Raw genomic sequence first — 144,179 nt, 5'->3', positions numbered from 1 at the left:
TAGTCACATTCTGGGATAATATCTGAAACCATCCGCAACATCTTTTTTGTATTAAATTTATTAACAATATGAATTACATCAAAGCTTTCAATATGTTATTTGGCTAACTCCCATTTAAAATGTCAAAAGTAATAAGAAAGGCAACACTATTACTTTTTGGTTAGAGTAAATATGAAGCTGCTCATCAGCAAGTAAACATTTATATAATCTAAAACTACATATACAATAGGATAACACTAAATGCACCCTGCTTGTTCCAGAAATGCAGGGGCAGACAAGTTTAATATTGTGCTCTGTGCCTGTCTGTAGGCAGTGGCAGAGGAGGCTATCAGTGTTCTTGTTCACTGTTCTGATGGCTGGGACAGGACAGCCCAGGTGTGCTCAGTAGCAAGTCTCCTGCTCGACCCCTACTACAGAACTCTAAAGGGATTCATGGTAAGTGTGTTCAAATACAAGTAAAGGTGGGGTAGTTTTTTTTCCCCCCAAATGTTCACAAAGATGTGTTATTATTTTTGTGAAATAATGTATATTAAAACATATGTTAACATTTATATTCTCTTGTATAGGTCCTTATTGAGAAAGACTGGGTATCATTTGGTCACAAATTCAACCACAGGTAATTTTTTGGGGGTTTATTTCATAATTGGGATGACCTTGAATGCCAATTTCAATGTAATACAATAAGCCATCTACTCTGCTAGCAGACTCCAGAGGAAAATTGATTCAAAATCAAATTCAATTGCTGCCATATCCTGTCTGCTTTTGTTGTTGGCTAATGTGATTGGCTGTCCTGGGCACATGTGACTGCCTAATGTATGCACCTGGAAGCTGCTTGTAATAGTGGATCACAACCAATAAGGGGGCTGAAGGAACTATTGACTTGTAATAGCTAGCATGTCAGCTAGTCTTAATTCCTCTAGTTTAACTGTTGGAGACCCCCACCCCACCCCACCTCACCTTTTACGTTGTGCCACATTATTATTATTATTATTATTATTTAACTTACAGTTGTTACAAGATGTTACTGTTAATAAGATGCTTTGTATTTGTTCAGTTTCTAATTGTTGGCGAAACATGTTAGACCACTTTTTGTCAGTTAATTTGAAGGTACATTTTTATTTATTGCTGTGTTTGAATTCCTTTAAAATCTATCAATACTAACAGAATTCATTCTTTTTAGGTATCATCATTTGGATGGAGACCCAAAAGAGGTCTCTCCAGTAATCGACCAGTTTATAGAGTGTGTTTGGCATCTAATGGAGCAATTCCCTTGTGCCTTTGAGTACAATGAGAGGTTCTTGGTTCATGTGCACAACCACATTTACTCCTGCCAGTATGGAAACTTCATATGCAACAGCCAGAAGGAGAGGCGAGAACAGAGGTGAGAGGGTGTTGCTTAAAATAATCCCAGCCGTGTACCAAAACCTGAACACCTAAACAGAATATTTATAGAGAAAAACATGAACACAGTATCCAAGTGCTTTTATTACTGAAAGAGTTTGTATTTATTTTTGTTCTTCACAGAACCCGTGAGAGGACGCATTCACTGTGGCCCCACATGTGGAAGAACAGTACAGATTACATGAATCCATTGTATAGACCAGACCACAGTCAGACCCAAGGAGTCCTGCGGCCTGATACTGCCCCCTACTGTTTCAAGTGTGTATTGGTTCATCTGGTGGTCCTATTTAGTGTTATCTTTATACTGTACAGATACTTGATGATCTGTCTTTTGACTAGTTAGACTTAAATGCTTCGCTTTGGTTACCATGAATATTGACTTGTTGTTGCAGAGCCTTTATATTTGCTTTTAATTTTGCTCCTTGAAGGTACAGTCGGATGTATAATTTAAGCAAACAGTTCTGAATGCTAATTCCCTAATCCTGGCACTTGGAATCCAGGGTGTTAAATGTGCTGTCAGTGTTTCTATAAAAGGGCTTCATTTCCAGCATTTTCAGGCCTAAATGATTTGTTGTTGATGTGTTATAGAAAATAAGATAAAATATAAGGTGTTATATTAAAAAAAGACTAAAAAAACAACAGCATGATGCTTACATAACTGGATGCTGTGAAAAAAGGGGTCTGTTTAATTAATTTAAATACTGCCATTATATCATGGTTTAGAAAAACATTCTAAAATAACATTCTTTATTCTGTATTTCTGTCTGTCACTGTTTAGATAAATTGAATAGATATGTGTTGTATATTAAAAAAAAACAATAATAAAATGGTGCTTTATCAACTTTTGTATTACTATTTAAAAAAAAAAACATGGTGTGTGTATCATGCAGGTTTTGGAGGGGGATGTATAACCGCTTTGAGAAAGGACTGCACCCCAGACAGTCTGTGATTGATTTCCTAATGGCTGTGAAGGAGGAGACGCAGCAGTTGGAGGAGGATCTGGAGATCCATGAGGAGGTTGGAGATCCAAATACCTAAATTTAAGGAATTCAATCTAAACGATAATGAAGTCTCTATCTGATTGCCACAAACAAATACAGACTTCTGAGGTCGGAACTTACCAGTTGCCAAGTTCCTGGTTTTACTTTTTCACTTTGGTGTGCTCTGGGAGATGAAGTCCACTCACACTTTTTTATGCAACTGGAAGATTGGACGTAATAAAAATATATATAAATTGTGGAAATTTGATTTTTAAATGGTCTTCAAACACCAGTGGTTGAATGTGATCATGTTTTAACTCTATTTTAAGCACTGTAATGTAGAATCCAAACTTTCTCTGCACTCCTAAGTTAAATTTTGGGAGCACACGCTGGAATTTTTTTTTTTTTTTTTTTTTTGGGGGGGGGAAGTAAAATATAAAAATTGTTGCAGTAGATGAAAGAAACTACAAGTTTAATTGTTTGGTAATTGTATCTTTTTTTTTTTTTTTTTTTTTTTTTAGAAAATAGCCAAGCTGGAAAAATTACAAGTAAAACACAATGAAATTAAGGCCAATCCAAGAGACATAAACAAGCACCTGGGGGTGTCCACTTCTGATAACAGCATAGCCAACACGCCTCAAGACTACACCGGCACTGCAGGCATCTTCCCCTCCTGCAGCCCCTCGCAGCTGGATGAGGAGAGCTCTGTGCTCATCCTCACCAGGGACACCCTGAAGAGCTCCGACCCTGACCTTTCCACCAACAGCGACCAGGAGTCAGGTGTGGCGGACCTGAACTGCCGCTCCCCCAGTGGGGGGGACTCCCTCCCCAGCGAGGACAGTGCCAAGGACCCAGACTCTGACGAGGCTGCCAACTCGGCTGCCTGAGCACAGACCGCTTCCCTGGGGCCTTGGTCTGAAAGAAATTGGGACAAGCTTTCCGAATGAGGGAACTGCAATGCATGTAAAAAGGAATTATTTATTATTAATTTATACTTGTTAGGTCTTGTTTTGGGAAGGTGTTACTTGAACATAGAACAAAAGCTGCTGGTTGCTGATACAGAGTTGATCTTTTTTGTCAATGTTTTAAAGAGTACAGTATCCCCTTTTAGGTCTCATTTATCATGGCTATTGCTGAACACTTTTTTTATTATATTGTTAAAATCCAAATTTAACATTAAGATGTTGGTTGGTAGTTTTTAATATGCAATTAAACCCGCATTGTGTACAGTAGATATTTATAAACATTTTAAAAGAAACAAAGTCAAACAGTAGTTTTGGCTGGTGTAGGGTTGTAGCGATACAAGATTTTTCACATCAAGATGCAAGCTGGACAGAATATGACAATATCCCGATTATTATCATGAGCAGTTGTCATCTGGATCTAGAACTGATATTTTTTTTTCTTCTAGATAATTTTAAAGAAAGGAACAGTTGTATTTGTCAACAATAACAGTATAGAATATAATTTCAAATTCAAAATATGTATTTCACTGAATTCTTGTAAACTTCCAAAGTAGTACAATAGTACATGTCCAGACAGTAAACAGACTACAACACTAAATACACTTTAATTTCAGTAAATTATGTTGAATTAAGAAAGAAAAAGAAGAGAACATTGCCTACAATCAGGAGTCAAACTCAGTTATACTGACTGCAGATAAAAAATATAGATACTGAATGCTTTACTGGGTAAAAAGGATCACTATTCTGATTATATTATTGAATTAAAGCAAAGCATGACATATAAACCCTAAAATATAAATGTTCATGTTTCATTAAAATATAAACTCGCTAAAGCCGGGGTAGACAATAGCACTAGCCCTGCACCAATTTTACGATTACATAAAAATGTCTGAGCCTCTACTTTGAGGTCTAGACTAAACTGGGGTCTGTATATATGTGTGTGTATAATATAAACAGGGCTGCTTTCTATTAGTTATCTAATACACTCCTTGGTGTGTAGCAAATAGATTAAGGAAAAAATAAAATCTAAAACACAAATAAATGTGCAAAAACTCACATCCCTAGCTGGCATCACTAGAGTAACACTTCTCTTTATACACATACCTATTATATTACTATGAAACTTTTTCATTTTCAGAATGGAAGTGTTTGACTGGGTTTATAAAACAAAATTCTTTAGTCAGAAACACAGCGTCTGATAAAATGGCAGTAATCGTATTACTGAGCGTTGCACTGTATTTTCATTGTGTGTTTCTTTCGGGTGAGACGTAATTGTAAGTGACTCTGCAGCTGATGCATAGTTCACACACCCTAGTATCTGTAAGTCGCCTTGGATAAAGGCGTTTGCTAAATAAATAAAAAAATAATACAAAAAATAATCATGCATAAATCCAATTGTTCAGTAGTTGGATTTGCTTTACGAAATGCTGTGCTTATTTGCAATACAAGGCATACCAAACACGTTCCATTTTTTATATATTTTTCCACAGAAATATGTAATTTAATTATACAAAAATACAAACTTAATGCATGAAGTTTTATTTTATTTGTATGTAACTCGGGCCTGCCTTGTAACAAGGATTAAATGTGTGCAGCTTATGCATGAATAACAGTAATATAGAATAGCCAGAAACCAGATATAGTCAGTGTTCTCTCGGAGTTGGTTATATTAAGTTTGACAAATTATACAAACGACGATTTCTGTATCGCTGCAACCCTATGCTATTGCCTTCTTCACCTTTTCCAGTACCATTAAGAAAGCACTAGCCACAACGCGATTGTTTGCTTAGGTAGAGAAATATGCAAATACAGTAGAGGAAAGGTCTTTTAAAGGTATGAATTATCTTGCACAACAAAGGAGAGAATCACACTTGCATAGATAACCCTGTGTATTTTTGTTTTTGTACACCTATGGCACTTCTGGTGATTTTTTTGGTAGCTTTAAACTTTTTTTTCACAAACATATATTCAAGTATCCTTATAACTGTTCTAGAAGTTATTTTTACAGCAGTGTTTTACTTCCCATCTGCACAGTAATGATTTATACTGGCCACATATTTAAATGAGAAATAAAATCCTTACATTGAACATTTATTTTTAGGTAAAGGGTACGAACCTGCTTTTAGTCAGATCCTTTTTTTTTGTACTGAGAAATATTTTTTTTTAACTATTACAGTAAGTAGTACAGTTAGGCCAACATTTGTGGGGATCAGCTTTTTACCCAACAAAAAGGAAGACTGTATCCTTTGTAAAGTATTGTTTCTCTTATTTTCACTCCATCACATCCTTTGCATACAATTATGATTTTATTATTTCTTAGCAGACGCCCTTATCCAGGGCGACTTACAATTGTTACAAGATATCACATTATTTTTACATACAATTACCCATTTATACAGTTGGGTTTTTACTGGAGCAATTTAGGTGAAGTACCTTGCTCAAGGGTACAGCAGGAGTGTCCCCTACCAGGGATTGAACCCACAACCCTCCGATCAAGAGTCCAGAGCCCTAACCACTATGCCACACTGCTGCCCTTATTTTACTCTTTAATCACTGACATTCCTTATAGGTTTTGTTAAACATGTATTTTTTTTTTTCTTAAAAAAAAAAAATAAAGTTTTAAACATTCTTAATTGTGAAGAATGTTAATTAAATTATTTAACATTTATGTTTGCATGAAAGAAACCTGTTTCTCTTAACGTATATCTGTAGAGTATTGGACATATTCAGTGAGAAATGTCTACTATTCTTCAGGGGTAAAATAAGATATTTTCTGTTTAACTAAAAGAAACAATGCTCTAAACAATTCTTGCATACATGTGTGGTACTTGGTATGCAATTTAAAGCAACCTTTTTATGGATTAACTTGCCCCTCAGGTTAAAATATACAAAATGTAGCTGCAAAAGTAAATGCTCTACCTACTTGTAAATATTTTCCAAGATAAAAGCCAATTTGGTGCAATGGAAGACCTTTTTATTTGTGTCTTGTAATCTACATAATATATATTTGTTGTCTAATTTGTACACTTAATTTAGATTGTTGTGTTTCCATTAAAATGTCTTTACATTTCCCCACTGGAGCTATTAAAGACAAAGGGTACCAAAAAGGGCAAAGGGGAATTAAAGGGTTGGGATTAAGACAATCCTGTATATTTGGGATATTTCACTGTAAGTAGAGCGTTAGCAGTAGGTATTGTGTTTTTGCCCATGTGCAACTCCTGTTCGATCTAAACCCCGATTTATATGTGTAGTTCTTTGTATACGTTATTACAAGTAATCCTGGTGTGAAACTTCTTTAGATGTATAAAGTATTTAACGGATGAAGAAACTTCATTTTTAACTTACTGCTGAGAGAAATGTTATTTCAAACTGTTTGGTTCTGATATTTGCATTCTCACTGAAATAAATGTAACAAAAAATTAAACTGCCAATGATCTAAGTTATTGAGTTGTTTTAAATCATAAGAAAATCTATGCTTTTCTACAAAATACAAACAAGTTCTATAATCCAACATGTCCATCTTACACACAGGTATAACTTCTATACATTAATATATACTATACATACCCCCACCCCCCCGCAAAGTCTGTTTTATGATACCAAATGCTAGATATTCAGAAATGTGAAAAATAATTCTTAACAGTATTTGGCTGCATCACATGTGCCATCATGGATAATTTTGTGGAGAAAATGTAGAGTGTATGTATAGATTTATAAACAATGTTCTACGTTCTCAGCTAATGGTCAATCATTACGAGACTACAGTATGATGTGCAAAATGTTGCCGTCCATGGCTTGTAGGAAACTTCTCCATCTATTTATATCTAGTCCTTTTAGCAATCATGTGACTAACTGCACTGGTAATGGTGTTGGATTGGCTGCTTTGAGCTGCTGTTTTACATTGCAATGCAGGAAGGGTGAAACATTTGAACCAATTTACTAACAGGAGGAAGAACCATTATGCTCATGAAACTTGCAGAAGGCAGAAACATGGTAATGTCTGCTTTTCTCCTGGCGACTACACACATGGTTTTATAAAACAATTGTATTCTTATTTTAGTTTACATTTCCCTGCTGAATATTCATGTGGTCAAAATACCGTTCCCAGGACAGTTAGCAAATTTCATTGTTGTGTGTTTCAAGTACTGTTATTGCTGGAACTGTATTCAGATTCCCGTGTCTCACCAGATCAGTAAAGCAAAAAGGAGCTCATCCCCGCCCCGAAGCAGCAACTCGGCATTACTTTGGACGTACATGCCTGTAGAGGCTCATGGCAGGATATAAAGTAGGCTATAGGACATGCTACAGTGCTGCTGACATTTTTATTGTCATTGCAAACATTTAATATTATGCTATATCAATACATGTGCTAGGTTTATGCATAACAAGTGAGCATTGGTATTTGCTTTATGACAATCACAATACATCATTGTAAAGAGATGCAGGTACATTTAGGGCTTTGTAATTTTATCAGCTGTGTTTACCTTGTGTTTCTCTTCATCATTCCAAAATGTTTAATGGGTAGTCAGAATAATAAACACATACATACAGTTAATACAGCCTACAGTTTAGCTTTCAGATTTTATGTGTAGACATTAGTATCATCATAAATGGGAAACACTGGGGACTTACAATCCCATAAAGGTGCATGCTTAATGAGCTGCTGTTCTGATGTGTGGTGCTACCCCCACCTCCCCAAAAACAAAACCAGAACAGTACAATCAATAGTAAGCAGTTCTTAATAGTCTACAAACATACTAAACCAAGAAGTATCAATATAAAATGCAAAAACTAGTCATTTAACACTAGAACAGCATAGAATAACGTTCTTGCATGTCCACTTTATCTGCTATCTCTTTGAATACTCCCCCTCCCCACTTTTTGACAAAAGAAACATGCACAGCAGGGAAAAATGTGCTTGTATAACACATGTTCAGTTGCGGTTACACTGCATCATATATAAAAGTGAGGCGCTAATTATATCAAATAAGAACCTAACTTACTATACCGATGTCTAATGCTATTGCTGAGAGCAGCTTTTCGTGCCTTCGGCAGCTGAAAACAGACATACGATCCATAAGGAAGGCTGCATTTTTTTTTCCACAGATTTCAGGATTTCCGTGAAATGTACCCATTGCCGTGCAATATGTATTTTACCGTGAAAATTCCCAAAATAATACAGCAAACCCCACCCCACCCCACCCCACCCCACCCCACCCTTTCAGAAAACCTCCAACGCCATTGCACAGAGCACATAATTTGTACTTGCATGACCTGATAAATAGAAGAAAAAAAAAAACCAATCTATTGTGTAATAGTTCTAAATATTTATTACCTAACAAATTAGATAACAATACATTATATCTTTGATTATAATAAAGACTATTATTAACATCTTTTAAATACAGTATTTATTTCAGGTATGTGGGCAGCATTTAAATAGGTCCAATTCAAGTAATTTTGAGTCTGTCACCAAAATGTTCAGTGCTGGAATCAGTAGAATTAATAGAAAGGTTTTTCTAGATCTGCTCAAAAATAAAAACAAACATAAGAAACGGTGCATCTTCAGTTCTGGTTGTCATTGAAGACAAGATGTGCTTTTCATCCAGCTGAGAGCTGCACTGACAGGCCAACATCAAAACCTATGAAAAAGGCAACAAGGTCATTATTAACTTTAGTGTCACAATTACCTCTGTGGGCCATATTCCCTGAATATGATAATACATGAACGTGTATTAGAAATGTAACTGGATTCATTAATGAAACTGTGTCTTGAGAAACAGGGCAAACTGCTGTTTTTTGAGAAGGGGGCTCCTTGGTTTCTGGCAGACATACTGAACTATGTGACCTACTGATTAGAGGACAGGCGCCTGAACTGGATTACTGAGCGGACAGTTGAATTATGTACAGATAATTCATGCGTGCAACAACAACTGTTTTGACACAAGGAAGACAAACTAACGATGTCCCAGTGGAAAAGGACATTAAAACATCAAAGGACTGTGAGTTTAAAAAAGGCAAGATACACAAATGATCTCATGAAAGTGGCTATCTAGCAGTGTGAGAAAGACTATAAATATCCAATCAAAATTTAATATTTTGTGCTCCACATCGAATGCTAAACAAGGTGCTGTCACTCTGCTATGCAAAGCTGCAACTCCGGGACTCTGGCTAAAAACGGAATCAAGATGGGTCTCTGCCTGAAAACAGACCCAAGACGAGGAAGCAAGCTGCAAGCGTGTAAACGACCACAAGCAACAAAACTGAGGCCTGGCTGAAGGACTGCCGTAAAACTTACAGAGACTGTTATCAGACAAACCAGTCTAGGTCTGCTGTACACCTAAAACCACATTATCCAAAAGAAACTGTGCCCTGCTACCTGCGTAGCTAAAAGATTCAGCGAAGAGCTCAGAGAGGACGGGCGCTGTTGTGGATCCTATAACGAGGACTGAAGACTTTGTTGCAGCTGTTTGTTGATTCTATTGAGAATTCAAAGCTTTGTTGCCGAGTTTGATCCAATGTAGGATTGAAGACTTTGTTGCGGAGAGGAGAGTTTTTGTACTCGACACCAACAGATTGAGTTTCCAAAACAGCGGACCAAAAGTCTAAGCTTCAAGGAACTGTTGAGTATAATTCCAGTTGCATTTTCCTTTCATGGAACTAAATTAATTAATTGTAACACATTTCTCATAGAATTGTACTGTTCATTACTTAGTTTGCACACTTTGCATGTGAAATAACTTTTAGTGAAACTTGATGAAGTAACTATAAGTAATCTACCTCATATTGTTGTATGAAGAATTTCTTTAAAAGTACCATTTCTTTAAAAGTACCATAACTTACCATATACTTAATCTATATACCATTAATAAGCTTAATGTGATATATTCTAAGATTGTCTGCATCATCTCAGTTGAGGCTGTGTGTTTGGATGTGGGTGTGTGTGTGTGAGCAAGCTACTACGTCACAGTCTGCTTGGAGTGCTGGTGTGTGAGGAGACAGGCGGTGTCATATTTCAATTGCCTGCTAGTCAAGTTAAGGCAGTTTTTGAATTTGAATTATTTTGTGTACTTAATAAAATACTACTATTGATTAAATATTCCTTGTGTCTGCGCGTGAATGTGTGTTCATAGTAAATCCTCGATCTTTGTAACACGTTAATTAAATATTATTAATAAGAGAACTAATCAACCCAGATAAACATTAAATGATCAATTACTGAATTGTTCCTACACCTACCGCCACCCCCCATTAAAAAAAAGTTAAATAATCTATTATTCTGCTAATTTTTTAATATGCATTTCTTATTGTCCTGCAATAATATATGGTCTAATGTATTATGTGATAACTTACTGATGAAACAATTCTCTCCTGCAAATATTGGATTTTTTAATTATTTTAGGAGCCATGACTTAGCGACAATTAAGTCACAGGCGTTATGACCTATGGAATGACAAAACCCAATACTTTACTACGCAAGTGTTTTTTTTTTTTTTTTTTTTTTTTAAATACACAGAATCAAAATATTAAAAAGGTAGGATGTAAAGAGTAGATTATATCTCAAAAAAGTTTTAAAAAAATGACGAAGTGATAAAACTGTAATTCCATCTCAGGGATGTGATGATGGTTCATCTCAAACCTCTTGGCTGAATTATAGAGTGTTAAATTAATTTATTTCCTTCAAAATTCCATTTACTGCAGACTACACTGTGAGAAATCTCTCTATTCTCTTTGCAGAACAACCAAAACTGATGAAAGATCACCCTCAATCTTAATCGTAATCTTATTTGAACACAGACACATGCTAATGTTTCCAGGAGTGTAAAAGCAATAGATCACAGAAGGTAATTGTCACTATAAAGCAGATTACCTGGACAAACTGGTAAGTTATAATGGTGCATTAAACTGGCCATGGGTATTTATTGACTGCTGAAGTCTTTCTTCTTTGGCTCTTCTGCAGTGGCAAAGCTTTAAAGCAAACACACATAGGTGAAGTATAAATATATATATATTATATATTATATATATATATATATATTATATATATATATATATATATATATATATATATATATATATATATATATAGAATCAAATTTGCCCCAAAGCAACCAAAAAAATATAAATATAATTTTATATATATATATATATATATATATATATAGTGTTAATAAAAACAAAGCATCCCTGGTAGCGTAATCTAAGGGTATGTCATATCAGATCAAATCAAATGGCTTGTAAAAATGACATAAAATGGAAATGTGAAAATTATTTTCATTGCAACAGCACTGGCACTAAAATGATTAATGTTCACTGGACACCACCTGTAATAGCACTGTATTGAAATAATCACAGAATACAAGTGTGTACCAACTATGAAGACACTGAGCCAAAGCATGTGGTCTGTGTCATTGATCAAGAAAGGGTTATTTATTCTTGTAGAACACCCACAATTGAACTAGGCCTGGGGAATCTCAGACCGTACCTGTCTACTGAGTATGAAGCCATTATCTTAAAGCACATTTATCTTTATCATTACAACATTGATAGAGGTGTGGCAGCTACAGCAACAACTGACAATCTCATCCAAGCTCTCCTTACAAGGATGTTTAAAAAAAACAAAACAAAAAAATATATATATAAAATGTCACATACTGTTCTTTTTTCCATGAAGTTGGTGAGAAAGTCTTCTATCTCTACTTTGCCCTCCAGGAAGTCATCTGCAATGTCCTCCGACTCCTCCTCTGCTTGTTGAGCTGCTACTTTGAGCCTGGCTTGCAGGGCACTCAAACTGCAACTCTGTTCAGAGAACAGTTCAGAAGTTGCAGCAAAACATTATACACTTCTGCTCTTTGGACTGTGTTGCTTGACAGAAAGGGGGGTGGGGGGGTGGGGGTGGGGGGGGTCCAAAAAAAGTTATATTCCTTTGATATATATATATTTTTTTGGTAGAGAGGTATATATCTACCCCACATTTGAGGTTAAAAATAATACATTTAAAAATAGGATAGCTATATGAATGCCATTCAATATATTAGGACTGATATTAAAAGCTCCATCCATACAATTGAGACCAGATACATTGCTGTGTTTCAGATTAGTTTGAACTGATTATTGGGAGCAAGACAAAATGTGTAAAATATCAAGTATATTGTAAATGTGTATGACTCCAAGGTAGGCTGAACATTTCTTTGTAAATGGAAATCATACCTTACCTCACTTAGTTCATGTTGTCTTTGCATCTTTGTCTCAAAGGCAGATTTCATCTGGGTTACCTGCTCATACTACAAGATAAATTAAGTAGTAAGACTATGTATTCCTCCTCTCCCACTGCCACTTAACATTTCTTCCAACAATTTTATTCAATACTCCTTGACTTTCTCAAATTTTACATAGTAAATGAACTAATCTACAGACTACCTTATGTTACCTTGTTGATTTGTCAAGGGAAATGAACAGAACACTTGGTAACAGGACATAGCTATTGTGAAATTCTGTGCCTTATCAAATTAAGGGAAACTCCTAGAAAATGAAATTTGGAGTACCTTGATAAAGTGAGCAGTGAATGACTAAACCAGTTACAACACTATTTTGTCATGATCTTATTTTTTAAATGTATGTATGTGTAGCATTTATTATAAATAAGGTTGGTTTAACTTGCACACTTACTTTGTATAATACATCTTGTCTTTTTCCTTCTAACTGTGGCTCAAGTTGCAAATTATTTTCTGTGTAAACAAAACACAAATGGGTTTTTCTAAAAATAAAATCAAACCAGACAACCAAAGAAAAAAAAAATACATTCTATAAGTCCCATAACTTTTACTCACTTGCCATCTCTATGATGTTCTTGACCATTTCATCCTTGTCAGAGGTGACCTGTTTCAATTGTGGCAAACATACAAAATGTTCAAGCAGCACATCTTCTTGTTCATTCATCTCTTTTAGCTGCAAAATACTAAATGGAAATTATGGAAAAAACACGTTAGCCTGTACAAGTTGACATACTTTCAGGAACAACATGTTGCAGGTTTTATTTTGTACCCAATTCCTTCAATCTTATTCTGTTAAGTTTACTTTATAGTGAAATAAATATTTTTTGTTGTGATTTTTTCATAGCAAAGGTCTTTGGACAGTTTCCTAATAGCATTCTGCTTTGCTATTCAAATTTGAGATTGAAAGACATTAGTACAGAATACTCTGTCTACAGAGTAGACAATGTACAGTACCTTAGTTCTGACAGTTCTTGAAAAGTTTCTGGAATTTCAGGCATCTTGTAAGTGTGTCCATTAAGACCTGCCTAAAAACAAAATGAGTATAACACAATTAAATGAAATATGCATACAATACCAGTGCAAAGATATGTGAAAACGGACTGCACATACTGTAGAGGTTGTACTATTTCTCTAAACCCGATTGTAATAGGAAAACAATTTCTGAATTTCTACAAAAATAAACACATAACTAAACAAATTACTAAACTGCTCCTCATTCCACTGCAGCAAGACATTTAAGGCATCTGGTTATCAACACACCTAGTATATGAACAAATAAAATACAGCCACCAACACTTTGGTAAGTGGGATCTTAACTTATCGGGGACTATCTACAAATGCGTACTACAGATTTTCCAAATGTTTATTATTATTTGTTTATTTAGTAGAAGCCTGTATCCAAGGTGACTTACAGAGACTATGGTGTGTGAACTATGCATCAACTGCAGAGTCACTTACAATTACGTCTCACCCGAAAGACGGAGCACAAGGAGGTTAAGTGACTTGCTCAGGGTCACACAATGAGTCAGTGGCTGAGGTGGGATTTGAACCGGGGACCTCCTGGTTACAAGCCCTTTTTCTTTAACCACTAGACCACACAGCCTCCTGCTTTAGGTAACACAGTAGTTAAAACAAATGACAGGACTGTTAGTGGTCCCTGATGACCAGGGCTGTGAATAGATTACACCTCTTGGATCTGTTCTAGATTTACCTGCGAGTCAGCAGTGGGAACTGGCAAAGGCAAGTCTGTAATGAGACCATAGTCAGGAGCAGCAGGCCTGGTGATGTTGAAGCCAAGAGGAGATGCAGGCATAGACTCTGTTCCTGGGACCTGCATGGGTGCTGGGGCCACAGACCGGGGAGCTTCTTGTTGGGGGAAAGCAGGGATGAAGTGAAAACCCTGAGGAGGGTACGGAGGAATTCCTGATGGCTTATTGTACATACTGAAATAAATACATAAAGGATTAATCACCAAAAAATGGGTGACAAAAATATTACGTATACTGTACTGTAAACATGGCTACTGTTGGATCACATGACCTCATACTGTATACCCCATGTTACACCAAGTTATTTAATTTTACAACTCTTCTTTACATCATCTAGTTAATATATTTGCACACTGACTGGAGGCAGCAATCATACATTCACATGTTTCAACATAACAAATCACATTCTTAACTACAGTATTGTCTCACACACATTTTTACCATTATAATATGCAGACACAGTATACAGTAGTGTGCATATTTATTAGAACGCCCCATTGTTTCTGTTTTGATTTGTTGTGCATATGAAATCAAACCACAAACTGAACTTGGACAATTGTAAAAATATGCAAATTATTGATTGTCTAATTTAATTGATGACTTTAATAGGTCACACGTGCAATTATTATTATTTGTTTATTTAGCATACGCCTTTATCCAAGGCGACTTACAGAGACTAGGGTGTGTGAACTATGCATCAGCTGCAGAGTCACTTACAATTACGTCTCACCCGAAAGACGGAGCACAAGGAGGTTAAGTGACTTGCTCAGGGTCACACAATGAGTCAGCAGCTGAGGTGGGATTTGAACCGGGTACTTCCTGGTTACAAGCCCTTTTCTTTAACCACTGGACTAAACAGTTAACTTAAAATAGTAAGAGAAAAGGAACACATAGCCACAAATAGTAGAATTAATGACTTTAGAAGTTGTTCAAGATGCCTAATTAAAGCACAAAAGTGGTCCAACTTTTTCAGACATATCAATGATTACTACCCGATTCTCACACTCAGAGGTGTTCTAATACATCTGCACACTACTGTATGTACTTATGTTTATATTACATAAAATTAAAAATAGGTCTCATCTTTTTTCCCCCCCTCATTCTCAACTAACCTCTGGAAACATAATAATTATGTATCCAGAGGCTAGTTGAGAATGAGGGGGAAAAAAAATAATTATTGTTAATACATAAGCTTGAGTGTAGTATCTTGCCAACTCACAAGGGAAACCCTGAAGAACCAGATGCCAAAACAGGAGGATTCTTCCAGAACTCATCCATGATGCTCTGTATGATTTTACCCAGATCTGAATGCATTGTGAACTGAGAAGAAATAACAAATAAGATATATTTCACAATTTAACTGAAAACTATGGCTTCTGCAAAAAGAAGCCACACTATGAATACACAGTAGCCAATTCAACCTTGCAGATGTTTAATCATAATGAGTTTAAAGTTTTGCAAGCTTACGTCACTCCTCCAGGAGGACAAAAATAAATTATGTCTGCACAGTGTTGGCACACGTTTGCGTTAAAGCTTCTGCCAACTTTATTATCTGTCCCTATGTAGATAAAGTAAGGCAATAAGTCATGTACCAGTTGCACACACATATTTCAGGTTACCTACATTGGTTATGAGCGGGCTGGTGACCATTGTGCCATTGTGGCTGTCCACTAAGCGATGTCTTACACGTGGGTACACGCTGACTGCTGGCTTCTCCTGTGGAAACTGTGGAGGAAGAAGGCTGAGAAAAAAAAAGATAAAGAACAGTTAAAATAATAAATCCTGAAAACCTATTTTTAATGGTGTTTACTGTATGCCCTTAAGCTTAGTAAACAGAAGCAAAACAGTAGGCATACACGCCTTTCTATATCCTTTGGTACTTACATGTTAATGCTGATTGTTGTGTTGTTGACTGTAAAAGGTATTCTGTATTCCACATCCTTTTGGATTTCAGCTAGGCTGTGGGGGAGAAAAAATGAAGCAACTTCTTTATACTAAGAAGTAGTCAATCTCATCCTTTGGGTAAAGGCAACCTTGCTGCTTTGGAGTCTTAATGTTTGAACTTTCAGTTTTCATAAGAGGAAAGAAGCCCCTTCCCCTTTCTCTAGTGTTAAATTCAATGGCGTTTAAACATTTCTCATTCTTCAGCCCTGACGTTAATCAGTGAAACTATCTTTACAGTAGAACGCGTTAAAAGTGGGATTATTGTGGAAACTGTTCTAAGGAAATTCTGGCTTTGTCCTCTAACTCAAAGTGAAACAGAACACGGCACAGCCTTCACAGATCTGAATGTCCAACAAATTTATTTGTGGTTTATTTATTTATTTATTATTTATTAGCAGACGCCCTTATCCAGGGCGACTTACAGTCGTAAGCTAAAATACATTTCAAGAATCACAGCATGGCCTCGTAATCCAAATAAACATTATAATACTTTAATCCGAAACCGCTACATGCAATTCCACAACGCAATACCTGACTCGTGACAATACCTTACCTGGAGTGAGCTGTCTTCAGGGATTCAATCTGCCTCTGTCTTTGTTGCTGTAAACTTGTGAGAGGTGGAAGAGGTCCAGAACCCTTGGACAGGGGAAAAATCCAGTTCATCCTCTATTAATCTGGACAGGAGCTGAACTAGTGATAGTTAGTTAATCACAAAACAGCCTCGACTGGGAGACAAAACAAAATTAAAAAAAAAAAAACAATCAAACAAACACGATTCAAATGTATACTTTAACCGCAGTCATGCCCGTATTCTAAGACGCCCCATTAATATAACTCAAAACATATTTCCTTATTGTGATGTATTATTATATCCGATACAAATTATAAACAAGCGGTTACTGTCTCTTAAATTGAGCAGCCTAAGTAAGCAGTCGCTCAGTTGTGGTGCTTGTGCAAGACGTCATCGCGTGTTTTGACAGAAAGACGCTACATATTTTGCAAACAAAAATACACTTAAAAAATAGTTTTATCCAAGTTGTGTAAATTCTATTGACAAAACAATTAACAAAATAAAAAATAATAATATAAAGAAATCTAAGATCGCCTTGAATTTTTTTAGCGGGGTTGAAAGGTCATTACTCATGATTTGATGATGTCACCAGTTTGCATAGTAGTGCTGTAATGGAAGTTCAGAGGTGGAAGCGGTGTGTTGTTTTCGTTATTTATAAAATACAGTTGTTTAAAAGGTTCGATTCCAAGCACCGCTCCTTTCTAAGTAAGGTAATTATTCGTTATTGAAACATTACAGCTTTTATTGAATTGGGTAAAAATGGTACATTACAGTTGTGAATAACTCAGTTACTGTGTTACCAGGAACTGAACCTGAGCAAGTGAGAGTGACTGTGTACGCTGTGGGGAGGCTGGTATATGCTTGGGTAATAACCAAAAAGCCAAAAATTGTGTGTGTGTGTGTGTGTGTATGTGTGTGTGTATATATATATATATATAATATATATATATATATATATATATATATATATATATATATAACCAGACTTTGTTTGGTGACTATCTTGAGCCACCGTTAAGACGAATGCCATCAGATACATTTGCTGAATAACAGGCCTAAGGATTTCATTTACAATGCTGTGTTTTAAATGTTTTCAGCTATGAGTGCCTGTTTTAATTCTAACGATCACTAATTATTAATCTGTTGCTACTTAATACTATACTACAGCAAGCACTTGTGCGTACCGCATATTGACAAGGTGTGTCAAAACACTGGTGCGCAGGTTCCGTTTTGTGCAGAGTAATGAGCTGAATATGAGGTTTCCAGTTGTTTACATGTTGTGTTTTAATTTGAGTCATGAGGGAAGCAAAGACACGAATCTTTATTTTTTACTTATTTTTGACATTTGTGTTGTGTGTAAATAGGTATATATATATATATATATAATATTACATGCAGCGATCAAGATAAACGACCAATTAGTGCTTTATGTATTACATTTTCTAAAAGCATTGTCTAAAATAATTAGTTTCAATGTAATTAACTTTTTCCGAATAGATTATCAGAATTCAGTTATTTCTAAACGTTTTGCGTTCAGTCAAACATTAACTACAATTATTATGGAAACACCCTTAATATAATTAATGGTGGTTTAATTCACAATTCTAAGTAAGTATTAAAAATTATTAACAAAAGCACGCTTGTTGCAGTGTTGGATGCAAACTTTATATTTAATGGAGGATTTATCGGTCTCAACTGCTGATGTAGCTTACATCGTGGTGCTGTTGATGAAGAAAGTTAAAACACTCTGCAAGTGGATGGAAACTAATTTAGTACAATACCGATGACAATAGAAATGCCTGCACGGCTAATCATGGAGCTATTTCTGAGTAGCCAGACAACCTTGAAAAGACTGATAGGCGAGCACCACAGTTGGAAGTGATGCATACTGTACTTGGGACAACATACAGTAATGTACTTGATGATTTTGATTATATATATATATATATATATATATATATATATATATATATATATATATATATATATATACACTACCGTTCAAAAGTTTGGGGTCACTTAGAAATGTCCTTGTTTTCGAAAGAAAAGCACATTTTTTGTCCATTAAAATAACATCAAATTGATCAGAAATACAGTGTAGACATTGTTAATGTTGTAAATGACTATTGTAGCTGGAAACGGCTGATTTGTAATGGAATATCTACATAGGCGTACAGAGGTCCATTATCAGCAACCATCAGTCCTGTGTTGCAATGACATGTGTTTGCTAATCCAAGTTTATCATTTTAAAAGGCTAATTGATCATTAGAAAACCCTTTTTGCAATTATGTTAGCACAGCTGAAAACTGTTGTGCTGATTAAAGAAGCAATAAAACTGTCCTTCTTTACACTAGTTGAGTATCTGGAGCATCAGCAATTGTGGGTTCGATTACAGGCTCAAAATGGCCAGAAACAAAGAACTTTCTTCTGAAACTCGTCAGTCTATTCTTGTTCTGAGAAATGAAGGCTATTCCATGCGAGAAATTGCCAAGAAACTGAAGATGTCGTACAACGCTATGTACTACTCCCTTCACAGAACAGTGCAAACTGGCTGTAACCAGAATAGAAAGAGGAGTGGGAGGCCCCGGTGCACAACTGAGCAAAAGGACAAATACATTAGAGTGTCTAGTTTGAGAAACAGACGCCTCACAGGTCCTCAACTGGCAGCTTCATTAAATAGTACCCGCAAAACACCAGTCTCAACGTCAACAGTGAAGAGGCAACTCCGGGATGCTGGCCTTCTAGGCAGAGTTGCAAAGAAAAAGCCATCTCTCAGACTGGCCAATAAAAAGAAGAGATTAAGATGGTCAAAAGAACACAGACACTGGACAGAGGAAGATTGGAAAAAAGTGTTATGGACAGATGAATCCAAGTTTGAGGTGTTCGGATCACAAAGAAGAACATTCGTGAGATGCAGACCAAATGAAAAGATGCTGGAGGAGTGCTTGACGCCATCTGTCAAGCATGGTGGAGGCAATGTGATGGTCTGGGGGTGCTTTGGTGGTGGTAAAGTGGGAGATTTGTACAGCGTAAAAGGGATCTTGAAGAAGGAAGGCTATCACTCCATTTTGCAACGCCATGCCATACCCTGTGGACGGCGCTTGATTGGAGCCAATTTCCTCCTACAACAGGACAATGACCCAAAGCACAGCTCCAAACTATGCAAGAACTATTTAGGGAAGAAGCAGTCAGCTGGTATTCTGTCTATAATGGAGTGGCCAGCACAGTCACTGGATCTCAACCCTATTGAGCTGTTGTGGGAGCAGCTTGACCGTAAGGTACGTAAGAAGTGCCCATCAAGCCAATCCAACTTGTGGGAGGTGCTTCAGGAAGCATGGGGTGAAATCTTTTCAGGTTACCTCAACAAATTGACAACTAGAATGCCAAAGGTCTGCAAGGCTGTAATTGCTGCAAATGGAGGATTCTTTGACGAAAGCAAAGTTTGACGGACACAATTCTTATTTCAATTAAAAATCATTATTTCCAACCTTGTCAATGACTATATTTCCTATTCATTTTGCTATATTTCCTATTCAAACTCATTTCATGTATGTTTTCATGGAAAACAAGGAAATTTCTAAGTGACCCCAAACTTTTGAACGGTAGTGTGTGTGTATATATATATATATATATATATATATATATATATATATATATATATATATAATATATTAGGGCTGTCAAGCGATTAAAAAAATTATTCTTAGTTAATCTCGGTTTTAATCGCATATTAAATTGTTACAATTACTACATCTGTTGAATTTAAATTTGTTTTATTACTGATGCTATTGTTTTTATTATCCTTAACTGTAAATAAAATTGTTTAAAATGTATTTATTTATGTATTTAAGTATTTATTTAACCAGGAAATTTACCCATTGAGACCACCACCAAAATGTACTAGGGGCAATAATTTAGAAATTACAAATACAACCAATACAATAAAATGTGCGGTTCAAGCTTGATCAGCAGCATAGAGATCAAAAAACATAAACATAGGATATCTATTTTTAAATGTGATTGTGAACTGAAATAAATTTAGTTTTTTTAAATTAAAATTATAAATACGTAGCTATAGTAAGCACTTCTAGGAAATGAACTGTTAATTGTGAAGAGCACATACAAAAAAGAAAACTGTCATCATATCCAAAAACTGCAAACTAACAATTGTTAGGCTTTACATACTACGCGCAAAAAACAAAAAGAGCAACGCAGCCCAACTCATTTATTATCGTGATCATACTTGGCTTGATATGGGCTTGCAGCGATCCCGCATTTCTGTCGAAACTGGTGGGTTTAATTTGTTGTTGTTATTGTCTGTAGCAAAAGAGCTGCTAGTGTATTTTGAGAGATGAAGGCGTGTTCAGCACGCAGCAGACTAGATGTACTCGTGTTTGATACTTTTGCAAAAGTATTCAGACCCCTGACCAATTCTCTCATATTACTGAATTACAAATGGTACATTGAGATTTCGTTCTGTTTGATATTTTATTTTAAAACACTGAAACTCAAAATCAATTATTGTAAGGTGACATTGGTTTTATGTTGGGAAGTATTTTTAAGAAAAATAAAAAACTGAATATCTTGCTAGCATAAGTATTCAACCCCTGTGCTGTGGAAGCTCCCAGTTTACACCGATGAAAGAAATTGCCCTAACGAGGACACAATTACCTTACCATTGGCCTCCACCTATGAACCATTAAAGTTGCTGTCACATTTTCTGGATAAAAACCCCACTGTTGAAGGATCATTGGTCAGGCTGTGAATCTGAAGGAAAATGAAGACCAAAGAGCATTCTACAGAAGTTAGATATAAAGTAATACAAATGCATAGATTAGGGAAAGGGTACAAAATAATTTCCAAGTGTTTGGATATCCCAGTGAGCACAGTTGGATCAATAATCAGGAAGTGGAAGCTGCATCACACCACCCAGGCACTGCCAAGAAAAGGCTGTCCCTCAAAACTCAGCGCTCAAACAAGAAGGAGACTTGTGAGAGAAGCCACAGAGAGGCCAACAATCACTTTGAAGGAGCTACAGAGTTCAGTGGCTGGGAGTGGAATAATGATGCACCAGTCAGCCATATCAAGAGCTCTGCATAACACTGGCCTGTATGGGAGGGTGGCAAGAAAGAAGCCGTTACTCAAAAAGTACCATCTGAAAGCACCTCTGGAGTTTGCCAGAAAGCATGAGAGTGACTCAGCTGCGATGTGGGAAAAGGTTTTGTGGTCAGATGAGACCAAGATAGAGCTTTTTGGCCAAAACTCAAAGCGCTATGTGTGGCGCAAACCTAACACTGCCCATGCCTCAAGACACACCATCCCTACAGTGAAGTATGGTGGTGGCAGCATCATGCTGTGGGGATGCTTCTCATCAGCAGGGACTGGGCATCTTGTTAAAATTGAAGGAAGAATGGATGGAGCAAAATACAGGGAAATACTGCAAGAGGACCTGCTTCAGTCCGCTAAAAAACTGAAGCTTGGGAGGAAATTCACCTTTCAGCAGGACAATGATCCCAAGCACAAGGCCAAAGCAACATTGCAGTGGCTCAAGAACAAAAAGGTGAATGTCCTACAGTGGCCCAGTCAAAGTCCTGATCTCAATCCCATTGAGAATCTGTGGCACTATTTGAAAATTGCGGTCCACAAGCGTCGTCCAACCAACCTGAACAACCTGGAGCATATCTGCCAAGAAGAATGGGCCAAAATCACTCCGACACTGTGTGCAAAGCTGGTACATACTTACCCCAAAAGACTTAAAGCTGTTATTGCAGCGAAAGGTGGCTCTACCAAATATTAATGTGTGGGGGTTGAATACTTATACAAGCAAGATATTTCAGTTTTTTATTTTTCTTAAATATTTCCCAACATAAAACCAATGTCACCTTACAATAATTGATTTTGAGTTTCAGTGTTTTAAAATATCAAACAGAACGAAATTTCAATGTACCATTTGTAATTCAGTAATATGAGAGAATTGGTCAGGGGTCTGAATACTTTTGCAAGGCACTGTGTGTGTGTGTCTGTGTGTATATAGATATAGATATAGATAGATATAGATAGATATATATTGTAACAGCAGCAGGAATGTGAGACAGCAGGGAGGGGGTTAAAACCTCCCTGCGAGAGAGTGCACCTTTTTGTTTGATTGTTTTGCTTTTGTTTAATTTAATTGTTTAATTGTTTTATTATTTAATTATCCCCTGCACCTGGGTAGTAATTAAGAATGGGAACCAGGTGCAGGGTATTTAAGAGGAATAGTCAGTTTACTCGGGGCTGCTGAGGAGAAGGAGGCAGAAAGGAGTGCTCTGTTTCCAAGCAGTCGAGTAAGTGTATTGAGAGAGAGGTTGTGTTTATTGCAGGTAAACGGCTTAGTTGTCCTGCGTGTCAGTTTAGGTTCCTGCGTGGTTAGTCAGTGCTCATTTAGAGCTAGGTGTTTATTTTGTGTTTTTGTTTTGTTTGTGTGTTTATATTAAATTCAGCGCAACCGCGCTTGAAAAATCAATTTCTGTGTGTTGGGTCTAATTTTAAAGGGGCAACGAACCCGTGAATAGCGCAATCTTTTACAATATATATATATATATATATATATATATATATATATTAGAAAGTCTACACCCCTTTTAAAAACTTTCACCTTTTGTTGCCTTACAGCCTGGAATTAAAATAGTGGTTTTTTTTTTTTTCATTTATCTACACATCCTACCCCACAACTTCCAAGTGAAAAAAAATATTCTAGAAATTTGTAGAATATTTAAAAAAAAAAAAACAAAAAAAAAAAAAAAACTGAAATAGTTTGGTTGGATAAGTGTCCACCTCCCTTGTAATAGCAATCCTAAATTAGCTCAGGTGTAACCAATCACCTTCAAAATCACACATCAAGTTAAGTGGCCTCCACCTGTGTTAAATTTTAGTTAATTAACATGATTTCAGGATAAATTCAGCAGTTCCTGTAGGTCCCCTATGCTGGGTAGTGCATTTCAAAGCAAAGACTCAACCATGAGCACCAAGGCGCTTTCAAAAGAACTCCAGGACATAGTTGTTGAAAGGTACAGATCAGGGAATGGGTATAAAAAAATATCAAAGGCCTTGAATATCCCTTGGAGCATGGTCAAGACGATTATTAAGAAGTGGAAGGTGTATGGCACCACCAAGACCCTGTCTAGATCAGGCCGTCCCTCCATACTGGATGACCGAGCAAGAAGGAGACTGATCAGAGAGGCTACCAAGAGGCCAATGGCAACTTTGCAAGAGCTACAGGCTTTTATGGCCAAGACTGGGCAAAATGTGCATGTGACAACAATATCCCAAGCACTCCACAAATCTGGCCTGTATGGTAGGGTGGCAAGAAGGAAGCCATTACTCAAGAAAGCCCACCTTGAATCCCATTTTAAGTATGCAAAAAAACACTCGGGAGATTCTGTAGCCATGTGGCAAAAAGTTTTGTGGTCTGACGAAACTAAAATGAAACTTTTTGGCCTAAATGCAGTGTTATGTTTGGCACAAACCCAACACCGCGCATCACCCAAAGAACACCATCCCTACTGTGAAGCATGGTGGTGGCAGCATCATGTTATGGGGATGTTTTTCATCGGCAGGGACTGGGGCATTTGTCAGGATAGAAGGGAAAATGAATGGAGCGAAGTACAGAGAAGTCCTTGAGGAAAACCTGCTGCCCTCTGCAAGAAAGCTGAAACTGGGACGGAAGTTCGCCATTCAGCATGACAACAACCCAAAGCACACAGCCAAAGCTACACTGGAGTGGCTAAGGAACAAAAAGGTAAATGTCCCTGAGTGGCCCAGTCAGAGCCCCGACCTAAATCCAGTTGGAAATTTGTGGCATGACTTGAAGATTGTTGTCCATCAAGCTCTGTCAAGTTCCTTGGGGAGCGTTGAACAGTTTTGTAAAGAAGAATGGTCAAATATTGCCAAAACTAGGTGTGCAAAGTTGGTAGAGACCTATCCCAACAGACTCACAGCTGTAATTGCTGCCAAAGGTGCTTTCACCAAGTATTAACTCAGGGGGGTGGAGATTTATCCAATTATGATCTTTCAGTTTTATATTTTTAATATATAATTTTTCTCAATAAAAACTTTTCCTCTTAACACTGTGGAGTATGGTGTGTAGGTACAGTAGGTGGGGGGGGGAAAATCCTAATTTAAATGCATGAAACTGAGGCACTGACAACAAAATGTGAAAAAAGTTCAAGGGGGTGTAGACTTTCTATAGGCACTGTATATAATATAAGAAAGAAAAGGTTTTTTAAAACATGTACACAAAGTTTAAAAGATTAAAAAAATCTTATTTTCAAGACGTTTTAGCTGTTTTAAAAGTAAACACAGTGCAGTATACTTCTTGTTATTCAAGAATTGAACAACAACAAGTATACTGCACTGTCTTTACTTTTGTGAAAAGACCTTAAGTTTAATGTACCTGGCATGTATGATGAGGCAGAATCTGCAAGTTGAAGCCACATTTTCCCAAGTTATCTGGTAATTTTGCGAAAGTTTGGGCAATCGCTGTGCTGACAGAAATAGTATCTGCAGAAGGTATGAACATGACATCAGCAGAAAACAAGCCAGGTTTATTCACCTTGAAATCATAAAAAGAAAATAATTGACAGAACTGGACGGTGCAGGCCATCAGGAGACGCATCGGAAATCACACTTTTTTTTTCCATCAATGCGTTCCATAAGTTTGCCAACTAAAGCATCACCATTTTCTGTCAAATATTTACGATTTAAGATTGTCGGCATTAGGCAGTGTTTTAGCTGATGGACATTACTGTCGCATGAAGTCGCCAATATACATCTCTCTGCAATAAACAGTGGCTGTCCAGCAAAGGACAGAGCTCTGTCTAACTCATTAACACAGTTGTTATGCGCTCTCTTTTATTGAAGCACATGTAAAAGCAGGATAAATGGATTGCTTGTCTCTCAGTTCACTTTCTTGTTTTAGTTTAATGTGTCGCTTATTTTTCAGTATGTTCTTTTATTGTCGGCACAAACATGTACCTCAATGCAGCAGTATTTGCAGTGCTATGCGTCCTCTGCCTCATCTGACCCACTTTCTACTATTTTTGCTTTTTGTATACTTTGAAACATACATTTTCTTTTGAATATTCCTAAACTGATATGTTTTCTCCCCATTCCTCATCCAGTAAAAATATATTTTCATGGAAGTAGTTCAGTTTAGTTTTTGATCAAGCTAGTAGTTACTGCACCCAGCAACTGCCACAATAATCAGACAGATTGACCAACAGAATCAGGTGATAATGTGTTTGTGAACAGAGAACCAATATGCGATGTTTGTAAGTTATTTGATCCTCTGACGTCTAAACGTACCTGCTGTATCATGCTGCTTATTACAATGTCGGAGTCAAAATAAAACAGCATTTTAATCAAAATATTGTGTATTTCTTAGAAAATAGTACAGTGAAAATATTGAATAGACAAAAAATCGAGCATAAATCGGTAAAAACCGACGTTTAGTTAAAAAAAAAAAAAAAACAGTAATTTTTTCCGTAAATAAATGCATAACGCTATGAATACTTTAAATTAGGGCTATCACTTGGTTAATTTATGGGCATTAGTTGATTAATAGGTAGATTAATCTGCACATTTTTAATAAATGTAATGCTATTATAGCGGCTGTACTGCATAGTAAATTCTCAATGGGAATTTGGTTATTATTATTATCACAAAACAACCGTTCTTTTAGGCCACTGTTAGTCATATTCTTGAAAACACAAGACAGATGAGCTGCGTTTCCATTGTCTTAATTTACCATTACAGCTACATACTTGTACTTCTGCTTTTTTCATTCTGAATCTAGAGGTACCCAAAAACACTGGCTATTGACAAGTGATTGCTTAACATGCTTTCGTAGTCAGAAATCTGAATGGCAGTTCTTGCTTGCCAAGGTAAACAGAATCAATCAAGCGTTTTAAGAATCCCAACTTTCTCAGAAAAATTGTTATTGAAAATTGGTTCGTAACCAAATCGACTACGATGTCTGTGTCTGACTTTTTTTTTTTTTAATTTGTAAAAATCAATTTTAAATATCACTTCAAAGTTCTCAATATAATTCTCAATAACAGTCTCTATATAATATAACCATAATGTGTGAAATTCAGCTATTCTTATACCGTGCAGCCTAGCATATTTGTCCCGCCTCTGCTCACTAATGATTGGACAGCTGCAAAACCAGGGCAGATCTTTGACTCTCCCATTGGTTAAACCTACTCAAGACCTTCAAGTGTTTGTCCCGCCTCTGCTCATTTATGATTGACCTGCCACGGACAAAATGTAGATCTTCTAATATTTTTAATTCTGCACGATTTAAATTATATATTAAAAAAATAAAAAATAAAAAATAAAAAAAAATCTTTGATCAATTGTTTAGTTGATTAATCGGTCCGGTTTAATTTGTTAATCCGACCAGCCCTACTTTAAACCCACCCTAACTATTGAGTGGCAGAACATTCTACATTTCTATTGGAGACTCTGCTTGCGAGATTTAAAACGAGATTACAATTAGGAAAGGAGACCTGTTTGCAGGATTTAAAGCTATGTCACAGCTCGATAGTGAGAATTTAAAACAGAATTGCTCATTGTGGCAAAATGATTTACATAAATGACTCGAATATCGTTAAATAAGCACTGAAAAATGAAATTAATACAAAATGAAAAGTGAAGCCCTGAATATATCTTAAACACCCCTAGTTTGATAGGTGTTAACTCAACACAGGGCAATGACCCTAACAAAAAGGTCAATATCATTTGAATTGGAGGTCACAAGCTTAAATGTTGTTTGTTTGGGTGATTCCTTAGTTACTTTTACAAAATACATTATTTCTGTATGCTGTACAATTGTATTGTGGATTCAAGCTGTGGTGATAACGCACCTGTTTTTTTAATGTGTAAGCAAATTAGCTGATTTTTCAACAATGGAAAAAAAAGAAATCTGGTAATGCACACAATAATAATATAAAGACTAAAATTATAAAGACTAAAAATTAGAAATAGTCAACTCTCGTTAATGCGAATTTCAAGGCACCAGCAAAAAGTCTTAAATAATTATTATTAGGAGTCTAAAGCCAAATGCATACTGTCAGGTTTTATTTAAATTACATTAAAAGCCCCCATAAAGCACTAAAATATAGTACAGAGGCACTAATCTGGATGCAAGTTAATACATTTCCCAACATCCTTTGCACTTGTTTACTGTTATTCACATTTCTCTTCCCTGGGAGGGCTCCAAAACTATTTGTACTAACAGGAAATTTGTGTTAAGTGAGTTTGGTTTATAAGTAATTTACAATTGTGAGGGTCTGGAACCAACTCCCTAGTAATGTTGTTGAAGCTAACACCCTGGGATCCTTCAAGAAGCTGCTTGATGAGATTCTGGGATCAATAAGCTACTAACAACCAAACGAGCAAGATGGGCCGAATGGCCTCCTCGTTTGTAAACCTTTCTTGTGTTCTTAATAAGTGACTGCTAAATTTGTCAGAGATCTTGTAGAAAATTAGTGTAATCTGAATGTGTTAATGAGAATTGACTGTACTTTATTTTGTTTAAGTGTTAAGTGTGTTGCACTGCACCTGGACATTGTTTAGACATTTATTTTACTTTTCACAGTTTGATCCTCATTGTTTCTATTTTAATTTTAGGTAAAGAGGAACAAGACCCACAATTCTATGAAACTGTCCCTACCAGCAAGTGTGTTGTGTTTGATGCCTTGCATTTAAATGTGGCACTATGCCAGCAGCTACTGTAGATCATAACCAAAGAATTTGCGAGGTCTGGGCTTGCAACCTAGAGGAAGAGCTGAAGAGAATCCGCCAAGTTATTCATAAATATAACTATGTTGCAATGGTAAGTTCAGAAGTTGTTTTTGATTACTGTATGTTATGCAGGATAACCCTTGGAGCATCAGCTTCATTGAATGTGAAGCGCTTTGGGATGCCTTGGCATGAAAGGCGCTATACAAAATAAATTTGATTGATTGATCACTATACATATGTAGTATTAATCAAGGGTGATTGATTAATACTAGATTTTTTTAAAAGCTTGGTACTGTACAATGCAGATAACCGATACATTGTTTGCCAATATACATGCTTAGTAAGCCAGCATCTTTTGTTTGTCAAGTATTTATATATACATAATGGACCTGTATAAGTTCCTGAATTTAGTAATGTAGCATTTGCAATTTTTTTTTTTACTCTCCAATAGTGAAACCTCCAAAAATGGTAACAATACAAACCGTGTACCTTTTAAATATATAATGTACAGTTCAGGATGGAGAGGAGCATTGCACACAATGTAAGGTTATGAAGCATCAAATGCCTACTATATAGTATGACATGTAAGAATACAGCAGCTTATCTCAGAAGAGATTGGTTTTGGAGTCAATACAGAATTAAAGTACTGGAGTTGTTGATGAATGAAAACTGTTTATAAAAATGACAACTTGCATATTTTTTTTTTTAATGCTACTTTTCCTAAAGTTGAAAAAAACTAATTAGTAAAAATATTTTCACTTCCTTTATTAATAGTTTGCTAGACTTTATTTTCCCTTTGACTGAGCTGAAGCCAACGTATACAGCCAACACACTATAAATTCACTTCCTTTAAAGGACTTCATTTCTATACCTTCCTGAGGCTTTTCAAAAGGTAATTTATCAGCTTTTCAAGGGTGATTTGATTAACACTAGATATTAAAAGCTTGGTACTGTACAATGCAGATAACTGATACATTGTTTGCCAATATACATCCCGAGTAAGCCAGCACCATTTCAGTTTGTCAGGTATTTATATATACATAATGGACCTGTGTAAGTTCCTGAATTTAGTAAAGCAGCATTTGATATTTTTTTTACTCCCAATAGTGAAACCTCCAAAAATGGTAACAATACAAACCCTGTACCTTTTAAGTATATAATGTACAGTTCAAGATAAAAAGGAGCTTTGCAGACAATGTGGATTTAAAAAAAAAATGTTTGGATAGTCTTGGCTTAAGTGTACCGGTACAGTACATGTATTATTGCACTTCAGAAAAGCCCTCCTTTCCCAGAAGCATTTGACTAAATGTCACCCAGGCCAAATACACATTTCAGTACACTAAATAACATATCAAGGCCGTCATTTCTTTGGTTTGGGCTATTTAAAATAGGCTAAATAATGTTATTGACTTGTTACTATATAAATTTAATGTATATTCCTATTTGTTTAGCGCTGAAATATGTCCCAATAAAAATGTGTTACAAAGTAAACCATTGCACAACCTGTTTTGAGGGTTACCTTTAAATCAGTCCCCAGAGTTTATAGGGAAATTTAGTAGTAGTAATTTAGTAGTTCTGCTATAGCAGTGTTTAGGAAATCTGCTGGGCACATTTTTGTTTTTCTTAGGGGGGGGGGGGGGGGTGATTCGTGGATTTACAGGCTTGTTATGTGGTGTAAAAAAGGCTTCAATATTAATCAGCAGAGGCTGAAACCGAAGACTATCTGGTTTTCCTCTTGTGCTTGTGAAGTTTTTTGAAGTAATCATTCTCTGCATTACAGTTGTCTCCTAATGATGAACCAAGAAAATTAGAATATATCACTATGCCAAAAGTATTGTGGGACTCTGTCCTACAAAAAAATGACAGCGCAGTGTTACCCAAAAATGTATTTTCTAGAAATAAAAACAAATGAGGTTGGGGCATTGTTGGCCATTTTGACCCCAATTGAATGTTATGTTCACATTTACAGCTAATATCGTAGGCTAAAACTGAGTGTTGTATTTGTTATCCAGTTTACCCCAAGTAATGGGCTTCAGCAGTGGTGACTGGCAAGGTTTTGAAAGAAACATAGTTTCAATTGAAGATACATTTGCAAAAGTAAACTACTTTTTTCTTTTTCTAAATAAATAATAAATAAATAAAAAAAAAAAATTTTTAAAAAAGACATTCAATGTGATAACTGTCTTGACAGTCAGAAAATAATCTATATGGGGTGACAGGTCTATTCAATAATTCTCTTGTGGAGTGGCCAAATATCCATTGTACATACCTGTAAAAGCACCAACACAAAAACAGATGACGTCTTAACACTGAAGAAGGCATTCACCAAAATATTTGTCTACATCACTAAGGGCACTATTTTTAAGCAAATGTAAAGAAAAAAAAGTGAAATAATAAAAAAAAAAACATATAGTATAAAAGTAGGACGTGACTACTAACCATATTAAACTGCACCTTTCTGCAGCCAAGTTGTATCTGACAGTTTGCTACACTTGCAGTTGTTTCATTCTCCTCAGATAACTTCCATTTGTTCTTGTGCTTGATTCAAAATAGGGCCCTTAATTTCTTGTACAGTAGTTAAACCTCAGAATACCAGTAGTATTCCAAGCAGTCCCCTTAAAAAATAAACAAAGAAGAATAAACAAGATACATTTTTTTTATGAACAGAAAATACCTGACTACATCTGCAGGAAGGTTGTACAGTAGCTGTTCCTGTAGCAGCCTACGCAGGTAATTAATTGTTTCTTTTTCTAGCATACTGTCTGAAGCACTGTTCATCAATAAGACCCTTAGTCTTGTTCCTGTAAACTTGCATTTCTTCATGTTCTTTTCTGATGAATTCTCTAATAAATGAAACTTAATCCCAATTAAAATAAAAAAAAAAACCAGTAGTGTCTATATGTTTTTATTATTGGCGGTAGCCAGCAACAGTGTGAAAATAGTGTCAGTCAAATGCAGTTTTAAATTGACAAAATAAACAAGAAGATAAGACTGCAGAAATTAATAACACGTTCTCATAAAGCACATATTTCAATAATGCTTTAACAGTACCCTGTGCCTTGTATTTGTCCTATTTGTAAATGTGTACATTTGTGTCAAAGCAATGACCCTGGCATCAAAGTGTTTTTTTTTTGTTTTTTTTTTATAAGCCTGATGACTGGCTTGAAAAACTTCATTTTGGTAAATTGCTGGTAACAATATGTTCATGTTGTAGATGGTTATTTTCTATAGCATTCCACTTGAAACTTGGCAAGGCAACCTTGTTTTAGCATTGAATAAATTACTGAAGAAGCGTATTTTAGAACTAGACAAGCTGTTTTTTCCAAAGACCAATTGTTTCAGATATAATGGTACAGAAGGACTGGAGGCAAATATCATACCACTATTTGCTTTAAAAGGCATATTGTCAGCTAGTAGTTACATTTTATCTGATGCAGTGTGTGGTAATTGCAGTTTATTTCCACCAAAAAAGAGTTATCTTGTCAATTTCTTTTATCTCTGATTCATTTAATTTCTGTGTTTGTGTTTTTTTCCTTTCTCTCTCTTTGAATGAAACCAACAATAGGCTTTTTTTCATCACCATAAATAAAAATAAGTACTGGGCTAGGCATTTTCTCCACTGTGAAGTGTCATTATTTTCTAACCTTGACATAATAAAATGTTATTGTTGGGGCCTGCAGATACACCAGAGCTGTTATCTAAATCTAAGTTTTTTGTATCCGTTAGTAAAAAGTGGAGCAAAGGTTACAGCCCCATTGTCTTCAAATCTGGGGTACAGTTGTCTTCTATGATAAATCTGGCCACTTGGTATTTTCAAGGCTGGCATTAGCACAGTTTTTTCAGAAAGGAGCAATGGGCTGGAGAGCTCATTATTATTATTATTATTATTATTATTATTATTATTATTATTATTTTATTTCTTAGCAGACGCCCTTATCCAGGGCGACTTACAATTGTTACAAGATATCACATTATTTTTTATATACAATTACCCATTTATACAGTTGGGTTTTTACTGGAGCAATCTAGGTAAAGTACCTTGCTCAAGGGTACAGCAGCAGTGTCCCCCGCTGGGGATTGAACCCATGACCCTCCAGTCAAGAGTCCAGAGCCCTAACCACTACTCCACACTGCTACCCTATTTTAAGAGGCATGCAATATGAAAATCAGTATATTTTAGGTGTAAAAGGTAAATATAAATTGGGTGTGGTAGCATAAGCAGCATAATCAAAAATTCACACTTCTTTGATTTCGGGGTTTGTAAGTAGTCAGAAAATATTTTATATCCATTTTAAGATTGTAATTGGTTGTTTTTTCCCCCTAACAATTTTGAAGTGGAAATTATTTAAGAATATCACCCATTATACCATTATACTTTTTTTTATTATTATTTTATTCCTAGAGCACTGGTTATCTGATTGTGTGTTTTTTAACAATATCAGTATCTGGACATACAGGAAAGGCGATACCTGTCTGACTATCTGTACATAAACTATGTACTGTATATTACACTTACATTTGTACATGTATCTGGATAACCCCTTATGTTAACTTGGTTGCTAAAGTCTTATACAAGTTATTCAGAGTGTCTGAATGTAGGTGTATATATGTAAACATAGTTGATGTTCTGTAGGTCATGGTGCGCTAGTTTTTCATAATACTGATGGATCTAATTGCAACTGTGTTGGGAACTACCATATGTTACTGACAGTCTACAACAAAAAAACAGATGGGAACAATGTGAAAAGTGCTCTGTTCAGTTCTGGTGGGCCAAGTGCTTGCTGGTAGTGTAGGAGCAAGCACTGACAGCTTGTGAAAAATATGCTCCCCTCTTCATTGAGCAGTGATTGCTGCAGAGCACAGCACATTTTTAGGTTGGTGAAAACCATGTGACCACCATATAGAACAGTCGGTGATTTATCAGTCTGTAGCAAAAATGCTTTACTCATTTTGTAATCTTGAATAACAAATACATTTAAATATATTTATATATTTCTTTGTAGGACACAGAGTTTCCAGGTGTAGTAGCAAGGCCAATCGGAGAATTCAGAAGCAATGCTGACTACCAGTACCAATTACTGCGGTGTAATGTAGATTTGTTAAAGATAATCCAACTAGGCCTGACTTTCATGAACGAACAGGGTGAATACCCACCTGGCACTTCAACATGGCAGTTAAATTTTAAATTTAACCTCACGTAAGCACACAAGCTTTCTTTCTATTTTGCAGTTTGAGCATGGCAGCTTGGGGTTGTAATGCCATTGAGTCAGGGGTGGGTAGAGTTTGTAAAATAATGTAATGGGGTATGTGGATCGCTTAGCTATGTATTTTGCTATGTGTGCTGGAATGTTATCTATTGCATGTATGTATATAATATATATTACAGTGCCTTGCAAAAGTATTCAGACCCCTGACCAATTCTCTCATATTACTGAATTACAAATGGTACATTGAAATTTCGTTCTGTTTGATATTTTATTTTAAAACACTGAAACTCAATTATTGTAAGGTGACATTGGTTTTATGTTGGGAAATATTTTTAAGAAAAATAAAAAACTGAAATATCTTGCTAGCATAAGTATTCAACCCCTGTGCTGTGGAAGCTCCCAGTTTACACCGATGAAAGAAATTGCCCTAACGAGGACACAATTACCTTACCATTGGTCTCCACTTGTGAACCATTAACCCTTTGCGGTCCATTGTCGGACCTGGTCCGACATTGCAATTATTCCTATCCGGTCCGTTGTCGGACCCTGTCCGACATCATCAAAAAAACGCAAAAAATGGGTTTCTAGTCGTTTTTTTCTCCAGAAAAAGCAGAGAACCATTCAGTGGCCGAGTGGGAGCGACAAGAGCCGAGACAAGCCGATTTAAAAAAAAAAAAAAAAAAAACATATCTCATGAATAGTCATACTTGCCCCTGGTATCCCATATGGGAGGTCATAAGGAAACAAGCTGGCTGTTACTGTATCAGCGCACAGAGACTGTCACGGACATTTGCAGAGCTTTTTTGAGATGTTATAGTAATAAAATAATGACTTGGATTGACTTATTGAGGAATTTGGTGATAAAACGAGTGATCAGGAGATGGATGATTGATCGTTATGTACGACTATTATTATTATTATTATTATTATTATTATTTATTTCTTAGCATATGTGAAAGCGATAGCGAACGAAAGGGTGGGGCGGGGCTGGAGATGCCTAGTGAGTGCTTTGTTGATATGCAGGGCCTTTTAAACCCGTTTGACTGGGGGGGGGGAAATAAATACTTTTAAACAGCGCGTCTAAAATGAACTGTGCGTGTGAAAATAAATTGGACCTGAGGCGCCTGACGCGCACTTAATAAATGGACTGCAATGGGTTAAAGTTGCTGTCACATTTTCTGGATAAAAACCCCACTGTTGAAGGATCATTGATCAGGCTGTGAATCTGAAGGAACCAAAGAGCAGAAAAAAACAACATATGAATCCAAATGAACATATATTTATACTAAAGTAATACAAAAATGACTACAAAAGATTTAGAAGTGAGTAGTTTTTCGAGATTTACGATTATACTGTAAATCACTTTCACGAATCGGCCCCCAAATGTAGTCTCCCATCATGTTCTCGTTATACTGTCCTTGGTAGCGGCGTTCAAAGTCTAGTATATCCTGGTGGAAGCGCTCGCCTTGCTCCTCCGAGTACGCTCCCATGTTCTCCTTGAATTTATCAAGATGAGCATCAAGGATATGGACTTTGAGGGACATCCTACAGCCCATTGTGCCGTAGTTCTTCACCAGAGTCTCAACCAGCTCCACATAGTTTTCGGCCTTGTGATTGCCCAGGAAGCCCCGAACCACTGCGACAAAGCTGTTCCAAGCCGCTTTCTCCTTACTAGTGAGCTTCTTGGGGAATTCATTGCACTCCAGGATCTTCTTTATCTGTGGTCCGACGAAGACACCGGCTTTGACCTTTGCCTCAGACAGCTTAGGGAAGAAGTCTTGAAGGTACTTGAAGGCTGCTGACTCCTTATCTAGAGCTCTTACAAATTGTTTCATAAGGCCCAATTTGATGTGCAGTGGTGGCATCAGCACCTTCCGGGGGTCCACCGGTGGCTCCCACTTGACGTTGTTCCTCCCCACAGAGAACTCGGTCCACTGTGGCCAGTCCCGCCTGTGGTAGTGCGCCTTGGTGTCCCTGCTGTCAAAAAGGCAAAGATAGCAGGGAAACTTGGTAAAACCGCCTTGGAGACCCATCAGGAATGCCACCATTTTGAAGTCTCCTATGACCTTGATGCCATCTCAGAAAAATCCACTTAGGCAACTGGAACTAAACTGAACTGGTGGGGAATAATAGCCATTTTCTATACTTTTGAGGCATAAGCAATTAGGAAATAACACTTACTACCCAGGAACCAAAAAAAAAAAAAAAAATTGTTACACGGTGGAATCTGTGGCACTATTTGAAAATTGTGGTCCACAAGTGCTGTCCAACCAACCTGAACCACCTGGAGCAAATCTGCCAAGAAGAATGGGCCAAAATCACTCCGACACTGTACTTACCCCAAAAGACTTAAAGCTGTTATGGCAGCAAAAGGTGGCTTAAAAATATTTCCCAACATAAAACCAATGTCACCTTACAATAATTGATTTTGAGTTTCAGTGTTTTAAAATATCAAACAGAACGAAATTTCAATGTACCATTTCTAGTTCAGTAATATGAGAGAATTGGTCAGGGGTCTGAATACTTTTGCAAGGCACTATGTGTGTGTGTATATATATGTATATATATGTGTGTGTGTATGTATGTATGTATGTATGTGTGTGTATAATATATATATATATTATATATATATATATATATATATATATATATATATATATATATATATATATAATTTTTTTTTTTTTAATCCTGCCTTTTTTGAGATGGGATGTAGAGGATAAATCCTGGTTTTGTCCCACTGTAGAAAGGTCATTTTGTAAGGTGTTACAGTAGTCCATTGGCTCACTTCTTTTATATCCTTGGAGGAGAATGTGTTCTATACATACCAATTCTTGTGTGCATAACAGATTGCAAGTCTCTGCTCATTGATACATTTAACCAGTTTTACTTCTCACATTTTCCAGCATTTCTAAATACTGATGAAAACATCTGTTAATGTAAAACTATGTTAAATTTTTTTTTTGGTTTATTTTTTTACTTGTAAACAGTGGGTCAAAATCAGGATCATAGGCACCTATCCTTTTAATTTTATTATAGGGATAGTTAGACCAAGGTAGAGCTTGGCAACAGATCCTGTAGCTCAGGGGTCTTCAGTCCTGGTCCTGGTCCTGGTCCAGGAGAGCCCCAGTCCTGCAGGTTTTATAGGTTTTACATATCAGTGGCTCATGATCTGGAACATGTTATTCTGGACTAATTAAGCCAGTAATTGGTTCAATTAAGTAACCCTGTAGCTCTCCAGGACCAGGGTTGGGGACCCCTGCTGTAGCTGATTTTTCTTCAGGTTTAATTACCCAGTCACTCTTGAGAGACCAGGAGGATTAGGTGCTCTGTTTAAAAATAAATGTTAGATGAAATATTCTCCTTGCATATTAAACTGATTACTGTAACTTGACATACACTGGGTTTTCTGAGATCATGTCTCGCTAAAACGATTAACTTTTCTTGTGTTTAGAGAGGACATGTATGCACAGGACTCCATAGAACTACTAGCAACATCTGGTATCCAGTTTAAAAAACACGAGGAAGAGGGGATTGAAACATTCTACTTTGCAGAACTGCTTATGACCTCTGGTGTGGTACTGTGTGAAGGGGTCAAATGGCTGTCTTTCCATAGGTAGGTTTATTTCCTCATGTTACTTCTCCTCACATGCTGTTTTGAGATGAAGCAGGGGGACACCTACAGACAACTGGCAGTTCTTGATGTTTCATGAACCACTGTAGTGATGTAATAATTTCTTTCTAGTTCACATTCTCACCCCTTTTGACAAGCTAAATACCCCTTAAAAAAAACTTAATATGGATGGCATTAGCACATGCAATTTAGCATCAAAATCTTGGGATAAAAAAAAGTTAGCTGTCCATCTGACTTCACATACCAGTCACACTTGCATTTTTACTTGTGTCTAGAGAATGGCTTATCTAATTGTGGTAACACTTAGTAAGGGTTCTGTATTATTTAATGGCTTATTTGTATGTAATTGCAGTGGCTATGACTTTGGATACCTAATCAAAATCCTAACAAATTCAAACTTGCCAGAAGAAGAATTGGATTTTTTCGAGATCCTCCGTTTGTTCTTTCCTGTCATATATGACGTGAAGTACCTGATGAAGAGCTGCAAAAACCTCAAGGTGTGTGGCTTTCACTTGATCATTGATAGGTTTTTTGTTTTGTGAAATGTACCACATTGAAGAATTTTGCTTGTTTTTCAAAACTGCGCTGTACTTGCAGGAATTTAAATTCTAATGAAAATAAATGCAAGAGATTCCACTTATCATATACTACCAATTATAAAGACCTCAATGTGAAGAAGTGATATAACTAGGCTTGCTACTATTCAATTTATTTGCAAAATCGACGATTTAACACCTTTGTGGTCCATTTTATTCAGCGCGTGTCAGGCATGACAGGTCCGATTTATTTTCACACGCACAGTTTATTTTAGACGCACTGTTTTAAAAGTATTTTTTTTCACAGTAAAACAGGTTTAAAAGGCACTGCATATCAACAGGACACTCAGTACTGCATCTCCAGCACCGCCCCACCCCTCGTTCGCTATATTTTTCAAATAACTCGTAATGATAGTTCATACCGATAAATCATCTCTTAATCTCTCGTTTTATCACCAAACTCCTCAATAATGCGATCCAAGTCGTTATTTTATTACTATAACATCTCAAAAAGCTCTGCAAATGTCTGTGATATTCTCTGAGCGCTGGATGCGGAAGCAGCTATCTTGTTTGTGTATGTCCGTGTTATCTATGTGGTGTTGGGTCTATCAGTAATCATGAGATACGCCCCCTTTTTTTTCGGCTCCTATCGGTCTCACTCGGCCATTGAATGGTTTTCTCGGCTTTTTCCAGAGGAAAAACGACTAGAGACCTGTTTTTTGCGTCTCTTTGATGTCGGACAGGGTCCAACATTGGACCGGAAAGGGAAAATTGCGATGTCGGACCAGGTCCAGGTTTATTTTAGAAAGAATTAAGTTTTTTTTCGATCTTTATTTTTCAGTTCAAGCAGAGAATGGGTGAAATCGAGTTTTATGCTTTAAAAAAAAAAAAAGAGATTTTTTATGTCATTGAGAAAAGTCTCATTTAGCTAACCCCCCTTTTATCATTCAACATGCAACGAAATCATGGTTAACAACATTCTAATTTAAATAACATTTGGTCATAGTGGAGCTATTCCTGTAAAGAAAGATCCTACACAAAATTGTCTCAAATAAACCGTAGAAAACGCAGGGTATATAAGTGTATTACATAAATGTATTGCATAAATGTACGAGTAAAAATATGTACAGAACAAACATTAGATAGCTAAACAGAACTAACTTGCACTTATTCGGAGTCTGAGCTCCGCCCCTCTCCTGCTTCAGCACAGCTGGACTCGGTCACAGGAAGGCAAGGCAGACAGACCCATTTCGTCCTGCCGTGAAGACTTCAGCCGTCAGGGTTTTCAGGGTATTGTGCACAGTACTCAAGTGTTTTCCTCTTGCTCCCCATTTTCAAATCAAACTAGTAACTGTCACCGTATACTTATAGCAAAAGCTTACCTACACCTTAAACTCATACCTAAAACCGCCGCCTGCAGTCATTATGACGGTTACATTTTAAACAACATAAATATTAAAATGAAAGACAAAAGATTGGATACAACTCCAAAAGTTTTATTCAAGCATATCGTATCAAACATCTGCACAGCCGAAACGCCGTATTTAAATGAACAATTAAACGTAAAGGGGTTTGTTTTCTAACTTGCCACAATATAATGCACTACTTCAAAAAATGTAAAACTATCATAAAAATAAACATTTCAAAAGAAACTAGTTTGTAAACAGGTATATGTACATACAAAACTGTAAAAACGAGTCGTTTTTTAATTTGAAAAAAAGTAACATACGTTTTCTCTCGCGTGTGTCACTCGGTGCAGTACAGAATCCAGGTTGAGCTGCTGCAGCCTGCAGCTTTGCAGTTTTCTGATCGAAATGTTTCTGCCGAAGCGCTGTGGCTAGCTTCAAGATGAAATCTCTCCTCCTGATATTTTCCCCGGTGCATTCCTTGTACAAAACAAAAGAACTGATGGCTGCCAGGTCAAGTAGAGATAACAGGCTTGTATATAAAAATAAAATAGAATATTGTAGGATATATTCAAAATAAAAACATGTATTGTAAAAGGCAGTCAAAATGACTGCTCTGGCGGTTCTAGGCAGGCAGGATTATAACTTTTCTTTTTGCGATCCTGCCTTTCAAACGCCGTTAGGGTATTTAGGACATGTATTTAGGAAAAGTCAAGAACGGACAACCGCATATCTTTCACTCACGCAGAGTAATTTTAAATTAGAAAAGTTAAAACCGTCAAAATGACTGCTGTGGCGGTTTAGTGTCAAAGTAGGCGTTTGGAATGACAGGCGCTGTAGCTGACAAATGAGAGAGCAATGAGACCATTCTAGCGCTGCTTCAGTCAACAAGATCTGTCAGAACAGGATGAAATGTCTGACTGTGAAACTACAGTAGCCTATTAAGGGACCACTGAGATGACTGACAGCGACCCCCAGCTATTCAGAGCAGAATGGAGACGGGACAGACAGCAAGTATAACAACTACACAAACTGGAGATTATTTCTAAATGATTATTCTTGGTAAGAAAATAAAAAATAGCAAGTTGTTTTCCCAACGTTTATCCTATATAAATTTATTTGTCAAATTTTGTGGGAATTCGACATTTTTAACGAGCTTTACCGATTTTAAATGGAAAAGTAGCAAGCCTAGATATAACCAATACCTATTTGTATATTTGGCCTTATGCCACATCTTGTGATGAAGTGTTGCTCTGTTGTATTTGATAGGGTGGCTTACAAGAAGTAGCTGAACAGCTAGAATTGGAGAGAATAGGGCCACAGCACCAGGCTGGCTCAGACTCTCTACTGACAGGCATGGCCTTCTTTAAAATGAGAGAGGTATGTGAAACATTCTCAGTTCTTCAGTCTGGTACTTGTAACTTTTTAAATACATTTGAATAAGCAACTTTATCATGAATTAGAAATAATCAGCAAAATGAATTATGATCAAGCATTACACATGTTGTGATATAACCTTTCTATTAAAACACCAGATGGCACATGGAGACGTGAACACCTTCTCTGCCCAATTATTTGGGGATTTTCAGTATTTTACTGTCCAAAAAAATAAAATATATTTTGTATGTAGACTTCTGCTACAGAAAAGTTGCTAACCATTTTTTATTTGTATTTATTTTCTCTCCCAAGATGTTCTTTGAGGATCATATTGATGATGCCAAATACTGTGGTCACTTGTATGGCCTTGGTTCTGGTTCACCCTATGTTCAAAACGGCACAGGCAATGCTTATGAGGAAGAAGCCAACAAACCACAATCATGACATGAAGCAGCTGAACTTTGGGCCTGTTTTTCTTTTTTTCTTTTTTAATCTCTGCCTGAGAGACTTTTGTTTTTGTCATTACTTGTTTTCTTTCCCTTGTCTTTGTTTGAATGGCATGCACAAAGTCTTGTTGCAGATTCTAGCTTTAGTACTGGAAACAATTTAGATTAAAATTTTACTTCGTTTTAAAAGACCAAACAAAAAGAAACTCTGACAGAGACAAGGCAAAGTTTACTGAAGTAATTTCATATCTCTTCCGTGTAAGCAAATGGATTGGCTGATTATTCATGTGTAGCGCTTAAGTGGGATTTTTAGTGATTCAGAAATGTGGACCATGGAAATTTTGCACTTTAGAGATCGATCCAGATTCTCAGTTTTATCAAAAGTTTTGGCTGTTTCTTGTTCTTATAAGATACATTGTGCACCATTTTTGCTTGTTGCCTTCCACCATATTCACAGTACATTTATTTATTTATTTATTTTTATTTATTTATTTATTTTCTTTTAGGAAGGGGGAAAAAACTTCTAAAGCTTTTAGATAACCTTATCTTGCACAGTTCAGCCTTAAACAAAGTAAATATGCTACTTTGTCTCCTGCTGTTTTTGTACATTGCACTGTCACATTAAGGTGTTGATTGTAAACGCTTAACACTCCTAAAATACCCAGTCACTTAAACAGGTGTAGTGATTCTAGGTAATACCGTGACATGAGTGGTTGATTTTTGATGCCCCGTCCCTTCCCCTGCACACTAACACATTTATTATTTCATACCTTACATGGTTTACCCCAGATTTTACCGTTTGTATTGGTTTTGCACTGATTTTACCAGTTAAATTTGCTACCGTAAAAACACTATTGCACAAGGAGATTTCAAGATTCATATCAAAAACTAAAAGTAATAAAAAAATTGGCTTCTAAATTTGGTAGTGTTTTACTAAAAAAAGTTTTTATTAATTTAGAAAACAGTACTTCTTATTAGATCTTAACCAACTTGAGCATGACATTGCCTGGGGATTTATTATTATTATTATTATTATTATTATTATTATTATTATTAATAATTTATTTTTGTAATACTGGTTTAATGCAGCACAGTTCACTGTGCAATGTTTTTTTTTTTTTTTGTTTTTTTTTTAATTATTATTACATATTTTTGTATTGCTATGCAGTGTATTTATTTTGCCTAATACTATTGCATGTTTGGAGGGCAATTGTACAGGAGAGCTATATTATTAAATTGCAAATGCTTGCCTAAAAATGTGGATTTGAATGAATGCATTTAAAACCTCCCAGGAAATTTCAGATTGATTGGGATAAACCTGAAAAACTCTTCAGATTGTATGAAGTCTTTGTTTTTGCTTGAAATTACATCTTAGTAATTTGATGATTCCTTTTAAAAACATTAACAAAAAAAACAAATTATGCAAAATAAAAGGGGTGTTTGTTTTTAAAGCTTTTGTAAATAAAAGCTTCAGAATTCTTTTTTTTATTATTATTTCACATTTTATTTAACCAAGATCACATCATCGTATCAGTTCCAAGATGGTACCGGAAGAGCAACAGCTTTTTTAAACTGGTGAACTCTTTTCTTGCTGTCAAGCCAATCACTTTTACACCCTACAAACTCGTTGGGCATCTGACCAGTAAGTTCCTGTAATGCAGCGAGGTGATGCAAGTAGTGTGCCATATGGGTCCCCCCAAGGCAAGATCAGCAATTCGATTCAAGATTCAAACCAGGGAACTCATCTGGCACTCTCTACAGTAGTGCTATACAAGGGGGGCCAGTAGGGGTCTCAGGAAAGGCATATTATACAGGTTACCCTATGCGCATGCACACAGCAGATCAGATAATATTACATTGGCAGTAATAATAAAAGCAATTACAATTTGCAAGCAGTGAATCATATTATATATTTGTACTGGAGCTGCTCTGAATTATTCTAGGAAAGGGATCCTGGTAACTAAAAGATTTTACCAAGGTGTATGAAGTTTTAAAAAAGTTGGATTGAGTAACCTTGTGGACAAGATCCAGTTTACATCTTTCCCATTCCCTTTGGAAAGCCACTGGTTCATAAAGAATGGAATACAAATGTATAAAGAACATCCTGTCTCTAGGGAGGCTGTTTCCTGGAGCATTACTGCCAATCTCCATAGTAAAGAACAATGAATAGGCATGTAGTTTGCTTAACTTTTGCATAATTCTTTTGATGTAAAAACAAAGGTGAATATTCCATAGTTTTCCATGAGAATATACTTCTAAAGTTTCTGTTGAGTTAACCGCTTAAGACAAAGCAGAATAAATCTGCAAACATATGTACAATAGAGTCCCAAAGTTACAAACAAATTGGCAATAGGGTGTTCATAAGACTGAGATTTGGATTAATGCTGTACTGCATTCATAGACGTTCCACATCTTTACCATTAGGAATAATAAAAGAAAAAAACAAAGTTGTTTAACTGGTAAAACAGCTTTGTTTTTTTGTCTTTTTCATCACATTAATAGTTCTAATTTTGAATTTGCAGCCATGCCTGTAATTGACATACTTGATTTTTTGGTGGAAGAACATCTTCACAAGAAAAGTTACAAAAAAAAGTCCAAGCCCTAAAAAATGGGTTTAATAAAAAAGAAGCAGTTGATTTTTCTCTAGACCCACACACATACATGCTGCAGTGGCAAAAAAGAGGTTGCATTTAATCTCCAAATTAAATAATAAAATAATACATCTCTTTATCATGCTAAAAGCATGAATATGTCAAACATGCCACACCAACATTTTTTCACCTATTTCAAATGTCATTTTAGGGAGTGGTCAGAAATAAAGGAAGGTTCATACAGCACATGTAGCAAACCCCCCTTGAGACCTGACGAAAACTAGACTGCCCCCTCCCCCCCCATATCTATGACCACAACCACAACAACATCCTTAACACTAGAACCGCTGAGATTTCGGACTACATACAACCGCTCCATCCGCAAAATGTGCAGCTCCATTTTAAAACGGCTTCAATATGAAAATGAAAAAAAAACAATCGGATGCAACTTAATATTTTTATTTATGAACATCATACATAACATTTTCAGAGCAGAAACACTTTTTACGTTGAAAATTAAACTTTTTTTTTTTCAAAAAGCACATACATGAAAAACTAATAAAATAAACTTTACGCAATAAACTTCTGTGTAAACAGGTGTAGAAAGCTGTATGCACATATAAAATTATAAAACATAAATAACTAGTTATAAAAATAGCATAAAACAAAAATAAAACATAACGTATGCAACGTGAAAGCGCTTTGAGTTCAAAGGCTGTTTGTCTGTTCAGAGTTCTATTACAGCTTTCTAAGTACAATCAAAACAGAAACACACTTTTCAACTGTACAAGTGCATTTGCCACAGACTTGCCTTTTCACAACGGGCGCAGACATCAAAAGTTCTGTTTTTATTGTATTTAGCAACCTGGCATTGTCTTTTATTCCGTGTGCCAGCGGGCACAGCGCTGGCTGAAGGTTGAGGGGGATTTGCCAGCCGGCTTTCGTGTTATCAAAATGTTTCTTCCATAGTTCCAGGGCTAGCTGCAAAATGATGTCCCTCCGAGTGATTGTGTTGCCGGTGCACCCCTTGTACAAAACCAAAGAGCTGTTGGCTGCCAGGTCCAAAACATTATTAAAAACAGACACAGGCCACCTGCGAGTACCACAACCGTGCCATTTGATCCAGTATATCCACACCATACTTCATTGCGTTGTAAAATGCAAGTGTCTCTGGCTTTCGAGCATCAGTCCCGATGGTCACTGATCTGTGCAGAGCTTAGAATACGCACATTTTTTACATTTTTTTGCACCGTCACACTCAGGGTGGCACAGTCGTTCTGCCTGAGAAATGTAGTGTAAATAATAATAATAGATGACGTGTAGAATGACTTTCATCAGTGTTCCAAGCACTCCCCAAGGACCAGGGGTCACAAATGGAGATTAGATAAAGGGGCATTCAGAACAGAATCGTAAAAATGAATAGGTTATAAGCACTTGCTTCTTCAACCGCCAGACCCGCAGTTTATGCAGCATATTGAAATCAATACAATATAGCCGATAATTTAGTCTAGGCTTGTAATAAAATCAACGTCATTGTGAAATAACGTATTATACATAAGAACATAAAAAAAAAATTACAAACGAGAGGAAGCCATTCAGCCCATCTTGCTCGTTTGGTTGTTAGTAGCTTATTGATCCCAGAATCTCATCAAGCAGCTTCTTGAACGATCCCAGGGTATCAGCTTCAACAACATTACTGGGGAGTTGGTTCCAGACCCTCACAATTCTCTGGGTAAAAAAGTGCCTCCTATTTTCTGTTCTGAATGCCCCTTTATCTAATCTCCATTTGTGACCCCTGGTCCTTGTTTGTTTTTTCAGGTAGAAACAGTCCCCTGGGTCGACATTGTCAATACCTTTTAGAATTTTGAATGCTTGAATCAGATCACCGCGTAGTCTTCTTTGTTCAAGACTGAACAGATTCATTTCTTTGAGCTTGTCTGCATACGACATGCCTTTTAAACCCGGGATAATTCTGGTCGCTCCTCTTTGCACTCTTTCTAGAGCAGCAATATCCTTTTTATAACGAGGTGACTAGAACTGAACACAATATTCTAGGTGAGGTCTTACTAATGCATTGTAAAGTTTTAACATTACTTCCCTTGATTTAAATTCAACACTTTTCACAATATATCCGAGCATCTTGTTGGCTTTTATTAAAGCTTCCCCACATTGTCTAGATGAAGGCATTTCTGAGTCAACATAAACTCCTAGGTCTTTTTCTTAGATTCCTTCAATTTCAGTATCTCCCATATGATATTTATAATGCACATTTTTATTGCCTGCATGCAATACTTCACACTTTTCTCTATTAAATGTCATTTGCCATGTGTCTACCCAGTTCTCAATGCTGTCTAGATCATTTTGCTGCTGCAACAGTGTTTGCCACTCCTCCTATTTTTGTGTCGTCTGCAAATTTAACAAGTTTGCTTACTATACCAGAATCTAAATTATTAATGTAGATTAGGAATAGCAGAGGACCTAATACTGATCCCGGTGGTACACCACTGTTTACCTCACTCCATTTTGAGGTTTCTCCTCTAATCAGTACTTTCTGTTTTCTACATGTTAACCACTCCCTAATCCATGTGCATGCATTTCCTTGACTCCCTACTATGTTCAGTTTGAGAATTAATCTTTTATGTCAAAAGCTTTCTGGAAATCTAAATAAACCGTGTTGTATGCTTTGCAATTATCCATTGTCAATGTTGCATCCTCAAAAAAGTCAAGCAGGTTAGTTAGACACGATCTCCCTTTCCTAAAACCACGCTGACTGTCTCCCAGGATATTGTTACCATATAGGTAATTTTCCATTTTAGATCTTATTATAGTTTCCGTAAGTTTACATATAATAGGCTTATTGGTCTGTAGTTACTTGGTTCGGTTTTGTCTCCCTTTTTGTGGATCGGTATTACGTTTGCAATTTTCCAGTCTGTCGGTACAACCCCTGTGTCAAGAGACTGTTACATGATCTTGGTTAGCGGTTTGTAAATAACTTCTTTCATTTCTTTGAGTACTATTGGGAGGATCTTATCCGGCCCAGGGGATTTGTTTATTTTAAGAGCTCCTAGTCCCTTTAACACTTCTGCCTCTGTTATGCTAAAGTTATTTAAAATTGGATAGGAACAGGTCGACATATGGGGCATGTTGTCCGTGTCCTCCTTTGTAAAAACCTGTGAAAAGTAATCATTTAATATATTTGCTATTTTTTTCTCTTCATCTATGATTTTGCCATTTGTGTCTCTTAGACATTTAACCTCCTCTTTGAATGTTCTCTTGCTGTTATAATATTGGAAAAACATTTTGGAATTGGTTTTAGCCCCCTTAGCAATATTGATTTCTATCTCTCTCTTGGCCTTTCTAACTTCCTTTTTGACTTGTGTTTGCAGTTCCAAGTACTCTTTCTGTGTGCTTTGTTTTTGGTCCCTTTTAAACGCTCTGTAAAGTGCCTTTTTTCGCTGAATATATTTTTAAATTGATCTATTAAACCATTTTGGCCATTTTGTTTTAGATTTAGATTTGTCTACTTTTGGGATGTAATTGTTTTGCACCTCTAGTACTACATTTTTAAAAAAACAGCCATCCTTTTTCTGTGGATATTTTCTTTATTTTACTCCAATTTACTTCTGTTAGTCTCTGTTTCATACCTTCATAGTTTGCTTTTCTAAAATTGTAAACCTTAACTTTAGTCAATACTTTTGGGGTTATAAAAAATACTTCAAATGAGACCATGTTGTGTTCTGAGTTTGCCAATGGCTCTCTGACCTCTGTTTTAGTTATTCTGTCTTTGTTATTTGAAAAGACTAAATAAAGGCATGCCTCCCCTCTAGTCGGTGCTTTGACAAATTGCGTTAGGAAGCAGTCATTTGTCATTTCCACCATTTCAATTTTGTCCGTCGTGCTCCCCACCGGGTTCTCACATTTTATACCGGGGAAGTTGAAATCCCCCATTAGTACGGCTTCTCCTTTTCTACACACATTTCGAATGTCACTGTATAACAGATTATTTTGCTCAGCATCTGAATTTGGCGGTCTATAGCATGCTCCTATTATTATGCCCTTTGAATTTTTGTCCATTATTGGGACCCATATTGATTCGGCATTGTTTTCTTTGTCCTGATTTAACACCTGGGCTTCAAGACTATTTCTTATGTATAGCGCTACCCCTCCACCTCTTCTGTCCTGCCTGTCTTTCCTATACAGTGTGTACCCACTAATATTATATTCGTCTCCATCACTCTCAGACAACCAAGTTTCTGTTGCACCTATCACATAGCAGGTACTTGTTAGTGCAGTAGCTTCAAGTTCTAACATTTGAGACTTCTAGCATTAAGATAAATACATTTAATAGTTGTCTTACCTGAGTTGTTGCCCTTGTTTTGATGCGGTCTCCCTTCTGTTTTTTTTGTTTTCTCCCCCCTTCCTTTCTAGTTTCTAGATTAAGACTTCACATTATGTCTTCCCTCAGTGGTACAATCTGCAAGAAATCAACAACATGAGCTATGAAACACACCCAGTTGTTAAAACATAAACCAGACTTGTATTCCAGAAAAGCATATTGTTTAAAGAGTAAGTAGCAGAGTTCCGAAAAATACAGCGTTATACGCCCCTGCGTGTTTCTACAACTGTTTAAATAACGTACCTGTATTTCTTTTCATTTTCAACATCCTGACAACTTTTTACACTTCTAACTTTAAAGTCTGTTACAAAGCTTTTTTCAAAATGTCCACTGTAGTGCACTGGGGTTTGAGAACTGTCCTGTAAATCACTGCGGGAAGAGCGATTAAAACAATAAAATAAACATAACAACAAGTGCTTTGGCTTTTCTGTTCCATACCACATCATGGATTGTTATTGCTGTCTCACCTGTTTAACAACATGGGCAATAATCCTTACACTACCAGTGCACTAGAGTGGCCATTCTGAAAAAAAGCTTTGTGACAGACTTTAAAGTAACAATGAAAAGAAAAATTACACGTACGTTATTTAAACAGTTGTAGCAACACCTGGGGGATGTGTAATGCTATATTTTTTGGAACCCTGCTACTTACTCTCTAATATACAGTATTCTTAAATAAACACACACAAATATAAATTATAACTAAAAGTTTTTTTTTGTTTTTTGTTTTAATTACATATACTGTATTTATTTTTTGCTAAAACACATTTAATTAAATATTCAAACAGCCATTTGTTAAAGAATGAAAGAAAAGCATATCTGAACAGTGCGATCGATCTCCTAAAGTTAAAAATAAATTAAACATTAATATACTTTACACCTAGACAGATAAGATGACAAATGTCACATTTTTAAACAAAAAAACACCTTTGTTTGTACCTTTGTTTTTGTATCTGAAAAAATAATGGCGTTTCGGTCCTTTAATCATACATTGAATTTCCAAGTAACCCTCCCTTTAAATTCAGAAAATCACGCTCGCCATGGGCGATATCTACTTTTTTCACGGTCTACCAATTTTCTGTGACAACGTGATAAACAGTTACAATTATTTAGGATTATTTATAATAACTTTGCCAAATAGAAAGCGAATTTGTGTATTTCCGAAGAGATTCTGAAATACTGTCTTTTGATTCTGTGCATCCAAAGACTTGCAATTAAGTGTTTTAAGAATTACTGTTTGGTATTCTGTCCTAAACCAGCAGTCTGTCAGTCCCAAACTGTTGTGACATAAATTATATATTAAATAAACACGATAAAAAAGAAATGTGTTAATCAGATTATTCTGCCTTTTATTGCAACTGTGATACAATTCAGTAGAGCAACAATTGCAAAGGGGTCTTGTGCTGAAACCTTCTGACAGAAGGGGTCCAGTTTTTAAAAAGGTTGAAAACCACTGACCTAGAGTGTGCAATATAACAATCTGTTCAATGTGCTGTACACACATACTGCATAGAGATATATAATTAATTTGTTTGTATATCTTATTGTATTAAATGCTTCTGTTTCTTGCAGATCCATTAATCATTTTATAATCTAAAAAATTGAAATAAATCCTTACCTATGTTGAGTCTGTTATAAATCAGATTTGACATTTCAAATTGTATTGCACGAGACTGCATATATATAACATAAAATATTACTATTTTCTTTGTATAAATTATCAAATAATAAATACAATGAAATCAAAATCGGATCTAGTTAACCCGAGTTATTACGACACATTTCCAATAGCGGATACGTTAAATAATAAATCAAGTTTCTAACCTTCATTTTCCAGATTTGGTCATTTGCTTGTTAAAGCTAGGTTTCATTTTCTATCCCTATTGCTGTGTTGCTTGTACCTATTAATGAAAGTACAAAGAGAAATTAATATTTAAAATCCTGATGACTGGTTTATAAGTCCGTTTCTCATGAATAATCATGAGGTTCACCATAACTTTGATCAATATGATACAGTAGTCTCTGCGTATAGGAACACCTCCTAAGAGAACACTTCGCCTAAGAGAACACCCTTGTGCTGAAATTTCTCCCATTGTAAATGCTCTGTCTAAAGTAACAGGAACTTCGCTTAAAAGAACACCTTTTTGGCACCGCTAGAGATTTGTTCACAACTGATACAGTACTGTTTTGTAACCTGATAACTCATCATCATCAAACTTAAAATTCAAATGGTTTATTCAATCATTTCAAATGTGACTTGTCATGGCGAGAATGTCTTGAGGCACTGTGGCAAAGTGGTTAATAGTGTACAGGTGCAGGTGATTAAAGAACAGACAGACAATTGTAATCCAGGTGAAAAGGTTTGTTTTTATTAGTTGTTTTTGTCCAGTGCCTGACGGCGAAACAAACAGGAAATAATAATGATGGTAAGTAATACAGCAGCATATATTACTTACATTTATAATCCCCCAAGCTGGTTCTGAAATAATAGTCCAGTTTTTGTATCCCCACATTAAACACAAAACACATACACAAGTCTGGTTAGTGCATGAATTAGTGGTTGTGGTGCAATACAGTTTTACAGTGGTACAAGTGCAGTGCTGTTCCGGGTTTGTGCTGGCCTCTGGCGACAGCTCCGGAACGTGTCAGCCGTCTAGTGAATACACTCAACAATAGACAGTACAAACAAACACTCACGATTATTTCACCAACAGTACAGGTCCTTCCAGGTCAATGACACAACCAAAACGAAGGAACAGATAACATTGCTTCAACCCATATTTATACCGTCACTCATGACCCCTTGGTAAACGATTGCAGCTGCTTTTTATGATCTGCAGCTGCTACATCATTTCCCCTCTGGGTTAATGAGTTAGTGTACAGAAGCTCTGTCTCTTTTCTACATGACCGACTTCCTTTTAACCCTTGGAACGAAGAGTCAGGCCAAGTAGACCAGTGTACTCTGTTCCCGTTCCTTAGCACCCTCACAGGTCGAGAGGGAGATTTACCACCAAGAATCATTATCCTTCTGTCACAGGCACACTGATTGGTTTATTCAATCTTACCAGAACTGCCGTCATATCATTGCCTCATTGTGTATTCTGATTTCCACAAGTGCACCACATCGTCTTGAATATTGCTCCTGTACAGGTAGTCATAATTAATCTAGAGCTGCTGCTGCATTTTTTAATGTGTGTAGGGGTGCTGTGTTAATTTAGTTTGACAGTTTATTAATGCTAGTTTGTCTGTTTCTTTATTATTATAGTTTATTAACATAAACATGCCTAATGTTTTTCTCTTACTTATTCTGTTCATTTCACAATCTGCTTCTCTTTCTTCATGCTTCTCTTGCAATTCATTCCTGTGCTGATCCATTTCATTCCTCTGCCGATCCCTTGCTAGTGCCAGTTTTTTCTCTTGTAATTTGAAATATCGTTCATCTGACTCCCGGAGATAGTTAGTTAATTCATTTTCCACACCTGTTTTCCTTTTCCTTCCTATTTAATTAAACAAGAGAGACAGTTGAGTTATTTTAATTGATTTCAGAACTTTTTAAGGGATATTACAAAGTAAAATCTCTTATTGAGTCTAAGGGGGCGATTACTTTTTCACACGGGGGCATTGAGTGTTGCATAATTTTCTTTAATAAATAAATGAAATATGTATCAAATTGTTGTGTTATTTGTTCACTCAGGGTCCCTTTTATCTAATATTAGGTTTTGGTTGAAGATCTGATAACATTGTGTCAACAATATGCAAAAATGCAGAAAATCAGACGGGGCAAATACTTTTTCACGGCACTGGGGCAGCAGTGTGGCGTAGTGGATAGGGCTCTGGACTCTTGACTGGAGGGTTGTGGGTTCAAATCCCGGTGGGGACACTGCTGCTGTACCCTTGAGCAAGGTACTTTACCTAGATTGCTCCAGTAAAAACCCAACTGTATAAATGGGTAATTGTATGTAAAAATAATGTGATATCTTGTAACAATTTTAAGTCGCCCTGGATAAGGGCGTCAGCTAAGAAATAAATAATAATAATTATATATTAAGTTGTATATCCTTAAAAACACACGTTTGCTATAATATTAATTCACATGTAGCTGCCAGGTACACCTTCAATGTAGAAAACGTTTTGCCCGTATCTAGCAACTCTTGCAGTAACTGCAAGATAACACGCATAGGGCAAAATATGGGGTCATGACCGAGGGTCAGACCTAGTGGAGGCTGCCCTGGCATTCTGCAAGGTGCCCACAACCACCCATAACTGGAACCTGCCTAGTTCCAGGTGCCAAAGAGAGCCTTTTGCCTGACTGAGGAGATCCAGGCAGATCGGGATCTCCCAGGGCTGGCCTTGAAGGAGCTGGCATAAGGTTGCAAACTAGATTCTCCTGGGCCACCGAGGAGCCACCAGGAGGGATAGCAGATTCTGCTGGGCCCAAATCAATAGCCGGTAGGCTATGCGATGCAACCCCAGGGACCTACCGACGTGTTGTCTGTCCGGACTAACACATGTCTCCCTTGGAGCTCCGGGAGAAAGTGCTGGAGAGCGAGGTGAACTGCCCGTAGTTCCAGCATATTTATGTGCAGGGGCCCGACCAGAACCCGTGGAATCCTCTGCCCTCCCAGACTGCACCACGACCCGTGTTGGATGCGCCTGTCATCACCATCTCACAATTCAGGACTACTCCTAGATGCACACCTTTGCGGAGGTGGGAGGGCTGTCTCCACCAATGCAGAGCTATGGAATATGCACAAGATACCATCAGCCAACGGTATCTGTTGTGTTTCGGATGTAGCCGGAAGATGTTGAGCCACGCTTGGAGCAGATGCATACAGATTAGGCCAAGCTCCATGGCTGATGTAGCTGCAGCCATCAGACCCAGTAGCCTCTGGAAACACACCAGGGGAACTCTCAATCCCTGATGAAACAGGGAGAGACAATCCTCTATAGCTGCTACTCTGTCGTGTGACAGGTAGGCGCGCATTACAAGGGAGTCCAGTCGGAGACCCAAGAATGTTTCGCACTGCACCGGTATCAGTTTGCTCTTTGCATCATTGAGGGTTAGTCCCAGCCTCGCCAGATGCTCTGTCACTATTGCCGTATGCGCCACTGCTCCCTCCTGCGACTGGAAACAGATCTACAAGTCGTCTAGGTAGTTCAACACCTTGGTCCGCAGGGGAGCCAGGATGGTATCTACGTACTTTGAAAAGGTGCAGGGGGCTAGGGAGAGGCCGAATGGCAGCACTGAAAACTTGTACACACTTCCCTGGAAGGCAAAGCTAAGGTATTTCATGTGTGCTAGATGAATGGGAACGTGAAAGTACATATCCCTTAAATCCACTGTGGTAAACCAGTCGCCCGGCTGGATCAACTGGAGAATGTGACGGTAAGTCAGCATTTTTAACCTTTTCTCCTTTTGAAAACCATTGAGGTGCCTCAGGTCTAAGAGGGGCAGAATCCGGCATCTTTCTTGGGCACTAGGATGTATCTCGAGTAGAACCCCTCCCTGTGGGAGATTGGGTCTACAAAACGGATAACCTGTTTGCTGAGCAAGATGGCTACTTCGTGACGTAGTACCGAGGCCTGGAGAGGGTCTGTCACAGATATATTTTTGACCCCTCGAAAAGGAGGAGATCCCATGCGGAACGGTAGAGCATAACCGGTTTGTACGGTGACGAGCACCCAGATGTCCGAGGTGCAAGTACGCCAGTATTGCAGCTGGTGTGTTGAGAAGCAGAGGGTCTGAAGCTGCAAGCCTTCAGGGGCTCTGCTGAGGCTGCTGAGGCGGGGGCACTCTGCTGTGGTGACCTATGGCAGGCTTGGAACTGCCGCTTGGAACGCTGATGCTTGGGGGCTCCGCGTCCTACATTCCCACATCCCTGCTGGGAGGCTCGGTTGTCTGCTGGCGCTGTGGGCTGCAGGCGGTGCCCCAGGTCACCCACGGGAACCGTGGGGACTGGGACCGTACGTGTTACCTGCTGCACCCTGTATGGCTGCCAGCGGCTCAAACTACCCCGCACCGGGGCGCATGAAGGGAGCATTGCAGCCACCTGCTTGGACGCCTCATGTTCTCGGTGAAGTATCTCCTCCACCGCCGGACCGAAAGTATGCCCTGGTGAAATCGGCGCATCTAGGAGCGCTGATTTGTCAGCATCAGGAACCTTCACCTGGGACAGCCAGAGCTGTCTGCGAGCCACAATCATACCGGCCAGGCTCCGGCCCAGGACTTGCACTTGGAACCTGGAGACCTGGAGTAAAGAGCTGGTCACTGTGCGTAACTCAGATGCCAGTGGCTCTGGGAAAGGCGATGCCTGGATCATACCATGGAGGTATGCCGTCAGCAAGCTTGCTGTGTTCGCCAGGCGAGTGGCTTGCGCACCTGCAGCATAAGCCCTCTTGAAGTGGACCTCGATGACCCTGCATTAGGGCAAGCAGGGTTTCTGGGTAAGCCACCTATCGGCGGAGCCTTAACTAAGGCTGCGATGGTGAGTCCACAGGGGAAAAGCCTGCGTCTACATAGGGAGAGGAGGGGCTGTGTATAGTGCGAGCCTAGGTAAAGCGCTTAACTCACCTTGCGGGTTGCTCTGGAGAGGGAGAGCACTGGCGTGGCCTCTGCAGCTGAGCGCAGGTCACAGGTGAGCTCTGCACCAACTGGAAGAGGGGGGACTCAGTGGCTCCAAGAGCCGCTGACGGCCTGGTCCCACCGGGCGATGTGGTGTACAACCCTTTAACCCGCTTAATTAAGCCTCTTATTCCGAGAGCGCGGCTGAAAAGACGAGCAGATCGGGCAGAAGGTCTCATCCTCAAGGGCTAGTGTGGCATGCTCTACCCCAAGACAGCTTATGCACCATTGGTGGGTGTCCTCAGAAGACATCTTAACCTCACAGAACATGCACGTGTAGAACGCCATCACTACACACCAAGGTAAAAACCAAGGCCGCTGCGTGCAGTAATAAGCTGGAGAGGTGCAGGTAGTATATATATTACTACTACAGCAACCACCAGACTGAGTATCAAGACCACGGGTTCCCTAATCTACACCAAGGTACTAAGTACCGAGGGCACTGTACACTGGGGTGTGCAGAGTACCATAGTCTGTGCAAGCGCTGTGCACAGAGTGCATGCACGGAACACCGTGTGCACTAAGGTCACTGTATGGAGGTTCAAGGAGGACAGAAATGTTTTTAAACTCCTGTAGTGGTTGTGTTCGTGCACTGGGCAGGCTATATGTCCAGACAACTTTTAAATATTCAAGAAAATCACACAGACTCATTTAATTTGAAGTTTTAACAAATCAGTAGTAGTGCTCTTTTCAGTTTATTTAATGCTTTAAAAATTGGATTGGTTGGTTGCATGACCACCATAAATCCCAAGTAAAAATCAGTCTGGGCGATCCAGTGCTTTACAGGTTTAACAGCATTAGTACTTCAATGCAGTAATACAGATATGGTTATCATATATTTAGCTCTTAGGCTATAAAATGCAAAAAGCTAAAAACACCCACTGCTAAAATTCTAGAACATTCAATAAATATCACTCTCTTAAGACTAAAACATAATTTCTATACCTTATAGCAATGCATCAATATAAAAGAGATATTAAATTCAAATATATGCTTAACTTCCAGTATATGGAAGTGTAGTGCAGGATATATTGAAAAATAAGAACTGTCTTCAAAAGGCAGAGACTTGTGAATACGACCAAACAGCAATACGTTTTTCAGGGATCTTCAGAGCATGGACCACACAACTTGTAGTTAGCAAGTCGCGCGATACTTGACTGGGGTTTTACCTTGGTTTTTATAGGTTTTCCCTCCATTGAATACATCAGAAGTCCCAAATAAATCTAATCATCAATTGGCCTTGACATTTCTTATCTTTAAGTTAATTATACATTCTAGAAGGATCTGGTCAACTCCTTTGTCAAAACTGATTGGATATAACTTCTTGCCAAAAAATATTGGAACATGATTTCATCGCTCACTTTTTCCAACTCCTCCTTTTTCTAAAAAGTCAGGTGGACCAAAGTTCATAGAATCCTTGCAATAATAAAATACAAGTATATGTGTATATACGACAGATGTTTTTAATATGTAACACCAGCTCTATTTGGTTATATTAAGGGTCAAAATATATGTCCCTCTGAGCCACATATTATGTTACCTTTTCAGTGTGTTGTCAATGGGCCAGTTTAACCTCATATACAAATGTGTATTAACAAAGTATTTGACAAAGACTGCCTTTGAATAAGCATACAGTGGTCAGTTCAATTATTTTCATTTAAATTTAAGCTACAGGTAGTGGACAAAAAAATGGAAACACCTGGGTAAATGAGGGACACCAAGTATATTGTAAGCACGGGATTCCACACAGGTGTGGCTCATGCGTTAATTAAGCAAATAACATCCCAGCATGCTTAGGGTCATGTATAAAAATGCTGGACAGGCCTGGTTGTCTATAATTATGGCTAGCATGGCTGCAAGAGGAGACCTCAGTGACTTTGAAAGAGGGTGATTGGGGTGAACTTGGCAGGAGCTTCAGTGACCAAGACAGCTCAACTTGCTGATGTTTCACAAGCAACGGTGTCTAAGGTGATGTTGGCATGGAACTCCAAGGGAAAGACATCATCAGCAAAGGGCAACAGTGGGCGGAAGCCTGCTTGGAACGCTTCACCCTTCTCGCTCGTGGTGATGGGGAGTGACTGCGGGCGGCCTGTGCATCGGAGATGTCTAGTAGGGGGTCCAGGAACAGGCCATGGAGGGGCTCTGGGGCTCCAAGAGCCGCCCACGGTCTGGCCATAGAGGACGTGGAGCTCGACCTCGTGGCCCTCCCCAAACAAGCTTCTTTCATCCGGGGCTGGAAGGCCTCACAGATGTTACAGGCCACCTCCCTCTCGAGGGCCAAGGTGGCATGTTGAAAGCCCAAGCATCAAGTATGCTCTTGTGAGATATTGGCGTTGCAGGCCGTGCAAGGGTGGAATCCCGACTTGCATGACATGGGCCTGGTGTTTTTCATGGGCCGTGCAGAAAACACCACTTACACTGCGCTTGAGAACTGGTTAAGTGCGAACGCTGTGCGCTCACCCACTAGCGCTGTAGCAGTGGGTACCTAACACCACACACTGAGTACCATGGGCACCTTGTGTGCTGCGTACCATGCAGCATCGTATGCCCATGCAGCAGTGTAGTACGAAGCACCACGTGCACTGTGCGTGCTGAGACCGTGCGCCCCGAATACCGCGGCACTATGTGCACAGAGTACCGTGCAGCACCGTGAGCTGTTGCGCTAGGTCTAGGCAGTGGCCAAGTGTTCTCGCACTAGCGTTGTGGCAGTGGGTACCAAGCACCATGTGCACTGTGCGCACCGAGTACCTAGAGCAATATCTGCACCATGTACTGTGTAGCACTGTGACTGGGCACCGTGTGCCATATGCACTAAGCACCTGTGCACCGAGATACCTGGTATCAAGGGCTATGCGTGCGCCACGGTACCGAAGCACCAGGGAGGCTGCTACGCAATGTGCCTACCCTAACTGCGTGGTCAACACACCTGGTCAGCGCATAGCTTGTACCAGGGGGACACAAGGCCGAAAACGTGGTGGGCGAGTAAGCAGACAGCAAACACGTGGAAAGATAGTATAGAGGAGAGCACACTATTTGTTTACAAGGCCCAACTCACCGAGGTGAGCGGGCCTACACAGCCGACAGGGTCTACTCGACAGCGGGGATGCGGCAAGGCCTAGCCCCGTAGAGGAGAGCGCGGCTGGAAGAGTCACTCAACAGCGGGGATATGGCAAGGCCTAGCCCCGTGGAGGAACTGTGTACTCTCTGGAAGAATGGACAACCATTCGCGGATGACTGCACAGGCAGTCGCTCACAGATACAAAGAGCGGCCTACCACGCAAGCGAGGAGGCCGCTGAAAGACAGAAAGGCAAAAAAGGCTCTGTCTTTTTCAAGTCGATGATTCCGGGAAAGCGGCAAGCCAGCTTTCAGCACGAATGCCAGGGAAATACAATCGACTCAAAGTTCTTTTCTATCAATACGCTCAGCTCAACACAGAGGTCTTACCGTACCGTCTTGAGAATGAAAAAGAGAAATGGCTTCCTTTGGATGGCAGTTTTATCCCCTCGGTGGGCGGGACCGAGTGCATCATCCAAGGAAGGGGCCTATCGGCAGCTCTGCTATAGAGAGCTCAGCGATACCTACCCAGTGGGTAGGCATATCTCATACGTAATGTCTTTGGTGGTTGTCTTCGAATTGAAAGGGAACTTGCAGGATCATAGGGCTGACCACAGTTAGGTATGCCCACCCTTATAAAAATGTAATGTTTCCACTTTATAAAATAATTGGCTTACCCTATGTAATGTTGAACTAATTTTAAAAAGGCGCAACCCTCCATGTTTGAAGACTGACATCTACACTATAACTTAGAATATCATGAATTTCAAGACATCAAGATGGTGGCTGAAATAACATGGGTGAAAGATGATGTTTTCCAGTGAAGTTACTGTAAGTGAAACATTAATAGAAATATCTTTGTTTTGTTGAAATTAGTTCAAACCAAAAACACGTGTTGAATGCACATTTTGCAATCTAACACATCTGTTGATGATGCACAGAAATCTAATGAAGAAACCTTGAAAACAAAACAAACAATGCACTCAATGAAATATAGCATATTTTTATTTACTATTTCATTGTCTGATATGAATTGTTCTCCTTTTTAACAAGATTAACCTTTGATTTTTTTTTTTAATTGAATCAATATAGCAATGGGGAATGATGAATACATCCTTGCTGGAAAAGTGATTGCAAGTGTCTTTTGTCCATGGTGAGTCAGCTCCTAACTTTATTTCTAAGACTTTGAATGACTGTCTTGCCTGTGGTCTTCCTCATATCAAGCCATCTATTAAAGACATCAGTGATCCCGAAATAATACTGCTGATACAAGAGGTTTGTTTTTGACTTGTGTATGTGTAAAAAAAATATCCAAAATACTATAATAAAAAAAGTGAGAAAACGGAGACATCATTGTCGATTTGGTTACAAATCATTTTTCAAGGAGAACTTTCTCTGAAAAATTGGAGATTGTTAAAAAAGGGAGGTACTACAACACAGATCCCCGAGCTGACACAGGAAGGGAAAGGATATACTCGGCACTTTCAGAATTCAAATTATGAAAGGTATCTGTGGCTTATGGGCAGCTGCCACTTAAAAAAAGGAGGGGGGTTGGCGGCGGCGGTGACGACTCTGGTACCCCAGTCCATTTTGTCACGGGACGCCACTGATTAATAATAATACTCACTGATGTTTAATTTGTAAGTTGTGAGTTTTTAACTCACTGTTAATTCAGATTTAAGGAAGGCCTAAAATCCCTTGGAGTGATGGATGCTGTTATTGCTCATCCTGTACTGTTTGAAGATTCTTTCTGCTGGAACGGTCAACCTAGATACTTGGATTCCAGTAGCGGTTCCTGAGTTTAATAAGTGGGGAGGCTAAACAACAAAACCTGCTTCTCTCTCTCTCTCTCTCTCTATATATATATATAAACTTCAGGTAGACACGTCAAGATTAAGTCTAATTATGAGTGGTAAAGGCTAGCTGCAAGCTTGCATCGTGTAGCCAATACAAATACAGTAAAACCTGACAGACAGAGGTTGATTGCAGGTGGAATACACACAGAATCCCACCCATTTTGTGTTAGCCAATAGCAATACAGCAGACCTTGGAAAGCATGGCGTAAGGTAAGCTTTTTTTACTTTTACAAAATTACATGTAGGCTTAGCCTCCGTAGCCTCCACTGGTGGTTTCACACTACGCGTGACTGTGACCGGGTAACCAGAACCCGGGTCCGCACCCGGGTAGGAGTGCCAGTGTGAAAGGGGCTATTTCTTCCAAAGAAGCTCAAGATAAGAAAACAATTGCACAATAAAACACGCAACACTGTTATATCTTTTATACATTTTATCAATAAATGTGTGTAAATAAATGATGGCACAAAAATAGAAAAAAAGGTTAATATCAAAGTAACATAAATCATCACATTAACCTCAATAAACAATCATAGGTAATATCTCAGCATCAGTGTAAATATTAACTCTCTCTCTCTATATATATATAGAGAGAGACAGATTATATATATATATATTCCATCATTTGAACTGACAATAATAATAATAATACAAATTACATAAGTACAGAACCCCTAAAAAACAGTGGAAAAAAAATACTATCTTGTGCTCACCAGACACTATTTAATGGTCATTAAAGAGTAAGTATTATTATTATTATTATTATTATTATTATTATTATTATTATTATTAATAATAATAATAATAATAATAATAATAATAATAATAATAATAATAATAATAATAATGTCAGTTCAAATATAGCTACATTATACCTATATTGTTCACATTTGTATCACTCCTTTTACTTTTTAGCTAGGTTTCTCTTTTTATATATTTTAATTGTTCTCTACCTTTTCCTTCATTGCATTCTCTCTCTCTGATTACTGTGTTTGCACTTGCAAATATTCATGAAGACAGTGATCTATCTTGCCTTGGGTTATCAGTAAGTGTGTAATTGATCGCATTACCACATCTGTACCCTGCTTGGTGACTATGGCACAGTAGATTAGCGCTATGGCTGATGCTAGATTGCTAATGTAGGGCCTGTGCTGAGTTTGGAGTGAGGTTACTTACTGTTGTATTCTCCTTGGTTTGGTGTAGGGGCTGCTGAAGTTTATTTAATTTCTCCTATCAGTACAGCAGGTCCTCCAGCCGTTTTGAAACATCCAGTGAGAGCTGCTGTTTTCTAGCCTCAGCTTGCATTTTCTGCAGCTGGTACTTACACTCTTTGAGTGTGCATATTCAATATTAGCACAGCGAGTCAAATTTATACATCTATTTCTACCTATTACTTTTTCTAAACTTTTTTTTTATTATCTATTCAGATACATTTTTCCTTTATATATTTTTATTTGAACTTTTTTTAAAATAATTTCAAATGTTTACTTTTCTATGTGTTTATTTATTTATTACTTTTTATTGATATTGTCAATACCTTTTATTACCCTTTTTATAGATAGGCTATATATTTTTTCATTTTTGCATTTGCTTTATTATTTTTATTTTATGCAGCGATTGGCTTTTAGTTTCCCTGTACTATTTTACTCATTTATTGCTTTATAATTGCCTTGCACACATTTTTTTGTTGTTGTTATTGATTATGCAACCTTTGAATCCCTGGTAGTGGATGTAATAATATTAATACTTCTCAATTTAAGGAAGATTTTATTTCCAAAAAATGTTATTTTATGATGACTTTAATTCAGAAGGTGGCTGAAAATAGTGAAAATAGTTTTAATCAAATTAATTCCACTTATGAATGTGCTGCTCCATGCAACATTTCAGAGTTCAAGATAGTGGAAGTGTATGTGTAGAGGGACTTGAAAAGGTGAAAATAAACGAAAGCCAGAAAGTGAGTGGGGACTTTTAGAAAAAGTATGAAGGGGAGGACGAGACCAAGCAGTCGATATTCAGAGGAGATTGATCTAAAAGAGTTCAGGCATTGAGCAATGACGACTGCGTGATGGATGAAAACAGGCGTGAGGTGCTGTTTGTAGGCGATACAATAATATGCTATGTCGACAGTGATTTTAGCCATAAAGATCCCTTAAACAAGGCTCTTATCTGCCTCCCTGGAGAAAAAGTCCAGGACATTGAATCAAGAGTGCACACATTCTTAAATGATTATAAAAAAAAGCCTGTGGTCCTTGTACATGTTGGTACTAATGACATAAGGGACAGAAAATCTGAGGTATTGAGAGATAATTTTAAATCACTAACAAGGACGCTGAAAGAGTTAGGATGCAGAATTATTCTGTTTATACCTGTTATTGGTAGAGGGGATGAACGGCTCTGTATATTTAGGGCTATAAATACTTGGCTGGCTGGCTGGTGTGTGCAAGAAGGGTTGGAATTCATAAATAACTGGGACTGCTTTTGGGAAGAACTAGATACTACAAGAAAGATGGACTGCACCTAAATAGGTCAAGGGCTAGTAGGCTAGCTACAAATATTGAAAACCACTTAAATTAGGAACCGGGGACGGGAGGGAATCTAAAGAGGTGTGCAAAATAGAAGTTAAAATATCTTGCCACCCCCGCTACTCGCTGGCATTTAATAATCACAGAGGTGACCTCTGCTTAATCACATGCTCTTGATTGTACCAATCTACCCCTGGCTTTATTTATTTATTTTTTTCACCAAGGGCCTGTTTAATTCTTTCTTTCTCTTCAACCTACCCCAATGTATTCAGCACCAAGACTAATTTCCAAGACTGTTTCTGTCGTAACTGAAATTTCCTGTGACTACAATGCCATAGTTATATCCATTACAAAAATAAACCGCTTATAAATTTTGTAAAAAACAACACTTACATTATAAGTCTGAAGGGCCACTTCACAACCGCACCGTAACCTATCAATGACTCGGGCCCGGAACACACATCCTCTATACTGGCATAAAGAACATAACCACTGACCAATTAAGCACAGTGCTTTTTCCACTTGAACGTTCATAAACAACTAATACTGTGTATTAAATTAACTTTTTAGCATTTTTTAGCACCATATTTTTTTAAACGATGTATTATGTTTATATTCCTGTGTTTATAGGAAGGAAGTTTAAATTCGTTAAAGTGATCAGTTTATATTACTTTTTGTATTTTATATCCATTGTTTATTTTTTTTCTTAACCCAATTTCTGTATCTTTTAGATTGCATTGTATTATTTAATCGTTCTTAGTAAATAATTTAAAAAGAAACATTGTTTTCTTTTTTGTCATGTTACTGCAGTGTTCAGTGTATTCCTTTGCTATATATATATATATATATATATATATATATATATATATATATATATATATATATATACACAGTACTGTGCAAAAGTTTTAGGCAGGTGTGAAAAAATGCTGTAAAGTATGTTAATAGTTTATATTTATCAATTAACAAAATGCAAAGTGAGTGAACAGAAGAAAAATCTACATCAAATCAATATTTGGTGTGACCACCCTTTGCCTTCAAAACAGCATCAATTCTTCTAGGTACACTTGCACATAGTTTTTGAAGGAACTCGGCAGGTAGGTTGGCCCACACATCTTGGAGAACTAACCACAGTTCTTCTGTGGATTTAGGCAGCCTCAGTTGCTTCTCTCTCTTCATGTAATCCCAGACAGACTCGATGATGTTGAGATCAGGGCTCTGTGGGGGCCATACCATCACTTCCAGGACTCCTTGTTCTTCTTTACGCTGAAGATAGTTCTTAATGACTTTCGCTGTATGTTTGGGGTCGTTGTCATGCTGCAGAATAAATTTGGGGCCAGTCATATGCCTCCCTGCTGGTATTGCATGATGGATAAGTATCTGCCTGTACTTCTCAGCATTGAGGAGACCATTAATTCTGACCAAATCCCCAACTCCATTTGCAGAAATGCAGCCCCAAACTTGCAAGGAACCTCCATCATGCTTCACTGTTGCCTGCAGACACTCATTCGTGTACCGCTCTCCAGCCCTTCGGCGAACAAACTGCCTTCTGCTATAGCCAAATATTTCAAATTTTGACTCATCAGTCCAGAGCACCTGCTGCCATTTTTCTGCACCCCAGTTCCTGTGTTTTCGTGCATAGTTGAGTCGCTTGGCCTTGTTTCCACGTCGGAGGTATGGCTTTTTGGCCGCAAGTCTTCCATGAAGGCCACTTCTGACCAGACTTCTCCAGACGGTAGATGGGTGTACCAGGGTCCCACTGTTTTCTGCCAATTCTGGCAAAGGGAAGTAAGCATAATGTGCTCAGTCTTGCCATGGTGTATGACTTTTGACAGTAAACTGTCTTCAGCACCCTCACCTTGTTAGCTGAGTTTGGCTGTTCCTCACCCAGTTTTATTCCTCCTACACAGCTGTTTCTGTTTCAGTTAATGATTGTGTTTCAACCTACATATTGAATTGATGATCATTAGCACCTGTTTGGTATAATTGTTTAATCATACACCTGACTATATGCCTACAAAATCCCTGACTTTGTGCAAGTGTACCTAGAAGAATTGATGCTGTTTTGAAGGGTGGTCACACCAAATATGGATTTGATTTAGATTTTTCTTCTGTTCACTCACTTTGCATTTAGTTAATTGATAAATATAATCTATTAACATGTCTATTTTTGAAAGCATTCTTACTTTACAGCATTTTTTCACACCTGCCTAAAACTTTTGCACAGTACTGTATATATATATATATATATATAAAAGAAGACGAAGTACAGAAACTAATCTATTCAGCGGTACCACAATATTTAAGCAGGCAGTCTGACTGGGTTAAACATGTGATTACTGTACCTATAATACTAGACCAATACAAAACAATGAATTAAATCAGGATTAACAGTAAATATTACATTATAGAAGGGTTCCATTTAACTTCTAGTGATACTAGCTGAGGTTCACAGGTTAACAAGCTTGGTTTTGCTTGAGTTAAAATGTACCCACTCAGCCTACTTCAAACATACTCAATAGTGTCAATATGGAAAAGCTGATTGATCTATTTAGGATAATAAACCATCAATTTCAGGCATTTGCTGCATGACAAGCATTTTGTCCATGAATTGAATCGAGGACATGAAAAACAAGTCCTCACAACACTCAGGGGTAGATGTACGAAAGTGTTGCGCCTGCCACAATATTTGCAAACGAGTTGGAAGTCTCGGGTGAAATGTACTAAACATGCGCAGTGATGTTAGCGACTTTTTAAGTAATGCTTTGCAGCAGAAGTTTTTCTTTACGGTTCAACCTTAGATGAATACGTAATTATGGGCGTTCCTGCATAAATTCACAAAAAGGGGCGGAGGGTTCACAAATATTATAATAAGATGTATTAAAGCTGCCGACAATTGCGACACTTACAAGTGCATCAATTGGTTAAGAACTTTTGAAAGCACGTTTTAAACAGTCGCATTTGTTGCTGGCATTTCCCAGTCCGCTTTTTCTCGTGCATTGCCAGTTGTGCTCAATGCATTTTTGAGGCGAACATCCAAGTACCTGATTTTTACTAAAGTCAGGGTGTACACATTTCTATGACATTTCTGGTTTTCCCAGCGTGTTGGGATCAATAGATTGCACACATGTGCCACTAACCCCTCCAGCTCATTCTGAGCATCTGTATAGGACCATGATCTATTGTGTTCATTGTCTAGGCTACTAAGTAGACCAAGTTAAAAATAATAATTAAAATAAAATAAAATCCTAAATCATTTAGTTTCAATTTAAAATAATATTTTATCCAATGTGTACAATGCAGCAGCATGATTTATTTTGTGTTACCAGTAGGTTAAAGTACAAAAAAAATGAGCTAGGTATTCATTTGATTTTACTACTGTACAGATTTATATTTTTACATAATTGAATGTGTAACCTACCCAAAACACATTAGTGTTATTTCAGCGCAATAAATTATATTTAATATTTGTAAATGTATGTGTGTGCGGTTTTATTGTATTGTTTTTAAACCCGACACCTCCTTATGTCGGACAAACATGTCTGGTTTAGCGAAGGGCTACTTTATGATTGTGAAAAGCTTTTTATGGGTGAAGGTTGGGGCCGCACTATAGAATCTGATGGGATTCAACTGCTTTTCATTTTTGATATATAGAACAGTATTAAAATAGTTAAAATGAAGACGGAACAGAATACATTGTATAGATGAAGTTTACATTTAACAAAAACAGTGTTATTTTGATTCTTACACCCTTGCATGTATAGATGTTATCCTTCGGGCACCCTCTGCTGCAGCAAACCACAACTCAACTCTTGCTAAGATGACGCAAATAATATTTAAATGAGTATATTGTGGCTCTCTTCATTAACATATTTTTTCTTAGTACATACGACAAAATGTGCACTTTGTGAATTGTCTTAATGAAAATGCAAACTGCGGTTTGCACTGCGACTGGCCCACCTTAGTACATCTACCCCTACGTATTTCTGTCTGCCTTGAATGTCACCTATGGTATGGATAAAGACACCATAACACAAAAAACTGACTACTAAGAGGAAAATAATACAGACAGCACAACAATATTAAGGATAGATATGTGGTTACTGTACTTTATTTTTTTACTACAAATCTAAACACATATATCCCCAATTTAAACTGGTTCATAAACAACACAGTTGGTACATTTTTAAAACAATGTATTCATGCATGCAACAATAAAATAATTTAGATTACCTAAAGCATACTTCCAAGTATTGTTTTGCTTTAAGAAGGAAAATGTTAGCAAAATAGATTTTTAAAAGATCTTTACAGTACCACGTTTATAGCTTATTTTGCTTATCATATCTACACTTCTTTACTAAACACATGCCGGAAAGCAGGAAAAAAAAACAGCAGGTTTGACAGGGTTAAAGTTGCAAAACAAATATAATTAATAAATAACTAAACACAGTTCAGTGAATGCAAGATACAACAGAATGTCATGTGCTTAATATTTGAAGTGAAATAAATATGACCAAGTACATTTTACTGAATATTTGAAGATGTCCTGTAGAAGTAATGCAGCTAAGTTTTCATTTCTGTGTTTAGAACTGCAGTACCAGGTTACTAAAGTGTCATTAGAAATGCACTTGATATATTAATGAATCATAGTATTGTGACAAAAAATATAATGCAGTTGTGTGCTACTGTAGAAGCAACAACGCACACATGAAACAAAACAATTTCTTTGCAGTACATTAATAGTTACAATTTATAACATAAAAGTGAGTTATAAGGCAATATAAGCCGTTTTCTTTCTTTTTTTTAAAAATTTATTTACTATAAACTACTAAACTTTCTTGGTATCTCTTCCACAGTTGTTTACAGTATTTTCTGACTTCAGCCTTCACTCCTGTGAATAATGCAGATATGCCACATTGTCTAGGTACCTGTTAAAATAAACAGATAATGCAATCAAAAAACAACAATATACAGAAGAATACGCCAAGATTACATACAATACAGTATCGACATATGTGCCAGACAAAGATATTACATACTGTACACACACACACACACACAGTACACCCTCACTATAACGAACCTGGCCCCTGGACCCCAAATAAAATAATAAAAAAAGATAATATAAACACACACTGACAACATCCCGGTCTGTATGCACAGGATGCCACCTCCGCAGGGAAGTCAACTCTTTCGTCTTAATAAAAAACGTGCGCTATGTCTATGCCTCCGAAACGAAAATCATTTCATATTGCAACAAAGCTGGAAACTATATTGATTGTTTGAATACAGCAATAACGCAGGCATATCTCTGTCATGAATATAGGTTGTCAAAAAGCACTCTGTTTTTTGGCTTGTTCAGCAACCATGCGGCAAAATTGATTAAAGAAAAAACAACCAAACAACAACACAACTTGAGGATCTGATGAACATTTCATGTCGGGTTGATTTGGAATAAAAGCTCAGCTTCAATTCGGGATTTTTGCTTTGTGTTTTAATTCTTTTTGTATTTCATACAAAAAATAATCACATTAACAAAACTGTACAGCTCTGCTGTGTGCCTTCATGCACTACTCGCCATGCACATAGTGCTGGTGCAGTGGTTATGTCATGTTAAAATACTACATACTGTAAACAAGAAAATGGATGTCTCTAAAAAGGCTAAAAACGTGTCTGCAGCAATGAGTTTTACACAGCGAAGGAGGTCGGCTCTTCTGTACGTCCTGTAGCGTTACTGTAGATTACTACTGAGAATCGTCTGTTGACAGGCTTTTAGATTCAAGTATTCACCGAAAGAGAAAGGTGGAAACCCAAAGCAGTAATAAGTGTCATTCTTACTAATGCAGTTTCCCAGTGTTCATATCAGGTCCACCTCCCCCAGGTGCATTAAATTAAGCAATATTACTACAATCATTTACTACAATCAAAGCAGACTTTATTCATTTTAAAACTGTGTTGGTGAAAAGGGAGTTTTTATGTTTAAGGTGGATGTACAAAATTCATTTCAACAGAGTTGACTGGGCAGTGCAGCATTTATTTTCCATGATTCCTTCATTTGGCCTGACCTGGAAATCGATTAGAAACAGCCCCAAAACTCGTTTATGCAAGGGCATCTGGCATACTTTAATAAAGGCAATATATGAAGCACGTTCGTTGTCATGTTATTTGTCCCATCCAATAATTTATTTTATCAGTACAGAGTCAAAACAAAGAAAACATGGCTATTTGGGTCTAAAATTCCATCTGCGAAAAAGTAAGCATCAGGTTGAAGCGAGGTGGCTGTGCTGGATCGTACCTGTAGTACTAATTTAACTTGCCGACAGGAATACTTTTTGTCTGGGCTGACTTTCCAGTTTGGTTTCTGAAAGCTGTTTATTTTACATTCTGTTCAGCAGCCTCTGTAGTAGCCTTTTGTTAATGTGTGATTCTGAAGTTCTTTGGGAAATATCTTGACACGATCAATCACTGAAATATACTTTTCTTTTTTTGCTTTGTCGTCCATTTCTATTATTTTACCTCCAATGCTGAAAACTAGATTTTAGCAACCTAAATCAAAACAATGCAGCACTGACTTTGTCCCACCCCCTACTGCACAGTACAGGTCACAGAAAAGCAGTACAGATGCACTGATAGGCTGATTAAAACTTTGTTGTCATTTGAATAGTAAACAAGAACGTTAACCACTTTGGAGAATTTTTTTTGTAAATGTTATTTGTGGACGTTTTTTGTTTGTTTGTTTTTTGCTTAAGTGCAAAGCACACGGCGGAAGAATAAAAAAGGGCTATCTGCAGAAGGAAGATACGTAGTTTGCGTTGCTTGTGTTGTGCAGTAGTTCATTTAAACGAGGTTTCTTTTTTTTTCTCTTGTTCGGTATGCATTGGCCCTTAAAAGAGGTGAATTCCGTGATGACCCCTCAATTTCACGACTTCTGCGCAATCGCGATTCTCAGTTCTTGTGCATTATATTTTGCAATTAAACTCTTGCATGGATTGACGTTGTTCTGTGAAAAGGTGTTACATTTACTGAAATAAAAACGCTTTTAAAAATGACCAAATTCCCATTGGGCTTATTTTATTTCAGATTCTATTCCACAACGAAACCAAGACAGTAAGACATACTTTTCTACATTGTATTACAGTGTAGCAACACAGCGCCTCGGCATTTTTTATGTTACACACAGGAATGATTTAGCTTGTTACACTGTGTAGAATATTTGCTTTTAAAATTGAACAAAATGCCCCCATGGCACAGCAGTAAAACCCAATGCTTTCAGCGCAGGGCGCTACATCCTCGCAGACCCGAATCAAATCTAGGCTGTTGGTTGCCGAGCTGGAGGGCCGCCCAGAGGCAATGCAATTAGCTGCATTACTGGTGGGAAGGTTTAATTTCCTGGTCAGGGATCTCGCCTGACAGCTGTGTTCCTCCGAACAGTGAAGCTGCTTTACCAAAAAACGTCTTTCTGACCCTGTGGGCACAAAAGTCACCCTCATACCTGCAAGCCAGTAGCCACACAGGACAGTTCAAAAAATAAATAAATAAATTAAAAAAAAAAAAATTATATATATATATATATATATATATATATATATATATATATATATATATATATATATATATATATATATATATATATACACACACTACCGGTCAAAAGTTTTAGAACACCTCCATTTTTCAAGTTTTTATTGAAATTTACGCAGTTTAATGTCTCAATGTACTCTGAAATTAAAGCATAGAACAAATAAACAATTGGGGATAAAAAAGAAATCATGGAATTGTTTTGTTTAACAAAATTTAATCTAAATTTTTGACTCATCAAAGTAGCCACCTTTTGCAGATATAACAGCCGAACACACTCGTGGCATTCTTTCTACAATGGAAATCAAATATTGTTCGGAAAGTTCTTCCCAACACTGTTGCAGAAGTTCCCACAAATGTGTTGCACTTGTAGGTTGCTTTGCTTTCACCCTTCTGTCCAGTTCATCCCAAACCAGCTCGATGGGGTTTAAGTCTGGAGACTGTGCTGGTCATTCCATGATTTGAAGCCTACCGTCTTGTTCTTTTCTTCTAAGGTAGTTCTGACATAGCCTGGAGGTATGTTTTGGATCATTATCTTGCTGTAGGATGAACCCCTGACCAACTAGGCGTATACCAGAGGGTATTGCATGGCGCTGCAAAATGCTGTGGAAGCAGTTTTGGTTCAGAGTGCCAGTCACTCTGTGCAAGTCGCCGACTCTGGATCCAGCAAAAGAGCCCCAGACCGTCACGTTTCCTCCTCCATGTTTGACAGTTGGTGTCACACACCGAGGAACCATCCTTTCGCCTACTCGACGGCGTACAAAAACCCTGCGTGATGAACCGAAGATTTCAAATTTTGATTCATCGGTCCGTAAGACCTTCTTCCAGTCTTCAGTAGTCCACTGGTGGTGCTTCATGGCCAAGGCAAGCCTTTTTTTCTTATTTTGCCATCTTAGCAATGGCTTTCTTACTGCCACTCGACCTGTCAAACCTGCAGCTCGAAGTCTTCTCTTCACAGTTGAAACTGAGACTTGCTTACTTCGACCAGTGTTAAGCTGTGCTTGAAGCTGTTGTCCTGTGAGCCGCCTATCACGCAAGCTGTTGACTCTCAGAAACTTGTCTTCTGATTCTGTTGTGGCTTTGGGTCTGCCAGACCTCTTCCTGTCAGAGTTTCCTCCAGTTTCCAAGTGCCTTTTGATGGTGTAGGAAACTGTACTCACTGACACCTTGGCTTTCTTTGCAATTTCTCTAAAGGAAAGACCTACTTTTAAGGGTTATAATGGTCTGTCTGTCTTCCTTTGTTAATTGCCTTTATACAGTGCTTTTATACAGACAGAGGGTTTGTAAGTAATCAACAAAAGTTGGGACACCTGTAGGAATTGTTAGCATCAACTTTCAAGGCTTAATTTACTTCCATTGCTGCAGAACAGCTGTAAGTTGTTAACCCATTACTTGTTCCCTGAAAAAGGCCTTTTTGTATAACTCTGAAATGTACATTATTTTTCAGTTTTTGGTAACCTAAACTTTTTTTTTTAACCTCTGGCAGTTTACCGCTTACCTTTGTACCATTTCAGGTTATTCACTGGACTTGAACTGCTTAAATTTCAATAAAAACTGGAAAAATGGGGGTGTTCTAAAACTTTTGACCGGTAGTGTATGTATATATATATATATATATATATATATATATATATATATATATATATATATATATATACACAGAGGTTTATACTGGATCACAAAGCCAGCGACAGAATGACTTGGTGAATCACACAATTTTACTAAGCAGATGCAGAACTTGTTATAGGGAAAGTGATAACATAAATTTAGTTTTAAATTAAAATTTAGATTTAACCAAACTACATTTCCATACATTTTCCTAATATAAATAGAATACTAGATGAACATACATGAAATTCTATGTAAACTTTACTCCATAGGAGCTCATCGGGTGACATTCACATAAACACCATAGTACTTCATGATATTTTTTTCCACACTTGGAATATACAACTAGAAACTCATTAATGACATTTGAGGAGATACTCATCTGTTCAGATACTGTATCTACTTTTGTACCAAACTAATGCTAGCAACATAATTCTAAAACAAGGCATCAATTAACAGCATGCTTAATAAAAAAAGATTGCAAATAATGGAATATTAATGAACAGAACATACTTATCTGCTGAGTTCCTTTTTGATGCAGGATTTGAAGGTAGTGTACCTCTGTACAGTTTTGTACCCCTGATGTAGGCATTAAACATTGTAGGAGCATACAAAGGATTTACAGCAGTGGCCGGTGGTATGTAGGGACAAAGTCAGTAAGTGATGAAAGTGACAGAACAACAAGAAAAAAAGTGGCAAAACAAGTATGTTAGTTTTTGGTTGATAGAGAATTACACTTATTGAAGAAACACATTCTGTTAGTATTAAGAGTTAACTAACTGACAACACTACTGTAACAATAGTTTCAGTCATACAGGATTCCAGGACCACACATTTACAAGGCACTGAATTGAAAAATGTTGTCATACTACACTCGAGCAGACTCCTCCTCTCCTACAAAATTCATATTATTAAATAAACAGTATTTGAAATGATCATATTTTGTAATGAGCATGGTACTGACAAAGTAATGGATTAGCAGTGTTTAAGGGTTAAAAGAAAGACCACTAGGTGGCAGTAAAGTACAATAAACAATAAACAGTAAAACAGAAATAGCAGCTGGAATGTTTCTGCAGAAATTATGCAGGCTGTATGGAGTTCTGTGATGCATAAATCAGGGGGAAAATAAACAAAGAAAAAAGTAAAGAAAAAGGTTAATATTGCTTTGGGCAGTACTGTAACTAAAATTACCCCCCCCCCCCCAAAAAAAAAAAAAAAGTAAAACTGCAATACATAAATGTAAAAATTAGAAGCATGTGGCAGTCGGGAAGCAACTGAGAAAGAGAACAGAAAAAGCACCTCCTAATAAAGTAGCAATATGATTCAGTTAACATTGATGTCCATGTTGCCATGTAATTTATGACATACATTGTTAGAGGACAAGATTTTTGGCATAGATTCCGATTAGATTATGGCCATATTTCAATTTTATTATCCCTTTTTTACTTTTCAAATGTTTCTGATGTCTCCTTCAATGGGAAGGAGATTTATACAGCATCATGTTTTGTTTATTTCTTGATAATTAGAAAGAAGAAAAAAAAAAATGACATGCCAGTTTCATTACTATCTTAGCTTGATACAGAATAATATATTATATAATTATATATATATATATATATACACATATATATATATATATATATATATATATATATATATATATATATATATATATATGATAATCCAGGGGTGCCAATCATTTTGAAAATTGGTACTAAACTATTTTGAAATAGTTACTGGTGCTAAATTACCAACCCCCCTCCCCCTTCAATTCATTTTTTGTGTTTTGTGGATGAGTGTGGGTGGGTGATGTGAGTAGTCAAGACCCAATGAGAAACTATCGTCATCTATGGTTGCTAAGGAATAAATAAAAATGAATACAAAATAAATAAATAAATAAAACGTGTCTACTGGCGCCAGAATTTTATGTTGCTGGCACTATATAAGGTACCCTGGCACTAGAATATAGCGCTACAGTGCCAGAATTGCACCCCTGCAATCTATCCTGTGTACTGATAAACTACATAACCTATATTCTTACATTACCATGCACACATACTTTGGGTTTTTGGTTCTCATTAAAAAGTATTCTGCTGAGAATACAATTGCGGTATCATCAGTATTGGGTTATAGATTATAAAATCTTCTTACCCGAGACCCTCTGTGCAGCCTGTCCTTCATGATTCCAATAAACTCTTTGTAACTTAGCTGCTCATCTCGGTCGACATCGAAGATTTTGAAGACAGTGTTCACCAAATGTTGGGATAGTTTTAATCCTGTTGCTACATAAACTGCACGCTTGAACTCATCTATATAAAATACATACACACACATAAGGGCGTCTGCTAAGAAATAAATATTAATAATAATATTATTAATAATAATAATAATAATAATAATAATAATAATAATAATAATAATAACAAATGGTTATGAAAAGTATCATCAAATTTAAGAAAGTAGTTCCAAGGATACAGGTTTCAATAGATTTGCCAATCCAGGGTTAGTGGGTGACCATGTACTACATTCACAGTGTGTAACAGATGTTTATGCAAAGTTTCAATTTGGTGGAGTGGCTCTGAAGATATACCCTTACATAGCTCAGCCAATTGGCACCATGAAAAAGACAAAAGCAGGTCACAATAGTGTACATATACAGTACTTAAAAGATTCTTGTAACAAATTAAACAAATGTTTTTATCAGCATGGGAAATTAGGAAAAATGCCACAACATACAGATGGAAAAGAAAATATTTAAGGTTAAAGCATAAATCCATAAATAAATAAATAAATAAATAAATAAATAATAATGATTTCACCATACCTTGCCCAATTGATCGGTTTGCAAAATTGTACATTTGCATTGCAATTGCAAAATCCTCCAAGTTGTTCAAGAACTGGAAGAATGATCTAAACTCATCAAATGTAAGACCCTACATAAAAAAAGAAAGAATTATATTTTATTTTTTATTGGAAGGGAAATGTAACATAGAAATAACATGACCAGCTTGTGAATACAACAGGTAAATACTGGAACCAAACAAATACAAAGAAGTGAAATGTCTGAAGGTTAGATAACAATTTGTAGATAAAGGTCAATGATATTTTTTAATTGTATTTTTTTACTTGATGCATTCTTGAAATTGTAAGAAAAGGCGGCACATGTTCCTTTACATTACTAGATTAATGCTCCTAATACAACATGTTTGTATTAGAATCGTTTGTAAGTTTAACCTGATACTTGCATAAACACAAACAAGACATATATCCAAAACATCCTCTCCCGCCTAGACTACTGCAACTCTCTCCTGGCCGGCCTCCCTGCGTCCGCCACCCGTCCACTCCAGTTCATCCAGAACTCCGCTGCTCGCCTGGTGTTCTCTCTGCCTCGCTTCTCCCAAACAACTCCACTGCTCCGCTCACTCCACTGGCTCCTGATCACCGCTCGCATCCAGTTCAAGACTCTTGTACTCGCCTACCGATGCCTTGACCTGACTGCACCCAGTTACCTTGAGACCCTCCTCTCTCCCTACACCCCCACTCAAACTCTCCGCTCCGCCTGGACTAGACTGTACCTCCTCTAAGCTCCCCTGCCTCCAGAGCCAGCTCCTTCTCCACCCTCGCCCCGCAGTGGTGGAATGACCTTCCTACGGATGTCAGGACTGCCCAGTCCCTGACCACCTTCCGGCGCCTCCTCAAGACACACCTCTTCAGACAACACCTGTAAAACTCAACTCTCCCTCTGGACAATATAACACTCTGCCTTTAATGCACTTTAACTTGCACTTATCTGCTCCTTATTTTACTGTATTTAATCCTGCACTTAACCCAATCTGTAGTAAGTATTTTGTATTTCACTTGCACTCGTATCTAACCCTGATGTATCTATCAACACTTATATGCTCTTGAACTGCCCCGATATCAAATCATACTGTGTTTTGTATTTGCTCATTGTATTTTGTATCTTGCTCTTAAATTTTACTGTAATTCTTGATATGTATTTTTGTATACAACTGTAAGTCGCCCTGGGTAAGGGCATCTGCTAAGAAATAAATAATAATAATCACATTTCACAATTCAACAAAGGAACTAATGAGTTACAAAGAATGCATTGCTATTTTTACGAGCTGAACTCCTTGAATATACTTACCCCAGAGGTAAGACCAACTTAATTATAAATAGTAATCTACCAATGACCTTTTATAAGAGCTACTTTACTAAACAATTAGACAGATCAGTAGCTCCAAGCTTGGGTCAATTGGAAGGAAAAATAAATTTTGCTTTCCACAATGAATGCCCTCTACTGTCACCCATGGAGTTCTGCCCAGCTCTTTAATTAGGTGGGAGCTGCTCCCAATCATAATACTGTCATTACCCCTTTCTAGAATATGTTTTAACACATAAACCCATGAATAATTATCTGCAACTCAATTTATCCCTGACCAAAAGTTTTAACAATACTTCTTAATACCCTATGCTAGTAACATACATATTAAATGATAAAATGTAAACAAAATACAGCTGTCAGTACTATAAAACTGTACAATTTGCCCACGCATATTTCAAATTTCAGGTAAGCGGTCACTAAGACTGTCACCTTTAAACGTGTAAAAGCCTCTGTTTAGTGTACTAGTAGTATATGTTTATAGAATCTGTAAACTACAAACTAACATTAAGTAGCAGACTAATCTGTATCATTTTATCCTCGGTGTATTGCATTGCATACTGACAATGGCATTCCGGTTCATTATTAAACAACCTAGCTTTTTTTTCGTGCAAAGACTGGCTGTAGATGTATTTTTCAGTATTTATTTGCAGGCCAGCATTGGTATACAACGCCTAAATTGTGGAAATTGTCTTGTCAACATTTTTAAATAAACGTTCCTCTTTATGTGGAACAGGAAACAATATTTGGAAAAAGGTAGACACAGTTAAACTAACAGCTGTTAGATTCAAATGACTATAAGTTACTAAACTATTGATACAATGACTAATAATAAAAAAGGAAACCAATTTGTTTGTAAATCTTAAGCAGTTTTATTACCAACATAATATCAGTTTATTTTTATTCTTAGTTGTGGAGCTTGTGTAAATTACCTTTAGATTTCCAGAATGTTTCATAAAAGTGAAACTTAAAATTTGGCAGCTATTGTTTGTTTAGGTTCTGCTTTATGCTATTAGCCATGTGTTTTTCAGAATATTCTGTATTCACCCACAGAAGCACGTTTCCTTATGTATTGTTTAATATCCAATTAAAAGGGGTTTTTTTTAATTTTTTTTTTTTTTTAAGTAATTTAATATACCAGTATTTCTTGACAACCCTGCCAATTGTTTAGCAATGCCGTTCAGGTTACTGCAAGCAATTTATATATTTATAAAAAACACTGCAAGCTCAGCCAGTCAGGTGTCAGTATTGTGGGAAAGTGGACAGAATTAAAATATTCCTAAATAACTTGTAACAGTGTGAGACAGCAAGAAAGCATGCATCTTGTACCTTTTCTTCAGAAATCCTCTGCCGTACACTATCTAGATAACTGCTTATGTTCTCCACATTTGTGTAACGTAACAGAATGCGAGCAAAGTCTTCTTCACTAATGGTAGTCATCCCTTTGGAGTAGGTTAGGAACTCAATCTCCAGAACCTCTGTCTGTAGATTATCCATAAATCTAAAAATCAGTTAAAATTAAGAAAAAAACAAAAACAAAACATGATTGGAAATGATCTCCTTAGTTTAAGAAATCAACAATATATTTATATAGCGACAATATTAATATAACTTACTTTCTACCTATCACTGAACACGACCACAGTAAACAAAACAGTGCTTTAGTGACATTGGTGCAGATATCATTTACAGCAGCTCCAGGAGCATGGTGATCTACTTTATTTTTCTTATTACCCAAAGCTCAAATACTCTACAGACAGACCTGGTCAGGTTTACAGAATGTACTAGAATACGAGAATTAAGAACATTTTCACACCTGTAAAAGTCGTCATAGTTGAGCTCAGCCTTCCCTTTCTTTCCAAAGAAATGCACCAGGAGTGTTGTGTCAACCATCATATTCTCTTCAGCACGCTGAAAAAAAGAGGATGATTTAAAAAAAAAAAAACTATATGGATATTTCAATAATGGAAAAAGAACAGGTGGTGAAATCAATGAGCTCACGCATTAAAATGAGCAAACCAAATCACAAAGATTAGGAATGCAAACACAAATACATTAATTGCATACACACATCAAATACACAGGCACAAACGAAGCAATCACCGAAATGGGAAATGAATCACAGATTGTTTAATATTCAGGCATATATGTGCAAATAATATGAGGGAAAAGATTAAAACAATATGCAAGATATACTACTTTAAGAAAAAAAGGCGATAATAAATCGCTGGATTCAAAACAAATGAATTAGAAGTACGATTTTCAACGTCATATCATTATCAGAATATAAATATTACTAAGTGTGTGGTTATCTGTTTTTGTTGTTTTTTTCTCATTTTAAGTCTGCTGAATGTAGTACAAAGACACTTAAAAGCATTTTCCCACAACATCTGGAAAACATTGCTTGACAAGTTAAACAAATGTAGCACAGATAACCACATACTGATGTGTTTATTTACAATGAGTTTGTAATAGCATACAAGATCAATTCTTACAAGTAACAAAAAATTAAAAGTTTGTTTTCCATGTTCAAGTTGCAAAAAAGAAACTCATGCCAATTTATTCATTGCCAAACAGTCCTTTCCTATGTAACCACTGCATTCAAAATGCTCCATACCATGCTACTTCTATACCTCTAGTCTAAAATCCTATTGTTGCCGAGTGTTTAAAATAAAAAAGAGACATGATCATAGTGCGCTAAATTGAAGTGAACATGCTTCATGGGTTACAAATATATTATTTCAATTGTGATCCTAAAGAAAAGATGATAACTCTTAATAATACATTACAAAGTTCCTAAATATGTTCATATTCAACCACCACAGAGTTTTGGAGACACAGCAATAGGTGAGTTTATTGAAATCATACAATTTACTAGATACGAGGCAACAATGAAACTGATGTTCAGGCTCACGCAATATTTAACTCCTGTAAAGTCTGATATCTTTTTAGTTACACAGTAACATGCATTTTAGAAGAGCTCAGCCATGCATACATACTGTAGGTAGAATATATTCTTTTATTTGCTATTACAGTTTCATAAAGCTCACAGTGCATCTGGCATGAGGCCTCAAGGTACCAGTTTCCATCCTTCACACTTTGCACACAGTACAATCAGAACTGGACAGGACAACTGACATAAAAAAACAGAATCCAAAACCAAACAAAATATATTATAAATTATATTAAACTTATTTAAAAAGGAATACAAAATACTGTCTTGAACAAACCAAATCTAATCCAATCAAAACAGTTTGTGATGAGATCAATGAAATAGATGACATTGGGTTTACAATGAATGAATTAAGGTTTTAACAAATTAATATATAAAAAATGGTCTAATAAATTTTTTTTTTTTAAATCAATAAATGGAAAAAAAATGACCAGACAGAGGCATATTGTACCTCTGCAATGTCTGAAAAGAGTGCCTGGCTTGTGATGCGTCTCAGTATATCCCAGTAGCTTCTAGGGACATACTCCTCATTATCGTTTTTAAGAACCTGTAGAAGTTTTGAGAGGCATAACTATTAGGACTATCAAAGTAAATACAGGAATGATGAAAAAACATTGCATTGCATGTAACATCGCATTACTGTGACTACATTGGAAATGCATTACACATTAGAAAAAAGATAGATAATTACAGCAAGTACAAGATTTTCTCTTAAAAAAAAACAAAAAAAAAACCTCTGAAATCAACCACAAAAAGTTCAGATATCATTTATGAAATTAACAAACCACTGACAAACAGGATTTGTACTTTATGTCAGTGACTTGTTCATTTCATTTATAGTAAACCTAATTGTTAATGTATTTTACAAAGACAGATTGTTTAGTAAAAATATAATTAAAAAGGAAAACATCAGCAACAACAAATAAAATGCAACGAATCAATACATCCTAAAAAAAAAAAAAGTATATGTGTAACTTGCTCGGTTTTGCATTTTTTTGTTTATCTTTTCTTTTTATCTTTTATGCCTGCAGGGAATAATGAAAACTGACACACATGAAAAACACCACTTTAACTAAGCACTTCAGAATCTTCAGGGAGAGATTTATGGCATGATCCCACAGCTAATTAAGAGAATATCCTTTAATGCACAATGATATCCCCATCTAATATCATAAAAGCTCTAAATTTATAATATATGGGGGAAAGCCCAACCGCAGTTTTAAAGGGGAACTCTGTCATGTGAGCATGAAAAGGTTTTTTCTTTTCTTGTTTTTATGTGCCTCAAAAAACTAATGTGAATTAAAGATACAATCATAGATAGATGCTTAAAAGTAATATTAAACTGCCTGATTCAGAGTCCTTGCATTAACTCATTCTTGAAGTTTCAAAACATACTTAAAGGTTACTGTGTTTTAAATGTAAACAAAAACTACAAAGAAAAAGACAAAATATCACTTTTCAAAACTGTTAAAGCATGGGGGTTCTAAAATGTTACTTCTACGAGGGTCTTTTAAGATTAATTTGGCTATCGTGTCTCAAAACAACGTGTTTATACAGGTAACATGAATCACCTGTTTTACAGTTAGAATCGTGTTTCTCAATGCAAGACAATGGCCATTACATTTCAAGTGGTCCTTGATTGAGCTTTGACTGTTCTGAAGTGTTCACATTTCTGAAAAGCAAGCATTCATGTGGGTCTGGGGGTGAGTTACTTGAGCTCTTGTTTAACAGATTCTAAACACAAACAAAGAAAGCACAATCTTTTTGTGGAGTAGTGGTTAGGGCTCTAGACACTTGACCAGAGGGTTGTGGGTTCAATCCCAGGTGGGGGACACTGCTGCTGTACCCTTGAGCAAGGTACTTTACCTAGATTGCTCCAGTAAAAACCCAACTGTATAAATGGGTAATTGTATGTAAAAATAATGTGATATCTTGTAACAATTGTAAGTCGCCCTGGATAAGGGCGTCTGCTAAGAAATAAATAATAATAATAACTTTGGTTTCTATCATAGTGTATTTTATTATTACTTCCTGGGAGACGATTGGTTGTTAAACGTCTGAAGTAAAGGTTGTATCTCATATGTCACCATCCATACTTTTAAAAATACTGTCCTCCATTATCTCAACTGTTGCAGCCATTTAAGATTACTTAAGGCATGACTAATAGCACATATAGCTAATGTTTGCTCAATTAGACCAATAAATCAGCGGTTCTCAACTGGTGGGGCGCGATCAGCATTCTAATAATACAGTAATTACAGCAAAAATGTATTTCAAAATACCATTTTACACAAGTCTAATGCCCAGGACACGCTGCCCGATACAATCAATAGTGACGCACCAGGCTTTGAGATGCGATTTTACAGGATCGGCCGATCGGTTTCAGTCGGCTCGCAAAGTTTAAACATGTTTTATATTTTGCGATGCGATTCCCTCACGTTGGCTAGTGTGTTATACCCACTCGCAAGTCTCAAAGTCAAGAACCTATGAGTTCACAGCATTGGGTCATATGACTGAAGACATGCACATATTCTCTCTGCATTGCTTTGTATACAATGCCTGTGCCAACATCATTTGAAAACAAGCCTTGACAGCCCCATAAGCAGTGTACATTTGACCTATTAGAAGAGATATTTATGGAATACTGAACTGTTACTATAACCATGTTGCATGATTAATTTATTATTAATTGCGTTATAATTAAATGATACCAAATCACGTTTTTATTTACAATGAAGGGAAATACATGTTCTTGCTGATATTACAAGCATTTGGGCGACACACTATATGTTCCCTTCACTGTCGGCACGGACATTGTATACAAACCAGTGGAATACCTTGTGTGTGTGTATGTGTATGTGTATAACAGAATTGGCAGATGGCACAGGTGTCGTTGTCCATCAAATCAACAGTACGAAGGTCACTCTTGAAATCAGGACTTAAAGGATGTGTTACAGCAAGAATACCTCTGTTAAGAAAGGGGAACAAGACTAAAAGTCTAAAATATGCACAAGAACACAGAAATTGGACTATGGAACAATGGTCAAAAGTGCTTTGGATTGTTGATGGATGGACCTGTGCCTTCTGCCAGTTCTGTTGTCAATTCAACACTTGTCTTCTTTCTATTCCTTAAGCACATTATCTTCAACTATTGCTCATCCTTGTTAGACAGCTTTCTGGGTCTTCCAGTCCTGAGTTTGTCAATTACAGATGATGTGTCTCTGTACTTGTTCTTAATGCTTTGGATACCACACCTTGAAAATCAAGTGATGCAAGCTATTTCACTCAATGTTTTTCCTTCTTTATGCAAGTCAAGGTTGTTATAATAGTAGAAAACACTAGTGGAGGCTTTGAGTAAATTGTTGATGTTCATAATGCATCAGAGTAGAAAAATGCAACATGTCTATAATTTTCCCACAGCAGTGTGTGCGTATATATACTTTAACTGTAAGTTGCAACACAACTGAGTTGACAAAAAAGCACCTTATGGTACAAATCACCTACACTGTACAATGAGGCACATTATTTGTGGATATGAAACTTTAAATACTTTACCACATTTATATAGACGAGGTTGAAGAGGGGATACAATGTATTTTTTTACTAACATAAGACATTCAATAAAAAATGAAATACTACAAATTTAAAACTAAAATATAATTTAAAAACATATGACCCATACATGAACACTTTTCAGCTACTCATACATTATTACTACAGTAGATAGTATATTACTTTAATATGAAATACATACGGTGTGTATAGGAGCAAACTGATATCCATAAAGTTGCAAATTCTTACACACAGTAAAAGGAGGATGCAGAGTCAGATTTCAGAATACAGTATGCGATAAAAGAAGGAAGAAGAAAGAAAATAAAACAAGTTAGAACATGCAAGGCATTAAATCAAACAATTATCCGATTACATAAAGAAAATTATCAGCACATGCCCTAGTACTGGGGAATCAAATTTGATTACATTCATTTCACTTATGTATTTGAATTGTTAAGTAAATCAATAACAATAAAGATTTTGTAGTTATTAACTTATAACAGTGTACAGTATATATCAATGCACGGAGAATGGTTTCAAATACTGGAAAATGGTATTACAGAGCGTTGCTACAGATCAAAAGTCTGATCTGAACCTCTAATGAACATGGCGATATGGAGTAACTAAAATGGCAAAAAGATATTTAATTGACAAAGAAAAGCTGAGAGAAAGCTGAATTTGTGAATTAAGTGCATAACTATAAACCATTTGGCACGTCTGAAGCAAAGTCAATTTTGTTAAGCAATAGTTAAATAAAGATGCCTTATTTTGTTTAAATTCATTAGACCTGTCCCAGTCCCAGTGACAAAGCTAAATCTGAAAAGGACTACATTCCCATCTTGGTCAGACTCTGCAGCACATTAGCTATGGTAATTGACCTAGTTTTTAGAAATATTTTAATACAATTAAGACTAATCAATTTAGACATAAAAAGAATAAGAAAATAACATGTCTAAGCCATTGTAAATCACTCACAAAAGCATACAAAATCTAAACTAAACAACACATCACCAAATGGACTTAGCATTTGAACACTGGTCCCAGAATCCTTTGAACTACATAGCTAAGGCATATTCACAAAGTGCTAATGGTGCTTTAATGGCCTTATTTACTGTCTTCTAAACAGACCAATTCAAAATACAGAAGGCATAAATATTAAAGTCACTGGGCCCTATTTAGAAACGTTCGCACACCCCTAAGGCAATCACAAAACACTTTTGTGGACAGTTAGCACCAAAATCAGGCGCATGTGTTGGCAAACAGACTTTGCCCACCTACGTGGTTTAACAACTGTGTTTTAGCGTTTAGGGGAGTGTCCTCATCTGCATACAACTGTAGCGATTTAGCAACCCATCAACAGGTGCTAGCGTTTGCGTTTCAACTGACATGTGAAAACCAGGTCTAAACTGTGTGCAAATTACATGGTTGACTGTAAATACAGCTGAAACTACCAGGGAAGCAGGTAAAGAGAAGAGCGCGAAAAAAAGAGAAATAAGAGAAATAAAAGAAATATGGAGTTCGCACTGGATTTCTACATGGCTAGACAGAGAGGCGAAGGAGGAGACGTCCTCAAATATTTAAAAGTAATCTGTCGTTTCTGAGCCTTTCTGACACACAATGTATGCAGCAATTTCGCCTCAACAGAAAAACAATCACTGACATCTGTCAACTGCTTCAGGCTGACCTGGAAGGAGCCATGCGACGAGCACACTGTTTGTCTGTACTGCTAAGAGTATCTGCTGCACTAACATTTTATGCCACTGGCTCGTTCGAATGAGGGTTATACTGCAGGAATGAGCCAGTCGGCTGTACCATGTTAAGTGCTAACTTCAGCTCTAGGAAAGTGGGCAGGAGAATTCATCAATTTCCGTATCTCTCACAAGCTGCAACAAAATACAAAGCAGGGTTTTCTTGGGAGGTATGGGTTTCCTGGTGTCCTGGGAGCCATTGATTGTACACATATACAGCTACGCACACCAACACAGAATAGGCACCTCTACATAAATCGTAAGGGGACCTATAATGTAGTGTTTGATGCAAGCAACTACATCACAAATGTGTATGCAATCTATCCTGGCTCCACTCATACTGTAATTGAGCGAATAATTGGAATCCTCAAAATGAGATTCTGATTTTTTTTTTTTTACAGAACAAATCAAATTGAACTCTTCTATTGTAAACCTCTCAAATTGCAATAACGCTCCCAGAAGTAAACTCTGTACTGAATCTTTTAAAACCCTTGCTTTGGAGATCAAAGGTAACCCATTGTTGTGACCATCCTTACCAGCTGTGCAGATTTTTCAGCATCTCCTTTTCTTCCCTTTTTTTCATTTTTCTTTCGGAATATCTCCTGCAGCTGAGTAAAAAATAAATAAATAATAATTTAAAAAATGCACTTGTTACTTTGGCATTTAAAACATATCTTGTGACCATCTAAAGTCAAGCGTGAACTATACACAATTGTACTTGCATCAACTAAAATAATTTGTATTTATTATTAGGTCAGGTCATTTAAGGGCCCATTCACACTTTTTGTGGGCGGTTTATATCAAACCCAATGTGGTTTGGTTGGTTAGGAAACAAATATAAAGGCTGCAAATAAACTCAGATTTATTTTAATAAAACAGTTTAGTTCTTATGGGCATACAAAGTGTGTTTAGTTTGGTTGTTTCAGTGCTCTGTGAAAGCAAAATCTGTCCAGAAAACAGTGGAAGTAAAACAAGTCTAAACATAAAGTCAATTTAAACAGCAAGAAACATACATTAATTAAGATGACCAATGCAATGTTGCGCTTGAAGGGTGTAATCATTTTTAATTGCACCACCTGCTCTAAAAACATATGTAAATAATAAGTAATAAGTGTTGAGAAATCTATTAACATTGTCAGTGTGACATGTTCACTTTTTTATTATTGTTATTTAATAGAAGTTTAATGTAGCCAGAATTCTCTGTAGGTTAGATTTTCTCAACCTCCTGTATGACAGTTCTCAAGATTATATATATACATACATATACATATATATATACATATATATATATATATATATATATATATATATATATATATATATATATAATCACACATACATATACACACACACACACCATACATACCACTAAAAACTCTTTTTTGTCCACCATCTGATTGCCATCAGCATCAAACATCTTGAAAGCTATGTTAAAACCTGCATGAGGCTCTAAAGGATTCACATAAAACATGTTTGTTAGTGTCATATAAGCAGAAACAAAATAGGTTAAACATATGTACAGATTACAGCTATTTTGTAACTAAGATACTCAATTCTGTTTTCTTGAGGGAAAAAAACACCAAAAGACCCTTTGGTTACTAAATATCGACATCCCTGAATATTACAAGCAAAAGACTATAACGAATAATCCATGGGATGAAATGAATAGCAGGTGCCCTACTTGGTCATTCTGTTTAAAAACAGTGGTGCAATGGCAGATTGTTCAATAATTCTTTATTCCATTAAAGGTAATTAAAGATTATAAAAATGGAAACAAAAATGGTGGGGTTTCCATGGAAAAATCAAAACAAGTCGCACCTTTTTCTCACGCTATTTTGGTAGTACCTTTGGGTAACTTGGGTTTTCATGTTGTTTTCTTTTAGGGAGAGAAATTCTCAGTCCAAATACAAATAACCCAATTAATATTAAAATACAGGAAGGTATATTTAAATGTTTCTGTCTGAGTTCCAATTTGGCCGAGCACGATGACTGACACCGTGCAGCTTTCTTAAACTGGGTTTCCACAATTTAGGTTGTGTTGAAGAACCGTAAGTGCAGCCTCCCTGATTTGGCCACCAAACAAATTTAATAAAAAAGCACGGGAAACAAAACCCCCAAAAAACAAAAAACATGTTTCCATGCAGCGTTTAAGTGTGAGCAGGCGATTTACCCACCCTTTTAAGGCATAGCATGGTTTAGCTGCGCACTTCCTATAGCGCAAGGTGTGCTACATCACATTAAGTGTTTAAAGTGGTTTGAAAAAGGTGCCGGTGTAGTGTAAGAAAGTGGTACCTTGTCAGAAAGTGGTACGCATCCCAAAATACGACCCGTGTAATGTCAGCAAGTGTCAGATTTTGGTACATGTGCAATCAATTGCGATCTGATGGGTGTTTTGCTAATTTGAAAGGAGGTACATTTTTCACTTTCTAATGAGTGTTTTGCAGCTGTGCATAAGTGGTACATGTTTATTTAACCCTTTCAGGAACATGCATTTTTCATTGGGATGCTCCACCAGGACCAGGCATTTTTTGGCTATATTTGACTCTCTTCCTATAAATTCACTAAAAATACATTTTTTTACAGTAGCATCTTGGAAATGGTGTCCTTTTTTTCACAACACTCTGGGGAACATTATAAAGTACTTCAGAAACCATACAAATGTTTTGCTTTTTTTAAAACAAAATATTTAGTTTTCTTTTTAATGTAAAGTATTCGTTAGTATGTATTCTGCTTAGATATACATGGATAAAAACGTGTTATTCTATGACCCGACGGATGTTACAATACTTCTTGAAAGTATTGTTGAAAAATAATTTAGGCAAATTACAAGACATTGTTTCACCTGAGTGAGTACAATGACATAATGTACGTTTATTCTCAGGGTCTTTATAAGCAATAATGAACACTACTCGATTATTTTCTCAAAATAAATATTTATAATAGTCATTCATTCCATTATTAATGTACCTGATAACTTTAGTTAATGAAATGTTTCCTTCCATGATTCACAAAACGGTTGGAAAAAGTTGATAAATGCAATTCTCTGCGGGATTTTAAATACTGTTACATTTTCCTTGCACACAGTACAGTAGCTATGTGTTACTTCTATCCAGAGATTAGTTTAAATCGTCTGATTTAGCGTCCTCCTCCATACAAAGCTATAGAGCCAGAAGGTTTGTAGTAAAAACACAAAACAAATGTTAAGTTAATTATACTTTTTTTTTGCAAACTTAAACTGGAAACAGACAATAAATTTCTCTAAAAAGAAAAAAAAAATCACGACGAACAAGACAAAATAAGTCCACCGCAAAGTTGCATAAGTAAAACAAAATGTACAAGACCCAGTGTATTGCATATGATATATATTCGCATACTATTTTCTTAATGGTGGAAAAATCTGATAAATTCAATTTAAAAAGATGAAAAAGACCAAAAATTTCTTGGCCAGTGTTGGTTGATTTTACCATATTTAGCCAGAGCTACGGATTATGTATTGTTTTAAATGCCATCTACAATATGTTATTATTATTTAGCTTTTTTAAAATGACTTGTTATTGTTTTAATATTATACAACGAAACCAAAGTATTACTGTCAATTGCTTTTAGATTATGCATCATAAAAAGGTCTATATAAAAATTAAATATTTTAATATATATATATTTTTTAGTGACTGCTGTTGAAGTTTTGGGGTGCTTCCAAATGGGAATATACTATATGCTACCCACTGAGGGGCTAGTGGAACACCTTGCATAGACAGCATTTAATTTATTTGCAACACGACAGAGCCTTTTGAAAAAAGCTATATATATTTCTCTTTGTATTCCTGATATTGTTGTTTACTCCATCAATCAGGGTAATCAACAGAATTAATACCTGAGAGGGAGTTTCTTCGCTCTTGTCCAGATATTGCAGATCCTGGCTGATGAGAAGTTTGCTGATTTGGTTTGGGCTTGGTTCAGATTTTTTTGTAGGTCTGATGTTTTTGTGTTGTCCAAACTGTCGGAAATGTCTCCCTGTGATTGCTCAGTCTTCAATTGCTTTTGGCGGGCCGAAAAATTTACTTACTACTAGCTAGTTTGTGATGCTCTTTTCATTTTGACGTCATAAAACTGGTACACAAAAATAAATTGACGCAATTCAACACGAAACGTATTAGTAGGATCTGACTGGTACGATTTCCAACACACATAAGTAATGCATAAAATTTGCGGGTACAGTGTCCTACAAGGTTAGTGCTTACACAGAATAAGGGCAGTGACCTGAGGTAAAACATACTCTGTATCATCCAATTGCATGAGGATGATACAGCCAGTATACACACTGCCCTGCTGATGAGTAGGGCTGTATTTTTTTCATTGTAATAAACTTATTTCACAGTCTAAAAACCGATCATTCAGGACAGCGTTGTCACATTCAGAATTGATCGTTTTCTCCAGTTATTATACAGGGTGATTAGAAAGCATGCACCATGGGTTGATGTGGTAAACTTTCTTTGTAATCACACCTGAAAAACAGTAAATGCTAAATTGTAGAAAATTAAATTGTTTAATGTCCACATTTTAAAGACATTATTTTAACCATTTGTGATGTATCAAACAAAATGAAAATATATATAAAAAACAACAGACATGTGAAATGTCCCCTTGTACTGGATAGAGCGACCTTCAGCAAAAACATTTCCGATCTTGATACAGCTGGTGTCTTTTTCATTGATGACATTTAAAATAAATTGTGCAGATCTATGCAAGCTGTTAAAGCATTCACTGGAAGCAAGCTAAATTGGTTGCCAAGTTCCAAAATGCAGTGGAACAGGTAGTGCATCAATAAGACAAACATTTGCTATATTTCTTTAAGTGATAAAAACATTTAAATTTACACTACTCTTTCAGAAATTGGAACTTTCACAGGGAACTATATATTACACAGCAATGAGTAAATTTCATGGAAATAGTGAAATCCATTACTGTGAAAAAATGCAGCCTTACTGATGAGCCTTGAACCTGACCTGGAGGGGCAATGCCCTCTACAGGATGATATGATAGTTCAGTTATTATATATGAAAAAAAAGTAACTATAAATCAATACAGCATACTGTAGGAAGGATACATCCTGGTCCCTCAAGAAACTAAATACATTCTAAGGTTGCAAGAACCCTTGCTAGCACTGACAACTCATTGGCAAGCAAACAATTAAACGTTCCCTTTTCCCACATGGCCAGATTTACTGTATGTCACAGAATAGTAAAAAATGCTTTTTTGTTAACTAAATAAATACAAAAAAAATCAAATCAAACTTGGGCCATTACATTACACAGATATATATAAGTAACAGGCCTTATATTTAAAAAAACAACTATATTTTAATTGTATTATTAAAAGTAGAATCTGTAATTTAAATACAAAATACTGTTGATAGTTATTTCTTCAACTGAAATGTGTGGGTAGTTTGACATTTAGACATACTCACTTGTTAAAATGCAGAGCAGAAAGAGATATTCAGTGTAGGCAATAACACCTGAAACAAACCATAATTTAATTAAATACATATCATATTTCTGGATTAAAATGTAACTTTATAAGTTAATGGTCTATCCACTGCTTCCTTTAATAAACTATTACATTTTACATTGAATGTATGTCAAACATGATAGTCTCTTCGGTAATACAGACCAATGCCATACCAGTTTGTATCCCTGGGACATGACACTACATATTTTAACTATATTTTATATTGTGGCAAAGTGGTTAACAGTGTGCAGGTGCAGGAATGCAGCAGTGATCAGTGAACAGACAGACAACGATAATCCAGGTGCAATAATATGTTATTTGTAAATCCAATTGGTCTGATGACATAAATACAGTAAATAATAATAATAATGATAACAACTTCATTGTAATCCACGGGTGGTCCCGAAATAATAATAGTCCCGATCTTTTTACACCCACACGTAACACAAACACATTCACCAGTCCTCAGTGCGTGCTCTAGTGCTCCTAGTGCAAATACAGTTTACTGTAAAACAAAGTGCAGTGTCTCATAACAAACAAGTGGTTCTTTAGACACGACAAAACAAAACAAACACTCACGATTACAATACACATTCTCCTTCCTGTTCAGCTTTAACCATAGAAAGGAACAGATCACGTCGCTACACCCCCTTTTGTACCGTCAATCATGACCCCTTGGTTAACTAGTGCAACCGCTCCTCCAATCCGTGGCTTTCCTTCAGGGTCGATGATTTAGTCTATCGTAGCTCCGCCCCCTTTCTAGATTACCGACTTCCGTCTAACCCTGGGAATGAATTGTCTGGCCATCCAGTCCAGGGCACTCTGTTCCATTTACACAGCACCCTCACAGGTTGGGAGAGAGATTTATCACCAAGAATCATTCTGTCTGTCATAGATGTAATACATCGGCTGCAGTGCATTACGAGAAAATATGTCATCAAGGGGTTATGTGACATCATAAACCGCAAGAGCACAGAACCCCTAGTTAAATATTTAAGAAATAAAACCCAAAGTGGCAAGACCGGACTCCTGTCATTAAATGTCCTGAGCCGAAGGTTACCAGACGGTAAAGTCCTCTTATGAGGGTTCTATTGCTATTAGAAAATGGATAGCGATTAGCGCTTTGTCGCTAATGAATACAAATGTTTTCCTCATTATTCCATGAGTAATGCAATTGGCTCAGAGTGGTAGCCTTCACTCAAGCTTCTTATCCCAGCAGTGGACACTTCGTGGATATTTCCAATTGCTAAACAATACCTCAATACTGAAAAGCAAAAAAGCTTCTACTTACATGGAGCTGTTCTTCAGTTTAGGAACCTGATACAGAAAAGCAAACTGTTTGTGAACTGTTTGTAAAATGTGAAGAACAAAAGTACAGCTAACTTTTTTCGTTTTTAATTTGGATTTGAGTACAGTTCAGTATTTAAAGTTACCGTTAGGTCCTAAAATGCATTAGCGAAATTTAAAAAAAAAAGGTTTAATTATTAAAAATATCTAGTTGTCTATGTGTTAATGCTGACTGTGCTGTTGGTTCAATAACTTGTTCACAGTGTGTGTTCATAAAGTTTATTCAGCCTATTTCCTGGCTTTGTTAGAGAAGAGAGCACCATGCCTGTGTTGTTACTGTGATATGCTGAAATAAAGTTGCTGAAAGTAATCGGATCCAGCTATTTGATTTCTTCATCTCGTCATTCAAACCAGAGACTAGTTGCTGTTGTGGTTACTGTATCGCTTACATCAAACAGTATTCTCTATGTTTTTCAAACTTTATTTGCCATACTAAATTTAAATAGACAGATAAGAAAGTGAGGAAGCAGACTTTGTCTACACTGACAGACAACATTCAGAGGGCGTGTACAAGAATGGAGATTGTCTTTCATCAAGCACAAAAACGTACGAATACTGTATTTACGTATTTCTGGGCAGATTGATTTGGAACCGTGATTAAACATAGTTTGAAATATACCATTCGAGGTCCTTCACCAGAGATTAAAGCCCTCGTATTGCCCAATCAGTTTAAAGGAAATCTCCAATCCATTTTTAATTTCTCATAATGCACTGCAGCCCATATATTACATGGATTTTAAAAAATATGATAATACATGTTGTTGTTCAAGATATCTATCAATACTACTCATAATAAAAAGTAGTTTTCCGGGATCATTCTCAGTGCTGTTTCTTTTTGTAATGCAGAAATGACAATGACAAGTGTTGAGATCAGAATAGTATTGTAGCAATCTTTAAAAAGATGCCACCTACCAGGTTACAGAAAAATTTGTTAGGTGTATGTCAAAATCCCCAGTATACACACACACAGACACACAAACAAAAACCACCAAGTCTTCTGAACCATTAAAGCAGCAGCACTAATCCCCTCCCAACCATGGTTGTTGTTGTTGTTCTCTTCACAGAAATAGGGAATTAACAACATAATTGACCTCATAAGTGGATGCAAACCAAGAGAATTAAAACACCCCTGAGGCATCGCTGTAGATGTCAGAGGCTTCTTATATTTTGGTAAAGGGGTGTAAAACATCATTAAGTGATCTGTCACTAAATGTGGATTCTTTATTTAGTATTGTGTTCTTCTTTGTTTGATGCTACTCTCTTTGTTACAAAACAAAGACGGGAAGAGCAACTGTCAGGCAACATGTCAGCAGACATAGAAGAAGCTATCTAGCAGGCCTTGAAAGCATTCCCTCTTTTGTTTGTAGTTGCAGACAGTGACAGGAGCACAGATAGTTGTGGTTGACTGCACTGAGTGTTATGGGAGAAAGATCCTAGAATGGCTATTGTACAGACAAAAACGTGCCCCAGTAAACCACAAAGGGGAAAGGCGATTATCTGTGTACCACCCACACATAAAATTATTATTTTTAAATGTAATAGTACTGGACATGTACATAAATAAAGAAACTAGCAAGCCTAAGGCTTTGCCTTCAATTAATTCACAATAGTTTTTTTTTTTCAAAATATCTAATACCAGTTTTTAAACTTACTCTTTCAACAAGTAAACATGTTAGCTCTGCCCTTTTTATATTATCCAAAACAGCAAACCAAAACATTATTATTGTTTTTGAACCAGATGAAAAAATTATCATAAATGCAACCTTCCAAATGATCTAAAAAAAAAGTAATTTAGGTAAATGTAAACACATACTATTTAAAAAAAAAATTGTATTACATTGAAAAGAAATGCTAACAAGTGCGACGTTCTTTCAATGCATACCAAGATGCTATTACAATCGCAGTTACTCATGTATACACTTTTTAGACCGTGCAAAGAATTAAAAGTTTATTTTAAATACAGTAAATACTTAAAATTCCTTCTCAATAGCACTTATGCCACACAGTTTCTATCTTAGCAACCCAAATTGTTTTTTAAATTATTTACCTTAACAAAGCCAAAGCTCAAATGAATGTGGTCAAACAATACAAAAAAAATTCCACAAGATCACTTTATAGAAAGCTTCAATGTCTGAACTGTAATTCAATGCCCTTTTTAGAGTTAATACAGTCCACAGTGATTAGTGGCTGGTATATAAAACTTGTCTCAACACTGCCGAATTCAAACAGCTTTGTACATTTTCAAAGATAGCTTTGTTTAAAGATCACACTAATACTTTTGTGTGGAGCTTCGAAACTTAACGCCAGGATTAAAAAGCTTCAGCCCAACACAGCCCCTCAGTTTCAGTTCCAGAACAGGTATTGGATTCAAGTCAAATAAAAAAGGGAAAGAAAACATCTAAAACCTGACATACAAAATGTAGGACTTAACTCTTCAAAGATCCAATGACAACTTCATCTTTCAGATGAATAGGTTCCGTGGACACATTAACTGTGCAAATCATCTCAACATAATTGGCTTTAAAATATAGCTGTGTTTCTAAAATAGCTTTGTTATGCATGAGTCAGAGGAGTCATTTCTCTGTAATACAGATATGTATTGGAATTGTGGAACAGAGTTTAAATCCTAGTGACATCACATGATTCTATAAAGTCCCCCAAAAAATTCTAAAATATACCCCTAAAGGAGTTGGTGTTAGGGATGCGTTGGTTATGATCGGTTCAGTTTTTGACGTCGGTTTTCGGTAAAACCAAAATGATAGTTTAAAACCGAAAAACCAAACTGCATTTGTGCAGCCAAGGGATCGAGGCATACCATTATTAAACTCCATTATTACTTTTTTTAAAACTGTGATAATAAGGTCAATACAGTGTTATGGCATCACTCATACCAATGTATTCTACAAATCGACACAATGTAGAAAGAATAAAAAAGTGTATTAAGTGATATTGACGAGCAAAACACTTCTAATAATTCAATTTAAAATGCCCTCTAGGCTTATGTCAGCAAAACACTAAAGCTTAAACAGGCCTGCTGCCAGACCCCCAAAAAACATACACAAAGTTCTCGTTTAGTATGCTGGTTTATTATGGCCTGTTACTATAATACACACGACGCTATGGTAAGGCGCTTACACTTGAATTCAATCAACATGCTGATGGAATGCAGCAACAAAATAAATCAGACAAACTAAACTCATTTCAATACATGAACAATAAATTAAGCAACCTTAATATAAATAAAAACTGACCTGCTTACAGAAGCCTATCATTTAAAACAGCTTCCAGATATTTGTCTGCAGTATCCCTTTCGCTTGTTGCAGCTTCACCCAGTTTACCGCTTTTTCCAGTTTCACAGTGTTGTTTCGGGACCCCAACTAACATTTTATTTTCTTTCAGTACTTTTGCATTTGGCTTCAGTTCGGTTTTGGTTTAAGAGAATGACAACCCTAATTGGTGTAAAGGAGATGCTGTTACCATATAACGTATTATTCAGCACCACATTTAAAAAAAAAAAAAAACAATAAAAACTGAATTGGGACATCTGACAAACTAGATAGTGTTGTGTGCATATACTGCAAGTAGTTTGGAACTAAATCGTTGGTAGAGCAATGCAATCTGAATGTAACAGAAGAAAAAACAAAACAAAAAAAACACCTAATAACTTATTGGAATCCCTAATATCATCACTCCTCAAATCGACACAATACATCCCTCAATAGCAAATTTGTTGGCTGTAATGCCAATTATGTTGTTAATGCACTGTTGTGTAAACAAAATGTTATCAGAAACATACAAACACAAGCGTAGCAAAGTACAATTCTTTTTTTAGATTATATTTGTAAGCTATATTTACCACCAAACCAATAGTATTACTTTTTGTGTTAATCTAAACTATGATATGAACAATATGTTTACTGCATATTATTGAAATTCAAAATGTTTTCCCCCTAATATCACATTGGCAATGTAATTCCCTTACCTCCATCAGACAAGTTTCGAAACAGTTTTGATGTCCCTCTCCAAACAGGTGGTGTTTCTGAAAGTATCTGCTCTAACTCCTATAAAACACAACAGAATAATTGAATGAGTTATTTTATTTTGTAAATTAAATAAAACAACCTTTGAGGATTGTATTTTTTAAATTGTATATATGAAAATCCTCAGTTGACTGACTTACCTAAAACTTTCCTAAATAATTTTATTGTACAACTTGTCATGAACATACTGGAATATATTTTACCTATACCAATGATGGTACATAACGTCTACTCTTGTGTAAAGGGGATTTTCCACTAAAACCATTATTTTGTGCCGTTTTTTCAGATAAGACTATAAAACAACACGCTGAATCAAATCATTTCTCTGTAGTAACTATAAAAAGATAATTTATTTTGGAAAAAATGTAAAACCTAGTAGGTTATTAGGTATATATTAAGATATTTATTGTACGCTATTCAAACTAGACAAATACTGCAAAATGTTTGTTATAATTGTTCGTACTGTTCTCTGATTGTATTTCATGAAGTAATTCAAGTACCGTGTTGTGCAAAAGTTTTGCATAACAGGATATCTGAAAGGAAAATATTTGTGGTAAAAAAAATTCATACATATCTACACACACAGAGGGAGAGGGGGGAGAGAGAGAGAGAGAGAGAGAGAGAGAGAGAGAGAGAGAGAGAGAGAGAACTGATTTCAGCTCTTATAACTGTATTTCTGTCAAAAAGGTCTTACCTGCTTTGAAAGTGACTTCCATTGTCTCCTGTCTAATAAAGTTTTTAAGAAAGGCACAGATTAGGAAGACAAAGATAATTGAACATTATCTCAGTGCAAATACCAGTTTAATATAAAATACTAACTTGCTTAAGCAAGTTTACAACCCTTTTTGGACCATTCATTTGACAACCAAATTTAAAGACTAATACAGCTTCATTACAGTTTAATATAAAGTCTGTTCATAATTTAAATAATCCAAAAAACCGACTGCTAGAATACTGGTACGCAGTTTGCATGCACAGCTTTTGCTGAAATACAGTATTTCAGTAGTTGCTAGTAACCAATAAATAGTTCACAACCTTTCATCTAATCTTCAGTAGTGCATTCCAATATGCAATAAAAGTCTTACCTCACAAGATACACGGAGTCATAAAACAATCACTTAAGTGCTTGTTGTTTAATTAAAGTCTTAAGCTTATCACAATTGTCTGATAATAGCTGTGACAATGACCCTCATCTTGACACATTAGAAGTCATATAAAAAGTCCCATATTACAGCTACAGGACATGTTTAACAGGTACTAAAAAAAAGTACTTTGTACCAAATGCTCTTCAGATAAACCCTAATAGTCTTTAAAAAAAAAAAAAAAAGTAAAAAAAGAATTTACATGTGACAAATCTGTACCGTATTTGTTCATTTAAAATGGGTTACATTTATGCATTAAAGAGTAGAAAAATAGGATACCATTAAAGTAACTCCATGTTTGAATGACATTTTACATGTGTCACTATATTTATGTCTTAAAAGGAGCACTAGTTTGAGTTATTCAATCTTATCCAAAGCATCATTTAGCCCTTAGAATACAACTTGATGATTTCAGTCTGAACTTTTCAGACCTAAAGTATACTTACAAAATAATAAACTATATACTTTATAATAAATAAATAAACAAACAGTTACTGTGTTTAGCAAAAACTTGAAAAAAAAATCAGTATGTGGGCAATTCATGCTTGTAGGAGGTGTTTTAGTTAGCGCTGTAATGAAGGGTACATTTTGACCTTCGAAGGTTCGGAACACATTATCGAAAGAAGGTTTGAACCTTTGATAGTACTAATTTGCATAATTTACTGGTGACCTTGTCACCATAGCTACTAGTTTATAGTTGATTGAAAATCCTATTATCTTACAGGTAATCCATATAAATGGAATAAGTAATTCACATGTAGTTTAAAAATATGTTGTATAGAACAGTAATCATGGTTTTCTAATTTAAAATACATGTTGTTTATGTACACATAATTGATGTTGCTTGTAATACATATATAGTAGTGTTGAACAATAATGCAATTTTCAGTTGATTATGGACTGTAAATTATCACAATAATAATGATTATCAGCTGAATAAAATATATAAAGTTTATTGTAATGTGTCTTGTTATTGGTAACTCGTTTACAAATTAAAAAAGAAAACAGTGTTTCAAAAAATGCTTTCCAGTTCATACAAGTTTTAAATTAAAAAATCTCAGCTGTTGAACAGTTTCACGTTCCAAGCACAGATCGGATGTTACTGTAACCCTCGGTTGGGATCTTCATATACAGCTCTTGCTAATTTATTTTTAAACCAAAATGTAGTTGTAACCTTTATAAAATAATGACTAAATAATACTTACACTATATTACTTGCAACTTTCTTTGCACAATGCTGGGTACATTCTTTATAACACCCTAGTCTGTTGAAAATAAATGCTCAGTTTCTCCAAAACGAAACAGCGTATATTTTATGTTTCATACCTATTCTACCATAACACTTAAATTACGTATTGTACACTAGGTATTTGGCATTCAGTACATATTTTATTGAAGCAAATAGAGCCACTATAGGTACCCCTCCCCTCTGCCCCCCCCCCCCCCAACTTTTATTTAATAGGCATTATATAAATCAAAAGATTACATTTGGAATATGAGTGACATTTAATGTGTGATTTACAGTATTCATACATGTCAAATGGGTTCTGTTAACAGAGAGAAAGAAAAAGGAAAAAATCAGAATTCCTGGCTAGCGAATGAACCTTCGAACACAGCCCTAGTTTTAGTATCACCATACTTTCTGGTTTCAGTGTATTGTTGTGTGTGCCACTTGATATAGCTGTACTGGTAATCAGCAGCGTTAATGTCAGTATTTCTTGTTTTATACTTTATACGTTTAAATCAAAGCATTGAAACATTCAAGCTCACCTAATTTCAAGTGCAGAATTAATTATTTTGAATCTGCATCAGCATGTGCTCTGGCAATAAGGGGAATTACCCTTATGTCATCAACACACATTGTTAATGTTAGTCTTTACTACAACCCTTAAAAGCACTTGATATCATAAGTCTGTAATAAGTTGTAGAAAGAAAAGTCAAACTACATTTATCTTGATGGCAAAACTGACACATTTACAAGAAATGAACAAAACAAACTAGCAATGAACTAAAAAACATCACTTTATAAGCCATTCATCTAACCCTGACAATGGTCTTGAAGTGTTCTTGTGCCTTTTCCAATACAGTCAGCTATTTACCCACAGTCAAAAGTTCTTCAGTAATATTTCTTATTTACTCTGTGGCTGGTGCTTTGCTTTGAGACTGCTCAAAGTCTAAATTCTGGCAAAATCTGAAACAACACTATTCAAGGCAAACAGATAACTCTTACGAAAACCCTTACAGCTTCTGCCTAGCCACATAGCAACCAACTAGAAAAGACCTGAAACTTGAAATTCTCAATAAACGATTAGAATTGAAACTGACGGCGCATACACAAGTGAGCTTCATTGAAGACTGCTGAAATGCAATTTTATGTTCCCAGAGCTTATTTAAAACAGTCTGTGGCACATTATCAGACAATAAGAAAGATTACATTGTATATCATACTTAATTTGAATAGTGATTGTAGGCACAATAACAAGCATGTGACAAGTTGTGTAAAACATCTATATGAATACAGTAAAATCACAGTTCATAATCTGAAGAAATAAAGATGTGGCTACAGATTGGCCTGTGTGGCTATTACTGTCAGCATTAAGATTTGCAAACTGAAGGAACACTGGCTCACCACTGTTTCAAATAGTGTTCATGGTTCACAACCTCTTTTTCTCACTTACTGATGCCATCTACAAGAGCTATTCATTAGGATTGCCAAGACGGAAGTTTTTTCTTCTTACGTAGATCTGCCTTTACATTTGAAGTAATACACCTTTCATTTTCTGTAAAGAACTGGTGTTGGTATGTTTAAAAGGACTATTAATGATATTTTTAAAGTTATCTGTTTTCCTCAGATCCAGTGTAGTGTATGCATTTATCATGGGTTTGCTTTTGCTTTGACTATTGTATTAGGGCTGGCGGTGGCCAACAGAGTGCCCCTGTAAAGGGGATGTTTTATTTGAGTGAGCTATGGTTTCTTGCACAAATGTTAGGCAGTTTCTTTTGTTTGCAAATGTATTAAAAGGGATTAAAAACAGATCTATGGCACGTTGCAAACCTGTGGATAAAGTTTCTAACTGTCAGTGTTAGAACAAAGTACTTACACTCAGCCAAACACAAAAGATAAAGCTTGAATATAGAAAATGAAGACCAAAAGCCTTACAATGATTTATCAGGTATTCCAACTAATATTGCACTTCTAGATTATATGTTTTGCTAGATTATATTTGTTGTAAATCATTAACAAATTGTTGTCAAAGCTTTCTGAAGAGCCATAGATGTTTATTTTTATTGATTTATTATAGCCAACAAATCTTTTATTACATGTTCTAAAAGAAGGGAAGACGCACGATTTCTGGTGAGCATTTTATGTGTTTACCTAGGAATAAAACAGACTTCAAGGGGATTTATGTTAATACCTTAACCAAATTATTGTCTTTATCTATTGAGATCATAAAACTAAACAATGCCCCTTTTGAGATAATTGGCTATCAGCATACTTCTCACAAATAGTATCTTCACTGAGTACACATCTCCATGGACTTTACAACCAAAGCATAAAACGACAGGTTACGGATGTAACCCTAGTTCCCTGAAAGAGAAGATGACTGCCAAATTGAATACTTTTGGGATATGCCTGCTTGTCAGGTATTCGCTGAGCATTTTATATCAAAGCTGCCGATAGCCCCCTCTGCGGAGTGACGTCCTCGGTCCCGCCTCACCAAGCTAATAAATAGTCATTGAGTGGAGAATCAGTCTCTTTTGCATTGAACCTGCAAATGCGAGTGATGCAACCTCACAAGGTTGGCGGTCATCTTCTCTTTCAGAGAACCGGGGTTACATCCGTAACCTATCGTTCCATTTCAATTTGAAGATGACCGCCAAATTGAGTACTTTTGGGAAAGTTTACCAGAGCCGTCATGAGGGAGAATTAGCGGACAACATCTGAGGGACATCTCGCTACACCATCTAGTGTTGGTGGTGTGAGTGTGCAACCTCAAGGACCCTACTGCCTATTAAAGGCATAGAGGGATCTACGATATTAAGTTGGTAGAACCTGGAAAACGTATGCGGGGTAGTCCAGCTAGCCGCAGTACATATATTGGTCAACGAGGCACCTCTGAAGAGCCACACCTCTGGTTGAGAGCACGGCCACCCTCCCAGGTGGGGGTAGGCCGTCATTAGTACACACAGTCCACAATCCAATGGGACAGTCGCTGCTTAGAGAGGACTTGACCTCGGGTCCGTTCACCATGACAGACGAAGAGCTGATCAGACTGACGCAGAGTTCTCATCCTATTCACATAGCATCTCAATGCCCGAACTGGGCACAGGGAATTTAATCTCCTATCCGACTCCTCCGCAAAGGGAGGGGGATGGAAAGCCTGTAGTTCCACTGATTGATTCAACTGAAACGCTGTAATCACCTTAGGGAGGAAAGCAGGGTTTGTGCACAGACCCAGACCACCCCCCAACCGGAGTTGGACGCGTCGGTCGTCACCACTTGACGGTTGTAAATAACTCCCATCCTTATGTCTTTGCTCAGGTGAGGGGCTTGCCTCCACCAGCGTAGCGCATTCCAGTTGCAAATAGTAGCTACCCTGTTGTCCGACAGGTAGGCTCGCATTGTAAGGGAATCCAGCTGAAGACCCAAATAAACCGTACTCTGCACCGGTGTTAATTGGCTTTTTGCATCTTTGAGGGTGAGACCCAGCCTTGACTGATGCTCTGTTACAATCGCTGTGTGGGCCACTGCTCCTGCCTGGGACTGCGAACAAATCAGCCAGTCGTCCAGGTAATTCATCATCCTGATCCCTTACAGCCGTAAGGGAGCTAAGATGGCATCCATGCACTTTGAAAACGTGCGTGGGGCTAAGGAGAGGCCGAATGGCAGCATGGAGAACTCGAAGATGCTCCCCTGAAAGGTGAAGAGGAGATATTTCCTGTGCACTGGACGGACAGGAACATGAAAATGCGCGTCCTTCAGGTCCACTGTTGTAAACCAGTCACCCAGCCGGCGATGTGTGACCATCTGGAACCTCCTCTCCCTCAAGAACTCGTTGAGGTGTCTCAGGTCTAGGATGGGGCGAAGGCCGCAATCCTTCTTTGGCACCAAGAAATACCTTGAGGAGAACCCCTCTTTTTGAGAGGTGTGTTCTACGAGACGGATGGCTTGTTTTTGAAGTAGTGTTTCTACCTCTGGTTTGAGGGCCAAGACGAAAGGGAGGAGGTCCCGAGTGGAATTGCAGTGCGTAGCCGGTGTGTACAGTGGCGAGCACCCAAGAGTCAGAGGTGCAATTGTTCCAGTAGTGCAGATGGCGTTGTGGGTACAGGTGGGTCTGCTGCTGGCTCCTTGTCGCTGATGCCTGGAGGCCGTTAGAGCATACAGGATCCTTGGAAAAACCTCCTACTGGGTGGGCTCGCACTAGGGCCGCTTTTGTGTAGTCCACCGGGGGAACTGTGTGAGCCCTACCGCCTCTGCTCCCTCCATGGAGACAAGTGCGGCTGCGCTCTTGGACAAGCTGGGCGCTGAGGCCGGGTGTTCCCAGGAGGATTTGACCCCCTCCAGGAAGTCCGGGAATGCCGGAAAAGGCTGGGAAGGTGGGGTCAAAGTCTGCGCTGGTCTGAAAACAGACCTGCGCTGCTCAGAACTTGCCTTCCAGGGTACCTGGAGGAAGCTGGCAGCCCTTTCCATCAGTGCCGGGAAGGCGCTGGAATCTCAGGCTCCAAGGTGAGCTCGGAGCAGGGAGCTGTTACGAGAGTCAGGTCTGGGTCCTGAGTCTCCGTTTGCAAGAAGGACTCCTCATCCCAGGAAGCCACTAGGGACAGCGCATCCTGTTCCTCCTCGCTCATCACCACATCCTGTTGCTCAACCTCTGTAGCAACCACTGGCAAAGCCAGGGTATGCTCTGGGGCAGGCGCTGGTGGAGCTGGGGCAGGCGCAGGGGGCGACCTGTTGCCTGCTTAAATGCAGCGGGGTACTGCAGTCACAAACCTGAAGAAAGGAGAGAGACAGAAGAAAGAAAAAGAAAACACACTTGTTCCCTTTTTTCATTACACACTAACACACCTTATGGGTGAGTGATGATGTGCGCGGTCTGCTCAACAGTAATGCTAAGGCCTAATGGAGGAAGCGCACGTTATTTATTTATTTACTTACTTATTTATTTATTTATTTATTTATTTATTTATTTATAAAACTACAATGCAGTAGAGAGAGACACTCGACAGCAAGCTGGAGTGCTGTTTTTACTGTAACAGTAAAAACAATAGTAAACAGGTGGCCTGTAGGGGCGTACTGAGGTCGCCCAGAGCCCTCGAGTCAACAGCAGCTGCACAGCAAGGCTGGACTCGCTGGAGGGTCGTGTCTCCCGCTGCAGAGGTAGGCTGATGAAGAAAGACTTATTTACTTTTTTTTTTAAACGAAACGCAGTTGCGTATGCGTTAGGCAAGCCTACTTCCAGCAATTAATTGCAAGGGAACTCACAAAAACTCGAAGAAGGAGCTCTAAAGAGTCAACCACAACTGGAAAAAGGGTCAGAGTAATACTCACCACTTTACCTACCTGTCTGTGAAAGGCAAAAGAGACTGATTCTCCGCTCAATGACTATTTATTACCTCGGTGAGGCGGGACTGAGGACGTCACTCCGCGGAGGGGCCGAGGACGTCACTGTGGGGGGGGGCTTATCAGCAGCTTTGATATAAAATGCTCAGCGAATACCTGACAAGCAGGCATATCCCAAAAGTATTGAATTTGGCGGTCATCTTCGAATTGAAAGGGAACCATACATTTCATGAAGATGTTTCTTCATACATAGTAAGAACACCAGAAGTGTAACTATAACTTCTGGAACAAGCCATACTTACGATAATAAAAACAGCCCGTTCATAAACGATTTCCTCCGCATAAACAATAATTCAGGCCAGTAACATAAAGTACACTATCTTCAATAAGTACTGTCTGTATATCCCAGACAATGGCGGCGTTTACATGCACAAGTCATGACAGTTTTCCTCACAACCTGTTTGCCATACTTTTCAGGAAATGTGTTGCTATGCAGTTCTGACTTAGGAAAAAAATTCTAGAAAAAAAACTGGCCGTACCAATGCAGATTACTCAATTCATAGTCATTTAGGGGAGGGGGTATTTAAATGTCCGTGTCTGCTTACTAAGTAGGAAAAGAACGACCCTGAATATCGTGAGGAGAGCTTCATGCATTGCCATGAAGATAAAAACATTTAACAAGAGAAATGAATTCACGTGTTGTGGTGCACATTCTGAATTACACCGCGCATTAGCTACTCGTTTCTCTGGTTACCTTTCTAACAGACTGTAACAGGGCGAGCAGCCCTGTACGGATTTATTTATTTTTAGAACAGGGTTTCCCCCCATCCGCCCCTGTATTATTTTGTATTATTATTATTATTATTATAATTTAGGGTTTTGTTATGTTTATTATTGTATTTATAGATGACGGCATAGCCGAATGTTTGCTTGTTTTGTATTAAGTAGGGTGGATGGGAAGCCCCATCCACACAGTAATTAGAAAGCTTGTGCAGAAGGTGGCCATCTCCCGAATTAATTAGGTGATTTAATTTGTTGCTAATCGGGAGATGGTCACCTGTATAAAAAGCCTGCAGCTCTCCAGCTCGTGTGTGGGGTGTATGAGAGAGTGGAGAGAGCGAGAGGAACGAGACAAAACGAAACTTAATAATAGACATAGGAACAGTGAAGGCAATCTGCCCAGCCTGACCTGTGTTTTATTTATATTTTGTGTTCATGATTTGTTTTATTTAAATATTTATTTTCGGTGGGTCTCCCGAGCGGCGCATCCAGTAAAAGCACTCGCTAGAGTGCAGGATGCGCTCTATAGTCTGGACGTCGACTAAAACCTTTTGTTTTATATTTAAAAATAAAACGGCAAACGTCGCCTTTAACTGCAGTCCCTGGTGTCAGTTTCCCTTCCTGCTTCTGCCGTAACGTCACCGCCCAGTCATTCCTGTCACACGTGGTGTCCAGCGTGGGATCACCAGCGCCTCCTGGACTCAGGCAGAAGAGGGTACTGCAGTTTTTTGTTTGTTTTTTTTTCAATTTTTTTTTCGATTTTTACTTGTGTGTGGAGAAAAGGAGAGTGAGGATGGGAAGGAAGAGCTGCAGAAAGCAGCAAAAGTGGCGGCAACAGCAACAACTGCCACCAGGGGACGTCGGCCCTAGCTACGTGGTAGACGAGTGGTGCCCTGGTTGTGGGGAGTTTGGGCACACCGTGGCCATCTGCCCCACCCAATACCAGGGAGAGGAGTGGGCTGCCCAAGCGAGCCAGGACCAGGTACCCCGGGGGAGACCCCAGAAGCGGGAGCTACCAGCCGCGGCCACAAAGCATGACTGCTGGTGCTTCATCTGCGGTGAGCAGGGGCATTCCCCACTCAACTGCCCTCTCCTGTCAGAGGGGTGCTTGCTGCGCCCATTCCCACCAGCAGAGGGAGAGTGCCTGCTGGTCCCGTCTCCACCACCTCTGACGACAGGAGCAGAGCAGCAGGAGCTGCCTCTGTCTCCACCACCGCCAGCAGAGGAAGAATACCTGCTGGTTCCAGCTCCATCGCCGTGGGAAGACTGCGGGTCGCTCCCACCTCCACCAGCAGAGGTAGAGTACCTGCTGGTTCCACCTCCATCGCCGCCACCAGCGGAGGGAGCATGCCTGCTGGTTTCCCCGCTGCAGCCAGAAGGGGAGGGGCCCTTGCCGCCTTCGCAGCCAGAAGGGGAGGAGCCCCTGCCGCCTTCGCAGCCAGAAGGGGAGGAGCCCCTGCCGCCTTCGCAGCCAGAAGGGGAGGAGCCCCTGCCGCCTTCGCAGCCTGAAGGGGAGGAGCCCCTGCCGCCTTCGCAGCCAGAAGGGGAGGAGCAGCAGGAGCTGTCTCTGCCTCCACCACCACCACCACCCGAGGGAGAGGAGCAGGAGCTGCCTCTCCCTTCAAGACAGGATGGACCGGGACAAGATGCTGGTGGTCCGCAGCCGCCCTTGCATAGGCTGCTAAGCAGGGCAAGGGGAAAAACTACTGGGTCGCAGCGGGTGAGAAGAGGGCCAACCCCAGCACCACTGCTGCTCCTGGCTCCCCTCCTGCAATCGCCTCCCGAGGGTCTGCTGCTGCCGTCGCCTCCTGAGGGACCGCTGCCGCCCTGTCATGCATCACCCGGGGATGCCTGTTCGCCATCGCCTGGGCCTGCCTGCAGATCCCCCCCAGTTACAGGGTACGAGGGAGAAGTGGAGCTCCCGCTGCCGCCTCCATGGCCAGGGGCTACCCTCCAGAGGGCCGAGCCGCTGCTGCCATCGCCTGGGGAGTTTGGGCACACCGTGGCCATCTGCCCCACCCAATACCACTTACTCTGCATGCCTGTGGTAGAGTGGCATGTGGTCAAGGCTGGTCAATGACAGGAATAGTAAACTGCTGCCGTCGCCTGGGGTCGTCGCTGGCTCTGCTTCTCCTGAGGTCGCTGAGGGTCCTGCTTCGCCTGGAGTTGTCGCTGGCTCTTCTTCGCCTGGGGTTACTACACTGTGGCCGGAGCCCCATGAAGGGGAGCTGCCGGCCACGAAGAAGGGCGGGGAGGTCAGGAGACCAGCTCCCCCAACCGCACTTTCGCGGCAGGATAGCGTGTGGCAGGAGCCCCGGAAGAGGGAGCTGCCAGCCACAAAGAAGTGGGGGGTGCCGGACCTCCCACCATGGCCACCATGCAGCTCTCCAGCTCGTGTGTGGGATGTATGAGAGAGTGGAGAGAGTGAGAGGAACGAGACAAAACGAAACTTTAATTAAAAATAGACATAGGAACAGTGAAGGCAATCTGCCCAGCCTGACCTGTGTTTTATTTATTTATTTTGTGTTCGTGATTTGTTTTATTTAAATATTTATTTTCACCCTTTTGTTTTATATTTTGTATTTAAAAATAAAACGGCAAACGCCGCCTTTAACTGCAGTCCCTAGAGTCAGTTTCCCTTCCTGCTTCTGCCGTGAGTTACCGCCAAGCCATTCCTGTCACACACACACACACACACACACACACACACAATTATATAAAACATAATTTCTGCAGGTTTTACTACTTAGAATTTATATTTCTGTCTGTGTGTTTGTGGAACATCTAAAAGTTACATAAACACTAGAACCGCCTCTAACATGTTTTTATTTTGAATATAACCTACAATATTAAATATTTATATATATATATATATATATATATATATATATATATATATATATATATATATATATATATAGACACACACACACAAGCCTGTTGTTATCTCTACTGGACCTGGCAGCCATCAATTCCTTCATTTTGTACAAGGTAGATGAGATTTCATCTTGAAGCTAGCCACAGCGCTTCAGCAGAAACATTTCGATCAGAAAGCTGCAGGCTGGTCAACCTGGATTCTGTGCTGCGAGTGACACACACGCAAGATAAATCATGTTACTTTCATTTTAGATTAAAAACTACTTTTGTTTTTACAGTTTTGTATGTGCATTTACCTGTTTGCACACTAGTTTCTTTTGAAATGTTTATTTTATTATAGTTTCTCATTTTTTGAAGTAGTGCTTAATATGTGGCAAGTTAGAAAATAAACCCTTTTATGTTTAATTGTTCATTTAAATACGGTGTTTCAGCTGTGCAGATGTTTGATATGATGTGCCTGAATAAAACTTTTGAGTTGTATCCTGTAGTTTGTCTTTCATTTTAATATTGATGGTGTTTAAAATGTACTGCGGTGGTTGTAGTGTTGAAGTAGTCCATAAATGTACAGCGTGTGTGTGTGTTGGGGGGTGCCTATGTTTTGTACGGCCTTTCTGCTGGAGATTATGTGATATTAAGTCAGAAAAACAGGATCTTGACTGCTGAAACCTCGTGAGCCAGCTATTTATATCGTGAGAAAGCGATTGACCCTGCCCTTAAAGTCGCGCTGCCAAAGGGATGTCCTTTTGCTGTTTCACCATGTATTCGCGTGACAACATCACACAGTCATGACTGCAGAGTCGATTTTCAAGTGCATGTAAACCAAGCCAATGAAAACAAACAATAAACACTAAAATAGTGTCAATTACATTCAAAAGTGTTCATAAGGCTTGCATTGGAAAGAAAAAACAGAAACAACTGTGATAACACTGTAAATAGGGTGTAGGAACGCCATGAGAAGCCAGGATGATGTGTTGAAATGGTTTTGGGAGTATACCATTTTTTATTCCTCACCACCTAAAACAAGAACTGGTTATTTCCATTTTAATTAGAAATCTCATATAAATAAAACCAATAATAGTGCCTTTGGAACACTACCTGCTTTGTGGTAAACACTTTTGGTAACAACAGTTTAATATCCATTACACAGATGAGCACTAAAATTGATGCTGGTTAAGCTGTTAGCTCCATGCAGGTGTTGTGTCTCATTGGGTTATTTACAATCATGGCTACTTCAGACAATGTATGAAGACACTAATTTCCTAAATACATATCCTCTAAGCATCACCTGCAAACAATTCCCAATTTACCTGTATGTGTTCAGATCTATTTTGATAGCACGTCTAAATCAATGGGATTAGGAAGATTATCCATGCACACCACATGAAAGAAGACTGTCTAGGAAAATACACTGATGTTTAAAGCTGTAGAACAGCTACCTGAGGTCATTGTAATGCATCACCTTTAGAATGAATGAATACTTTACAGTAGGTGAATACATAAGTGTCCTGAATAATATCCTCCTATACAGAGAACACACAATGTATTCTAGCACTGTACATCAAATTAGTTGTTTAGCCAACTGTTTGTAAGCAAATTAGTTTACTTATTTTCATCACTTACATTTGGGCTCATCCATAGTGACAGACTCAATGAAATTCTGTGGGGTCATGTAGAGTTGGCCCTCATATTCAACAGAGGAAAACATGCGGAATCTTTGCTCATGAGAAGAAATGTAGACATCTCCATCTTCAAAATCCAGACCTCTGGACTAAAACAAAGCAAACACAAAACTGTTCAGACTTCACACATTTCCGTAACTCAAGGCCTTTTGTCTTCAGTGTGACTAACGTAATTGTACCTCACAAATTAATTCCACTTTAATTGCACTTACATTGTCTGTTCATTTCACCCCAACAGTGTGTTCTGGGTGAAAGCATTTGTCAGTCAATTGGGGAAGCAGCGGATTGGTTATTGACAGGGAAAAAGCCATGACGAGGCATGAACAATTTCACCGTCCAGATCAAAAGACTCAGGAATTGCAGACAGTAAAATCATGGCTTACAAACAGAGATTTATTTAACATAGTGTAGTACCAGATATCTGGTTTGCTTAAACATGTGTTTAATTTAAAAACTGCACATTTTAGACCGATATAATGAATAGATGTTTATTAGAACATTTATGTAACTATTTTGAAGCTATAATTAATTTAACTGTATCCTAAATGTGTGTTGAATATATATGGTTAATTGTGAAAGTGTTTATACAGTAGCATGTTACCAAAGAACAGTTTTCAATAAAGTTTTAAGTTCTGTATGTTGTACTGCATCTTAAAAGCTGACATGCTGACTCATAAGAGCATTTCTACCAATGTAGAAGGCCAGTGTGGGGCCTGGTTTCTGCAATGATGACTCCTCCCATAACCAGGTTTCTAAAAATGGTGACTCATTGTCATGGGAGTCTGGCTGGGGTAAATAGGCTTTAAATGACTCACCCCAGTATAGCTAAAGAAATGATTGGGGGAACCATTGCACTTAACATCTTTTACATATTTTGAATTGGCAACTAAACAGGTTCTAAATTTTTCACTCCTAGGCATCATTCTGTACATTACTTACATTTACAGTATTTTTCTTATCCAAAAATAGGAAACTGGTACAGTTTTAAACATTTCTTGGTACATTTCCATGTTTGAGCTTTTTCCTTTAATATAGGCCAACATTGGCAAAAAGTTGCATTGCATGCACTGAGCCTGTTCTTCAACCAGAAATGAGATTTTTGTGAACAAAAACAAAACAAACTGTATGCCATCTGCGACTGGATTGTATGTGAGAAGAAAGAAGTAGCCTAACTCTACAGTAGGTCAGAGTTCAAAGTCATTGTCACATTTGGCATTGTGACAGGGCAGACCCTGCACATGCAAATGTTTTTGTATTTTTTGGTTGTGTAAATAAAGGTTAAAATGTTTTGAATTTAAGTTTGGCAGGGATGGGGTTAAATCCAAATCTCTGCCAAATCCATGTGCAGAATGTGGCTGGGACTTAATTGAATAACTGGTGATCAATTAAGCCCAGCCACATGATATAAAAGAGAGGAACTCGATCCTTTGTTTGGGGAGAGATGTATAGTTCAGTGAAGGCGCTGCTAAGTCTGAACTTTTGTTTAAACCTTTTGTTTTGTTTATTTGTTTAATAAAAGAGTGCAAAAACACTGAACTGCCTCTGGGTTTACTATTCCTGTCGTTGACCAGCCTTGACCACATGCCACTCTACCACAGTCATGCAGAGTAAGTGGTGCAGTATTAGATTTTTCCCCCAAGGAGTTTCCATAACATTCAAATATGAAGTTACCAGTTTAAATGGTTTATGACACATTTGCAGTTGTAGGTGGGGCAGCAGCAGATTTGCAAACTCATACAAGCTTCCCTCCCAGGGAAGCTTTATGAACACTGTAGATAAATGAGCATCCAGGGTTTGTGCACAATTGTTCAACCTTATATTGTACTAACATTTGTACAGTATGACATTGGAATCAACTTGCAAAACTGCATTTAATACACTATTTCAGTATCCATGCAATAAGACTTTCTCTGTCAATCAAGATTAGCTTGATCAAAAAACGTTTGTCCCATAAACTCAACATGTTGTCCCGTTTATAACAGCCAGCCGACAACGGTGCTCAAAAAACCTTTATTAAATCAACAAGAAAATGTAAACCTTGGGGTTTATGATGTCACATAAATAAGGCCCTGTGAAAATAGTGGAAATTTTCTTTAAAATTCATGGCAGTGTCACGGGTAAAGTATCGTATTTCGCAGAAGTATTTTATTAATTATATGTACAGATCATTACTATTTTTATAAACATCAAATATAGATATAAATGCACTGACATCATCAAAATCAACGTCAAACTTATTCAAGCACTTTACAATAGCTTGTGAAACGGTGTTGTAATTAACACCCTGTAGGTAAAGTGTATCTGCAAGGACAGCTTTCAGTTCTAGTACGTCAGATGCATGTTCACCATTTGGGTCTTGCAAAACAAATACAATGTGTAACCCATACTGACTTTGGGCATCAGTCGACTGATCAGTGACCACTGACAAGCAACCAGACTGTTTTACCAATTCCATAATCTCCTGCTTGTGACACTCAGCAACTTTAGGTAAGTATTTATGTCTCAGCTGGGCTGATGAAAGAATCACTCCACCATTTGCTACACTGAAGAATTTACTTTTGGTTGTCCAATTTTTCAAGAGGGATATTTGCACAAACAAACGCCTCTGTCAGGTCAAAATTTAATATGTTTTGTGCTTCACGGTTTTCAGTGGACTTTTGGAACATGGAAGTCACTGTTTTTTGTTTATTTGCAAGTAAAGCAGTCGCAGTACTGCTCTGGATTTCCGCCAAATCCAGGACACTTACTGACATATGTTGAACAAAAAATGCTTTTTACAGTTTTTAGACTATGAAACTATTGCCAAATCGAAGTAACGGTTTATTCTATGTAAGATTTAAGTTTTATTTAGTCAATATCTTACTTGAAATGTATAATTTGTTCATGTTATTTTTAGATACAACACTAACATGCTATTATTTCTAAGCACCCTCCTTTATTCCTCGATTCATTTTTATACTTCAAATGTAATGATAGCAATTTCAAAAATAATAATTTGTAGTGATAAACGAGTATAATCTGTAAACTTGTAACTACTAATTAATACAATTATTAGCTCTGGCAGATATTTTCCCAACAATAGTATTAAAAAACAAGTTATACAAGCCTTAAACGGATAATCAGTTCTTCTTAAAAGAGATTCTTAGAAATACAAAACTCAACCTAAATAAAATCTGTACACGTCTGTACACTGAAGATACATTCCCTAAAAGTTAGCCAATGGGTTGTACTGTTAGAAAACAGCTGTTGATTTTATAGTTCATAGATGTTTTATGCCATGGACAGTTTTAATTTGTACAGATTGTATCAAACTAGTTCAAAGAATTGTTCTCCATAGCATTCTATTTTTTTTTTTTTTTTTTTTACATAATGTGGTAGTTTTCACAATCAATGGCCATTTCAAATATATTGTGTGTACTGTGTACTTTTTTAGCACAGAAATTGCAGGTGTATAGCCCCCCCCCCCCCCCCCCACTTTAAAACACCTGCACTTCATAGCATTTGTACATATATTTCCCCTTGGATCTTAACACTTACTTCATATGCCAAATGCTCTAGGGAATCTTACCTTGTCAAAAACTGTGAATAAACTATATTAAGTCACCCAACAGTACAAACGTATTGGACCAGGTTGAAAAATTCTACCTTTATTCTCAAAAAACTAAGGCTATGTATTGCCTGGAGCATCTGAAATTTATAGATGTACTGTATATATGAGCTTAAACATCACAAGACTGTTAGAGGGGTACACATCTTTTTACTACTATTGTGGAAGAAAAAAATGACAAAGGGTTTCGAATCTTTGAAGAAGTTGTCCATTGATACCAATGTTCTACACTTAAACCTGTACACCTGTATCCCACCCATTAAAGAAAAAGGAAAGAACTTGCCCTGGCATGCACATGGTTTTTATATATATAAACCCAAAGAATCATTGTTTGTTTAGCAGTACACCACAATCCCTCCCTCTTGTTTAAGACAATCTGAAACCCTTATGGTGTTCTTCAACATGACCCTGACATTACTGTAACTCTACAAGTTTTAAAGCCATCTGGTCTGTCATATAGGCCTACAATTTTATGCTGAAAATTCTATAAAATTCTTAATTAAGTCAGGGTTTTTAATTTTTTTTTTAACATATGGCACTTACAGTACAAGGTAGTAGGGGGCACCAATCTCTTTGGGGCACTTGGTGCCGGTGGGGGAGAAAATTGGTAAATGGTGTATTTTGGCGCATTTTTGCATGTTTTAAGCATGTGCTAGTAGTGGTCACAGCAAGGCGAGATCAACAAGAAGGATATTTGAGTTTTGAAGCATCAAGGCCCCTGCAACACAAGACTGACTGAAAAAAAGAACATGTATTTGCTTTTAATCACAACAGTTTAATTGTATACCACTACAAAGAACATCGCTGCAATAGTCTGATTCAGATCCTGTGTGTGACTCACCCGAAGGGAGGCCAAGCTCCTGTACAGCAACACTAACTTCTGCTTGCACTTCTTGGGTTTCAGTGGAAGTCTGAGAGCTCTGAGTATTATTTTTGAAATAATCCCTAATTAAAGTGTGTGTACTCGTGGCAGGTTTTCGTTTTGTCGCTATTTGCCGGCATAGGACGTTCAAAACACTTATGCAAAAAAACACTCTGGGTGTTATGAGGGTACGTTCAAAACACTTCGGTCACATCCATAACGCTGCATCTGTTAAAAACAATCCCCTACTTATTTTCAAAACACTCTCCCGTTAACAACACTCTACTATAAGTTCAAAGCATTTATATTGCTTTTTGTATACTTGTATTGTGTGCCCTAGTAATACACAAATAGTAACTGAGCTGCCAACCCCAAATACAATTGAACTGAATGCATATAATCCATTTTTTTTTTTTAGAAGGGGGTGTTTATGTCTAAATTCATTTTGTGGTCGAATATGGGGGTAAAATTGTAGAAGGGAGATCCATAGTACCTCATAGTAGACCGAATAGTATGCAGTCTTTACCCTGGAAATGTAAGGTAGGCGTTACAAAATGTGGGGTGGAAAAAATAAATGTAGTTCTTGCTGTTTAAATGAGGAATGAAATACCCCAGAATGCCACAGCTATCCAAGAACACTGATTGACTGGATAATACACCTGTTTGTAATTTAGTAAGCCAGGCAGGTATACAAGGACAGGTTTCAAATTCAAACACAATAGCTGTCTGTGTGAAGGTAAGGACCTGTGTAGACCTGAATGTGGTGTACGTTAAAACAAAGTACATTAAATCTGTGATTAGTGAATAATATATTTAGTCAGTACGCCGGATTAGCGGTCTGACTGAAAGTTAGTTGTATTGTTAAAAGAAGCTGTGTTCCCACTGGAAAAGGGACACCGTGGAACAAATAAACATACAGGTTCCGTCCTGTTTAAACCCATCCTTTGCTGTCGAGAGCGCTTTATCCCCCAGAGACAGTGTTAGGAACCCAGAACTGTGATCAAAGTTATACTTTAATTAAAGAAGCTCTGTCACAATTTGCAATTATAAAAACTTTTTTACATTGTTAATGTATAATTCATTGTATTACTTTCAGCAAACAGTATGAAATGCTAAACTGAAATCACAAGCCCTTTTCGAAGTGTTTATGTTTGAAATGTGTAATACTATAATTATAACAAATTTTTTAAATGATTGTTGCATGATAAAATGGTATTCGCTTTTATGTTGAATTGCTCCGACTGTGGTTTCGTTGACGAATCCTCTATCGCTCTATCGCTATTAGAAAACAATTTATTTCTTTATTTTCTTCGGTGAGGAATAGTCCCTAACATAATTAAAATTGAAAAACTTGTTCACGTAGTGAACAAGTTATTATTATTATGCTGTGTGGTCCAGTGGTTAAAGAAAAGGGCTTGTAACCAGGAGGTCCCTGGTTCAAATACCACCTCAGGCACTGTCTCATTTTGTGACCCTGAGCAAGTCACTTAACCTCCTTGTGCTCCGTCTTTCGGATGAGACGTAGTTGTAAGTGACTCTGCAGCTGATGCATAGTTCACACAGTTACATTATTGTTTACAGACGGGCGCTCGATTGAGACTTGCTGCCTGCTAGGCTTGGTTGAGGGGAAGGGCAGCAAGTGATTGGCTGTGCTGGACCTCAATCAGCAGGTGGACGGGTCTTGACCGAGTGTTCGTCAGTTTAAAAACATCCGCGGGAGATGGTTCGGGGCGACTGCAACGCCATGCCAGAGGGGAGCGGCGTATACTCGGGAGGAGAGGGTCCGCTCTGCAGGAACGACTGCTACGCAACCCTGAGGCTGCAAGCAGTGCTTGTGAAGGCAATGCCCAGCCAAGGCCGTATGAAGCAGCACGAGTCGTTGTATGAATACCGGCTCATGAGTAGGTTAGTTAGGGGATTGTGATCCCATGTGATGTATAGCGAGGGTTGCGTAGTGTAGGCGGTTCCTGGAGCGGGACGCCTCGTTTTATAAGGCTAGCGCTCGCCCTCTGGGGCACCTTTTATTTGTAGTTTTTGTACTGTGTTTTATTTTGCCTTTTGTACAGCTTGCTGTATGTGTCCTCTGTGCGTTACCATGGCTGGTAATGTCACATGACCACATTTTACTTTCTTTTCTGTTGGTATTAATAAATCCTGCGCGCCTGTGCCGGCGTTTCGACTCCACCCTCCAATGTCTCTCTGTGTTGCTTGAACAGCGGTGATCCACGCACCTGACGTAAGACCCTGTCACAAGCTGGCAGGGAGAGGATTGGCTGGTGCGGAAAGAACTGAAACAAGGTTGGCATTTGACTGGCTGGTTTTGAGGGAGGGTGTTGTTTGGATCCAGCTGATAACAGAATTGTGGACCAATCGTGTCTTTCCTGTTGATTTGCTTTCCAGTAGCTGTGAATTGAGCCGTCATTACGGTGTCCTGTCACAGACATGATTTCGCTTGTCTCTAGACCAGCGTCAGAAAGTATGTTTAAGTAGTTTTTATGTTTTCAGATTAGTTGTAGATTAGAATGTTAAAGGGAAAAAGCAGGTATTTATGTGTGGATTGATTTAAAATTTAATTTACAGTTAAGCACTTCAACGTTCCAGCGGGCATCTATGCAAAATAGAAGCTTGCTAGATCTGAAGCTGATTGACTGTTCACACTCAGTCATTTTCTAATACAAATTCTATTCTATCATGGATTTTAGGTGCGACATAAAATCAGAGATATGCTACCTAGAGCGATTTATCAACCATAAACCCGAGACAGAATTGCAGGGCTCGAAATTAACGCTGGCCATGCAGCAATTGCAGAGAGTGCCCTTCTCAATAGCCACATTGCCCCTTAAAATGTAAGTCTATTCACGGCTATTATGGCCATAGTGCCCTTTCAGTTACAGCAACTAGAGATGCTTGGATAAGTGTTTGGATTTTATTTATTTATTTATTTTATTTATTTCTTAGCAGACGCCCTTATCCAGGGCGACTTACAATTGTTACACGATATCACATTATTTCACATTATACAGATCACATTATTTTTTACATACATATTACCCATTTGGGTTTGGGTTTTTACTGGAGCAATCTAGGTAACGGGTACAACAGTAGTGTCCCCCACCTGGGAACCCACGACCCTCCGGTCAAGAGTCCAGAGCCCTAACCACTACTCCACACTGCTGCCCCTACAAAACAATAACATGATTATGTGGTTAAGTCGCACCAGTGGGGAAAAAAGAACAAACTAAACACCACCCTTTAAAGCACATAGATTTCTACTGTGTGTAATAATACCATCTTAGAAAAGAGTCCAGAAAAACTTAGAAAGCCTTGCGCAATCTGCAAAAGATTGCAAAACTTGATAATTTTTTCAGGTCAGTAGTTCAGAAATATTTACTATACTTACAAGTGGTTTTCTTTCAGGTTTTTTTAAAAACATTTTTTACTGTAACTAACTTGAAAATTCAAAAATGGTAGGAAATACTATTCTACATTGTATTTCAGTGTTTATTATCATTATTTGTCCATCTTATGAGAGACACGTTTTTGTTTTTTCAGCTCATCCAGGAAGGTAACAGCTATTCATTTTGTATGTTACACGCAGGAACGAGATTTCTGAATTTGTTAAACTTTAGGAGACTATATTCTATTAAACAGTCCCTGGTGACTGCGGAAAAGAACACAGAATTAGCCCCGACTTGCAGAATTTTCAAAGCCTAGCAAAAAACTGAAATGGTTCTTCAGTGGTACCTACTACTGCTGTTAAGTGTCACTAGAGCAGTGGTTCTCACTTTTTTTTCGCAGACCATCTGAATTATTATTTTTTTTATCTCGGCGGACTACACAATAAACAGTATAGGTCACTGAAAAATAAGCAAATAAAAAAAATCTACATAATACTAAGAATAACCGTAGACTTTCTTTGTTTCAATATGATGGACGGGCCTGTTTCTGTGAGCAAAGTTATAAAATTTGAGTTTTAAAGAACGGTTCTAGTTAACTTTTCATTAAAACAAATATACTGACAGGGGAAAAAAAACAATTGTTTTATTTTTAAATTCATAATTACAGCACAAATTGATTTATGTGAATTAATAATCTGTGAAGTTACAATGCATTCATGAGGTACCAGCACAGTCAGAGCTACGAATCTCTAGCTAGAATCTTTATAAAATACATATAAAACTCGCAATATATATATATATATATATATATATATATATATATATATATATATACACACACACATACATATACGCAGACTTGATCAAATTTGTTGGTACCCCTCCACAAAAAACGAAGAATGCACAATCTTCTCTGAAATAACTTGAAACTGACAAAAGTAATTGGCATCCGCCATTGTTTATTCCATATTTAATAGAAATCTGACTTTGCTTTTGATTTTTTATTCAACATAATATTGTAAATAAGAAAACAAATGAAAATGGCATGGACAAAAATGATGGGACCGCTAACCTAATATTTTGTTGCACAACCTTTAGAGGCAATCACTGCAATCAAATGTTTTCTGTAGCTCTCATTGAGACTTCTTCACCTGTTAACAGGTAGTTTGGCCCACTCTTCCTGAGCAAACTGCTCCAGCTGTCTCAGGTTTGATGGGTGCCTTCTCCAGACTGCAAGTTTCAGCTCTTTCCATAGATGTTCGGTAGGATTCAGATCAGGACTCATAGAAGGCCACTTCAGAATAGTCCAATGTTTTGTTCTTATCCATTCTTGGGTGCTTTTAGCTGTGTGTTTTGGGTCATTATCCTGTTGGAGGACCCATGACCTGCGACTGAGACAGAGCTTTCTGACACTGGGCAGTACGTTTCGCTCCAGAATGCCTTGATAGTCTTGAGATTTCATTGTGCCCTGCACAGATTCAAGGCACCCTGTGCCAGGCGCAGCAAAGCAGCCCCAAAACATAACCGAGCCTCCTCCATGTTTCACTGTAGGTATGGTGTTCTTTTCTTTGAAAGCTTCATTTTTTCATCTGTGAACATAGAGCTGATGTGACTTGCCAAAAAGCTCTAGTTTTGACTCATCTGTCCAAAGGACATTCTCCCAGAAGGATTGTGGCTTGTCAATATGGATGGTGCGATCAGAAACTGACGTACCGTCACCTTGGAGTTCAGCTTGTATCTCTTTGGCAGTTATCCTTGGTTCTTTTTCTACCATTCGCACTATCCTTCTGTTCAATCTGGGGTCGATTTTCCTCTTGCGGCCGCGCCCAGGGAGGTTGGCTACAGTTCCATGGACCTTAAACTTCTTAATAATATTTGCAACTGTTGTCACAGGAACATCAAGCTGCTTGGAGATGGTCTTGTAGCCTTTACCTTTACCATGCTTGTCTATTATTTTCTTTCTGATCTCCTCAGACAACTCTCTCCTTTGCTTTCTCTGGTCCATGTTCAGTGTGGTGCACACAATGATACCAAACAGCACAGTGACTACTTTTCTCCATTTAAATAGGCTGAATGACTGATTACAAGATTGGAGACATGTGCGATACTAATTAAAGAAACTAATTAGTTTGAAATATCACTATAATCCAATTATTTATTATCTTTCTAAGGGGTACCAACAAATGTGTCCAGGCCATTTTAGAATATCTTTGTAGAATAAGCAATAATTCATCTCTTTTCACAGCTGCTTTGCTTTATTCTATGACATACCAAAGGCATGCAAGTATACATGATAAAATAGCTTTTAATTTCATCACTTTTCAGGAGGAATGAAGCATTATTTCAATGAGCTGTAAGGGTACCAACAAATTTGAGCACGTCTGTATATGAGAGGTCTTTTGAAGTTTTTAAAAGTGAGCGACGTTCCTTTCGTCAAATTTGATCTTTTCAGAGGCATGACAGTGTACAAGTGCATTGAATTACAAGAAACAAAAACTCTTTTGGGGAAAAAAAGCGGGACACAAAAACGTCAACAACTTAATGAAATCGAAGAAAACTTCGGCAGGCAGGCGGTATTTTTATTAATTTGATGAAACACAAAGACATGGTCATCGACTTAAAAACAGCTTGTCTTGAAAATCTAAATGGTCTGCTACGATAATGCTATGCTTCAGTACATAATTCTGCTGCTCAAGCGTACTCGATTTTGTTATGTTAGCCCCCATGCTGGTCTCAATCGCTTCGGAAACAGTGCTGACATAAACCGCAATGATAGCTTGTTGTGACCAAGCCAATGTGCCAGTAATGTATTTTTGTATTGGCTTCTCCAGGTTAGTGGTATATATATATATATATATATATATATATATATATACATACATATATATATATACACACATACATATATATATACACACATACATATATATATATATATATATATATATATATATATATAAAAAATACATATATATATAAAACTGCAGTGTACAAAATTGAAGGCATATGAAAGAAAAAGTTTTTTAAAAGATGTACACAAAAAGTTTAAAAGATTAAAAAATCTTTTATTTTCAGGATGTTTCAGGCAAAAGCCCTTCTTCAGCTGTTTAAAAAGAAAAGTAAACACAGTGCACTTTGAAGCAGTGTGGCAATGTGCCCCGTCCCTGTGTGCATTTGTGTGTATGCTTGCGTGTGTAAATGTTGGTGTATAGATTGGTACACGGGATATAAACGGGTCTGTGTTTCACGTGTATTTAAAAAGTGTAGATTTGTATTTAGGCACGAGGAGAGCACAAATCACTTCACGTGCTGGTTAAATGTAATATGTGAGCACGGGGTTGCACAGAATTAATTCACGTGCTGGGATTCAAGTGAATAATTAATTAGTAATTGAATCCCAGCACAATAGTATATATAGACGCACATTTCTTGCACTCAGGGTTGGGTGTTCGGAAGAGGAGAACGGGTGAGAGAGAGAGAGGAGAGTTAAAGCAGTAAAAACGTGAAATATAAGTGTTTGTTCTCACCGTGTTTGTTTGTCTCCGTGCACCGTTTGTTTAGTGTTAGTCCGTTTTGTCTGTCTCTTTATTTTGGCGCAAGTGCCGTGTCCTGTTTTGTGTACCGTTTAAAACCTTTTTTATTTGTTAATAAACGCTGAGTGCAGCCATTGCACTCAGCTCATCATCACCACCGTCTCTGTCTGTGTATTCCTGTCTGGTCTGACGCCACCCACTCTGGCCGTCTTTGTGACACGTGGTGTCATCGTGGGATAGCCGCGCCTCCAAGCGTCAGACCAGGAGGGGTTTTGTTAAAAAAAAAAAAAAGAAAAAATATATATATATATATATATATATATATATACATATATATATATATATATATAATGGCAGAAGACGCCACAAAATGGCGGGACTGGTTCCTGGAGAATGCTGGGCTGGAGGCCCAGGCTCTGCCCATAGTCGTTCGGGCCCTGTGGATGATGGACAGTGAGAGATGGGAGGCCTATCAGCAGGAACACACCCCAAACACCTTGGAGGAAGGTGTGGAGTTTCTCCTCAGCTACCTGGAGGCAACGATAAACGGAACAGCAGCCCAGGTAGCAGGACCACCAGCAGAGGAGTACCTGCTGTCCCCATCTCCACCAGCAGAGGGTGAATGCCTGCTGGTTTTGCCTCCACAGCCCAAGCGGGAGGCAGAGACAGATAAAAAGGTGAAGGACAGGGAGGAGGAGTGCCGCCTAAGGGCCAGGCATCCACGGCGATGTAACAAGCCATCGCCGGGGTGCCTCCTCTGCGACCAGGATCACCTGTTCGCCCACTGTCCCTTCCGCAGTTATGGGGAGGAGCCTGAGCGTCCACAGCCCAAGCGGGAGAAGCCTGAGCGTCCACAGCCCAAGCGGGAGGAGCCTGAGCGTCCACAGCCCAAGCGGGAGGAGCCTGAGCGTCCACAGCCCAAATGGGAGGAGCCTGAGCGGCCACAGCCCAAATGGGAGGAGCCTGAGCGTCCACAGCCCAAATGGGAGGAGCCTGAGCGTCCACAGCCCGAGCGGGAGGAGCCTGAGCGTCCACAGCCCAAATGGGAGGAGCCTGAGCGTCCACAGCCCAAGCGGGAGGAGCCCGAACGTCCTACGCCTGAGTGGGAGGAGCCCGAACGTCCTACGCCTGAGTGGGAGGAGCCCGAACGTCCTACGCCTGAGTGGGAGGAGCCCGAACGTCCTACGCCTGAGTGGGGGGAGCCCGAACGTCCACAGCCCGAAAGGGAGGAGTCGGTGCGTCCACAGCCCAAAAGGGAGGAGTCGGTGCGTCCACAGCCCAAAAGGGAGGAGTCGGTGCGTCCACAGCCCAAAAGGGAGGAGTCGGTGCGTCCACAGCCCAAAAGGGAGGAGTCGGTGCGTCCACAGCCCAAAAGGGAGGAGTCGGTGCGTCCACAGCCCAAAAGGGAGGAGTCGGTGCGTCCACAGCCCAAAAAGAGGGAAGTCGGGGCTTCCACAGCCGTAGGACCCAAGCTGCCAGCAGAGGGAGAATGCCTGCTGGTCCCACCTCCACCAGCAGAGGGTGAATACCTGCTGGTGCCGTCCCAAGAGCCAGAAGGGGAGGAGTTACAGGCTCAACCCCCTGAAAATTTTTGGGGGGGAGAAGGGCAGGATGCTGGTGTCCCCCAGCAGCCTCTAGCTATGCTGCTGAAGGCAGCACGGCGCGCACATGCCCAGCCGCCACAGCAGAGGGAGCCAGCACCGCCACAGCCTCCCTCTGAGTGGCCAGCATCAGCCCCATCGCCTCTACCTCCGCCACCTCCACCGCAGTGGGAGGACTGCTTGCCCCTCCCACCTCCACCAGCAGAGGGTGAATACCTGCTGGTTCCACCTCCACCGCAGTGGGAGGACTGCTTGCCCCTCCCACCTCCACCAGCAGAGGGTGAATACCTGCTGGTCCCACCTCCACCAGCAGAGGGTGAATGCCTGCTGGTTCCACCACCGCCAGGAGCAGAGGAGCTGGAGCTGCCTCTGCCTCCACCACCGCCAGGAGCAGAGGAGCTGGAGCTGCCTCTGCTGCCCGTACCTCCGCAGGGAGTACGGTGGCCGGAGCCCCAGAAAGGGGAGCTGCCGGCCACGAAGAAGGGGGAGGAGGTCTGGAGACCACTTTCCCCAGCAGCAGTTTCGCTGCAGGAGTTCTTGTGGCCGGAGCCCCACAGGAGGGAGCTGCCGGCTACGAAGAAGGGGGAGGTCGGGGGACCACCTGCCCCCGCAGCTTTTTCGCTGCAGGACGGGACCAGCATGCTGTCAGCCGTGCCACTACCGGCAGGGGAGCTGACAGCATTTCCAGCCATGGGCCCACTGAAGCCTCCCTTCCCAGCCCGAGACTTTGTCCTGGACTGCTGGGTTTTTAAGGGGGGAGGTGGCCGTTGAGGCCATGTGTGCTGCGCACAAGGGGGGGTATATGTGGCAATGTGCCCCGTCCCTGTGTGCATTTGTGTGTATGCGTGCGTGTGTAAATGTTGGTGTATAGATTGGTACACGGGATATAAACGGGTCTGTGTTTCACGTGTATTTAAAAAGTGTAGATTTGTATTTAGGCACGAGGAGAGCACAAATCACTTCACGTGCTGGTTAAATGTAATATGTGAGCACGGGGTTGCACAGAATTAATTCACGTGCTGGGATTCAAGTGAATAATTAATTAGTAATTGAATCCCAGCACAATAGTATATATAGACGTACATTTCTTGCACTCAGGGTTGGGTGTTCGGAAGAGGAGAACGGGTGAGAGAGAGAGAGGAGAGTTAAAGCAGTAAAAACGTGAAATAAGTGTTTGTTCTCACCGTGTTTGTTTGTCTCCGTGCACCGTTTGTTTAGTGTTAGTCCGTTTTGTCTGTCTCTTTATTTTGGCGCAAGTGCCGTGTCCTGTTTTGTGTACCGTTTAAAACCTTTTTTTATTTGTTAATAAACGCTGAGTGCAGCCATTGCACTCAGCTCATCATCACCACCGTCTCTGTCTGTGTATTCCTGTCTGGTCTGACGCCACCCACTCTGGCCGTCTTTGTGACAAGCAGCAATTACAATTCTTGAATAACAACAAGTTTACTGCACTGTGTTTACTTTTCTTTTTAAACAGCTGTAGAAGGGCTTTTGCCTGAAATGTCCTGAAAATAAAAGATTTTTTAATCTTTTAAATAACTTTTTCTCTCTCTCTCTCTCTCTCTCTCTCTCTCTCTCTCTCTCTCTCTCTCTCTCTCTCTCTCTCTCTCTCTCTCTCTCTCTCTCTCTCTCTCTCTCTCTCTCTCTCTCTATATATATATATACACAGACGTGCTCAAATTTGTTGGTACCCCTCCACAAAAAACAAAGAATGCACAATTTTCTCTGAAATAACTTGAAACTGACAAAAGTAAATGGCATCTACCATTGTTAATTCCATATTTAATAGATATCAGACTTTGCTTTTGATTTTTTATTCAACATAATATTGTAAATAAGAAAACAAATGAAAATGGCATGGACAAAAATGATGGGACCGCTAACCTAATATTTTGTTGCACAACCTTTAGAGGCAATCACTGCAATCAAACGTTTTCTGTAGCTCTCAATGAGACTTCTGCACCTGTTAACAGGTAGTTTGGCCCACTCTTCCTCAGCAAACTGCTCCAGCTGTCTCAGGTTTGATGGGTGCCTTCTCCAGGCTGCAAGTTTCAGCTCTTTCCATAGATGTTCGATAGGATTCAGATCAGGACTCATAGAAGGCCACTTCAGAATAGTCCAATGTTTTGTTCTTATCCATTCTTGGGTGCTTTTAGCTGTGTGTTTTAGGTCATTATCCTGTTGGAGGACCCATGACCTGCAACTGAGACAGAGCTTTCTGACACCGGGCAGTACGTTTCGCTCCAGAATGCCTTGATAGTCTTGAGATTTCATTGTGCCCTGCACAGATTCAAGGCACCCTGTGCCAGGCGCAGCAAAGCAGCCCCAAAACATAACCGAGCCTCCTCCATGTTTCACTGTAGGTATGGTGTTCTTTTCTTTGAAAGCTTCATTTTTTCGTCTGTGAACATAGAGCTGATGTGACTTGCCAAAAAGCTCCAGTTTTGACTCATCTGTCCAAAGGACATTCTCCCAGAAGGATTGTGGCTTGTCAATATGCATTTTAGCAAATTCCAGTCTGGCTTTTTTATGTTTTTCTGTCAAAAGTGGAGTCCTCCTGGGTCTTCTTCCATGGAGCCCACTTTCGCTCAAAAAGCGACGGATGGTGCGATCAGAAACTGACGTACCTTCACCTTTGAGTTCAGCTTGTATCTCTTTGGCAGTTATCCTTGGTTCTTTTTCTACCATTTGCACTATCCTTCTGTTCACGCTGGGGTCGATTTTCCTCTTGCGGCCGCGCCCAGGGAGGTTGGCTACAGTTCCATGGACCTTAAACTTCTTAATAATATTTGCAACTGTTGTCACAGGAACATCAAGCTGCTTGGAGATGGTCTTGTAGCCTTTACCTTTACCATGCTTGTCTATTATTTTCTTTCTGATCTCCTCAGACAACTCTCTCCTTTGCTTTCTCTGGTCCATGTTCAGTGTGGTGCACACAATGATACCAAACAGCACAGTGACTACTTTTCTCCATTTAAATAGGCTGAATGACTGATTACAAGATTGGAGACATGTGCGATACTAATTAAAGAAACTAATTAGTTTGAAATATCACTATAATCCAATTATTTATTATCTTTCTAAGGGGTACCAACAAATGTGTCCAGGCCATTTTAGAATATCTTTGTAGAATAAGCAATAATTCATCTCTTTTCACAGCTTCTTTGCTTTATTCTATGACATACCAAAGGCATGCAAGTATACATGATAAAATAGCTTTTAATTTCATCACTTTACAGGAGGAATGAAGCATTATTTCAATGAGCTGTAAGGGTACCAACAAATTTGAGCACGTCTGTATATCATTTTATAAGCGGGATAACACTCCAGGGCTTGTGTGTTGTGTAGCATTAACATACAGCCGTATGGTAATGCAACACAATGCAAGCCCTGTCGTGTGTTACTGTACAAGCTGCACGTGAGCGCAACTCGAAAACTCCCTAATAACAAATAGGTGGTCTCAAATTTTGGGTTTGAAATGGGAACTATAAACTGTGCTGCTGCTTCCTTTCTGTAATTATGTAACCTTTCCACAGACCACTTGAAGGGAGCCGGCAGGCCACAGATTGAGAACCACTGCACTAGAGTAGCGCATAAACACTATCTGTAGCGCAGTGACACGTGTGGTGGGATTCAGTACAAGCATCAGTGTGAAAAAATGTACTGCAAATAAGTATAAATTATAAAATGGCTTGGATTTTCTAAATAAATAAATAGTTATTATTAAGCTAAACTTTGTTGTTTCTTTATGTGGCCAAATAATTAGCTTTATATAGGAATCCTAAGCAAAATTACACAACATCCTACACTTTGGCCTTGACAAGCTTCGTGGCCTTGGTGATCTCTACAAATGTATTGAACTGAAGGCCATTTTGGCCTTGCCCTTTTTGTTGCCAATTTAGAGCCCTGGAATTGCAGCCTTTGACATACAGTTAGTTAAATATTACTTGTAGTTTTGGAAAAATACATAATGAAATGCATATTTAGCCCTGTTTAAACGTTTTAAATGTAGGTTAACAGTATTATTACACACAAGTTTCGTGCATGTTAAGTGGAAGAAATATATATACTAACAACAACATAACACAATAACTAAATACAACTTAATAGGCTACATTTAGTAAACATAGCCTAGAAGCTATTTACTGATTTAAGGAAAACACTGTACACAGCATATGTAAGTATTAGCACTGAACTGTACCTACCTGTATACAGTAATTTGTTTATATGAATATGTTGGCGGTAATGGGGAGTGTTTTGAGCATACGTAGCTATAGCGCTTTGGGTGAGTGCAGAACGTAAGTTCAGAGCACAACAGAGTGTTTTGAACATACACTAATTGCACTCTACAGTGTTATCAACTTACATTCAAAACACTCTTGTTTTAAACTACTGAGTGTTTTCACCTCCTACACCGGAAAGACAGGAAGTGCTCTAAACTAGTTGCACAGCAGCATACAGGCAGCGACTATGAAACACTTTCGTACGATAACACAACAAAGAACTGAAGACATCTACGAAACTAATAATAATAATAATAATAATAATAATAATAATAATAATAATAATAATAATAATAATAATAATAATAATAATAATACACACAAATGATCATAATATTTTTTTAATAAAAGTAGCCAGCACAAATATCGTTTTAGAAGGTGGATTGCGCCGCTCGTCGGCTTATTTTGAAAACCCTGCTTATTCCTGTTTATTAAAACAAGTCTGGGATAAAGTTCTGGAGTAGCACCAATCAGGGTTGGGTTAGAAAAAAATATCCCAAACTTTGAACATCCCCCGGAGCACCGTTAATCCATTATTAAAAAAGGGAAAGAATATGGCACAACCGCGACTCTGCCTAGAGAAGGCCGTCCACCAAAACTCAGTGACCAGGTAAAGAGGGCATTAGTCAGAGAAGCAACCAAGAGGCCAATGGTAACTCTGAAGGAGCTGGAGAGATCCACAGCTGAGATGGGAGAAACCGTCCATGCGACAACTATAACCCGGACGCGCCACAAAGGTGGGCTTTATGGAAGAGTGGCGAGAAGAAAGCCATTGCTGAAAAAAAAATATATCAAATCCCGTTTGGATTTTGCCAAAAGGCATGTGGGAGACACAGCAAACATGTGGAAAAAGGTTCTCTGGTCTGATGAGACCAAAATTGAACTTTTTGGCCTCAGCGCAAAACGCTATGTGTGGCGCAAAGCCAACACTGCTCATCACCCTGAGAACACCATCCCCACGGTGAAGCATGGTGGTGGCAGCATCATGTTATGGGGATGCTTTTCATTGGCAGGGACTGGGAAACTGGTCAGGATTGAGGGCAAGATAGGAGCCAAATACAGGGAAATTCTAGAGGAAAACTGTTTCTGTCTGCAAGAGACCTGGGACTGGGGCGGAGGTTCACCTTCCAGCAGGACAATGACCCTAAACACACAGCCTGAGCTACACTGGAGTGGTTTAAAAACAAGAACCTGAATGTCTTAGAATGGCCCAGTCAAAGCCCAGACCTCAATCCGATTGAGAATCTGTGGCAAGACTTGAAAATTGCTGTTTACCAACGGTCCCCATCCAACTTGACAGAGCTTGAGCTTTTGCCAAGAAGAATGGGCAAAAATTGCAGGATCCAGATGTGCAAAGCTGGTAGAGACTTACCCAAAAAGACTAACAGCTGTAATTGCTGCCAAAGGTGCTTCTACCAAGTATTGACTCAGGGGGGTGAATACTTATGCAACCAACAAATGTCTTCTTTTGTTTAATTAACTTTTGTATCACAATCAAAAATATTTTGCACCTTCAAAGTGTTAAGTATGTTGTGTAAATCAAATGGTAAAAATCCCAATTAAATCCATTTTAATTCCAGGTTGTAACACTACAAAATGTGGAAAAGTCCAAGGGGGGTGAATACTTATGCAAGGCACTGTACATGGTCCTTTGGGGTTGTCTTTTTCTGTGGGAGGGAAGGTGATGATACAGGGGGCTACTTTTTGGGATGGGGGAACCTCGGGAGAGTTAATGTTGTTCTATCTTATTATATTGCTTGGGCTGTCTCTGCAATAGCTTTACTCACACAATATCGTGTTTGTATTTTGCTGACTGTTAAACTTATTTTTGATTCCTATGACTAGTATTTCTGTCCTATCCTGGAAGGTGCAAGGTTTAAATTCTCCAACTAAACGCACAGTTTGCTTAGATCTATTACATAGCAAGAAAATTTATATCGCCATGATTCAGGAATCTCATCTTAAGCAACAAGACGTCCCTAGATTTGTTAACAAATATTTTTTATGTGGCGACTTCCTCCTCGGCTGATTACAAAACCAGAGATGCATTGATTGTTTTATGCCATAATCTTCAAATCATGACTTTGGGCTCGGGAGGAGATGAAATGGGGAGGGTAACTTATGTAAAGTCTATCATTTCAGGCAATAGGGTGGCTTTTGTTTCAGTGTACGTCCCTACAATTTTTGATTCAGATTTTTTTTTATTTCGCTGACTAAACTGTTATTGGAGTTGTCTGATTTTTCTTTGGCCCTCGGTGCTGATATGAATGCTGTTATGAACCAAATTTGAGACATATCGAATGCACACGAAGGGAGTTCACAGCGATTGGCTTCCTTTGCATTGCAGATGTTTGTTTCGGAGATAGGTGTTGCTGATTTTTAGCGTGTGATTAATCCTTCTATTAGACAGTACACATTTTTTCACCGAGACATAAATCTTTTTCTAGGATTGATTTTATTTTTTCGCAACAAGCTATCTTTGCTGAAGTGCATAATGCTGAGATTTTACCCATGTCCTTGTCTGACCATCACGCAAGCTATTGTAAATTTGTACTAACCAACACCCTGACTCGTGCCCCTAGATGGAGCTTTAACACCACTTTATTACAAAATGAATCCTTTCGTACGGTGTTTCAAACTAAACTGGATGAATTTCTTGAGTTTAACCTCGGTTCTGTTGATAGACCCCCGTATTTTGTGGGATTCAGTTAAAGGACTTATTAAAGATAATTCTACTCTATTCATTTCCAACCTTAATAAATCACAGTTCAGCAAAATCTCTGAACTGGAAACTACATTGGCTTTTCTAGCACATACTCAACAAAGCTCGCCCTCTAAAACCACTGTGCTCGAACTCAACCTTATCAGGGGGAGCTTAACCTGCTGCTTAGTTTCTTATCCACAGGGCGAGACAAAACTATTTCAATGACAGTAGACCTTCTCACTTGCTCGCTCTGAGGCTGCGTAGAAACAAGCATTTAGCTGACATTTTAACTGTTAAATCCACAAAAGGCGATAATCTGACAGATCCTTCTCAAAAAAACTCTGCATTTAGTTCCTTCTATTCCCACCTCTAGTTCTGATATTAGCTTTGAGAAGGACACCTGTATGCGATTCCTCCAAAACCTTCAAATGCCACGACTCTCGGCCACTGAGTCTGCAGTGCTCAGAGCTCCTCTGTCCCTAGCTGAACTGCAAGATATGCTTCAGAGTATGAGCAAGGGGAAATCTCCGGGCATTGATGGTATTGCTCCTGAATTTTTTCTAACCTTCTGGACCCAACTGGGTCCTCTTTTTCTGGATATTATGCAAACTGCTATTGTTAAAGGCTCTTTCGCAAACATGAACACTGCTATAATTTCCCTTTTACTAAAAAAATAAAGACCCTACTCTTTGTAAGAGTTATCGTCCCCTACCCCTAATTAATTTGGATGCTAAATTATATGCTAAGGTTCTATCACACCGTCTTGAAACTTATATGACTAAATTAATTCATCATGACCAAACAGGGTTTATTAAGACATGTCTGGCATCTGATAATGTCCGTCGTCTACTTCATATTGTACATGCTACTTCAGACATCGCTGCTCCCTGTGCTGTACTCTCACTGGATGCAGAAAAAGCTTAGAGTGGGATTATCTTTGGTTGGTTTTGGATCATATGGGTTTGGACTCAGAGTTTATTGATATGATTAAAGTTCTATATGTTAACCCCTCGGCGTCAGTGCTAACAGAAAATAAATGCTCTTCCCAATTCGCCATTTCCAGGGGCACTCGTCAGGGCTGTCCGCTTCACCTTTGTTGTTTGTATTGTCACTAGAGCCTCTTGCTCAAGCTGTCCGCCAATCAGTGCTCTTGATCCTATTACAGTGCTACTCAACATCACATCTCGCTTTATGCGGACGACGTGTTATTTGTTGAAAATGTTCCCCGCTCACTTCCTCACCTATTAAATATTTTTGATAATTTTTGTTTACTATTTTAGTTTACTAACTCTTCAATATGGGGGGGGGGGGGGGGGGGGGGGGGGAATAATCCTGCCTTCTAACATACCGCTGGTTAAACACTTAAAATATCTGGGTATTCATTAATCCCTACATTCTACCGTATCAACTCATTTTAACTAAATCTTTGCTCAGGTGAACTCAGGATTTAGATAGATGGTCACATCTTCCGAATTTGTTTCAGGCCTGCATCTCTATAATTAAAATGAATATTCTTCCCTGCATTTGTTTTTTAGCTCCATGCTCCCTCTTTCTCCCCCTCCCAGGTACTGGGGCAAATTGCACACTCTGATATCAAAATTTTTATGGAGAGGAAGATGTCCACGTATTACATTTTCCACTCTACTCTTTGACCCTAATGCTCCTGTCTCATGGCGATTGTTAGAAGAAAAATTGGTATCTCCATGCAGACTTGATTTACTCATATATATTCCTCTCAGACATTGTAGATTACGTTTTGGACCCATTATTACACAGTTAATCACAATCTGGTGTTCTGTCGAAAGACACACAAAACTCCAATTAAAATGGCATTCTCATTCACCTATCTTCCTTAACTTTGCGCTCTTATCGGGTGGTCGTCCCTTCTCTTTCCCACTCTGGGGAGATAGGGGAATACACTCTTGCTGATACCTCCCTCACATTCCAGGATTTACAACTGCTGCATAATCTACCAAGTTGTTCATTTTTTTTACCTTCGACTTTGCTCAGCAATGCGCGCCAATGGGGTCCCCTGGGGGTCTACATTATCATTACATCCACTTCATAATACGTTGGACAAAGGGGGTAAATCAAAGGGGTTGGTTTCTTCGCTACAGTGCTCCCTCGCTATAACGCGGGTCTCGGGGGACACACAATATGAGCGTTATAACCAAAGAGCGTTATAAAACGGGAGAGGGGGTGGGGGCAACACACATCTGACAAATACAAAATAACTCCCTCTCTATAATGCATATACAGTGAAGCAAAAATCTATCTTTCCGTGAATTAACCATGCATAAAGCACCATGTAATCAATGCTATATTTTTTCCAAAAAAAAAAAACATTCCCACTCGTGGATCATTTTAATTAGCAGTTTTTAAACTATAAATAGCTTGGCTAAACAGCGGTCGGGAGTTCAGTTCTAAGCGACAGACAAGCAAACCAAGTGCGAGAAGGAGAGCGGTTGGGAGAGGGGAAGAAGGAATGGGCTCTCCCCAGGTTCAGCTGCCGGAGCAGGGCTGAAGCGAAGCTGAAGCATCTCGTCTCCCAGAGAAAGCCGCAGCTCCTCTCGCAGCAAAAAAGTAAGTACATTAGGAAAGATAACCACGTAATAGGCCTAATATTTATTTAGTTACAAAACGAATGCTGAATAAGATGTCTGTGTTACAAAGTGCCAGCACAGCATTTCTTCAGTTCAGATACTGTATCAAAAGGGAGAGACAGAGCCCCCAGAAAATCCTGGGCACCTTTTTGCATATGGTTTGGGTGTGTCCGGTTGTAGCTACATTTTGGGAGCGGGTAGCTTCAACTTTTTCCACTATATTCGGAAAGGTAATCCCTTGCTCCTCCTTGGTTCTCTTACTGAATGATGACTCATCCCTTAGCACTACAGCAGAAATGTATCTGGTTAGCTGGCCTCACTGCAGCAAAGAAGATGGTAGCTATGTGTTGGCAGCCTCCGTCCTCCCTTCCCTGGCACCAATGGATTCTAACTTTCCTTGATATTATTAATTTTGAACGTTCTACTGCTCGGATTCATGGTGCCAGGGTGGAGACGGTTCAGGCCTGGGAAACTATGGCAGATCTTAACAAGCCTATTACATTCGGTTTTATTCGGGTCTCTGAGGTTCTTGTGGGGGGTTGTGGGAGAGATGGGGGTAGCCACCTGGGAGAGGGAGGGGAGGGTGGGAGTGGGTGAAAATGGTAAAATGGGGAGTTCATATGTTTGTGTTTTTGTTGTATTTCTGTGTTGTTCTGTGTACTTCCAATAAAAACATATGATCACAAAAAAATCAAAAAAATATCTAAATTAGTCACCATAAAATGTAGCAATAAACGGTATGGTATTGCATACCATATTTTAAATGATTGTAGCTTTTCATTTGCTATGTGCAGTTTTGAATGAAAACCATGTTATAGCAAACATGACTTTATGTATGTATGACTTTATGTAGTTTATCTCTGGACAATTTACCAGGGTCAAAAACGTTGTCAGGGGCAAAGCATGTTATTGGATTAAAGCAGACATTGAAGGGTTGGCGACAATTTCACTCTCCAGGGCTGGAGTGCACCAGCAGGATGTACGCCTGACTTTTAGCTACATCAGACTTAAAAACAGAAATAAACCAGACTTTAAATGTACACCAAGTGCACCACCAGGACGTGCGTGTGTCTTTGAGTTACACCTGGGCTTAACTCCTACGCCTCAGGGACCAAAGTAATACTTTGGACAAATATGATGACAACGAATTGTTTGAAAAAGTTTCATTTTCTTTTCAGATTTAGCTTAATAAATATTAACAAAAACACACTTAAGTTTTGAAATGTGTACTTTCAGATATCATTTATAAATATTGAAACACGTATCAGAAATTCAAATATTGAAACACATATCACAAATTCAATTTTCCATTTTTCCAAAAAGGAAAATTACCTATATGGTAACAGTATCCTGGGAGGCAGTCAGCATGGTTTTACGAAAGGGAGATCGTGTCTAACTAAACTGCTTGATTTGTTTGAGGATGCAACATCGACAGTGGATAATTGCAAAGCATACAACATGGTTTATTTAGATTTCCAGAAAGCTTTTGACAAAGTCCCACATAAAAGATTAATTCTCAAACTGAACGCAGTAGGGATTCAAGGAAATGCATGCACATGGATTAGGGAGTGGTTAACATGTAGAAAACAGAAAGTGCTGATTAGAGGAGAAACCTCAAAATGGAGTGAGGTAACCAGTGGTGTACCACAAGGATCAGTATTAGGTCCTCTGTTATTCCTAATCTACATTAATGATTTAGATTCTGGTATAGTAAGCAAACTTGTTAAATTTGCAGACGACACAAAAATAGGAGGAGAAGCAAACACTGTTGCAGCAGCAAAGGTCATTCATCTGTGGGGAAGCTATAAAAAAGGCCAACAAGATGCTCGGATATATTGTGAAAAGTGTTGAATTTAAATCAAGGGAAGTAATGTTAAAATTTTACAATGCATTAGTAAGACCTCATCTAGAATATTGTGTTCAGTTCTGGTCATCTCGTTACAAAAAGGATATTGCTGCTCTAGAAAGAGTGCAAAGAAGAGCGACCAGAATTATCCCGGGTTTAAAAGGCATGTCGTATGCAGACAGGCTAAAAGAATTCAATCTATTCAGTCTTGAACAAAGAAGACTACGCGGTGATCTGATTCAAGCATTCAAAATTCTAAAAGGTATTGACAATGTCGACCCAGGGGACTTTTTCGACCTGAAAAAAGAAACAAGGACCAGGGGTCACAAATGGAGATTAGATAAAGGGGCATTCAGAACAGAAAATAGGAGGCACTTTTTTTACACAAAGAATCATGAGGGTCTGGAACTAACTCCCCAGTAATGTTGTTGAAGCTGACACCCTGGGATCCTTCAAGAAGCTGCTTGATGAGATTCTGGGATCAATACGCTACTAACAACCAAAGAAGCAAGATGGGCTGAATGGCCTCCTCTCGTTTGTAAATGTTCTTATGTTCTTAACATTTAAAGCTGACATGTTAAATCTGGGAATCTAACAAAGAAATCTGTGAAAAAATACATGGATCTTAAATCTTTATTTTACACTTGGCATCAACATTTAGCTAACAGATACATCCGCATGGAACTTAAATCTTTATTTTACACTCTGAAATACATGATCTTTCAGAATTTAAGTGTTTGATGTATGCAGGCATTCCATGCACAGAGGAGGCGGGGAGGTGGCGAAGCGAGAGCAGTGCTGCCAATTCAACATTTTATTTTTGTATTTTTTATTTTACAGCAAGAAACAGTGTTTTGTCAAATAATAGAAGACATCTGCCATGACTGACACAACAACACATCGAATCAGAATCAGAGTGACGCACACAGACACAGCCCCCTCCCCCGTTTAAATGGCAGGGAATAATTTGCATGTTGTTAGCTTCAGATTTAGCTTGCAAAATAAATATTTATTTTGCAAAAAACAGATTTATTTTTTCAGATTTAATTGTAAACGACAAAGATTCTGAAAGATCATGTATTTCGGATGTATCGGTTTGCTAAATGTTGGATGCCAAGTGAAAAATAAAGATTAAAGTTCCATGCAGATTTATCTAGTAGCGAATGTTTTCCTCACTTCCTCAACACTTCTGTACTCATCACAGTATTGAATTCCTTGCTTTTTCTTGTTTGTGTATTGTTTTGCTTGGCAGTAGATTTATATTTATGATACATTTCTATCAATTTTCTAATTTCAGTGTCAGTAAAATTTGTTTCCCTCTTTTTTGCACTCGGTACATCCATTGTTTTTATAATTCACAATTTTAAAGGCTTGCGGTGTAGGAAGTTGTTTGTGAATGCTTAGCAACTAGGTTGAAATATTCTGCAATATTTTTCAAGGAAATGTATGTGAGACTAACTAATAAAATTAAATTACACATACTGTTATAATGTATTATTTATTTAAAACACAATCAGCAGATTTATTTAAATATACACATTGAATTCACATGAACGCGTATTACATATGCCAGACTTAAAGCATTAACGTTGGGTGTAGTTACGTCTGTAGTTACGTCATTGTGTGTTGGTGCACCAGACGTATTGAATAAAAGTAAGTCAGGAGGTATTAACTTCTGATTTAGGATTTACAACCGGCTTTTACGACTTGGACTTACGTCCTGTTGGTGCACTCCAGCCAGGTGAAATGTCCCAGGAAATGGAAGTATGATCTCTATAACTTACAATTAATGATCACAGCAAAACATTTTTGGGGAGGGGCAGGGTTACAAGATTTCAAAGAGACGTTTTCCATCACTGTTCATAGAGAAAGCTGTGGATTCCTTCCACCATGAATCACACAACGCATCTAGCCACTTTAGGGTACTGCCACAGGTGTTCCAAATGCTGCAAAGCCTTATTGTTTATGTACAGATCTAGTTACTCTTTATTAAAATTATAATATCGGTTACAGATGATAATGTGACAGCTGTTGAAATGTTTTCAATAGGTAGTATTAGGTCAACAGTATAACTTGCATAGATTATAAGACAAATCCTTTTAAGGTTCATTTTTCAAATGGAGAGGATGTTCCGAAAATCTGTCACAGCTAAAAGCTAACTGAATTGTTCATAAAGAGTTGGCTTGCAGCACCATGTAGAAATTGATGTAGAAGCCGTTAGATAGGAAAGGGCAGGAAACTGAGTTGTTGTTTTTTTTCAGTGCTTTTGTAACTAGCATGACCTCTAGCATTCACATTTTATATCTTACCAGTTGGTTTCACAGACCCTAATTGACACTAATCTTGGACTATCTAATGTTACCTCAGGGCCTGTGAAATGAAATGTACATGTTTTGAATTTGAAGAAAAAGGTTAAAAACATTTAAAAACATTGGTTAACAGGCAAAAAATATGTAGTCTATACAGCTGCAAAACTTCAGTTATTTTGGATAGATCACTGAAATATATATTTTAAAAAAAAGTATTTGATAGTATTTGACAAGATATATGGGTGGCCATTTTAGCCAGTTTATTGAATAACAAATTATATTTTACAGCTTAACCTGTAAAATCTACAGTAATTAAAAGAAGAAAAAAAAACCATTGTGTTCTTTAAACAAAAAATCACATATTTACTGTACAGGTATAATACAATTAGCCTGTGCAATACTGATACTGTTATTGATGCTTTGGTGTATAATCCATTTGAACATCTGGCAGGTAAGTGATGTTAAATGTGTTATTTATGCAGGGTTTACTGTTGATAGGCCTTGTCAAACAATTCAACCTTTTGAATACATCATTTCAGATCTTTCAGGCCTATTTTATATAGCGCCTTTCATATTGAACCACCAAAGCAATGATTTTTTTTTTTTCTTTATGATAATTAACTTGAGGCTAGTAAGGAAAATGTATGTATTGACACTTCCATGCTACATCATCATGAAAAAACAGCCATAGGAAAAACAGTGCTTGGTACTCACAGGCGGGCCAATGGGTTTAACTTCTAAGTGTTCTCTTTTTGTTTTACCTCCAGTATGTTTGCATTGGTTTCCAGATGCTAGGGTTTTCCCATTTAGAAACTTTGCTACAGTACATGATGGAGATGCTTTCTGACTATCAACATGGATAGTCCTGCTATCCAAGTCTTCTGGTAGCTTCATAGACCCTTTTATATTATATCACATTTTTTGATAAAAAAAATATCAATATTAAAAGGCATCCTGCTGCTTCAATACAGAACATACCATGTCTTTTGTGTGTACAAAAGCAATTTAACATATTCTATTTGCAATGTAAATGAGGTCGACCTAGTCATGGGCTTTGCATAAATGATCAACTACACCTACACACGCATTTACATATCCTGAAAAGACAACCTGGCAAGCTCACCTGTCTTTACAAACAAGCTTCTGGACCAGGAGCTGCCTACAAGTAACCTTGAACTTTTTATGACATGCAACAATAGATTACAGTACAGATATTACTGCCGTAATGTAACCATAATCATCCACAAATTTGGACTAAATTACCAATGCTTTATCTTAACTCTGAAAATAATATTGGATAATCAGGTTATTTTTGCATACTACAATATCCTCAAAACATCACTTAGTCAACCAGTTGGGGAAAAAAAAAAGTGTTATGTCGTGATCACAAGATAATTAATATCTCTCTCTCTCTCTCTCTCTCTCTCTCTCTCTCTCTCTCTCTATATATATATATATATCCATACACACAGACACACACACACACACACTACCTTTTCTTTCGCAGCTACTGCGGGTAGTGATGGGAGCAGGTCCGTTCTGTTCTTGATATTGAACACCAATCCGTTCTCCCGATTCGAGTTATTCACATGACAGTAATAATAATAAGCGACAGCTCCTCCTGCAGCAGCACACATCGCAGTTACACCGGGCTTTAGCGACTTCATATTCCTTTTAGGTATTTCCCCTATGTGATCCATTCGCAGGCTTGTTATGATGTTATTCTTTATAGACTTGCTTACAAGAAGAAATACTCTGCGGATAGCGGCCATTGTTGTTGCTAGTATTAACTTTGTTGGAAACGCTGATTTTCTCAAACCTCGCGAGATATGGAAAAGGGACACAGCCCAAGCACTTGTTCTTACAGCGGCGAGACGTTGTTGATGCTGTGTATGCATTTGGCAATATACCAAACGCAGTGCGTATGTACAGTGTAGTGAACTTATATTAAAGTGTGTGTATTATGTTTAAACTATTCTCAGAGGTCCACATTTTAAAACCTCGAGCAGTAGTGTAAGTGGCGTCACTTGGAGCTGTCCAGATAAGGAGATCATGATAACCTTGTAACATTTTCAAATGGTTTTCTTAAATATATTTGGATTTGATTCCAATGTTATACGTATATTCGTTCTTGGGAGCAATTAACTATCATTAGAGCAGCCTAAAAACAGCATAGACCTTAACTTTAACTTTTTTTTAAGGGCATATTACAAGTTGTAACCCTTTGTAAAATTATTATTATTATTATTATTTATTTCTTAGCAGACGCCCTTATCCAGGGCGACTTAGAATTGTTACAAGATATCACATTATTTCTTACATACAGTTACCCATTTATACTGTTGGGTTTTTACTGGAGCAATCTAGGTAAAGTACCTTGCTCAAGGGTACAACAGCAGTGTCCCCCACTGGGGATTGAACCCACAACCCTCCGGTCAAGAGTCCAGAGCCCTAACCACTACACCACACTGCTGCATATCTGGGAAAAAATAAAATGTTTTCCCAGATATGCAACAACAATGCAGACTTCCCTGGAACATCAATCCCAAACTTGCACTGTAGCCACAGATGAGTCACAAAACTGGCTAAAGAAGGAGATGGGTAAAAGTTTGTAGGAACAAAACTAGCTGGTGACCAGGACCACACAGTTGCCTGGGAAATCACACATGTGTCAAAAACACATTTGGTTTCTGGAAAGACTGGAAACAGAACACAATGCACTGCACCTGATGCCTTATATTATGCACATTCTACTGTACTTCTTAGGCATGTGTTTTGGTAACGGATGTAATTAATACCACTATATATCTGATAACATGCTATACCTTGTGTTTTTGTTTTTTTAAACTGGAGACCATGTTGATTTGAAATGTGATTTTCTTAAAACTAGATAGTAAATATAATATTTGTCTTTAGCAATACCTTATTGGGACTATTGGGTTAACGACAGGTGGATTACTGACCTGGACAGACCCAGGCTGGCAGATTAAGCCTAGAAATACCCTGTCTAATGGGAGGATATAATGTGAATGTGTCAGTAACCCATCAGTAGGGATTTGTCTTTCCTGTGCTGATTTTGGTGCTGCAACCCATCAGTCTGGCTCTGTTCCTTTCCTATTTTGCCAGTGCCACTGAATTTATTCCATTTCTTTTAGTATTTCTAAATCTATCCCACCAGATCTTGCTGTAGGTTAATATTGTAAAACCATGTTAAAATATTCAAAAATATTACCCACATGTGCTTTGTACTTATATATTTATCAGTATGCAATATATATATATATATATATATATATATATATATATATATATATATATATATATATATATATATATATATATATACAGTGCCTTGCATAAGTATTCACCCCCCTTGGACTTTTCCACATTTTGTAGTGTTACAACCTGGAATTAAAATGGAATTAATTAGGATTTTTTGTCACTGATCTACACAAAATAGTCCATAATGTCGAAGTGGGAAAAAAAATCTACATATTTTTCAAAATTATTTACAAATAAAAAACTGAAAAGTCTTGATTGCATAAGTATTCACCCCCTTTGCTGTGACACCCCTAAATAAGCTCTGGTGCAACCAATTGCCTTCAATTGCTGTGTGCAATTAAAGTGTCACATGATCTCAGATTAAATACACCTGTTTCTGGAAGGCCCCAGAGTTTGTTAGAGAGCATATCTAAACAAACAGCATCATGAAGACCAAGGAGCTATCAAAACAAGTCTGGGATAAAGTTCTGGAGAAGCACCAATCAGGGTTGGGTTAGAAAAAAATATCCCAAACTTTGAACATCCCCCGGAGCACCGTTAAATCCATTATTAAAAAAGGGAAAGAATATGGCACAACCGCGACTCTGCCTAGAGAAGGCCGTCCACCAAAACTCAGTGACCAGGTAAAGAGGGCATTAGTCAGAGAATCAACCAAGAGGCCAATGGTAACTCTGAAGGAGCTGGAGAGATCCACAGCTGAGATGGGAGAAACCGTCAATGGGACAACTATAACTCAGATGCTCCACAAAGGTGGGCTTTATGGAAGAGTGGCGAGAAGAAAGCCATTGCTGAAAAAAACCCATATCAAATCCCGTTTGGATTTTGCCAAAAGGCATGTGGGAGACACAGCAAACATGTGGAAAAAGGTTCTCTAGTCTGATGAGACGAAAATTGAAAATGCTATGTGTGGCGCAAAGCCAACACTGCTCATCACCCTGAGAACACTATCCCCATGGTGAAGCATGGTGGTGGCAGCACCATGTTATGGGGATGCTTTTCATCGGCAGGGACTGGGAAACTGGTCAGGATTGAGGGCAAGATGGATGGAGCCAAATACAGGGAAATTCTAGAGGAAAACCTGTTTCAGTCTGCAAGAGACATGGGACTGGGGCGGAGGTTCACCTTCCAGCAGGACAATGACCCTAAACACACAGCCTGAGCTACACTGGAGTGGTTTAAAAACAAGAACCTGAATGTCTTAGAATGGCCCAGTCAAAGCCCAGACCTCAATCCGATTGAGAATCTGTGGCAAGACTTGAAAATTGCTGTTCACCAACGGTCCCCATCCAACTTGACAGAGCTTGAGCAATTTTGCCAAGAAGAATGGGCAATAATGGCAGGATCCAGATGTGCAAAGCTGGTAGAGACTTACCCAAAAAGACTCACAGCTGTAATTGCTGCCAAAGGTGCTTCTACCAAGTATTGACTCAGGGGGGTGAATACTTATGCAACCAACAAATGTCTTTTTTTTTTGTTTAATTAACGTTTGTGTCACAATAAAAAATATTTTTCACCTTCAAAGTGTTAAGTATGTTGTGTAAATCAAATGGTAAAAATCCCAATTAAATCCATTTTAATTCCAGGTTGTAACACTACAAAATGTGGTATATATATATATATATATATATATATATATATATATATATATATATATATATATATATATATATATATATACTGTACTGTAATACATCCGATAAGAATTGTGTTGATTGTGTATTCAAAAAAAGGGGGTTCAATCCCAGGTGGGGGACACTGTTGCTGTACCCTTGAGCAAGGTACTTTACCTAGATTGCTCCAGTAAAAACCCAACTGTATAAATGGGTAATTGTATGTAAAAATAATGTGATATCTTGTATCAATTGTAAGTCGCCCTGGATAAGGGCGTCTGCTAAGAAATAAATAATAATAATAATAATAATAATAATAATAATAATAATAATAATAATAAAAAGTGTGGTAAAAGTGAACTACACCCAAAACTACTATAAAATTAACAATGTGATTTTAGAACAGGCTATATTATTATTAACAATACAAGAAATCCACAGTTTCACAATTGATTTTTTTCAATGTACTCACCAATAGTATTTTCTACACAAAAAGAACATGGCCTACAGCATAATACATTAATCAAATGATGCAACACTTCACTTAACCCTGACAGATTAAAAAGGATGAACATCCTAATATTTTATTGGAGAGTAATAGTTATAGCTGAGAGACATTTTTTTTAAACTTAGGTCTAGATTTTAGGTTTAGAATTTAAATGCATTTTATTTTGTATGGTCGCATCATGTCTACTTCCAATCCTGTCTGTTATATTTCATCTGATCAGAAAGTTCATATTAACTTGCAATCTTGTAAAAAAAATAAAATAAATAATAATAATTATTCAAGCCATTGTGGTGGGCAAAATGAAGAAAGGTGTATATTTGATATAGGGTTCAAACACGTCTGATACCTTTGTGTTATATTTTCTGAGTGTGTGCTGGATTGCCCAACTTTGATCTGTCCTTCTTTGATTTTTACACCACAATTAAGCAGATTTTGTTCAAAGAAGGGAAAGATCAGTTGATGTTTGACACCGAAGTGAAAGCATTTACACAGATGTGTTTTTAAGTCTTTATTATGGTAGTATAGGAGCCCCACCACTTGACAGCACATTGCCATCTAAGAGACACAATAACATAACATCTGTAACCTGTGATGTGTACTGCAGTAGTAGCACTTTTTGTCACTGCATCATTCTTCTAACATGCTTGCTTGGCACTAAATTATTATTATTATTATTATTATTATTATTATTATTATTATTATTATTATTATTATTATTATTATTATTATTATTATTATTCGTTTATTTAGCAGACTTACAGAGACTAGGGTGTGAGAACTATGCATCTCACCCGAAAGACGGAGCACAGGAAATGTTAAGTGACTTGCTCAGGGTCAATGAGTGAGCCGAGACTTACTGGTTACAAGCGCTTTTCTTTAACCACTGAACCACACAGCCTCCTGTATCTATTAATACAAAATATATGTTGCTTGCTTATTAGTATCATGGGACATTGCACGGCTTTGCACAGACTATAAAAATAGGTCAATTTAGTCTCTTGTCCAAAAACCCACAAAGCGATCATATGACTATTTTGACCTAATAAATACTGTCTTATCTTAACCGTACTTATGTTGATCGTGATATGAACTTGTATTCCATATTTTAAAATCATTATAATATTCATAATATTCAAAACAGATTGCTGAACGAGCAAGCAGTCTCACAAGTGCTATAACCAAAGTGTTATACTGTATTTTCTCGCAACAAAGAACGGGCGATATTTTTGGCTCATTTCTTCACTCAAATATCTATATGATCACTTTTCAACCAATGAACGTTCTCAAGTATTTTTCATTGAATTTACAATAACAATATTGAATGTAGGCCTACTGTAAGTACAGCAGTGGATCGGGTGTATGTTAAGACTTAACACATAATTGATTCGGCTGAATTACATAACTTTCAAAGGAAGGGTGTAGTAACACAGCCAAACCAAAGAGTGATTGTACGTTTCAATAAAAAGGATAGTTTATTTACAACACACATGTTTTTACGGAATAGAAATCTGTTTAAGAACTACTTTTTTTTTTTGTAGATCTTTGAGTTTTAGACCTTGCTTTAATGTATATCTGCCTGGGCAGGTCTAATCCCCGGGTAACGCCCCTTCTTTTTTCTTTGCATTTTGCACCTGCTGCACGTCTTCCAGTCCCACTAAAAGCAACTCCTTTTTATAGCAACTCACCTCTCATACCTGGCATATTATACTTCCAACTCCGAGCGTGCTTAATTTAGGATCTCAACAGCAAAGTAGCCTGTAATGCAATATAATCAGACTATTGAATGACTGTACGACTGAACATGTCTATTTTAATATGAAAGGTGTGATAATGGTAAGCATTACTAGTTCAAATAGAGTCTAGAAAGAGGTGAATTAGCATATGTCAAGAGTGAATTTACATATACGGAATGTATTTAAACAGGAGTCTAATCTAATCCAGTTATTCAGACACAACAGCACAAGCTAGAGGCTTCCACAAGAAGTACCTGGACTTTTAGAAAAAAAAAAAAGAAACCTGGAGACGACAGCAAGAATTAATAACACTTGTTTCTTACTAAAAACACACACCAAACAGATTTTGATTTTTAAAAGGACGCGTTTTAATGTAGTAGTTACTTTTTTGATTTAATTACTGGATCTCTGCTGCAGTGTGAATTGATCAGCTCTCCGATGGCTCCTTTAGCCGAAGTAGGGAGCTTCTTTGGCGGTCTGGATGGTTTTGGACATGTCGGTTCACATTTCCTTCTGCCTCGTGCTGGGGATAACCCTATTCTGAGTGATCACCTGGCTCAGAACGAAAGACTGTCCCGCAGCACATCTACGGATTTAGCCCATTTACAGGGCATCCTTCGGAGGAGGCAGCTGTACTGCAGAACTGGTTTTCACTTAGAAATACACCCTGATGGTACTGTGCAAGGGACAAGGAAAGATCATAGTCGATTAGGTAAGCTGTATTTTTTAGGCATTTCTTATTATTTAAACTGGTAAACTAGGTTAGTCGAGAGCATCGCATCAACAGTCCTCCTAAACCTATAATCATAATCACGTTGCTTTGTTTTGCAACACTGGTTAGTAATAAATAGCATACATGTGCACTAGTTTTTGTTTGTTTTTCCCAAATTTGTCCTAGGGTATCCATTCCTGCAAAATTGTTAGAAATGAATTGCAATACACGTTTACACCCTCAGGTGAATAATGATCCGGGTAATTTGCTGAAGAGTATCAAAACAAAAGGGCTTTGTGTTATATCCCACCATAAACATTTATTTGTATCGATTAAACAACCGCACAGAAAATGATTGAAGACTCATAACCACTTTCCGATAGGCAAAATTATCCTTAACAGAAGTTCAATGAAGTCTACAGAAAAATCCAAGTCATAGCCATTTAAATCAGTAGACCTAAACCCTAAATGGTACTGCAATTCCCAGTAGTTTACTGTACAATAATTTAAGCAAAATACAAACAGTTGCAATAAATGAGAGAATATAACATTTAAGAAAATAGTCTCGGTATAACTTGATATTCTTATGTTTTGTTTTTCAGGTATTTTGGAGTTTATAAGTGTTGCAGTTGGACTTGTCAGCATACGAGGAGTGGACAGTGGTCTTTATTTAGGAATGAACGACAAGGGAGAACTTTTTGGCTCTGTAAGTATACAAAATAAAACCATTCATTGTTTTTTTTTTAATGAAAGTGATCTTAATTCTTTAATGTTTTCAAAAATATAATAGTTTACTATAAAACTGCATTGAATGTAGGTAGGTTAGTATAAAGTGCCTAAAATAAAGTTATCTATTAGTAATGTACCCATGTTGCCAGCAGGTGTCGCATTTTATAAACTTATTTAAATCAAATACCACTTTTTAGACTGGCTATCTTAGAGTATTGTGCCCAGTTAAACTAGCTACTTTATCACATTTGTTGTTTTGTAAGGTTTCTTCTCTGACCAAATGAACTCTTTGCTTTTTCAGGAAAAGTTATCAGCAGAATGCATCTTCAGGGAGCAATTCGAAGAAAACTGGTACAACACTTATTCTTCCAATCTTTACAAACATGGTGACAAGGGAGGCCGGTATTTTGTAGCACTAAACAAAGATGGCACTCCAAGAGATGGGACTAGATCCAGACGGCATCAAAAGTTCACACACTTCTTGCCAAGACCAGTAGACCCGGAAAGAGTGCCAGAGTTGTACAGAGATGTGTTGGGATACAGCTGAAACGCAGCAGCTTTTTTTAATGAAGGAAATATCCTCAACCCAGGTTTCCATGGAAACAAGGATGTAAACGTACCAGCTTCCTAAAGCAGCAGGGTTATTAGAAGGCTGGTTTTGAGACCTGTACTCAAAGAGAACAATCAAGTTTCTGTGCCAGGAAGATAGTTCAGCATGTCTGACAAGAACGAGTGAAAGCAAGAGCTGTGTGTGGCTTGTAGGCTTTATTGATACTACTTCAAGTAGAAGACAAAAGGAAATTGGAAATTTAAATTATTATGCTGCTGATGTCTCCCATTTGGAATATGTAGTAAGCCGAAGTAGTATCAAAACATCTACCTGTGGGAGAACACTCCTTTCATGAGATGGAGTATCTGCAGAAAGAATTTATTGCATTGTTGGACAAACCATTTCTCCATTTAAAATCTGAACTGTGAAGAAAGTT

General features: G+C 37.9%; 5 protein-coding genes across 19 annotated transcripts in view; 3 read left to right on the top strand and 2 right to left on the bottom strand.

Annotated features, from left to right (window-relative positions):
- LOC117420397 (myotubularin-related protein 7-like) overlaps window positions 1–3,625 on the top strand; it is a 32,959-nt gene extending 29,334 nt beyond the window's left edge. For both annotated transcript variants that reach the window (XM_059026988.1, XM_034033817.3), the window contains exons 9-14: window positions 310–435; window positions 567–616; window positions 1,181–1,381; window positions 1,525–1,659; window positions 2,292–2,418; window positions 2,903–3,625. In XM_059026988.1, the coding sequence (XP_058882971.1) occupies window positions 310–435; window positions 567–616; window positions 1,181–1,381; window positions 1,525–1,659; window positions 2,292–2,418; window positions 2,903–3,268 (1,005 nt within the window). In that variant the 3' untranslated portion in view covers window positions 3,269–3,625. The remainder of the gene's footprint in view (window positions 1–309; window positions 436–566; window positions 617–1,180; window positions 1,382–1,524; window positions 1,660–2,291; window positions 2,419–2,902) is intronic.
- Window positions 3,626–8,651: 5,026 nt separating this feature from the next.
- Window positions 8,652–17,299, bottom strand: LOC117420942 (vacuolar protein sorting-associated protein 37A-like). Its single transcript, XM_034034731.3, has 12 exons — window positions 16,888–17,299; window positions 16,275–16,349; window positions 16,014–16,131; window positions 15,610–15,710; window positions 14,333–14,564; window positions 13,576–13,646; window positions 13,177–13,304; window positions 13,016–13,074; window positions 12,562–12,630; window positions 12,002–12,145; window positions 11,217–11,314; window positions 8,652–8,988 (listed from the first exon to the last, which is right to left on the bottom strand). Exons 1-11 carry the CDS (start codon window positions 16,995–16,997, stop codon window positions 11,234–11,236), a joined length of 1,188 nt encoding a protein of 395 aa, XP_033890622.1. The 5' UTR covers window positions 16,998–17,299; the 3' UTR covers window positions 8,652–8,988; window positions 11,217–11,233.
- A 183-nt stretch (window positions 17,300–17,482) lies between these two features.
- Window positions 17,483–42,776, top strand: LOC117420744 (CCR4-NOT transcription complex subunit 7-like). 7 transcript variants are annotated; one of them, XM_034034327.3, is made up of 7 exons: window positions 17,490–17,615; window positions 28,576–28,780; window positions 33,693–33,886; window positions 37,351–37,512; window positions 37,883–38,027; window positions 40,742–40,852; window positions 41,162–42,776. In XM_034034327.3, the coding sequence occupies exons 2-7, from the start codon at window positions 28,664–28,666 to the stop codon at window positions 41,291–41,293; spliced, it is 861 nt and encodes a 286-aa protein (XP_033890218.1). In that variant the 5' UTR covers window positions 17,490–17,615; window positions 28,576–28,663; the 3' UTR covers window positions 41,294–42,776. The 7 variants fall into 7 exon arrangements, with proteins under 7 accessions (XP_058882947.1, XP_033890218.1, XP_033890221.1 ...); XM_034034328.3 differs by having other exon boundaries at window positions 17,507–17,610; XM_034034331.3 differs by lacking the exon at window positions 17,490–17,615 and adding an exon at window positions 31,357–31,419 and having other exon boundaries at window positions 28,581–28,780.
- A 24,368-nt stretch (window positions 42,777–67,144) lies between these two features.
- On the bottom strand, window positions 67,145–136,462 carry LOC117421521 (calcium uptake protein 3, mitochondrial-like). 8 transcript variants are annotated; one of them, XM_034036028.3, is made up of 15 exons: window positions 136,113–136,460; window positions 107,815–107,962; window positions 95,528–95,559; window positions 94,776–94,854; window positions 89,406–89,453; window positions 85,305–85,387; window positions 84,475–84,546; window positions 82,393–82,434; window positions 79,090–79,185; window positions 77,502–77,596; window positions 77,015–77,186; window positions 74,345–74,453; window positions 73,672–73,829; window positions 72,034–72,099; window positions 67,145–67,262 (listed from the first exon to the last, which is right to left on the bottom strand). In XM_034036028.3, exons 1-14 carry the CDS (start codon window positions 136,389–136,391, stop codon window positions 72,034–72,036), a joined length of 1,479 nt encoding a protein of 492 aa, XP_033891919.3. In that variant the 5' UTR covers window positions 136,392–136,460; the 3' UTR covers window positions 67,145–67,262. The 8 variants fall into 8 exon arrangements, with proteins under 8 accessions (XP_033891919.3, XP_033891918.3, XP_058882931.1 ...); XM_034036027.3 differs by lacking the exon at window positions 72,034–72,099 and having other exon boundaries at window positions 136,113–136,462; XM_059026948.1 differs by lacking the exon at window positions 79,090–79,185.
- Window positions 136,463–141,733: 5,271 nt separating this feature from the next.
- LOC117420542 (fibroblast growth factor 20-like) overlaps window positions 141,734–144,179 on the top strand; it is a 2,831-nt gene continuing 385 nt past the window's right edge. Inside the window, exons 1-3 of the mRNA XM_034033998.2 lie at window positions 141,734–142,464; window positions 143,067–143,170; window positions 143,495–144,179. The exon at window positions 143,495–144,179 is cut by the window's right edge and continues 385 nt beyond it. Coding sequence (XP_033889889.1) covers window positions 142,191–142,464; window positions 143,067–143,170; window positions 143,495–143,740 — 624 coding nt within the window. The 5' untranslated portion in view covers window positions 141,734–142,190 and the 3' untranslated portion in view covers window positions 143,741–144,179. The remainder of the gene's footprint in view (window positions 142,465–143,066; window positions 143,171–143,494) is intronic.

Source organism: Acipenser ruthenus, chromosome 1 (genome assembly GCF_902713425.1).
Source record: "Acipenser ruthenus chromosome 1, fAciRut3.2 maternal haplotype, whole genome shotgun sequence".
Taxonomy (NCBI): domain Eukaryota; kingdom Metazoa; phylum Chordata; class Actinopteri; order Acipenseriformes; family Acipenseridae; genus Acipenser; species Acipenser ruthenus.
This window is presented reverse-complemented; position numbering and strand designations above follow the sequence as displayed.

Excerpts from the sequence above, each read along its gene's own strand:
- LOC117420942 (XM_034034731.3), bottom strand. The coding sequence starts at position 16,997 with ATGAACTGGATTTTTCCCCTGTCCAAGGGTTCTGGACCTCTTCCACCT. Across the intron at positions 13,305-13,575 it reads CAAGAACTGTCAGAACTAAG|TATTTTGCAGCTAAAAGAGA; the intron begins GTACTGTACATT and ends ATTTCCATTTAG. Across the intron at positions 12,146-12,561 it reads GACAACATGAACTAAGTGAG|AGTTGCAGTTTGAGTGCCCT; the intron begins GTAAGGTATGAT and ends TTCTCTGAACAG.
- LOC117420744 (XM_034034327.3), top strand. The coding sequence starts at position 28,664 with ATGCCAGCAGCTACTGTAGATCATAACCAAAGAATTTGCGAGGTCTGG. Across the intron at positions 28,781-33,692 it reads AATATAACTATGTTGCAATG|GACACAGAGTTTCCAGGTGT; the intron begins GTAAGTTCAGAA and ends ATTTCTTTGTAG. Across the intron at positions 40,853-41,161 it reads CCTTCTTTAAAATGAGAGAG|ATGTTCTTTGAGGATCATAT; the intron begins GTATGTGAAACA and ends TTCTCTCCCAAG.
- LOC117421521 (XM_034036027.3), bottom strand. The coding sequence starts at position 136,391 with ATGGCCGCTATCCGCAGAGTATTTCTTCTTGTAAGCAAGTCTATAAAG. Across the intron at positions 82,435-84,474 it reads CTGAAAAATCTGCACAGCTG|AATTTGCAACTTTATGGATA; the intron begins GTAAGGATGGTC and ends ACTGTGTGTAAG. Across the intron at positions 79,186-82,392 it reads AGTTTGCTCCTATACACACC|GTTCTTAAAAACGATAATGA; the intron begins GTATGTATTTCA and ends AAACTTCTACAG.